The sequence below is a fragment of the Callorhinus ursinus genome, unplaced genomic scaffold, assembly GCF_003265705.2.
Source record: "Callorhinus ursinus isolate GAN/ISIS: 27379988/994484 unplaced genomic scaffold, GSC_fseal_2.0 scaffold27, whole genome shotgun sequence".
NCBI classification, from domain to species: domain Eukaryota; kingdom Metazoa; phylum Chordata; class Mammalia; order Carnivora; family Otariidae; genus Callorhinus; species Callorhinus ursinus.
In genome coordinates, this window is record NW_027397089.1 from 6,722,437 (window position 1) to 6,866,615 (window position 144,179).

Sequence of the window (144,179 nt, forward strand, 5' to 3'; positions counted from 1 at the left end):
TGCTATTGTGGGGGAAGAGTAGAGAGGGAAAACCTCTTGGGGTAGCCAACAATTAGCTTCTCTTGTGTTGCCTGTGAGCGGTTCCCCTGTATCCGATTCACAATCCCAGTTCAGCGAAAGGAAAGCCCCAAAGACAACCAGGCTCACCTCCTTAGAATGCAATTTCGTGATCCATTATTAGTATTCAAGCTGACTCCTGAGGTGTCTCACTTACCCCACTTCAAGATGCTTATGAATATAGTCCTTCAATCACAATCTCACTCCTGTGAGTTTTAAAAACACAACTTGTGCCATTTTGTACATGTTCAGTGATGTTTAACACCCTGCACAGCTATAATACTATCCCTTGAGTCTAGCTCTGGCTCTCTGTATTTCTCCTACAGACATTCCTCTTATGCTGTGTTGTAATTGCCCACCTACTTCTCTATATCCTGATAGACTGTAAAGTCCATGAGAACTAGCACCATCAGCATATGGCATAGCCTGGCCAGTATCAGATGTTCAATAAGAATTTGTTGAATGGGTATGAATGTGTTACTTCTAGATTTTAAGCTCCCTAAAGGCAAGGATCTTATCTGCTTCACCTCTTTCACTGGAGATTTATCAGAGCAGAACCTGACACACAAAAATATATATGTGTGGGTGTGTGTATATGTTATTATTCCTCCCGACTTTCCCACAGGAAGTCTCCAACAAACCACCCTCCTGACTGTGGGCATTTGCCTTATTTGGGTTTTATAAACTGAATTGCCCACCCCCATGGGCATAACGATTTTTCCCTCACGATTTGACAAATATAGTTTACTTATTTTCGAATAGATTGTATGATAAATATTTTCTGGTAAATTATGCTCATAGGCTATAATCTCTAAAGTCATTTCTTTTCTCTTTGTTTCCTTTGTTCATCATTTTGACCATATCCTCTAATGAATTGTAGCCTTCCATCGATTTCCTATTACACCGTGAGCCAAAACACAAATTTCCAAGTATTTCTTTCAAAGGCTCCTCCCAGGTAGACCCACCCTTTCTAACTGTTTTCATCTCCTACTCTAACCTGGCCTTCACCTTCCAGACCAACTAAATTTATTGTCATGTGGCTCCTTCCACTGGTTCTTCCTCTGCTGGCTGTGAGCCTTTGTTCAATTTTTTCCATATCTATGGAACAACAACCAAACCACAAGTTTCTCCTCTTTAAATCACAGCTCAAGGACCAACTGCTCCAAGAAGTTTTTTCCCCACCCATCTTCCAATCCATCAGATCATCACGGACCCTGACTTCTACCACAACATAACCTTGAAATGACTGAATTTATAAGTATGGTGTGGCTGTAGTCCAGCTTTTGGCTTACGTCAATACTAATGGCCTAATCTCACTATTAATCAATGTTAGATTTAGAAAGAACCAAAAGAAATGTTCAATAGTCATTAAATCAGCACTGTAAAATTTAGCATTTTGGGGTGAATACAATTAGGTGTACTTCATTTGAGTTTAATGAATTTATTCCTGCCTTGTTCCATGGGAATTTGAGATTACAGTAACACATAGCATGCAATGACAATTAAAAGTAGTATCAAGAGCAGGGAAAATGTGGATAGAATAAAATACCAAGATTATGGGGAAAACTGCAAAAATAATCAGGCCATAAACTCCTTCATGGTTATTAAAGTTGAGCTGTTCATTTAGCTCTGATCCTTGCACTAGACAATTAATCATTAAGCCCTATTTCTTACTTAATAGTTAAAATTAATCCATCCTCTTTGAATGATGTGAAAATAGTCAGGTTACTAGTACTTTTCAGGGTTGATAACTGTAGCGTAAATTAGTGTTTCTAAAAATGTTTTGCCTGAAACATAGTCCCAAAAGACATGGCATAAACGTGGCATAAAAAGAGGGTCCTGTGTTCAGTTTGGGAAGCTTTGAGTAATTCTGTAGAAAATAATCCTATTTTATGTTGTTAAAATCCAGTACTTCCCAAACGAATTAGAACACAATTCCCCAAACTTTGCCTCACATAATACCTTTTCCCATACAACACCCCACAGAAATAGCTTCCAAGTGGCTCACTTGGAAAAAGCTGGTATAGGACAATACCAAAAAAATCAGAACCACCACATCTTAGGATGCTTCAGCTGTATTTGTAATGTTTCAGTTCTTAAGCTGGGTAGTGGGTATATAGGTATTAATTATATAATTGTACATTCTTTTTGATGTGCTTGATAGATTTCCTAATTGCAAAAACAAAACAAAACAAAAAATCCCTGGGCGCCTGGGTGGCTCAGTTGGTTTAGTGACTGCCTTCAGCTCAGGTCATGATCCTGGAGTCTTGGGATCGAGTCCCACATCGGGCTCCCTGCTCAGCAGGGAGTCTGCTTCTCCCTCTGACCGTCTTCCCTCTCATGCTCTCTATTTCTCATTCTCTCTCTCTCAAATAAATAAATAAAATCTTTAAAAAAAAAAATCCCTGTCATAGAACTCTAGGTTCCAGCAGCTTCCCCGAGGCAGGGCGGCACGAAAGGGCTGCTGACTTCACCTGCGGAATGGCCCCAACTGCATGCCTCCATCATTATTTGGAACAACAATAAATCAACAGTAACCATAACAGCAGCCAATACTTACTGAGTACCTACTATGTGCCAATCATTCTTTCAGGGCTTTATTCCTATGAATTCATTTAATCCTTATGACGCCCCTTGCATCAGTCTTATTATTCACATTTTACACGTGAGGAAACCAAACCATAAAGAGGATTTAATGTCTGACTCCTGAATTACATATTTTACCAGCACCCCATCCTGTATAAACCTTATGTTATCCAGGGTGGTCAAGATTTTCTACTTTTTAAATTCATGTATCTCCAATATGTCTCCCACATATGGAGACACTTGAGCAAAAGCCTGAAGGAATTAAGGGAGAGAGATGTGTGGGTATCCGGAGGAACAGCATTCCAGGCAAGAGGGAATGCCAATTGCCCATGGGGCAGGTGTGCCTGGCGAGTTTGAACAACTCTATAACAATATACGACCCCACGTAATCAAAGACCTGCCGACCTCCGCAGACATGTTTTTTTATTCATTATTTCTAGTTCCCTCGATGCGCCTTTTATTCTCTCTTGCCTCTAGAATTTTTCTCCTCTAGAACTACTCCTCTTCTCCAAGTCCCCATGTCCCTGTCTTTGTAAAGCTAACTTCTTTGGGTCTTATGTTGTAATAACATCTTGTTTGGCTTCCCCACAAGTGGACTGTTTCCTGTATATCTCATACCTATGGTTTTCCTAGCTAACATGTATTAGGTACTCCCCACGAGCCAGGATTATGGTAAGAACTTGGCTGGCATCATATCACGCAAATTTCATGATGGCCTAAATGAAATAGGCTTTGTTAGTGTCCCCGTTTTATGAGTGAGTAACCTGAGGCTTAAAATCAAGCAATTCACCCAAGGTTACACAGTGAGAATGCAGGTCCAGATAAGGCCAAACCCTTGCTCTAAGCATTCTGCTACAGAGCCTATTGAGCACTTACCACACTGCTCTCTAATTTCAAGTTCACATACCTGTCACTACCAAGCTCCTTGAGGCAAGGATTACGTCATGTTCTTTAGTGCGTGGAATGGCTTCTGCTACATAGTAAGTTAAGTAAACATGACTAAATAAGCGGAATAGAGCAGCTCTCTTCATAAGCAGTGCCTCCTAGACTTCGGGAGCACAGAGGCTAGGTCCGCACACTGGGATCTGAGATTTAATTCTAATGTTTAGCAGAGGCACCATCCAGGCATTCTTTCTTTGGCCAAACCACACCAGGTATATTTCAAATTCTGCATTTTTGCCCACTCCATCTCTCCTGCTTGGATACCTTGACCACCCTCCCCTGTTTCTCAGGGTCCAGCAGAGATGCCAACTTTTCCATCCACCAAGCCTACTCTGACCAGCCTGACCCTTGGTCAGAGTCTCACTCAGTACATGGCAGTCCTTGACAATGTCTCCAACAATCCAGAACTTTGTCAACATCGCACCTTCCAGAACATCCCATAGATGACTTCCTTATTCCACTGAACGCACCCGATCTCGTCTGATCTCCTTACTCCACTCCTAACTCAAAGCTCTTCTCTGCATCCCTCTGATTTCTGTACTTAGTTTATACTGTACATATTTTTACTTCTGGTACATTACATCATAAAAGATTTTTCAGTTGTTCTGTTTCCCCAGTTAAACAACATGGTGAGCAACAATCAATGCTTTAAAAAACCTCAAATGGCATTTGGAATCCTTGTTTATTAAAATGACTTTTAAATTTTAACCATATATTGCTTAATTCAAGAGCTATTAAAACTTTACTTAAAAGGCACTGATGTACAAGAAGTTATTTTAAATATTTTGGAGTAGGAATAAACTTTATGTAATATTTGAATTATTATACCCTTTTAATTACAACTCTATAACAGGTCTTATTCTCAGTCAAGCTCATTTTCTTGTCTCTATTGTGAACACTCTGTTCCAGGATGGATCTCTAAGGAAGAAGAGACTCTGGTATCCATATGTGATCATCATTTCTTCAAAACAACAACTCCTAAATAAGTTACTGGAGGCAAATGTCAATTATTCAACACACAGACATACAAAGATTTAAAGAAATCACACCACTGATGTGGTGGAAGATTTTTGAGTAATGCTGCTTTGATAATTATTGACCTATTTCATGAGGATAGACTCTCTCATTTGTAATAATGTTAGCTAAGATTGCTTAAGCCATTTCTTACAAACCAGGTACTATAAGTGCCTTGTATGCATTATTTCATTTAATCCTTCAAAATCCCTACAGGTCAGTAGGGTTTTTACCCGTTTTGCAGATGAGAACCATTAGACTCATTTGTCCAAGCAATATGTATCTAGAAAGGTCATAGTCAGAATTGGAAGCAGACAATCTAAATCCAAATCCTCTCTCTGTTTTGTTTGTTTGTTTGTTTGTTTGTTTATAAAATACGGATTCATTCATAAATTGAGACATCCTTTGGGAATTTAAAAAGTAGAAAAGTTTGCTACATAGTTTTTACAACTGATAAACAAGAAAAGGAAAGGGGAAAAAAATCCCAGATGCATAAGGTATGATTTTGAAATATCTTACATCAGTTTGATATGTAAGGTCTATTTTTTCTTCTGAAAAAAATTAACATTTCCTATTAATTATAACATAGTTTTAAATTATGGGATAAAATCCTTACTTACTTTCTTTCATATTTAAAAATTATTAATTGGCAAGTGCCACCACAGATTTTCTTATAATAAAATATTCTTTTTTGAATCTCCAAGTATACCATTTTTGGTCCCTGAGGATTATCTGATCATACACTTTAGGAAGTTTCTAACTGCAAAATAACAAGTTGGCAAAGAAAATATCAAAAATTTAGCCATGATATCTAGATCTAAAAAATCATTACTTTTATAAAATCTCTAGTGTCTTTTAATTACTAAATATTGACATTTAAAAAACCCTAACCAACAGAATTTCTTATTGTGAATATGCCATGTTAATATAAAATTTCCAGATTTAAAAAAAAATTTTTTTCCAATTTAAACCACATACAAGAAAGCTGGAAGGGATTTAAAGAGATCACAAGGTTCATCCTCCAATCACTTGCAATCAAGACTAGGATATAGAGACATACTTTAAGGTTATTTACTAGAATAATATCAACCATATTCCTAGATTGGGCTGTGCTTATTTGACACGAAACAAAATGTTATGGGCATAATCTTAATTCCTGTTGACCACTTGGAAGCTACCACCAGGTGGCAGCACAGGAGACACTCAGCCTCTGAACTGATCTTTAATTGGCATGACTGGAGGTAAGCCAAGCAAGAGAAAGGTATAGAATTCTGTTATAAATTTCAAATTGTGTGGCTCTGCAGGCTACACCCTTTATGGGTTAGAGAAGACAAGAACAAGAATTTTCTTTTAATGAAGGGAAACAGACACCCATAAGCTAATTCTCTTTAGTTTTTTCCTTCGTATGCATATTTTTGCATAGTTGTAGTGAATACTTTTATATTCATTGAATCCATTTTCCACACTGAAACTTATTTTCTATTTTCTAAATGTAAATGGAATCATCCTCTATCCTTGCTTTAAAATTTTCGACGGCTTCTCCTTGCTCCTTCCAAATGGCCCTGTCTTCACCATGTGGCCTTTACTTCCCCAAAGTCACCTTCCCTCTGGCTGCAGCACCGAGCACAGTGACAAGTACTCAATTCATATTTACTATTTTACAAAATTGTTTAAATTGGGGTAAAAAACACATAATATAAAATTTACCATTTTAACCATTTTAAGTGTATGCTTGAGTAGTGTTAAATTATATTCACACTGTTGCGACAGAACTTTGTCATCTTGCCAAACTGAGACTCTATACCCCTTCAACAACTCCCCATTTCTCCCTTCCCCAGCCCCCAATCACCACCATTTTACTTTCTGTTTCTATGAATTTGACTACTTTAGATACCTCATAAAAGTAGAATCATAAAGCACGCGCTTTTTTGTGCCTGGCTTATTTCACGTAACATAATATCTTCATAGTTCATCCAGGTTGTAGCATGTGACAGGATTTTCTTCCTTTTTAAAGCTGAGTAATGTTCTATTGCACGTACATATATCACATTTTCTTTATCCATTCATCAGTTGATGAACATTTAGGTTGTGTCCATGTCCTGGCTACTGTGACTAATGATGCAATAAATATGGGGGGGTGGGAATATCTCAAGATTCTGCTTTCAGTTCTTTTGTCCATTTTCTCCTCTTTGGAGAAATGTCTATTCAAGTCCTTTGTCCACTTTTTAATCAGATTGTTTTTCTACTGTTGTTGTGGAGTTCATAGGAATTCTTAATATTTTCTGGATATTAACCCTTCATCAGATATATGATTTGCAAATATTTTCTCCCACTCCATAGGTTGCCTTTTCACTCCGTAGATTGTTGTTTGTGCACAGAAGTATCAATTTTTTATAAAAGGAAGCTCCATAGTCTTTACAATTATCATTCTTTATGGCAGTCACATCCTTCCACCCAGCAAGTGGAATCATAATTTACTTAACCATTCTTCTAATGGGACATTATTTCCTATTCTAAATAATGCCATAAAAATAGTATTAGTGATTATTTCCTTAGGATTTATCTTGCCAGAAGTAAAATTATTGGATCAATTAATATAAACATTTTATTTTTAACTAATTGCTTATGGTCTTGTTACTTATTGCTAAATTTTTTTCTTTCTTAATTTATAATACCAACAGTAATATTATAATAGCTACTGTTTGTTGAACAGTTATTACATGCCAAGCACTCAGCTAGACTCTTTGCACATAATATTAGTCCTCGTATCAATGCTACAAGGTAGGAATTATCACCATTTTATAGTTAATAATACAAATTCTGGATTGTGTTAGTTACCCAAGATTGCATAGCTTATAAGTGACAGAATTATCATTTGATATTAATCTGCCTTATATTGATTGTCTATGCTTGAGAATATACCACTTTCACCCTTCCTTCACATCATCTTTAAGACTTATAATGTTTGCTAATTTAATAGATGAAGAACAGGTAATTATTAAGGCACACACCTTCGATTACATGAATGGATGCATATTTTTTCACATTTTGTTTACACTGCCCCTTATTATTTCCTTGCCCTAGACTGAATGGATATTTCTTTATTCTGCACAACCACAGCACATAGCCTTTTATTTTTTTTTAAAGATTTTATTTATTTATTTGACAGAGAGAGACACAGCGAGAGAGGGAACACAAGCAGGGGAAGTGGGAGAGGGAGAAGCAGGCTTCCCGCTGAGCAGAAAGCCTGAAGTGGGGCTCGATCCCAGGACCCTGGGATCATGACCTGAGCCAAAGGCAGACGCTTAACAACTGAGCCACCCAGGCACCCCTTTACATATTTGTTTTTAATGTGGTCATTTTTATATTGATCGTTTAATTTGTGGTTTCTTCTTTTGTTTCTAAGTATAGAAATTTATTTTATCTCCATATATAAATACCCAATAAATATTTATTTCTACTTTTTTGTTCTGCTTTCTCCATGATTCAGATTTGATGTTTAAATCTTTAATCCCTCTGAAATTTATTTTGAAGCACAGTGTAGATGTAAATTTATTGCCTTCTCAAAATTGTAAAGTAGAATGGTCCCCATGCCATTTATTAAATAATCTTTCCTCACTGTTCTTAATGCCTTAATTATATATTAAAGCCATTTATACGAACTAATTTTTAATAGTGAGTTTATTGAAACATAATTCACACTAAAGTGTACAACTCAGTGGGCTTTGTACATTCAGAATTGCACAACCATCATCACAACCTAATTCCAGAATATTTTCATCATCCCAAAAGGAAACCACCTACTGTCAGCAGTCACTCACCATCATCCCCTGCCCTAGCCTCAGGCAAAAACTCATCTACTTTCTGTCTCCTTGAATTTGCCACTTCTGGATATTTCATGTAAAAGGAATCATACAAAATGTGGCCTTTTATGACTGATTTATTTCACTTGCTTCTAGTGTTCATCCATGTTGTTGCATGTATCAGTACTTTTTACGACCAAATAAGATTCCAATATATGTAGGGGCGCCTGAGTGGCTTGTCAGTTAAGCACCTGCCTTAGGCTCAGGTCACGATCACAGGGTCCTGGGATTGAGCCTGGGCTCTCTGCTCAGCAGGGAGTCTGCTTCTCCCTCTCCCTCTGCCTGCCAATCTGCCTACTTGTGCTCTCTCTCTCTCTCTGTCAAATAAATAAATACAATCTTTTTAAAAATGTATTTTAAAAAGATTCTAATGTATGTATACACATTTTGCTTACACATTTATTAGTGGATGGACATTTGAGTTACTTCTACTTTTTTGGCTATCATAAATAATACAACTATAAACATTTGTGTACAGGTTTCTATGTGTGTGTTTATATAGACATATAGATATTTTTCCTCTTGGATATATACCAAGGAGTAGAATGTCTAGATCACATGGCTTAACTTTTCAAGGAACTGCCAAACTATATACAAAGCAACTGTATCATTTTACAATCCTACCAGCAATGTACAAGAGTTCCAGTTACTCCAAATCCTCATCAACACTTGTTATTATCTGTCTTTTTTTATTATAGCCATGCAAGTGGATGTGAAGTTGTATTTCATTGTGGTTTTAATTTGTATTTCTCTAATGACTAATGATGTTGAATACCTTTACATGTGCTTATTGGCCACTTGCCTACCTTCTTTGGAGAAATGTCTATGCAAATTCTCTACTCATTTTTTAATTAGACTATTTGACCTTTTGTATTTGAGTCAAAAAATTTATTTATAATATTCTGGCTTCCAGTCCTTTGTTTCCTCCCAATCTGTGGGTTGTCTTTTCACCTTCTTGATGATGTCTTTTGAAGTGCAAAAGGGGTGTTGTTTCTTTAAGGAAGACCGATTTACCTATGTTTTTCTTTAGTTCCTTGTGCTTTTAGTGTCATTTCTTTAAACTATTGCCAGATCCACAGTGGCAAAGATTATGCCTATGTTTTCTTTGAAGAGTTCTATACTTATAGCTCTTTCATTTAGGTCTAAGCTCCATTTTTAGTTACTTTTTGTATATGATGTGAGGTATAGGTCCCACTTCACTCTTTTGCCTGTTGATATCCAGTTGTCTAAGCACCACTGGCTAAAAAGTCTATTTGTTCCCTACTGAACTGTCTTTGACAAATTTCTGGGCCATTTATTTGTTCCAGTGATTTCCATGTTCTTGAAGGTCTACTGTGCCTTAATTATGTTTGCTTTACAATCTGTTTTACACCTGGAAAAGCTACCCTTCCCTTATTATTCACCTCCATCACCCACCCTCCTCCCCAACACACATACTCGAATATTCTTTTTGATTTTCACCCACTTATTATTGTAGATCAGTAGTTTACAAACTTGCTTTTCCAGACAACAAATTCAAAGCTTATGGTTCACTGCTTGCATTCCTACTTAGTGATCATTTCCTTCCTCCTTGAATTGCTGTTGCTAATGATTTATGTATTTTTCTCCATCCGTTGTTCTCCTCAAACAGGTATTACCTCCATTTAAAAAAGTAAATAAATGTTTATAAATAGATATACAGCTCAATGGAGTTAAATTCTGTGACTTGACCTAGTTCACCCAACTAGACAGTGGCAAAGACATTTGACTATCTCAATTGCTATAAAGTATATTTCTGAGACTGTTTCCACTTAAATCTTACTGCTCTTGATCTAGTAATCTGGGTTTTTAAGAAAAATTGAAACATATGTCAGTTGATCTAACTGTACTGGTTTATTGTTTATATCACCACACAGATTTACAATTTGATACTCTCTGACCTGTCAAAGCAGCTGCAACTTAGATAAAGCCACTAGCTGTTGGCTGTGTCCAACTGTTGTTCCAGTTTTAACTTAGAAGTATTCCCAAGGGATAGACAGTATGGTACCCTACTGGGTAGACACACGTAGTTTAGGATAAGCAGTATTTATATTGCTCTTCTAATACATACTACAGTTAGTAAAGCTCAATAAAATCTTCAGAGCTGGGAGAATATACCAAAGATTGAATGAGAAAATATTGTAGTGGACATATATCTACCTGTCCCCCAAAAATAAAAGATAAGACACTACTTTGGAGAATAATGTTGCATCTTTTTCCATCTCCAGGTCTGTATAAGCCAAAAAAAAAGTTATGTTTGCCAATGATTGGGCAATGCAATCTGCTGCCTTTCAAATATACAGATCATTCTCCTCGTACCAAAAAAAAACTACCCACAAATAGTCTAGGTCAGCACTTTATAATAGGAACAAAGTGTGAGTCACATATAGAAATTTTAAAATTTTTAAATTAAATTTTTGAATTTTCTGGTAGCCACAAAACAGTAATCAGAAACAGTCAAAATTACTTTTAATATATATTACTTAACCCAACATATCTAAAATATCATTTTAACACATAATTTTTATGAAAATTATTGGTGAGATATTTTCCATTCTTTATTCATACTAAATCTTTGAAGGCTAGTGCGCACTTCACACTCAAAGCTCATCTCAATTCAGACTAGCCATGTGTCCAGCGCTCCATAGCGACAAGGGGCTGGTGACTGCCATATTGGACAGCGCAGGTCTAGACAGAAGACCTCAGGAACCTCTCCAAGCCAGAGGGCCACCAGGAGAAGGGAGGCATGGGAAGGAAAGGAGAAAAGATGAAAATTGGCAAAAGGAAGAAAAATGGAAGGAGAGGAGGGGAAATGAATGAGAAAATAAGAAAAAGGTAAATGAAAGGCGAGAAAGGGAGTGAACATTTTCTGATGTGCCAGCAGTTAAGTATAATGGGAAGTGCTCAGAAGCTACTTGGAAATAATCTTCAGCATCGTCCGTGTCCTCAAGTAAGGAAGTCACGTTGGTAGCAAACTATTATTCCTGGTGATGACTCAGTAAGTTAGAAAAGTACTTTAACACTCAGTCATGGGAAGATGTTATTCTGGTTCACATGCTCATGGTACGCAGACAAATCTGCCTCTGGCCTGGAACATAAACCACTGAGAGGGCTGCCTTTGAGAGAAACTGTTTCTCACACTTTTTTTCTTTCCAAGACACCAAGACACAATACCAGACATCCCCTCAGAGGAGATCCAGGCCAATGGAGTTTGCAGTGCAATGGAAATGGAAAGGCGGTTGAAGGAGGAGAAAGAAAAGAGAACTCTATCTGTGATTTTAGGGAGAAGGGGATTCTTGGGCCCACTCTATAGGTAAGGAATAAATGAAAATTGGGCCTATACTGGTACATAGCACTTTCATATAGACTCCCCATTTTAAGCATCGTATAATAGTGAACTTCTTCTCCTATTTGAGTGGGAGAGACAGGCCAGGTTTCTGCCCTAGATTTGGGTCCAAGGAACTTTGTCTGATTTGGGGAGTGCGCAGAGTTGACCTTCAACTGTGAGGCAAGAGCAAATGGTAACTGAAATGTATTCTCTAAGTGAAGATGGTCTGGAAAGCAAGAAAACATCTACAGCATCAAAACCAAGGTGGAGAACAAGACAAGAATCCAAAATAGAAGTTGGCAAAAGCAGAGAGGCAGGCAAGAAGGAGCAGGCTTGCTTCTACAGCGGAGCCTGGAGGCCATTGTTATACTTGTGGAAAGACCTCTGGCTGAGTCTATGAGGGGAAAGAGCTTGTAAAGGACATAATACCATGTCTCCACTCCAGTTTAGTGGATAATATGTGAATTTCTGGCAAAAATATTAAGTATCAGTTTTTTTAAAAATAGATTTTATATATTCACCAAATAACTTAATAATAGTCCCAATACATCTGCCAGACATATACTTTAAATGCCCCACACAGATGAGTTGCAGTGAACTGAGCAAACCAAAATTTTCCATGCTGATTTAATTGAAGCCTAGCATCTGGGTAGGGGCTGTCTGTAGGATTAGCGCATTGTAAATTCATGTTGTTTTTGCTCATTCCCTCAACTGGAGCCATGCTCCTTTCACCCCCATCCAACTCTGGAACATGGAAGTCCTTCCCTTTGAAGGACTAGCCTTCAAAGATTTAGTATGAATAAAGAATGGAAATTCCACCCCAATCCCAATGGAACAAGCTGAAGCACTCCCAGCCAGTGGAGCTACTGCTTTAAAAAACACTCAAGACACTATTCATAATAAATATGGAGACTTTTCTTCGGGGTGTTTTATTCCTTTTTTTTTTTTCAGAGTCATTTATATGTGCCCTTTTTACTTTTGCAAACCTTTCCGGAAGCATCACTCAACTCTTTGTTGATTTAATCAAGTTGGAATTTTTTTCATGTACATCTTCAGATATTTGCCGTCTTTCTTCTTGGGAGGCAATGAAGAGCCCTGTGACCAGCAATGGCCTGTAATCACCTGGCAGTGCTGTTCTTGACAAGAGCAAAGCCTTCAGAAACCAGCCCTCCAATAAGGCGCCAGTTCTCTTTCGTGCCTGAAATCTGCTTTGAGGATGTACAAGGAGTGCTGTCATGATTTAAGCCCACTCTAGGCTCGATGCAGGCTACCTGAACGACCGGCTTTGCTCTCGAGCCATCATGAAACCGACACATAGGTGTCTGTGAACTTAGAAGAGTAAGAAAAAATATTGATGTTCTGTGTGCTTTCGATTTTACTTTTTTAGACTGTTGTTTTTAGTTAACATTACCATTTGGTTCTTTAATTCTCTGATGGGAGTGAAGGACTGCAGGTGAGGAGTGGGGTGGAAAGAAAGAAAGGAGGAGGAGTCCTGTAGCGCCGGGGAAGAGGCTGAAGAGGGAATTTAAGGCAAGGCGGAATGGTTGAGTGATTAACACCATGGAATTAAGTCATGGTTTCAAATCCTGGCTTTCACACTCTCCAGCTGGGTGGCTTGGGCAAGCTACTGCCTTCTTTACGCTTGTTCCCTCGATTGCAAAGTGGGAATACCTACTCAAATCTACCTCATGGGGTTGTTTGAGTGAACTAATTAAAATAAAGCATGTAAAGCAATTAACAAATGTCTGGCACGCAGCATTCCCTAAGTGCTACGGATTATTAGCACAATTAGTAGTAGTAATATAGATGGGATTACACAGAATGAAATAACATCAATGCTACACTTCATTCTACTCATTCCGTTCCTCCCATTTTTTCACACTGATTTTCTCTCTTTGGTGTCCAGGGAGAGATGTGGTCGTGGACATTGGATGGGTAAGAAAAGTGCTTTCAGGGAGCAAATTTACAAGGCCATTCAACAAGCACCATAGGGCTACAATCACACCATTCAGGAATAGAACGTCACAAAAGAAAAGTAACAGTAGGGCACCTGGGTGGCTCAGTCGTTAAGCGTCTGCCTTTGGCTCAGGTCATGATCCCAAGGTCCCGGGATCGAGCCCCGCATCGGGCTCCCTGCTCCGTGGGAAGCCTGCTTCTCCCTCTCCCACTGCCCCTGCTTGTGTTCCCTCTCTCGCTGTCTGTCTCTCTGTTGAAAAATAAATACAATTAAAAAAAAAAAGAAAAGTAATTGTAAGAATGTATGTCTTTGCAATTACCTCTCTAAGATCTTTAACCAGAGCTTTCACTCTCATTTCTACAAAATGGAAATAAAAATAATTTACAGAACTATCTTTCATTTGACAAATCTCCATCCCTGACACGATCATCTCTCCCCTCCCCTATCTCATCACTCCCAATAGCTGGGGGCAGGTCCACGGTGACTGTTCTGGAGGTTAATGAACTTCCATTACCCCTGACCTTGGCTGCCCCCATCTTGTGGTAAACTATCTGAACAAAACTGGAATAGGAAGGGATGATGGCAAGAAGGCTAAAAGAGAATCTTGATCCTTTTCCAGAAACCCTGCAGTTTCTGGCAAAAGCAAATTCTGAGTATATTTTATTCAGATATTAACTGTAGTGTTGATTTTCTTGCCTTTTAGAAAGGCAATGTCCCAGTTAAAGAAAAGCAGCCTACAGCATCCCACTCAGTGAGTCTGAAAGCAATGAACCTGTCTGGGTGTGAATATTCTATTGAAACTGACAGAAGCGGTTAAAAATATCTTCAGTTGGGTTACCTACAGATGTTCCAGCTCCTCTTCCTAAGGTGTTCTTTTTCTGGCAGCATCTGTTATATGTTGGAAAACTTAAATGAATAGAGGTAAGCTAGATGCAGCCAACTGTCAGGGAAGTGACATGCCAACCATCCACACATGCTGCTCAATTAAATGTATCATTCACATAGCTACACACAAATACATGTCGTCCATGGGTCCACAAGAAGATGCTCTTCTTAACTTCTACCACATGTGAGAGTAACACAATGACTATCTTTACAGAATAAAAAATGTCTGTATATTACTTTACTGAACAGCATGTATGAATGTGTGTATATACATGTGTGTATATATGTGCATATATATATATTTCATACATTGTAACATACACTGAAATATACTTAGTATATAACTAGAATGTAAGCTTCATGAGGCAGGAGTTTGTCCATCTTTTTACAGCAGATGCCTGATAAATCTTGCTGAAAGAACATATAATAAATTATTTCATTTGGTCCTCAAGGCAACTGTATGAATTAGGAATGAAAAGTAATATTACTGCCAATGTGTTATAGGTGAAGAATAATTTGGAGTGGCTTGTCCAAGGTCACCCAGGTGGAGAGCAGCAGAGTCAGACTGCAGCCCAGGTTAAGGGTCTTCTCCTCTCATGCTTCACAGGGAACAGATCTAACGTCTATCATGTGAGGAAACAAAAGTTGCTTGTGTTCTTCTTTTACCGAGTAACGTTGCTAGGCTAAATCCATTTCACCATCTGTCCCTCATTTTCTTGGATTGGATTTAGTGGGCACCTGGGGTTGAGAGAATTAGCGGCCAGTTCTTTAGGGGTTTTCATTCTTCTCCACCTCTGAGCCAATCCAGAGCCCCCAGGACCCCCAACCACTTCTCTTTCCATCCTTCCACCTTCTTCTTCCTCCTTCCTTGCTTTTGTTTCTCTGTCTTCCTTTCTGCTCTACTGACTCAAGCAGTTACGGAATAAGAGAAAGTAAACACCCTCTTTTGGTGGGAAAGAACCATATGGAATCCTATCTCTTACTTCAAACCCTTGAGATCTCTTCCTAATAAGCCACAGTGAAGAAAAAAAAAAAGAAAAAAGGAAAAGAAAAGCTCCATTTACAGGAAAGGAGGGAAAGCTTAGTTGACACATTAGTTGCTACACATACACATATGTGCCCACACGCGCACGCATGTTCCACCCCCCACACGCACACACGCTCATTAATCCTTAAAAAACCTTGATCTTGGAGAGAGATGTTTGGATTTAGAGTGAATCCAAAGCTTCCCATTTCTTTCTTCTTTCCACCAAACATGAGGAACACTGGATAATGTGTCCAGTCAGTGTTTTTTTGTTTTTTTTTTAACCGCTGAATGTTTAAAAAAAAAAAAAAAAGTCCATGTATTATATCCACACACCCACTCAGGAGATAAAAAGACGATGGACAAGAATTGAGGATTTTCTTGAAAACATGTCTCATTTTAGGGGAGTAGAATAAATGTCTCTGAAAATCCTGATGTCTGCAGGTATGAATACCCACTTAGTATTTAGCATGTTCAGTTCCTTGCTTCCAGGCCCTCCTGGCCAAATTTATTGCCCATGGCCGAAGAAAGGATTTTTTTTCCCCCCATGAAACTTGTTTTGGCTTGAAGTAAAGTTCAAATAATATTTACCAAGATTATTAAAAAACTCTAAAACTTTTTTCTTCTTCAGCATTCAGGGATGGAATGTCAGAAAGTGTTGACATTAATTTTTAAATTAATATTTTTGGAAGAATTTTCTTTAATAAAAGATCAAATAATGACCACAATGCTGGAAATGGGCTTCTGATGGGTAACAATGCTTGTCAACAGCAAAGTTCAGAACTTTAATGCAAGTTCTCCCATGGGTTTGCACACAATGGAAATACAAATTATCTTCAATAGAATTTTTTTTTGAATTTTCATCCTAGCTCATCTTCAGCTCTGAGGCTGAAATGCTGACCTCAAAAACATCTTTGCTTCTAGCAGGAGAAAGAGCGTTTCTTAACTGAACCATATAGTGTACATTCGTTCTCTATTGGCATATGCTAAGGAATTCTGTCACTGCCCACCAGGCAATTAGAAAAGACTTCTGAATAAGAAACTGTCTTGCCCTCTTCCTTTGTTTCAACACACAGCTATGGCAGAGAGGTATAAAGAAGAAAATGAGCAACAAAAAGCTAAAGATTTTAATCATTTATTTTATAAAATGATGGTGATAACAGATGGTAGGGTTTTTAAAAGTCCTTTAAAAGAAAAAGTTGGCACCTCAAAAATGGAAAAGAAAGAATGAGCTTCATTCAAACAGAGCTGGTTTACAATTGAAGTTCCACTGCTCAGCTGTGTGCCTTCAAGAACTCCTCCTGGCCTCCATTTCCTCGCCTGAAAATTTAATAAGAATACCTTTCTCACAGATTGTATTGGCACTCCCGGTCCCCACTTTTTTTTCCTGGAAGCCTGTACCTGTACCAATCCCCCCCCCCTTTTTTTTTTTTACTTTATTTTTCTCCATGACAGTTATCAGCTGATAAAATCCTCTATGTTTTTACTTAGTTCATTATCTATGCCTGCTCCCTCCCGTTAGAATGTTAAGACCCAGGACAGTGACTTCGATTCCTCACGGCTGTATTCTATCCAGCCTATGGTAGGTACTTGAAAACTATTTACTGAATGTTGAATAAGTGAAAATAAAGTCCCAGCACGGGGCTGGGGCATAAGAGCCCCTTCCTCCGAGCACACCAATGAACCCACTCTTGTCACTGTGAGGGCCATAAAGGGAAATCAGAGGGAGCTTTTCCAAGAGTACTTGTTTTTCTTCCGTGCCCCTCACCCTCCTGCTTTTTGTCACAGCGCACCCGGTGGAGAGCTCTGCTTTCTCTTCCTGCTTCCCGTAGCCGTCACATTGCCAATGTCTATAGAAGCCCTAGAAGATTCTGAATCAGCATGGCACCGTTCTCGGAAGAGAGCGAGCTAAAGTGGCCACCTGCCAGCCCAAGTGGCCCCATCTGACCTGAGTTTCCCTCTCTTTCCTTTTGATTTATTTTGACTTTTTTTTTTTCTGAAAAGCAATATTCTCAGTTTCTTGAGATAAAATAGGGGGTTTTGTCATTCTTAAAGCTTGGTGTCGTGCCCAGGTCTGGAGACCATCTGCCCTGAATGATCTGACACCTTTGCCTGGACCCCACAAACCAGGGACACTGCTTCTCTAAATGACCCCGCACCAGGAATGCCCACAGAGTTGAATCCCCCCGGAGAAACTGGCTCTTGTTTTTACTGGAGTACATCTGGGGTGCCTGAGAACAGAAGCAAAGCAAACCATGAGAGGAGATACAGACAAACTTGATTTCGTGGTGGACGAAGTCAGAGCCTTAACTTCCCTCTGTCATTTCAGGATGAAAAGATCACAAGCTTTGGGAACAGCCAGATCTTGGCTAGAATCCCATCTCTCTACATCTAGGCATCTATAAAATTGCAATTTCTTCATGTAAGATGGAATGGTAACACCTATCTCCTAGGGTTATTATAATAATTCAATGAGTTAACACCTGTAATGCATCTGGTACAGTATTTGGTACCGTGTCCCATAAATGTTCATTTGCTCCTCCTTTACTCACTTTCCTGGCCCAGTTTTCTCTTATTAATTGTGTGACCCCAAGTAATTCGTGTCATTTTCCCAAGCCGCAGGGTCCTCAGTTCTCAAATGGGAGTCAGTCTTACCCCCTAGGTGACAGTAAACATCACTGTGTGGTTATGGTCTAGAGCATCATAGGTGCTCAGCAGATGCCAGATTTGCCGATTATGGCCTGCTCTTTAGTAAACACCGACTTTGCCGCATGACCACACGACTCGTCCTCCAGGCACTTTAAGTATGTGACCTTGTTAACTTAGTCTTCAAAGCAACCCTGACTGTGAGGTAGGTGTCCTTATTTTTATACTAGGGATGAAGAAATTGAGGCCTAAACTGCTGCGTGAACTCAGTCAGGATTACAGATATAAGTGTCTTCACTGTTACTTGAACTCGTGTCTTCTTGACTTTCAAGCCTGCATTCTCCCCTATAACTATGCCACAGTGACTCCCAAATTATCACCATTTTTATTATTGTCCCTTCTCTCTATTCATCTTTTGCTAGATCAGACCTACTTGATTCGACACATCCATCCCTAGGGTCCAACCATGTCACCTAAGTAGTGTATGGCTCACAGGGCCTAGAATACCAAGTCCTAATGCCTTTGGCACTGGAGAGCAGGGTACAGGCTACATTGTGACTGTTCACTTCTTGAATTTTCATCTTCCTTGCGAATGCCTTCTTGCCTTGGAATATGTAATAGAAAAAGAACATGCAGAAGGCTAGCAGCCATCTCCTAGATGCCTGCCTAATGATTAGGAATGCAGATACCAGCAAAACCCTGTGGCAGGTAAGAGTAGCATAAAGCTAGAGCAAACTCCATTCAGAGACCTAAGTGTCAGCTATAGGGAAAGGCAGTTCAATGGCACAATACAAATACCCAGGCTTGTTCAAGAGAGTCAGGTTAACGCTGGTAGGGAGCAGCACTGGCCTGGCAAATGGCAAGCATTCAGTACATACTAGTTGGATAGATGGAGGAAGAAACCATGTTCATTACATCAACTGATGAGCACTGATTCTTAAAAGCACAAATAGAGAGCCTAGGTCCTTTGCGTGATGGTCAGAGCCTGGGTGTGTCCCATCCTGAACCCCCCCCACTCACACATTACCGATCTTTCCTTGAGTCCTCAGAGTTGACAGTCATGACTCCCCTAGCCATACTCCACTATTGAAGGGACCTTGGAGATCGTGCATTATGTTTGGCCTCCTGGTATGTCTGTTCCAAAGTTTCTAAGTCAGAAGTGAGATTCAGAGGAACCAGGGTAATATGAGAGATGCCAGAGGAGGAACCAACACAGGGCCACCTCCATTAGGGGATGGAATGCTTGAAATTAATGACTGTCCTAAAAAATCCCAACAGGTTGTCACAGTATATATAACTCTCATCCTTCCATACTAGAAAAAAGGAGAAGGGAGATGACTTCTCAGAGAGAGAACCTTCCCTTGGATGTAGCTCCATCCTGGCCATGGAGCCATGTTAACCTCTTCACGCTGCTCCCACCTGCAGGCCTGGGCGCACTGTTCTAGATGCTGCATTTTGCCTTGGCAAGAGGTATACCTGAGGCTTCTTGGCAGAGGCAGTTGTCTTGGTTTCAGGACATTCCTGCTGCTGGTTCCTGCTGCCTTGTTCCTGACTCTCTCTCCCCGCCCCATTTAGCCTTCACCTCATGAACCCAGAGTTTCCTGGCTTCTGCCTAACTCCTGGCTCCAAGATCTGTTGTGCTTGCCAGATTTCGGGCACTCCCAAATCCAGCCAGCTGCCTTGTCTGGCCCTGAGCTTTCCTCCCAGGCTTCCCCTGGCTCTTTTGGTCTTGATTCTCCCATCTCTGGCTCATCGCCTGTCAGCCCTTTACAGCTCTGGTTGAACACCCTCTCACCCAGCAGCCAACACCTTGCCTATGCCCTATAGCGCTGTTTTATTAGAAACCTAGAACGGAAGAATCGTGTACTGTGACCTTCCTCACTACACCCAGGTTAGGATAAACCTAGAGGGGATGCCAAGAGTTTTCTTTGTGATAAATAGGGGGCCCAGGAGAATTATTTTGGGAAGTAGATCCCTAGACTTTGAGGTCTTTGTAAGGAAGATCTTCCATTATCCGCCCCTCTCCCCTGAGCACACCTCTTCCCTCTTAAGGGAATGTCCATTTTAGAGCAACCAGGCATAAACGTTTTGGGCTAAATTCATTCACATCACCTTTCAGACCTGATTTTTTCACCACTGCTCTCTACAACACCAATAATTTTAACATTTTAACTATTTCCCCCACTCCTTTGTTACATATTAATTCTTTTATTCATTTAACATACATTCTTTATGTTCTAAAATATGCAGTTAATGGCGTGAAATCACCTGTTTAAAAAAACAAACAAACATTTCTTTGATCAACAACAGACATTGTCTTTGAACCGATGCTTGATTGAGCTGGGGGAGTATGGACGTGGAGATACAGAGGCACTTCCAGGGAGAGACCCAAGCATTCCACCTAAAGGGGTGAAAGCAGACAATGTGTCTGTTTTCACCAGGCAAGGCACCGCTTAGCCATCGCAGTGCTTCCTGAACTTTTGAATGTACTGGCACATGGAAAGTTGGCAATATTTTGAGGGACATTGAGGTAAACAGAGCAGACCACCTACAATAAGACACAGCTGTCCACTTCTGCTGCTGCCCCTGTCCAGGTCTTCTGCTGCCCCAGACCCTGGCCAGCTGCCTCAAGGGCTGAGGGTGTCAACATCTCAGCACATCTCTAACCCATTGGTAGTCCATCAGAGTATTGTGACGCAATGATGGGTAAGCTCTAACTTCCAGTAGTGGCCGTCCATTCACTCATTCCCATATTTCTGAGTTCCTACAAATATTTTGAGTGGTTCTGCTAGTTGCTATTCAAAGAACTTGGTCTATACCAGTAAACAAAAAAGAGAACGATCGCTGCCCCCATGAGCTTTGATGCTAATGCAAGGAAATTAAGCACAATACATAAATAGGGGCCATAGTCGTGAGAAGAGATGAGTGCTATAAAAGAAGCAGGGTGAGGGGATTGGAAGTAGGAGGAAAAGGCAGTTTGCTGAGTTAAATAGGATGTTCAGGATAGGCCTGCCGAGAAAGTGAGCAAAGACCTAAAGAGAGTGAGGATATTAGCCAAGTGGATATCTGGGGCAAGGGCATTCCAGGCAGTGGGAACAGTTAGAGCAAAGGCCCTGAGGTAGGAATGTACTTTGTGGGTCCTGGAAACACCGAGAAGGTTAATCTGGCTGGAGACAAGAAAGTGAGGCGAGAGATATAGGATCCAGGTCAGGGAGGCACAAGAGGTCTCTGCTTTTATTTATGTGTGTATGTGTGTGGCAAATATCTCCCCTGGGCTATAGCTCATCTTCTTAATTACGTTATGCATCTTTGCTTTGCCTTACAGAAATTTTAAGTATAACACAGTCAAACTTACCAACTTTCCAGTTTTGGTGTGCAGTCTTTTGTGTCCTCTATGAAGAAAGTCTTCTGAATGGAACCACTATTATTTTATTTAGAAGCTTCAAAGTTTTGATTTTTCCCCATTTAGGTCTTGAGTACACCTGGAATTGAGATTTTAATATGGTAGTAAGCAAAGGTCTTACATTATTTTTTCCACAAGGATAATCAATAGTTTTAGCATTTCTTCTTGATAGTCCATATCTTCCTCCATTGGTTTTTCATGCAACCCTGTCATTTGTCCCTCCTTTTAGATGAAAGGTACTCTTGGTCTTGCCCAGCATATCACCGAAAGGCAGAATATTGTCTGCCCTTGCCCTGCTGTCCTACCAGTTAGGACACTGAAACAAACTATGAAATGAGGCTTTTATAGTAAAGGGGCAGGAAAAAAAGCAGCAAAACATGAAGGGCTTAAAAACTGGGAATATCTGACCTAACCAAATTCATATAATACAGATGCTTTGTAATGGGGAGTTGCCTGACTCAAACAATGAAGAGGTGGCTAATACCCTGGCCCAAATCTGAAGGTCTACTACTGTCCCACTCAACCCCGTGACCGACCTCCTCTGGATCAAGTCCAATAGATAAAGGGAAGGCTTCTGACATGACAGGAGCAGGTGAACAGTTACTTGACATATGGAAGTCAGCAGGAAGACTGAGGCACCCTGACATATTGGGAAGAAATCTCAGGGTTTCTGAGATTCTGCTCCCCTTGCCAAAGTTTTTCATTTTTAAATAGAATGCCATATACCTTTAGGATTATGACCGAGAGTCATTGGTTTAATTTCTTTAAAAAAAATTTTTTTTGAGTATCGTTGACACAATGTGACATTAGTCTCAGGTATACAACAGAGTGATTCACTATCTCTATATGTTATGCTCACCACAAGTATAGCTAACATCTGTCACCACACAACGCTATTAAGACATCATTAACTATAATCCCTAAACTGTGTCTTTTATTCCCAAACAGTTTAATTTCTTGAAGAGTATGTGAAGTTCAACTCCAGCATCCTGTCCCAAGACCCAGGGCAAGTCCCCAGCTCAGCATTCGGACTCCCCGAAGCTCATGGTTCTCTCATCCCCCAGGAGAGCAAGGGAGTTAGAAAGGACACAGAAGATGTTTCTCCCCAATGTGAAACCAAGTGGTAGGGTCATGAAATCTGGTCAGGTTTCTGTCACTCGATTCAGAAAAGCCAAAACAGCTCTGAGCAGGGGAGTGATTACAAGAATGTGACGTTCATGTCTGCCTTGGGCCGCTGTTTGCCGGTCTGCAGTGTCTGGGAAGGAAGCACGATGCTTACAGCATTTATATTTTCCATGCTGTGGTGAATTTGGAACCTTCACCCAGCTCAAGACAGAATAAATTTACTCCAGCGCAAATCTCTTGATCCTTTCTCCTTCAAATGTGGGAAAACAGCACTGAGCATGTGGAAAGTGTAGAGCACATCATAAATCCAGAGACACAGGCACTCGGAGCGCTGCACGGAGCACATAAAGGAAGCTCTGTGCTTTAATATTATTTTCTGTTTAAAATCGACATGTGTGGTTTCGGACAAAGGCCTTTTAGTGTGCAGGAGAGAAGGTTCAGTGTTTCTCTTTTTGAAAAGCAGAGGAGTGTCTGGGAGAGACAGTGAAGAGATGTGCTCTGGGGTATAATCTGAAGTAAACTAAAAATAAAACGCCTGTACTTTCGAATAACTGCCCTTAGGAAATAAAACCGTGAAGCTGGCTTCCCAGGACGTGAGGATGTGTCTTCGCACGCCAGTGATATCTGTCTCGGTGGGAACAGGTGTTTATTGATGAAATCCCCAAGTTGGGTCCATGTGGGAGGGATGATTAACTGTCATTCAAAATGTCTCTGTTTCCATTGCTCCCTCTCTCAAACACAGAACAATCAGAGCCCCGCATTTTCTTTAAATATTTTGTTACAGAGTGTATTTTGTTATACAAATTTCAGAAGTAGATGGCATGGTGGATGAGAGTGCAGCCTGACCCACACTGCCTGGGTTTGAATTCTTACTTTGTTACATATGGCACCAGCTGTGTGGTCTTGGCTAGGTTACTTAACTTCGCTGGGTCTCAGTTTCCTCCTCTGTAAAATGAGATTGATAGTAATGCCTACCTCTTTGGGTTGTTGTGGGAAGTGAATCAATATATGGAAAGCACTTAGCATAGACTGACGCATCGGGTTATATCATGTTTGCTGTTCTTAATCAGTGAATTTTCTTGACTGCCTGACCTTGAATGTGAACCCTAATGTCTTAGCTTGCTGTGTTTAAAAAGGGGGGAGGGGCACTACTCTCACTAGACAGAAACTTGTTTTTTAAAAATGAGGAGCGCCTGGGTGGCTCAGTTGGTTAAGCAGCCGCCTTCGGCTCAGGTCATGATCCCAGAGTCCCGGAATCAAACCCTGCATGGGGCTCCCTGCTTTGCGGGAAGCCTGCTTCTCCCTCCGCCTGCCATTCCCCCCGCTTGTGCTCCCTCTCTCTCTGTCTCTCTCTGTCTCTGTCTCTCTCTCTCTCTCTCTCTTGCTCTCTCTCCCTGTCAAATAAATAAATAAAATCTTAAAAAAAAAAATGAATGAATGTCCCGGGATGCTTGGGTGGCTCAGTCAGTTGAACCTCCGACACTTGGTTTTTGACTCAGGTCATGATCTCATGGGTTGTGAGATCAGCACCCCCGCATCAGACTCTGCGCTCAGTGGGGAATCTGCTTAAAGATTCTCTCCCTCTCCCCCTACCCACATAGGTGTGCACATGCTCTTTCTCTAAAATAAATAAATAAATCTTTTTAAAAAAATGAATGAATGTCCTCATTTGAATCTACTTATTTCTCAACTCTGGTGGCCACTGTGGATTTTGCCCACTTAGCATGCAACACCTCCTCTTTTGATTATAGCATCATGATTTTACTTCAGAGAACTCCCCTTTGCTTCTGGATACCTACTGCTTGGGCTTCCGTCAAGGGACCTAAACACCCCCTCCTGCCAGTACCTCACCTCTCACCAGTGAAAGAATGAGCCTATGACCCAAGCTTGGCTCATCATATTCTCTTGCCTTGGCATTTGTATCTTGAGCAGAGTAAATCAGAGACTGGGGAAAATGGTGGCAGTATCTTATCAGGCCACAGTGCCTCAAGGAGTCTGTACCTTAGTTCCTGCTGCCCAGACCCCCAGAACTCCTTTGTTTAGCTTTTCCTTTGAGCTACTCCACATCCTTTCAATGAATTCCTTTCCCCTATGTTAGCCAGAAAGATCTCTTTTTTTCTTGCAACCAAAGATCCTAAGTGATGCATCTCTTGTTCCCTTCAGATCGCTGTGGCCTACAAGGGCCTCTACTCATATAATTCTACTGCAAGCTCATTAGTTCATTGTTCTTGATTTGGGAGTTCTATGTAGCTAGAAAAAAAGTTACAAGGAAATAAATACTCTTATTCCTTTTACTCAGACACAAATTTTTAAAAGCTGACAAGCATTAGGATGCCACGAAAGTCCAAGAAAGCCATGTTTGTTTGAGAGGTGATGGGCTACCCTGCACTCTAGCAGCCGTGGAGTTGCCAGCAGAGAAGTACTAGGCGTATGTGGCGGGCAAAAGTGAGAAGAAAGTACTCCTGCAGGTCCTTGGTACAAAGAGTTGGGGAAGCTGGTGATACCAAAGCAATCGGAAGGGAACCAGGAAAGAAGGAAAAGTAAGAAGGATGGATAATGAAGAGGAGGGTGCAGAGTGAAAATGGGAGCAATGGGACAATTATTAAAATGCAGATGCCACAGAGGGAGAGCTCAGTCTCGTTATTTCTATCTCAGTGTTTCCCTGAGGGCCACAGCCCCTCTGTTCTCAGGAAGCTGTGATGGGGGAGGGTAGGAAAGCACTTTGGACAGTGAGGAGGGGGATGGAATAAAGGGGAGGGAAATGGCGCCCAAGAGGAATCCTTTAACTTCACACTTGGGCCTTGGGCTGCCTCACAGGTGAGTGAAGCATGGTAGGGAAAGAATGATGTGACAGAAGAAGGTGGGCAAAGGCAGAAATGGGGAAATGGGGAAAATGGCAGAGAGGAGAGCAGAGAACTGAAGTAGGAAAAGAAGTATCCGAGTGGCATGAGCACCACCAAGAACCAGACAATGCTGCCAACACGGCCCTTTCTTCCCAGTTCTGGGTGAGGAGCTTCTTTCAGTAGTAGGGTGTCTCTCATATCCCTGCTGTGAGGAGAACAAACCTCCCCATTAAGGAATGACCAAGGTATTCATAATAATGGCAGTGAAATATTAGAAATGCTTGGTTCAGTGGAGATTTCTAGAGCATTAGCATTAATATTCTGCTTTTACTCTACTTAGCACTGTCTAAAACCTTAATGTTTCAGAAAGCCCATGAGACCTTTGGATTTTCTCCTGGCCTACCAATAGGTTCTCTCAACTTATCTTGGCATAATATCTGAGACAAGGACCCAAAGTGAAGGTTAGAAGAAAAGTGGCCATGCAAAGAGCAAGAAATACAGCAAGATTAATTAGAGGATGCAGGGCCCACATCCCATTTGGGGAGGAATCTGGTCCAAACAGAGAGGGCCAAATTAGGCCCCAGGGAGGCCAAAGCTGCCAGGGAACAGATGTTCTTTTATCCTTTTAGTGTGAGGACAAGTCCCCCACACAGAATGGCATGAAGCATGGGCAATGTGGCATATTTTCCAATTATTAATGATGCACATGGTATCCACAAATCTACCTTATTGTGCCACTGAAACAGTTACGTGGATTATAAAAATTTAAGCTTTTTTTCCCTAAATGCTTTTCAGTCTCTCTCTCTCTCTCTCTCTCTCTCTCTCTCACACACACACACACACACACACACACAATCTTCCTGCTGGATCACAATAATAGAACAGAGCTCGGGGTAACATTATCTGCAGCTATTATGATCCCTTTCTCCTAGCAGTGAGAGCAGAAACTAAAACAGAAATTAGAAACAGCACAGTCAGGAAATATGCTATATGTAAGAATTTTCATTTAAAAAAAACATTTAGACATTAATGCTCTGCTGTTTTTAACCTGGCTTTATTTATCACAGGTTTTTAAACTAGATGTACAAATATTTCATTACCAAGAACAAAAATTATCTTTTGTTCATGGGACACATAAAAGCCACTTTTCCCTTTGAAGGGAAAAAATAATTACCCTGTGTTGAAAGGAAGAAAAAAAAAAAAACAGCTACATTCTACAACATGAAAGACAATCAGAGGGCTACCGTTCCCCTGATTGCCTCCCGTCAGATTTCACTTGAGACTTCTCAGAAGGATGCATGTCTGTTCCATTTTTAAGATGCCCACAGTAATCTTTTCTGGTAATCTGATACTTAATAACCTTTTATTTCCTAGGGCTTTTGTCCCTCATTCAAGCCTAAATTCATCCCTCTCCTGTTATTTTTTCTTACTATCTTCTTTGTAAAATTAAAATATAATATGGATCCCTAACTATTAGCATTTTACTTAGAAAGTAATAATTATATTAAGATAAGCATTAATCCTGTTCATAAAAATGTCATGTTATGCCATATTAACTGACATATTTGTTTTATAACTAATTTTTTATTGCATCACCATTTTCTACATTTTTTATTAATGAAAAAAAGTCAAAATACACAAAAGTTGAGAAAATGTATAACGAAGCTCAAATACCCACACCCAACTTCAACAATTATCAACTCATGTTTCATTTATGTTCCCACATCCTCTCTCCCTGCACTGATATTATTTTGGAGTAAATCCCATCCATAATATCATTTCATTAGTAAATATTTCAGTCTCTATTTCTAAAAGATAAGAACTCATTTTTAAAACATAGCCATAATCATTTTCTAAAGGAAAATTAAAAGTAATTTCTAAGAGAAATTAAGATATCAATCCCATTTATAATTGCACCAAAATGAAGAAAATACCTAGGAATAAACTTGACCAAGAAGGTGAGACACCTATATTCTGAAGCTATAAAACACTGATAAAAAAATTGCAGATGACACAAACAGAAGAAAGATATCCCATGCTTATGAACTGGGAGAATCAATATTATTAAAATGTCCATACTATCCAAGGCAATCTACAGATTTAATGTCATCCCTATCAAAAGACAAACTACACTTTTCACAGAATTAGAACAAATAATCCTAAAATTTGAACCACAGAATACCTCAAGTAACCAAAGCAGTCTTGAGAAAGAAGAACAAATCTAGAGGTATCACAATTTCAGATTTTAAGATATACTACAAAGCTGTAGTGATCAGAACAGTATGGTAGTGGCACAAAAATAGACACACAGATCTATGAAAGAGAATAGAGAGCCCAGAAATAAACCCACACTTATATGATCAATTAATCTATGACAGAGGAGGCACAGATAGAGAATGGGGAAAAGGCAGTCTCTTCAATAAACAGTGCTGGAAAAACTGAACAGCGACATGCAAAATGAATGAATGAATGAGTGAAATGAAGAAATGAATGAAACTGGACCACATTTTTTTACGCTACACACAAAAATAAACTCAAAATGTAACACCTGGAACCATAAAACTCCTAGAAGAAAACATAGGCAGTAGTCTCTTGGGTATCAGCCTTAGCAACATGTTTTTAGATATGCCTCCCAAGGCATAGGAAACAAAAGCAGAAAATAAACTATTAGGATTACACCAAAATTAAAAGCTTTTGCACTGTGAAGAAAATCATGAACAAAATGAAAAAGCAACCTACTGAATGGAAGAAGATATTCACAAACGATATATCCAAAAAGGGATTAATACCTGCAATATATAAAGAACTTATACAACTCAACACCAAAAAAAAAAAACCCAATTAAAAAATGAGCAGAGAAACTGAATAGACATTTTTCCAAAGGAGACATACAGATGGCCAACAGACAAATGAAAAGATGCTCTACATCACTAAGTCATTGGGGAAATGCAAATCAAAACCACAGTGAGATATCACCTTACATCTGTCAGAATGGCTAAAATCAAGAACACAAGAAATAACAAGTGTGGTTAGGATGTGGAGAAAAAGGAACCCTGTGCACTGTTGGTGGGAATGCATACTGGTGCAGCCACTGTGGAAAACAGTATGGAGTTTCCTCAAAGAATTAAAAATGGAATTGTCATACAATCCAGTCATTCCACTACTGGTTATTTACCTAAAGAAAACAAACAACAAACAAAAAATTAATTTGAAAAGATACACACAACCCTGTATTTACTGCAACATTATTTACAATAGCCAACATATGGAAGCAACCCAAGTATCCATCAGTAGATGAATGGATAAAGAAGATGTGGTACATACACACAATGGAATATTACTCAGCCATAAAAAAGAATGAGCTTGCCATTTGCAACAACATGGATGGATCTAGAGGGTATAATGTTAAGTGAAATAAGTCAGAGAAAGACAAATACCCCAACTTGGCACTACTGTGAGAAGCCATCCCAACTCAGTGCTTCCTGTGGGCTTGGCAGAGACCTTGCTGTAACTCCAATCCAGCCCAGGGTTTTCCCTTCCCCTACAGGTGTTGATCCCAGGAGGAATCTCCAATAAATTTCCTGCATACTAATCATTGTCACAGGGTGTACTTTCCAGAAAATGAAACCTGCGCTCAGATTTCTATCTCATAATGTCATAAATGACTTTTATGTTCATTTGGTTTTAACAGATTGTTCTTTTGGATTAAGATCCAAATAAGGTCCACAGTGCAATTGATTAGTATGTCTTTTAGGTCTCTTTCAGTGTATAGGTTTCTCCCTCTTTCTTTTATCTCCCCTTGCAATTTATTTGTGGGAGAAATAGAGTCATTAATCCTATAGTTTCCCAAAGTCTGGAACTTGCTGATTGCATCCCCATGGTGTAGCTTAACAAATTATTACTTGTATTTCCTATAAATTCTAGTTGGATCTAAAGGCCTGATCAGATTCAACTTCAATTCTTTTGGCAAGAATATTTTATAAGTGGTGTTAAGTTATTCCTTTAAGAATTATATAATTTCTGAGTGTCTCTCTTTTTGTGATGTTAGCCACCTGTGATGTGGAATGGAATGCCTAGATCCACTAACTCATTGGGAGTTACATAGTAGGGATACTCTAATTCTATCATTTCTTCTTCATTTATTAATTACAATGTTTCTATTTGGTTACATAGTAGTACAATTTACATAGGAAAGTCCAGATAAGTGTTGGATTTTTTTTTAACAGTTTTTAAAATAATGGGGCGGTTTTCTAACATCCTCCAATGGTGAGCAATTTTTTTCTACAATGATTATGAACTAAAAGTTCAGCATACTTGCAGTCATTATTCTTATTAATACATAAATTACATCTATCTAATAGCAATCTCTTCAATGTAGCCCCTGAGTTGACAGCTTCTCTTTGCTTTTCCAAGCAACAGTTCTCCAATTGTCTGGCACCAAGTGAAGGTCCTATAGTTCTATTCAACCCTGGCACTCCCCACAGCTAGTGCGGACCCCACAGGTTAAGAACTCAGTCCCAGAAGACTGCCCCCACTTCAAATGCCAGCTGCAAATGGGGTCCCCAGACTATCCAAACTTCTGCCCAGCTGACTACATATTCAGGCGTTCCCATGACCTTCCCCTCCACACTGTCAGCTTCAAAATTTTGCTGGAATGACTCACAGAAGGAGGAAAGCACTGTTGTGTATAATGATAATTTATTATCAGCCAGATACAAATGAACGGCCAGATAAAGAGATGAATAGGGCCCAGGGGGAGGGGCACAGAGTTTCCAAGCCCTCCATGGGCATGCCATCCTCCCAACCCAGTGGCTCCCTTACCCTAATTCTTTCCGTTTTTATCTATGTTTCATTATGTGGGCAACACTGATTAAATCGTTAGCCCTTGAAGAAAGAACAGGATCTCCAGCCACCTTCCTCTCCTTGGAGGTCAGAAGGAGGTGGGGTTGAAAGTGCCAACCCTCTAATCTTGTGCTTGGTTCTCTGGCAATCAGCCACCATCCTGGTTCTATCAAGGAACCAAAGAGTCAGCTCATTAGCATAAACTCTGGGGTGGTTGAAAGGAACTTACCCTGAATAACAATAGACACTCCTATCAGGAAATTGCAAAGGTTTTAGGAGATTTGTGCCAGGAACCAGATACAATGACCAAATCTATGTATATATTTTTTGTCCCATAACTTACTTCCTTTCTTTCTGATATAACAATATATTCTAGGCTTGTCTTATACATTGCCTACCCCAGACTTGCATTCAGACATTTCTACAAGGGGCCAATGTTCCTTTTAGTGGGAAATGATATATAAAAACAACAATCTGGGCACTAAAGGTGTTCCTTGCTAATAGGTTAGCTACTGTTTCTAGGCCTTGTAAGTGGACAAAGCTGGAAAAAAATCTTTGAAGATAAAATTCCTCATGAATTCAACTAATACTTCTAATTTAAATTCATAAGTATTTTTACTTAATCTCTTATATCTCCGAAGCTGAGAAACCTAAAATTTGATTTAGAATGTCACATAATTATTCATTTGCTTTGTCCCAAAATACACACACAGCCATCTCAGGTGAACAATAGGACTCTTGCAAGCTATTTATAAAAAATGTTCTTCTCTCCTCTGCTTAGGATATATCCCACTAGGGATGTATTGTCCAAATACCAGGTTTAAATCACTTACTATAGTTCCTTTCTGCCAACAACTGATTACACAGTAAGGTTAATTTTGTTTTGTTTCCTCTTCACTGTCTAGGGATTGTTTCTTTTTTATTTTTTACTATTTTTCTTTTTAGATTTATAACATACACGTTTATTTAGAAGAAGAAAACAAATAGTAGTTTGACATATGAAGTACAGCTAGATAAACCAAACACTACCCAGCAAAGAAAATGCAAATGGAAAAAACCCAAAAAATTCGGACAATAGCAGCATAGTCTCTCCTTTTCATAGATTCCATTTTGATCTGTGTTACCACAATTTATTTCCAGCTGTAAATGGCATGCTAAAAGGCTAGGATTCTATATGATTTTTAAACTTAATCTTGTTTTACAATTATATAAAATATTTTCACAGTTTCAAAGTCAAATAAATAAAACAAGGATATTCAAAGAAGCCTGGTTTCTCTCTCTTTTCCACTATATTCTCTCCCATTCCTTAAAGAGAAAACATTTTAAATTACTTTATCCTCTCACTGTTTAAAATCATACATATGTGTGTGTATACCCCTTTCTATAAAAAAATTTTACTCATCTTAATTATAAGGGTTTCTAAGTTATAGAATTTTGTGTTTTGGGACTGCTGTCACACCCCACCTTGGAAGGAAGAAGAGAGAAAGGGAGAACGGAAGGATACTGATATTTATAGAACACTTGTCACATAGCAGACACATTCCCAGTATATTTAATCCTCATTATAACTCTCGGAAGCATTATAATCCTTATTTTATAAATGAGGAAACTTAGGTACAGAGAGCGTTGTCCAACGTAACTTGCCCAGCTAATTACAGACAGAACGGATATTGGACCCCAGATCTTTCTCACTCCAAAGGCATGGTCTGTCAATACACTTTCTCTGATATTTCTGACCTAGATTTCTCCCCTTAAGGCTAAAGAATATGCTTTAATATTCATTCTTTCTCCTCCACCATTCCGAGTGTGCTATGAGATAATGCATTTAATTTCTATTTCCATGTGCATGGTGTATAGTTTCACATATTTCAAATATTTCTTTTATAAATAAAAAACAAAGATGTAATACCAAAAAGATTTGAAAAGCCCTGCTGACAAGTATCAGGAGTACCATACACTTGAGCAGAAGCTTTCAGACTCAAGATGGAAAAGAAATTATGTTATAAGAAAAATTCTATTTTTAATTTCAACATGTCAAATCGGTATTCTACAAGATTTTGTATTTTTAGGTTATTGATAACAACATAATAGTAATATCATCAGTGTCATTTTAATGTAAAAGAAAAAAGAAACCAGGATTCCTTCCTGGAGGAATTCTTGGCAGGAACAGAAGAGTGTGTGCAGCAGATATGGGCAGCCTGTTTACGAATTAGATTTGGCCTACGTGGAGGAATCCTGCCAAAATTTTTTCCAAATCTATCAATTCTATGTGTTTGCCTTTGGAGGAGCTTGTTAACAGGCCTTCTTAGATATGTAAAGTTTGGCCCAGCACTGAGGAAGAAGGCCAGAGTTAAACCTCTCCTTTTTGCATGGTAACAGGGACTTAAAGTTTTCAGATGGCACCTCTTGAGAGAATGGATGAGAAACCTGGGGACCTCGCAGCAGATAAGGAGGTTGTAGAAATTATCTTGGTCGAGCAAGGGTGTCTGACTGAATGGAGGCAGTGGGACCTAAGGAAAAGCCATCCCCCAGATGCCCTGCTGTGATCCCCCTCTGGATTCCCCAATTTTCCACAGCTTTGCTGTACCGGGCTTTGGGAAAAGACAGGGAAGGGGCTGGAAGCAAAGCCGTATGCACAGAAAGAAGCAGTCAGAGCCAAAGTCATGAGGAGGGTTAAACGTTCACATGGTGTGGGGACTGAGAACCACTCATTCCCTCAAAGCTGGAAACACATACCCCATTCCCCAACTCCCATCTTGGGCATCCTCAGGATCCTTAAGAAAGGCACTGATCTTCCCATGTGACATTTTATAGGGATATTATAAGAAGGTAGCTCCAGCAAAGTCAGAGGCTAAAAACATTAAGATTATAAGAAAAGTAGAAAAGTAGAAAGTCAAAAAGACTGTGTCATGTTTTTTTAAAAATTGAGGATTAAAGGTATAATTATCTTTAAGATTATAATACCTATGATGAAGAATATTTGTTACTTAAAGAAAAAGAGAGGCCAATATTCATTTTCATAACTGGGAGCTACAATTGATTTACTCCAAAATATTATTGTGAAAAGCTGCAAACTGATCAATCAAGAGAGACAGAGTCTAAGCAGCATACAAAGTTCTGGGATGAAGTGGTAGAAAGACGCAGAGACATGTAATAAGCAATTCAAGGCAGTAAATTACTTTATGCTAGGTTCAGTAATGATACCTTTAAGTACTGAATACCTAAAGTGAGATTGATCCATCCCTTTAAAAGCAGAATGGGCTGCAAAAAGCTCAAAAGATGATGATGTTTACTAAGTACCCACATACACGATCCACTATACTAGATGTTTCCTTGATCCTGCAAGGAATAAAATAGATACTTCTTCACCAACCAATGGAGCTGTTAACACGTGTATCTGTAATTCTCAGAAATGGCCTATAAAGGGGAGCCTGGGTGGCTCAGTTGGTTAAGTGTCTGACTCTTGATTTTGGTTCAGGTCATGATCTCAGGTTTGTGAGATGAAGCCCTGCATCAGGCTCTGTGCTGGGCATGGAGTCTGCTTAGGATTCTCTCTTCCTCTCCCACTGCCCCTCCCCCCTAAAAAAATGTCCTATCAAGACATATTCTAAAAATATTCTCTTGTGCCTTTAAGAAAAAGTGGGGCTATTTGGTTCCTAGACAGATCCTTTCATAATTTTAAGGTTTCCAACAGTGAAAACAAATCTGTTGTTGGTCATCATGTACTTGCTATAACATCTTCTGTTTTGTTTCATGACAGTTAAATTCATGTCATGCCATGTATTTCTTATTATTAGGCCATTCCAAATCACTGGAGCCCCTCTTCAAAGAAACTAATTTTCTATTTTTATAAGTTATTCTTTTAAATGTTTTTCTTTTTTTAAAAAGATTTTATTTATTTGAGAGAGAGAGAGAGAGAATGAGCAGGAGCGAGGGGCAGAGGGAGAGAGAAAAAAGAGAAGCAGACTCCCTACTGAGCTGAAGGCAGATACTTAACTGACTGAGCCACCCAGACGCCTCTAAATTTTTTTCTGAATATAACTTAAGGATCCCTTTTCTTTGTCTATCTAAGTCAAATCCCATCTTTGTTGCCTAGAATTGCTCAACCAGATTAATAGTATGAGTTAAATTTAAGGGCTAAAATAAATGGCATACTCTCTTGGCACAAGAAGGCTTATTTGGCATTAAGAAGTGATAGTCTAAAAATGAATTTTTCCTCGTGCAAAAAATAGCCTAAAAGTTTGAAAGGACATTATAAATCATCTGATATTCTTCCTATCTAATGAAAGAATCTGGCATATAATATGGTTGGCAACTAATAAATGCTCATTCATTTATGCAACCATTCATTTATTAAACAAAATTTATTGATCATCTACCATGTGCTAAGCATCATGCTAGTTGCTGGGGTAAGATAATAAGGAGCAAAAATAGACTTGGTCCTTCCCTTTCTAGGGATCGCAGTCTAGTGGGAGATAGGGGCAAAAACTGCCTATGGTAAGAGCTATAAAGGAAAGGTACTTGACAATGTGAAAACCTAGAATGGGGAGATTTGACCCAATAAGAAGGTTGAAGAGGGTTTCTCTGAAAAAAAAAAATAATAATAATGTTAGAGATGAAATTTGAAAGGGCAGTAGCTTTTTATGGTGAAGAGGGAAAGGAAAGATGTTCTAAGTAGAGGAAATCAAATGTGCCAATGTCCTGTGGCAAGTTTGTTTATTTGTTTGTTTGTCTTTTTAAAAGAAAAAATCAGGAGCACCTGGGTAGCTCAGTGGTTAAGCATCTGCCTTCGGCTCAGGTCATGATCTGACCTGATTGAGGTCCACATCTGGCTCCCTGCTCAGCAGGGAGCCTGCTTCTCCCTCTCCCTCACCAGCTCCCCCTGCTTGTGCTCTCTCTCTCTCATAAATAAAAAAATATTTAAAATAAAAAGAAAGAAAGAAAAAAATCAGTGTGGTTGGCATGGAGAAAGCAAGGGGATGAGTCATGACTGAGAGGCTATGCAGGACCCCCATGCGGGGTGAAGGCAGTGAGGAGCCACTGAGGGAACCTAAGGAAGGATACAGTGAGGCCAAACTAGCATTTGAAAAAAAAAAAAAAAAGGAGGCCTCTAAAGGCCAAATGCAGCAGAGTAAAAACTGTAAATTGTTCAGTGGCTTGAAAATTTGGAGAGCCTTGCCCCGTTGGCAAGAGCAACTTCATTCTAGTTTCATGGAAGAGGAATGAATAGGATCTGAGAGTTGGAGAGAAGAGGGTAATAATACATTAATATTTAATAATTTGGGGCCTGGGTAAGAATAGGAGAGATGGGGTTCTTCTAGGAAGGCTAGGGATAGAGGGAAGATTTGTTTTTAGGAGAGAATGAAGAGAAAGGAAGTAACAAAAGTGCTGTTCCCATCACCACCACCTTTGTTAGGACGGTCACTTACTCAAGGTAAAGATACATTGTCTTTTTTTTTTTTTTAAAGATTTTATTTATTTATTTGAGAGAGAGAGAATGAGAGATAGAGAGCACGAGAGGGAAGAGGGTCAGAGGGAGAAGCAGACTCCCTCTGAGCAGGAAGCCCGATGTGGGACTCGATCCCGGGACTCCAGGATCATGACGTGAGCCGAAGGCAGTCGCTTAAGCAACTGAGCCACCCAGGCGCCCCAAGATACATTGTCTTTAGAGCACTTGGCCACAGTCTTATATAACAAGCACTGTGCTAGAAACCTTTCTGAAAGCTATGTAAATTGGGCATATCTATTTCCTTTTTTCAATAGAAGGTAACTGTTGCCTAGAGGTCACTCAGGGAGGAGGTAATAGACCTAAGGTTTGAACCCTGGGACAACTGACTCCCAAGTCAAACTAACAATGACTCCAAAGCCCATGTTCTTTCTAAACACCACTGTATGTCTTATTTAGAATGGGAGAAGTTACCAATACAGAAAAGAGGAAGGATAACTAACCTTATCCATCTATGTTGTTGCAAATGGGAAGATTTCATTCTTTTTTATGACCAAGTAATATTTCATTGTAGAAATAAACCACATCTTCTTCATCTATTCATCTATGGATGGACACTTGGGTTGCTTCCATATCTTGGCTTTTGTATACAATGCTCCAATAAACATAGGGGCATATAGATCTTTTCAAATTAGTGTTTTCATTTCTTTTGAATAAATACAAAGTAATGGAATTCCTGGATCATATGGTAATTCTATGTTAATGTATTCTATTTTATTAATATAAGCATGGGTTTGTTTCTGGGCTCTCTATTCTGTTCCATTGATCTATGTGTCTATTTTTGGATCAGTACCATACTCTTGATTGCTACAACTTTGCAGTATATCTTGAAATCTAGGACTATGATACCTCCAGCTTTGTTCTTTTTCAAGATTACTTTGGCTATTAGGGGTCTTTTGTGGTTCCAGGCAAATTTTAGGATTGTTTGTTCTAGTTCTGTGAAATATGTTGTTTGTATTTTGATAAGGATTACATTAAATCTGTAGATTGCTTTGGGTAGCATGAACATTTTAACACTATTGGTTCTTCCAATCCAATGAGCATGGAATATATTTCCATTTGTGTCATCTTCAATTGAATATATGTATTTCATCAATGCTTTATAATTTTCAGATACAGGTCTCTCACCTCCATGGTTAAGTTTATTCCTAGGTATTTAATTCTTTTTGGTGCAATTATAAATGGAATTGTTTTCTTAATTTCTCTTTCTGGTACTTCATTATTAGTGTATAAAAATGCAACAGATTTCTGTATATTGATTTTGTATCCTGCAACTTAATTCATTTGTCAGTTCTACTAATTTTTGGTGGAGTCTTTTGAGTTTTCTATATATAGTATCATGTCATCTGCAAATAGTGACAGTTTTGTTTTTCCTTTCCAATTTGGATGGCTTTTATTTATTTTTCTCATCTGATTGCCACAGCTAGGACTTCTAGTACTATGTTGAATAAAAGTGGCAAGAGTGGACATCCTTATCTTATTCCTTATCTTAGAGGAAATGCTCTCAGCTTTTCACCATTGAGAATGATACTAGCTGTGGGTTCTTCATATATGGCCTTTATTTTGTTGAGGTATGGTCCCTCTTAACCTACTTTGTTGAGAGGTTTTTCTCATGATTGGATGTTGTACCTTGTCAAATGCTTTTTCTGCATCTTTTGAAATGATCATATGGTTTTTATCCTTTGTCTTGTTGATGTGATGTATCATGTTGATTGATTTGCAAATACTGAACCATCCATTGCATCCCTGGAATAAATCTCATTTGATCACAGTGAATGATTTTAAACACGTTGAATTTGGTTTGCTAACATTTTGTTCAGGATTTTTGCATCCGTGTTCCTCAAAGACATTGGCCTATAGTTTTCTTTTTTTGTAGTGTTTTTATCTGGGTCTGGTATCAGTGTAATGCTGGCCTCATAGAATGAGTTTGGGTATTTTCTTTCCTCTTTTATTTTTTGGAATAGTTTGAGAATAGGTATGAACTCGTCTTTAAATTTTGGGTAGAATTCACCTGTGAAGCCATCTGGTCCTTGACTTTTGTTTGTTGGGAGTTTTTTGATTACTCATTCATTTCATTGCTAGTAATCAGTCTTTTCACATTTTCTATTTCTTCATGATTCATTTTTGGAAGGTTATATGTTTCTAGGAATTTATCCATTTCTTCTACATTGTTCATAATTCTCTTACAATCCTTTGTATTTCCTTGGTGATGACTGTTATTCCTCCTCCATCATTTCTGATTTTGAGTCTTTTTTAAAAATGAATCTGGCTAAAGATATATCAGTTTTGTTCATCTTTCCAAAAAATCAGCTCCTGGTTTCACTGATTTAATTATTTTTTAGTCTCTATTTCATTTATTTCTGCTCAAATCTATATTATTTCCTTCCTTCTCCTGGCTTGGGGCTTTGTTTGGTCTTCTTTATGTGTTAAGTTAGGTTGCTCGAGATTTTCCTTGTCTCTTGAGATGGCCTGTATCTTCCTTCTTAGAACAGCTTTTGCTGCATCCCAAAGATTTTGGACAGCTTTGATTTTATTTTCACTCATTCCTCTCCATGTATTTTTATTTTTATTTCCTCTTGTATTTCTTGGTTAACCAATTCTTTGTTTAGTAGCGTGTTTTTTAACCTCCATGTATTTGTATTCTTTCTAGATTTTTTTCATGTGATTGATTTCTAGTTTCATACTGTTGTTGGTCAGAAAATATGCATGATATGAAATCAATCTTTTAAAATTTATTGAGACTTGTTACCTAACATGTGACCTATTCTGGAGAACGTTCCATGTGCACTTGAAAAGAATGTGTATTCCACTGTTTTTGGATGGAATGTTCTGAATATATCTGTTAGGTCCATCTGATCCAATGTGTCACTCAAAGCCACTGTTTCCTTATTGATTTTCTGTTTGGATGATCTATTTATTGATATAAGTGGGATTTTAAAGTCCCCCACTATTATTGTATTACTATCAATTCCTTCCTTTATGTCTGTTAATAGTTGCTTTATATATTTGGGTGCTATATGTTGGATGCATAGATATTTATAATTGTTATTCCTTCTTATTGGATTGTTCCCTTTGTCATTATGTAATGTCTTTCTCTGGTTTTTTGTTAGGCTTTGTTTTACAGTCTATTTTGTCTGATATAAGTATTGCCGCCCCAGCTTTCTTTTCACTTCCATTTGCATGGCAAATGTTTTTTCCCTGCTGAGCAGGGAGCCTGATGTGGGACTTGATCCTGGGACTCCAGGATCATGACCTGAGTCAAAGGCAGTCGCTTAACCAACTGAGCCACCCAGGTGCCCCATCCCTTTGCTTTCTATCTGCATGTGTCTTTAGGTCTGAAATGAGTCTCTTGTAGAGAGTATTACATGAGTTTTGCTTTTTTATCCATTCAGTCACACTGTCTTTTGATTGGAGCCTTTAGTCTATTTATATTCAAAGTAACCACTGATAGATATGTACTTATTGCCACTTTGTTATTTGTTTTATGATTGTTTTTATAGTTCTTCTCTGTTTCTTTCTTCTTCTCTTGCTCCCTTCCTTATGGTTTGATGGCCTTCTTTAGTGATACACTTAGATTCCTTTCTCTTCTATCACAGGTTTTTTGATGTGTGGTTCCCATTAGATTCATATATAAGATCTTATGCATATAGCAGTCTTTATTAAGTTGATGACTGCTTAAGTTTGAACCCACTCTTTACTCCTCTCCCTCTATGTTTTAGATATATGGTATCATATTTTACATCCTTTTATTTTTTAATCCCCTGACTTTTATAGATACACTTAATTTTACTGCTTTTGTGCTTCTTACTTTTCTTACTCCTGCTTATGGTCTTACCTTTTCATTCAAAGATTCCCCCTCAACATTTCTTGTAGGGCTGGTTTAGTGGTCATGTATTCCTTTAACTTTTCCTTGGGAAACTCTTTATCTCTCCTTCTATTGTGAATAGAGGGGGTAGAGTATTCTTGGTTGCAGGTTTTTTCCTTTCAGTACTTTGAATATATCATGCCAGTCCTGGCCTGCAAAGTTTCTGCTGAAAAATCAACTGATAGCTTTATGGGATTTCCCTTGTAACTATTTTATTTTCTCTTTCTGCTTTTAAAATTGTCTCTTTATCACCACTTTTTGCCATTTTAATTACTATATGTCTTGGTGTGGCCCTCCATACAGTGACTTTTTGGGGGCTCTCTGTGCCTCCTGGATCTGGTTATTGGTTTCCTTCTCCAGATTAGAGAAGTTTTTATTTATTATTTTTTCAAATAAATGTTCTGTCCCCTTTTCTCTCTCTTCCCCTTCTGGGATGCCTATAACATGAATATTGTTACACTTGATGATGTTGCTGAGTTTCCTTAATCTATTCTCATTTTTTATTACTCTTTTTCCTTTTTGCTGTTCAGCTTGGTTGCTCTCCATTACTCTGTCTTCCAGGTGGCTGATCCATTTTTCTGCCTCCTATAATCACTATTTATTCCCTCTAATGTATTTTTAAGTTGTTATTGAATTCATCTCTGATTGGTTCTTTTTTATGTTTTCTCTTATACTGAGGTCCTTTGCTCTTTTCTCAAGTCTATTACTTTGAATTCTTTATTAGGTATATTGCTTATCTCCATTTCATTTAATACTTCTGCTGTAGTTTTGTCTTGTTCTTTCATTTGGGACATATTTCTCTGTCTCCTCATTTTGTCTAACTCTCTATGTCTGTTTCTGTGTATTGGGAAAGTCAGCTACATCTCCTGATCTTGAAATAGTGGCCTAATGAAGAGGAGGTCCTGTGGTGCAATGTGCCCTGTTCACCAGAACCAGGTGCTTCAGGGATATTTCCTATGTGGCTTGTGTGCACCCTGCTGTTATGACTGAGCCCTGTTTGCTTTCCATCCATTTGGCTGCAATAGCCCACTTTGCCTGTTGTGGGCACATGGGGTAGGGTTTGTTCCCTGTGCAGTTAAGGGGCTGGTCTGGGGCTGCCAAGGGCTAATAGTTGGGTAGTGCAAGCAGTCAGACCAGACGACTGCCTTCAGACCATCTGCTGGGGTTGTGGTCACACCCATCTGCGGGGCACTCTCCCTGCATTGTCCCCTAAGAGGCTTTCATTATTAGGCAGGACTGGAAACCAGATCAGATGCCTGCCCCCAGTATCAGTTGGCACTGCTTGCAGGATGTGTGGGTAACAGAAGCCACTTTGTAGGGATGCCTGCCAAGTGGGGTGAGCTGGATGGGATGGATCTGCAGGAGACCAAGGGGGCAGGGCATGTGGTGTTATCAAGATAGGTGGAAAGTGTTCACACTGATTCCCGAAAGTGTCCAGCCATCTAGGCTGGGGTGGGGGAAAGAAATGGCACCTGCCAGATCTTTTGTTCTTGGAGATTCTAAAGATCTAAAGATCTAAACATCCCTGCCCCTCCTGCACATGTTTTGAGATTAGTAAACAAATCTCCTTCACATATACCCCAGGCAGTTTTCAAATTGCTGGTTTTATGCCTTATCTCTGTGAGGTTGATTATTATGCTGTCCCGTTAAGGGCAGGGACTCAGTCCTATCACCCTCTGGTTCTTTCAGAGATAAGCCTGCTGATTTTTAAAATACCAGAAGTTAAGCACCACTGATTGCAAAAACTTATGAAGTTAAGCCTGGTGGTTTTCAAAGCCAGAGGTTACAGGGACTTGTCTTCCCAGTGCAGGTCCTCAGGGCCTGGTGTGGGGTCTCCTCCTTTCCTTTCTCTGTGCCTGTGGTTAGTCGCACCAGGAAGTTGGTTCCTGACAGCATCTCCACCCCACTTATCCTATTCAGTGTGGCCTCCTCTCTACAATTATCTACGGAAAGTCTGTTCTCCCCATCTTTGGTCATTTTCTAAGTTAGTTGCACTGATTTGGCTGTTATGTGTGGGTGTGTCCATGGGAATGAGGTGAGCTTAAGATCCACCTACTCTGCAATCTTCCTAGATTCCTCCTTCTTAAAATGTCTTTCCCCCTTGGATTCTTTCCCTGTTTCCTCTGAGTCCTCTTCCCACTCCTTCTCTGTTAGTATTCCCGAACATTTATCCCAGACCACTTTTCTTCTTACTCTACACACTATGCCTGGACAATCTTATCCACTCTCATCTTCCTGTATGAAGACAATACCCAAATACAACACATAACTTCCGTTCTGAACTCACCCCAGAGCTCTTCCTATCTACTGGAAACACTTTAGAGCGTCACCTTTTCTGCCCTCAACTCCAACACACACGTATGTGCATGCACACATACACATACACAAAATCCTCCTTGATCCTTCCTTTATATCTTCTGTCTTGGTGTGTGGAACTAATTGCAGACATTTTATCTGTATCTATTGAGTGCTACCAAGTACTTGTATTCATCTAGCCAATAATCAAAGCTGGAAATTCAGGCACTCCAGCTCCTCTCTCCTCTCATTGCCCAAATCCAACTGTTCATCAGGCCCTGTACATTCTCTCCCAGGAACACATCTGGGACAATTGACCCCTTTCTTTCTACCCCCTACTGCTCCTGCATTAGTTCAAAGTTTCATTGTATTGTAAACACCTCCTATATTCCATCTTCGTTATCTATCTCCTCCACTCCGGTCCGTGTTCCATATGGCCACCAGAGTTGGCCTGACAATGTAATTTAATCAGGTTACTCCCTTACAGAAAAACTTCCACAGACTCTCCATTGCTGAACCAGAACCTACAGTATTGCTTTAAGAGTGACTTGCAATTGGAATCCAGCCTCATTTTGTTTCATTCCCCTACTCCAGATGCCTGAGTTACTTCTCATCATTTTCTAGAATATGCTGTGCTTGGTCAATTTCCCCTACTACTCACATTATAAGACATAGCTCCAGATTGCCTTCTCTGGGAAACTTTCATCAGGACTTCAAGTAGAGTCCTCTTTTCTTCCACTGTCCCAGACCCTTTTCAAACTCACATTCTAGTACTTAATAGGACTCATTATAGTTATTTATTTATATGTTGGTCTCTCTCACTAGACTATGAGCTCCTTGCATACAGGGGCCTTGCTTACTTATCTTTGTACTTCCAATGCCTCACACAGGGCCTGGCATAGTGTAGATTGTCAATAAACATTTGCTGAATAAATGAACCAAAGAGTGAAACATAAATTGCAGGTAGAGACAACAGCATGTCCAAGACTCAGAAAAGGCATGTTGTGCTCTGGGCATGTCTAGCAACTCAGTACGGGCTAGTGCTTGTGACAGTTGAGAAAGGATGTAAGAAAAGAGTTTGGAAAAGTAGGTTGGGGCCAAATTGTGAGGGAACTTGTCTATCAGGCCAAGCTTGGACTTTATCCCATAGGTGACTGAGAGCCTGTGATGAATCAGCCTCCAAATTTTTAGTTTCAAATTCTTACTGTATGATTTTTATGAGCTTATAGTTTGAAATTCCTACTGTATGATTTTATTAGATTTTTGTAGCTGAAACAGAAACCACTCTAACTTAAGCAGAAAGGAATTTATACTACAATTTTAGGTGGTTTACAAAAACACTGAGGGAATTGGAGTAGCAGGCTAGACAGAGGACCCAGCTAAAACATCCAGGCCCCCAATCACAGGAAGCAATGCTGCCATCTCCTACGCAAACAGTCACCAAGTCAGGACATTTCCACCATGATCTACCAGGATCTGCACCAACAAAAATGGATGCCTTGCCTCAACTCAGTTCTTAATTAGAGTTTCACACAACTTGACCTGATTGATGGAACCTAAATTATATTTGAAACCTTAGCTGCAAGAGAATCTGGAAAATGTAACTTTTAGCTTTCCCAGATTCTATAATACTAAGATGAGGTTGGAATGGGTGATGAGTGAGACAAACCACAGTTTTCACGTTCCTAAGGATGTGTTTTACTTTGGTGTCAATGAAAGCCCATCACACCCTATATTAAGATGGCACATTAGTCATCTATTACTACAACTATGTCAAGTAATAAACAACAAATATCTCAGTGGTCAAAAACAACAGACATCTCTTTTCTGACTCTCAGGTCTGCAGGTCAACTGGGGGGTTCTCATTGAGGCTACAGCTGGGATTTGGTCTATTCTATAAGTCTCCATTTTGAGGCCCAGGCTGGAAGGGCAATAGTACAAGGAGCATGTTCTTCCCATGACAAATTGTAGGAGTGCAAGCAGGAAAGCCAAACCTCATGAGAAAAATAAGAAACAAAATATCTAGTAGATTCATTCCTGAATGTCAGAGAAGTAAAACACTGCCTTTCACACAGAAGTAAAGGAAGAACTAGAAAGCAAACACAAACTGCCTTCAGAATCAGACCAGCCCTCAGAGATGGAACATGACAAAGACAAGATGCAGACTGAGTCAGAGCCTGGGACTCCTGTGAGAAAAGAAGCTAGGATAGGATCAGAAACATGTCCTTTGGATAATGCTGGGCTTCTTGTATCATCTTTGTTTATTGTCCTGCTTTCACATAATAAACAGGTATAACGCACTCCTTATGTACCAGGCGGCGGGCTGAATGACCAGGAATCCACAATAAGTGAGAGAGATGTGTTCCCTGGAGTGTGGAGGCCGAGACCATCAAACTGCGGGGCAATTACAATAGTGTGCTAAGTGCCAAGGTATGGGGAAGTACCAGTTTATAGGAGGGACACTCCAAGCAGACCAGAAGGGTGGGTGAGAATTAACCAGAAAAAAGGATGAGCATTCCAGATACCTGGAAAAGTATGTGTGAATGCCAGGAGCATGGGGAGAGAAGAGAGTGTGGTGCCTGAGAGGCCACTCAGTTTCACATAGCTGGAGACGAGGACACAGGAGCTTGAAGGGTGAGCTTGCAAACAGCCCACAAAGGGTTAATGAGTTTTCATTTCTTTTTAGTACTTAGGAAGGTATTTTTGAAAAAGGAGATTTTTGTCTGGTGTGATTAGAGCTTTGATGAACCAAGTTAAGGGTCTCTCTCCTTCTGGTGCCTTAAAGCAATTGTTCTCAAAGGGAGTTGGGTGTGAAGCATGTTGTCTCCCTCCCTCTCCATTAGGAGGTATATCAAAATTACACTGTGGGTTTTTACACACATATCCTAGTTTTACCTCATGCTTCTTCTCTCTCTTTTCCCCTCAGCCATTGGTACTGTGAACATGCCACTTCCTTCAGGTGTGTCTGGGTAAAGAAACAGGTGAAGAGATACCACCACAGAGGGTCTGTGCTTTATTAGAATACAGGAGGCAATAGAAGAACTTTAAGATGTGCGTCTGGGTATGCCAGCATGTGTGCGATTTGGGCCAGAGTTGGATACACAGCCAGATTTGTATTTTAGAAAACAGCTCTGCTCTTTGGGACAGAAAAAAGGTAGGCTGATCAACCTGTGCAATAATTAAATCAAGTGAGAAAAGATGAGACTTGTATTTTTTTTTTTAAAGATTTTATTTATTTATTTATTTATTTATTTGACAGAGAGAGAGATAGCGAGAGAGGGAACACAAGCAGGGGGAGTGCGAGAGGGAGAAACAGGCTTCCCACAGAGCAGGGAGCCCAATGTGGGGCTCGATCCCTGGACCCTGAGATCATGACCTGAGCTGAAGGCAGTCGCTTACCAACTGAGCCACCCAGGCACCCCAAGATGAGGCCTGTATTAATGTAAAGGTAAGGATGGAAAAGGAAGCCACATTGCACAGTCATTTCAGAGAGGAAGAGAAGGAGAGAAACTGAGGAAGATCCTGAGGCTTCTGGCTTGGGCTGGTGGAACCTAGTTCCATGGTGCTCCCTGGCATCTTCTCTGTGAATGCCGCTGCCTCACCTTTCTGAGCCCAAAGATCCCCAACTCCTCCTATAACACTGGGGACCCTAACGCATGTGTAGAGTTAAGTAACCATCTTACAACATGAAAGAGAGATCTACTGTACAAGTTAGTACCTAGAGTAGGTCAGTCAAGTTATTACTGGCTCTAATTATCACCCCCATAGCTGTTAAATTCTTTACCTGCAGCAGAGTAGAACTCCAGAGGTGAGAAATTCTTTCCTGCCTTTGAAAATGCCAAGGAAAAAACCCAAAGGAGTAACTTCCAATATGAACCTTAGAAATCAAACCTACACTGTACATGAAGACAAGGTAGGCAAAGGGAAAAGCACTAGCAAACATGGAAAATAACTTACTGGAAAGTCAAAGGTCTAATGTTGATTTTATTTAGAAATTACCTCCTACTGTGACTTGGGTGTGTAAACTTGGAAACTGTAGCCCTCAAAAGCAGCAAACAGTGAAAAGAAGAAAAAAAGAAGAGTAAAAAGAAGTCAAGGATTGCCAGTCCTGATGGTATTTTTCACTCATTCATCTCTAAGACATGAAGAAGGAAAGCTGAGCTATCCATCAGACACGTGGAGAAACATAAGGGATAGAAGTGAGGAGGTGGTACATGGAGAAGACAAGATCCTATAGAAGGGCTCTTAACCAAAGGGAGAAAGCTGCTTTGGTGATTACCATTATCTTTTAGAGAGGAAAGATTAGGGTGGATGCTGTAAAGGGAAAAAGAGCTTTTCCCACCTTGTCTGTGAATGGCCCACCTTAACCAAACACTCATTGTCTGAAATTTCCATTTAAAAATCAATCTCATAGGAGATATCAGCATTTTAACTAAGTGAAGAAAATATACAGGGTCAACAGATTCCCCAGCTAACCAGAGAGCATTCATTTTCAATGAATATCACCCATGGTCGTATAGGTGAAATTGGTTTTTAGTGTTAAGGTTCGGACATCTTTATCCTTTTGCTTTCCATGTCCACTTATGCCTGCAGTAGGGACTCAGGGGATGACTGGTGAATCACATTAAACATGATGAGAATCATTTGAGAAAGGTTGAAAGCCAAATCTCTGAGCTCACACTCCCAGATTCCTGAAATATGATGAAGAGATTTCCCAGGAGGCTTCATCCTAGAACTGAATACACACACACACACACACACACACACACACACACACACACACACACACACCGAGGAGAGGAACAACAGAGAGAGAAGAAAAGCAAAGATATGTCTTTTGATGGCACATTCACAAGGGTAAAAATTAGTTATGTGTGTGCTGACATGACTCCAAATCTATATTAAAGATTGGATTAGTTTTTTAACTATGAATTTTCTAAGAGTCAAAGCTTCACCACCATGTAGCAAGTGACCCTTCTGTTCTTTCCTAGTATACTTGTATTTCTATAAGGAGCTCAATCTTTGCGTGTGTCTATCCTAGAAGCACTTATAACATCTTTCAAGAAATCAAATACAGAATAATATTGGAAAAGAGCATATATGAAAATTGACACCTTGGAGGATTCTCTACTGAGAAAGGTAACAATGTCATATGTTCTGGTAGCAGATTGTCCCTGGATGCTATGCTCACATAGCATCCCCAGGCTGATTACCAAAGCCATCTGAGTCTGTGAAATGCAAGTCAGTATGTGCCAATTGACTCTCTGAATTTATATTTAGGGTTATAATTAGGTCATTTCTTCTTCTAATTTTTCTGATTTTAGTAGAGGGAAAAGCCCTTATATCTATTGATTTGCCATGTAATTAAATTTATCATAAAGATCTAAAGTGTCTTCTGCGTCCCAGTGTTTAAAATCCAGAAATGATAATTAACAAAAGCAATTGTATGTTCTTATTTCCACATCTCAAGACTGAATGGAATGTAACAGAGTTCTTGCTGCGAGACAGGAGATTGAACAGAGGATGATGAGCAGCCCTGCTCTGGCTGCATGCTAGTGACCACTGCAACACACAGAAAGTTAGTGTTAGTGGAGAGCTGAAACACCCAGAAAGGGATACGAAAGACGGCTAGGACAGCTCACAGCATGAACTTGGATGTCATAGGGCTTGCTTCTCCATTTCACTCACTGTGTATGGACCTGGGGAAATTACCAAATTTTTCCAAATTCAGTTTCTTTATTTGTCAATGTTAAGGTAATAACATTTACTTTATTGGGGTCTTAGAAATAATCAAGTAATCTCCGTGAAAGTCATAGTTCCTGGGCCGTGGTATATGCTCAGTATTAGTTATTATTACTATGTCAGTAATCATCACTATCATCGGACTCTTTCCAGGGTTCTGGAAGGTAGCAGAGGCTCTATTTGAGGAGAGTCCAATAAAGGGACTTTTCATCAAGGCAATAGGAAGGGTGTAGGGAAGGCATGGCAGATTGAGCAGGGCTAGTAATGGTTGCACTTGTTACTCCTAAGCCAGCCCTAATTCTGAAGGAACCCATGGAGGGAAGACTGTGTGGAAGGGACTGTCTAACAGGAACTGTGATTCCCCCTAAGGAAGAAGCTGAGGAATAGACATCCAACCTCTCTCTTCCCTCCCTCCAATGTCCTGCTGGTGCATTTCATTGGTCAACACAATGGAAGGCCAGCAGATGAAAACATCCTTCCAATGTAGTCTATACAGTTCAGCCCCCCAGAACTCAGACCAGGATAAAGAAGGATGAGGGGGCAAATAGAATTATCATAATAAATACATATTTGTGAGGTTACAGTGTGAAATGACCGAACTTGGTCATTTACTGGGTGCCTAGGGTATTGTCTAGCACATGGCAGGCACTCAAGAAATATTTTTAAATAGTTTAATATATTATCCTGTGAATCACATTCTGGTTCCTTTATATATATATCCTACCTTTTCCGTATGTATGACAGATAAATCATTTATCATTTATCTCATACTTTAAAGTTAAGTGTAAACTTTAGTCTGAAGATATCCCCAGCTGTACTGTACATCTGGAAGTAGGGTACCTGGATTTAGAAAGCTAGATATTTGGATCCAGAGCTGTACAGAGAGGTGGATGATGAATCCTATACACACACACTTGGCTGACAATGTTGACAAAGCCCGGGTTGTGTTCTCAGCCTCTCAAGCCATAACATGTGTGGATGAAGAGTCATCATGGTTACAACATCTGAGCAAGCGACTGAAAATTCAAGCCTACTCAGCTCACATTTTCCTTTGCTAGAACATGAAGGGAAAAGTTGCTGCTGACTTCGGAGTCAATGCTGACAGACTATTTCGCATGAAAAAAACAACACCCATGTAATGCTATAGCTTGCTTTGGGGGACGAGGGAGTAAAAACATCACTCGAGAAGATAAACAAGCAGGGCTAGTTGTACTACTTGGCACAGACAGGCGAGTCATACTACTTGGCAAAAACTAATAAAGTGCTACACAAAGAAACCCATACTTACTTTGAGATGTATTTGAATTCTACACATACATTAATCCATGACTTAAAATGTTTTTAAAGTTGTCACACAGAGTACAACTTTGGGAAGGGGTTGGGAGTGGAGATGAATATGAAGAGCACAACAACTAAGCTTATAAGTGGACCATATTTCCTGGTAACATTCGTAGTCTAAACCCCTGCAACTCAAGGAGTGTCCCTGTCCCTTTCCTCACCTGACCAGAGCCATCTGAAATTCTCAAACTACATGAAGGAGTCCTCCTAAATTTTAGGGGTGGGGGGACTGAAAAGAAATATATCTTGGGATCTTATCATCTATAAATCAAATACCAGTCAACATTGATGCAATCTCTACAAGCAAATGACTGGCATAGGAGGAATCATATCTTTGAATATCCCCAACCTCTAAGCCTTAAAGATAAAAAATGATGCAAATGGGTCAAGGACAGTCTCTTTAAAAAATGGTATTGGGAAAACCAGACAGCTACATGCAAAAGAATGAAACTGGACCACTCTCTGACACCATACACAAAAATTAACTCAAAATGGATTAAAGACTTGAACATAATACCTGAAACCATAAAACTCCAAGAAGAAAACATAGGCAGTGTCCTCCTTGACAACAGTCTTGGTGATATATTTTGGATTTGACATCAAAAGCAAAAAATAAACAAGAGGGACTACATCACACTAAAAAACTTCTACAAAGCAAAGGAAACCAACAACAAACTGAAAAGGCAACCTACCAAATGGGAGAAAATATTTGTAAGCCATATATCTGATAAGAGTTTAACATCCAAAATATATAAAGAACTCCAACAACTCAATAGCAAAACAAAACAATCCAATTAAAAAATGGGCAGAGGATCTGAGTAGACATTTTCCCAAAGAAGACATACAAATGGCCAGTAGATACATGAAGAGGTGCTCAACAAGTCATCAGGGAAATGCAAATCAATACTGTGATGAGATATCACTGCACACCTGTTAGAATGACTATTATCAAAAAGAAAAGAGATAACAAATGTTGGTGAGGATGTGGTGAAAAGGGAAATTTTGTACTGTTTGTGGAAACATAAATTAGTGTAGCCACTTGGAAAATAGTATGGAGGTTCTTCAAAAAATTAAAAATAGAAATATTATATGATCCAGTAAGCCCACTTCTGAGTATTTATCCAAAGGAAATGAAAACACTGGGGCACCTGGGTGGCTCAGTCGGTTAAGCATCTGTCTCTTGATCTCAGCTCAGGTCTTGATCTCAGGGTTGTGAGTTCAAGCCCTATGTTGGGCTCCAAATTGTGCATGGAGCCTACTTTTTTAAAAATAAATAAATAAAAAGGAAATAAAAACACTAACTCAAAAAGACAGATGAACCTCCCTCCATGTTCACTGCAGCAGTATTTACATGAGCCAAGACATGAAAGCACACTAACTGTCCATCAATGGACAAATAAAGAAAATCTGTTGTGTGTGTGTGTGTGTGTGTGTGTATACACAAAATGGAATATTATTCAGCTGTATATAAGAAAGGGTATTTTGCCATTTGCAACAACATAGACTTTCAGAGCATTAGGCTAAGTGAAATAAGTCAGAGAAAGACAAATACCACAAGATCTCATTTAAAAACAAAACAATACAAAACAAAAACCCAAACAAAATAAACAACTGAACTCATAGTTATGGGGAACAGATTGGTGGTAGCCAAAGGCAGGGGGTGGGGAGTGGGCAAAATATGTGAAGGAGGACAAAAGGTACAAACTTCTGGTTATAAAACAAGTCCTTGGGATGTAATGTACAGCATAATGACTATAGTTAGTAATACTGTATTATATATTTGAAAGTGGTTAGTTTTTAACTTGTACAATAGATGTGGAAAATAAACAATTGCAAAGTAGTGAGTTCCATGTTGAATTAAATTAGAGTTATAACTTTGAAACACTATACCTAAGTTCCTGAGGTTTCAAAATTAACTTTAAGAAGAACAAGAATTCAACCAACAACCAATTTTTCATCATAAAGACTGAGATAGTATGAAAAATCAGAATCTAAAGTTTTTTCTTTTGTAAAAATCTCTCCAAATAAACTTTTTAAATAAAGTAACAAAAAGGGGCACCTGGGTAGCTCAGTCGTTAAGCGTCTGCCTTCGGCTCAGGTCATGATCCCAGCGTCCTGGGATCGAGTCCCACATCAGGCTCCCTACTCCGTGGGAAGCCTGCTTCTCCCTCTCCCACTCCCCCTGCTTGTGTTCCCTCTCTCGCTGTGTCTCTCTGTCAAATAAATAAATAAAATCTTTTAAAAAATAAATAAACAAAAATAACTGATGAGAATAGCACATTTTTTAAGGGGTAAGGAGTTTAAAAATGGTCAAGGAAAGGGAAAAACGTAAACTACCTAAACAGTAAATAAGAAAAGCTTTTTAAAATGTTTCTCATTTAAAAACAAAATTAAACCATACAGAAAAATACAAAAAAGTATCAACAGATCTGAAACATTAATACCCAGAGTTAAATGTTATTAATATTTTGGTGAAGGTCTTTCTAGACAAGTCTCTCTAAATATGTTAATGAGATCACACTATTCATATTGCAATTTCCACTTAACATGTTTGGGTCATTGTTTTTCAAAGTAAATAATTATAGATCTTTAACAACTTTTTAACATTGCATAGTACTTCATTGTTAGCTATTTAACATAATTTATATAACCAGTTCATTTTTGTAGCAGAGTTTTTATTTTCTTTCCCTTTTTTTTTTTTTGCTACTAAAATAATGCTGCAGGGGCACCTGGGTGATTCAGTCAGTTAAGGGTCTGACTTTGGCTCAGGTTGTGATCTCGGGAGTCCTAGAATCAGCTCACATTGGGCTCCCTGCTCGGTGGAGAGTCTGCTTCTCTCTCTGCTTCCGCCCTTCCCCCCTGCTTCTCTTTCTCTCTCTCTCTCAAATAAATAAAATCTTTAAAAAATAATGCTGCAATTAATATTTTAAATGGACATCTTTTAGCATACAATTTCCTAGAAGATAGGAATTTTTTATATTTTACATTTGCATCTTACATTTACATTTAGGTACACATTTCCAAAGGGGCCTATTAGAAGAATTCAACCAACAGCCACATACCAAGTCTTTTAAAAAAGACGTGTGAGGCGGAGGACCACTCTGCCCTAGGTGTGTGGGATAGGTCTCTTTATGATAATCACCTGTGATCGACAAAAGAATAACCAGCCCCTAAAACGGAAGTAAGCCCCTGAAGATGTTATCAATAGAGATGTTAAAAGGATTTAAGTTACCTGGTTAGCTTTCTATAAAAGACCAACCCTAAAGGCCTTCATTGGCAACCCTGTCGGGACCCCTCTGGCTCTTGAAAGCTTTTTCTGTATCTTCACTTAATAAACTTCTATTGTTTTACTCAAAAAAAAAAAATGTGCATTAGGTTGTTAGGGTCTTAAGATAGAGAATGGAGTATAAGGTTTGATAGGGTAATACAAACAGTTTGACTTACCTATTTCTTGCCCACTTCTAAAATCAAGTTATATTAAATGGCATTAAGTAGATACAACAACAACAACATATAGCCTTCAGTTTTATTCCCAGGACAGGTTAACACAATGGGAGGTACAGATTATAACGACTTGCATTTGGACTGCACTTGGCAGTTACAAAATACTTTCACCTTCATTATGTCATCTGATGTCTCAAAAATTCTGTAAGATAGGCCAGGCAGGAATCATCATCCTTATTTTACAGTTAAAGAAACAGAGACCATGGGAAGTCACTTCTCAGTATCACACCACCAGGAGGTTAGCTTTGGGCCCAGCTGTGGTCCTCTGACTGATGGACCTGTCTTCCCATCGGGCCATGTTTGCCTTTGTAACCCAGCACTATGCTAACATAGAGGTGGGGGAGTAGGTCAACCACGCTGGAGCTGGGGCCCACAACTTAGACTGTATATCTATAGCCCTTGAAAGATCTGGGTATTCTTCTTTCCCAGTGTAGGTCCGAATGAGTGCTGTGTGTCAATAAAGTGATTGCAAGGGCCTTCTTTGTAATAATCCAGCTTCCCTTTAGTCAGTGGCTTTGCGGTTTCCCTACTGACTAGGTATAGAAATAGGGCAAAGAATCGTGGCTTTCCATTATAAAGGCAGACTTTAGCTTTCTGTTCATCCTTTCTTGATTTCTTTGGCTCACACATATTAACCAATACCCTTCTGGGCTGTGCAATAAAAAATACCATACTGTAGTCCCTCTGAAGACGCTATTTTATTATTTATCTCTATAGATCAATGAATCAGTCCTCCTGGCTGCCATTCCATCCATGCTGCCCATTATAGCAATTACTCCCATTTCCTTCTGAAAGTTAAATGCAGCCTCTTGGCCTCTGTTATTTTGAAATGATTATCCCCATAGTTACCAAGGAGTAGCATCTCCTATCATCAGCCCCAGCCTATAGAGTAACATGACCACTGAGCTACTCAGCAATGCCGGTCCCCCTCCAGTACAGATTGGCTTCAGCGTTGTCCCTTGGAGAAGCAACTGTACCATTGAGGGCCACCCTTCTCTCTGCAACCTAGAGGCAGGGGTCAAAAGCTTTATGAAACCCCACTTAAGTCAGTCTTATTCTATTCAAGCTGCTATATGAGAATACTACAGACTGGAGGTTTACAAACAACAGAAATTTATTTCTCACAGTTATATAGGCTGGGAAGTTCAAGAACAAGATGCCAGCATGGTCAGGTTCTGATGAGAGCCCACTTCCAGCCATCTTTTTGCTGTGTTTTCACATGGCAGGAGTGAAGGAGCTCCCTGGGGTCTCTTTTATAAGGGCACGACTCCCATTTAGGAGGGCTCCAACTTCGTGATCTAATCACCTCCCAAAGTCTCCCCTTCCAAATAGGATCACATTGGACTTTGGGATTTAACATGAATTTTGGGAGGATGAAAACATTTGGTCTTTAACACACATAGTCATTGTCTGATGGCTGCCTCTTATGTGGGAGAAGTATCACCTTCTAGGCCAGGCAACTGCCTAAGAGTGGTTCGCCAGAAAAAGAAGATGTGTTCTGTTAGCACAACTAGGGTTAGGTACACTATCTCAGGAAAGGGATCAACAAGACCCAATACATTCTTAGTAGTCCCCTTTGAAAAATGCTGGGAAACCCACACTATAATTTTGAAAACTGGTAAATAAAGGCAAAGTAGCTAAGCATTTATTCTGCTTTTCCTATAAGAATTGTACTGGAAGTGGCACCTGGGTGGCTCAGTCTGTTAACTGTCTGCCTTCAGCTCAGGTCATGATCCCAGAGTCCTGGGATCCAGCCCCACATTGGGTTCCCTGCTTTTGGGGAGCCTGCTTCTCCCTCTCCTCCCCGCTCATGCTCTCTTTCACTATCTCTCCCTCTCTCTCTCTCAAATAAATAAATAAAATCTTAAAAAAAAAGAATTATACTGGAAAATCAAATATTGATGCAAGTAAGATTCTCTTTAAAGAAGTATTCTAATAAATGAAGAGAAATGAAAAAATAGTATATCACCATTTTGTAACACCTAGTAAACTAATGGATCTTGATATTCAGCATCAAAGCTGAAAACTTCATGAAAAGAGTGATAATGAGACATTATATACCTGCCAATGAATGTAATACATAGTTACCTATGAAGTATTCTTGCCAATAACATTGATCCCAACTTTGATGAAGCTTCTAGATACAACTATAGATTTATGGGAAATACAGAGAACCTAGGGATCTTAAATAATCTCACCAAAATTCAGGACATGAAAAAATATATTGGATCAATGAAACCTTTTTTTTAAATAAATTTCAAGAAAAAAAATGGAAGGAAAATCTTTTTATTTAAAGGGATTTAAGATCATATCAACTAATCACAAGGTATGAACCCTATTTCAATCCTCGTGTCAACAAGCAAACTATAAAAAATAATTATAGCCAATTATAAACAATTATTGACAATATTGTTTCATTTTGCTCCAACCACCCCAGGCTCCTTGCTAGTCCTCAAACAGGCCAACTTGCTATTACACTTGCTATTCCACCTGCCAGAAATCCTCTTGCCTGGACACCTGCATAGCTACCTCCCTCACTGCTTCAGGGACTTCTCTCAAAGTCATCATCTCAAGGAACCCTTCCCCATCTCCCCACCTAAAAATTGAACACTTCATTCTCAACATTTCATATTTTCCTTGTTTATCGTTTCTCCTTAGCATTTATCACTAAGGAATATTATTTATACTTATTAATCTTCTTTATGGTCTGTCTCCCCAACTAAAATATAGGAAAGAAATGTTTGTGTTTGTCTACCTAGGAAATTCCTAGTTCATATGAGGTCCTCAATAAATATTTGTTGAATATTGAATGAATCATAGCAAAATAATATTTAAAAAAAAGCAAATCCCAGGGCACCTGGGTGGCTCAGTCATTAAGCATCTGCCTTCGGCTATAGAGTATCGGCTCAGGTCATCTGGGATTGAGCCCTGCATCGGGCTCCCTGCTCACCGGGAAGCCTGCTTCTCTCTCTCCCACTCCCCCTGCTTGTATTCCCTCTCTCGCTGTGTCTCTCTCTGTCAAATAAGTAAATAAAATCTTTAAAAATAAATAAATAAATAAAAATAATAAAAAAGCAAATCCCAAAATATATCATTTTATAGACTTAACTAAAACTAAAATATATGTATGTGATAAAAATATATATGCATGTGTGTGTGTACCTACATGCACACACAAGAAAATGAGAAAAACTAAACTCAGATGGTTATTAACAAGGGTAGAGATAAGGCATGGGAACAGGTAGATTATAATAACTTCATAGGAAGATGTAAGTTATTCTTTTTTTTTAAGATTTTATTTATTTATTTGACAGAGAGAGACACAGCGAGAGAGGTAACACAAGCAGGGGGAGTGGAGGAGGGAGAAGCAGGCTCCCCATGGAGCAGGGAGGCCAATGCAGGTCTCAATCCCAGGACCCTGGGATCATGACCTGAGCTGAAGGCAGACGCTTAATGACTGAGCCACCCAGGCACCCGATATAAGTTATTCTTAATATTTTTTATTTCATGTTGACAGTAGATTCAGATCTTTATTATATTTTTGATTACTTAAAAACCAAAGTAAAATCAGCATAAAATGATACTAAATCCTAAGAAAGTAATCTTCATTAATAATTTTGGAACAATATCATTTACAAATACTATTACAAGTCCTAAAGTGCTATGAAAAAAAGAATCTAACAGCATATGAACTAGGAATTTTCTAGGTAATTTCTTCTCTTTTAATCTTGGCAAATGCCTTATGGTCTCTGTAGACAGATCTGAAAGAAGAGAATTTTACTCTATATACTTACTTATAAATGTCTAGTATGCCTCTGGAACAATATAAAAAAAGCTGTCTCTAACAATAGCTCCCTCCAAGAGGACAACTAGGTAGATGAGGGAAAGAGGTAGGAGTTACCTTTCATGATTTACCCTTTTGTTTTTGTGTACCATAGACATGTATTAAATTTTCAGAAAATGTTATGGTAAAATCCTTTACATTTATTTATGACAGGATTTATACACACACACACACACACACACACACACACACACACACAGCTCTTATAAACCAAAAAACAAAACATAAATAACCCAATAGAAAAAATGGGCAAAGAAAAGTCCAGATAGTTCAGTGAAGAAGAAATAAAAGGACCAACAAACATAACAAAAAATGCCCAACCATAATCATAATCATAATCAGGATACAAATAAAATTAAGGAAATACTATTTTTCATGCCACAGGCTGGTGAAGATTAAACATTTAATGACACCCAGTGTTGGAAACACTATGGAGAAACTGCCATACTCTACTGACTGGGTATAAATTGGTGCAGTGTTTTGGAGGGTGGTTTGGCAATATATATAAAAGTTTTATATGCATATATATACTCTATGTCTTAGCAATCTTACTTCTAGGAATTTACCCAAAAGCAGCTATCGCACAAAGGCTTAAAAATATATGTTCATAGAAAAACTGTAGGAACAAAAACTCAAAACAGCATGAATGTTACTAGGTAACATATGTAACAAACATACAATTTGCTATATCCATACAATGAAATATTTTGTGCCCTTTAAAATTGTAAGTATATCCATATATATGGCTATGCAAAGATCTCCAAATATATATTAACTGAGCTTTATTGTAAGAATACAGTATATAATACATATACAAAATATGTGCTAATTGACTGTTAGCAATAAGTCTTCCAGTCAAGAGTAGGCTATCAATAGTTAAGTTTTGGGGGAGTCAAAAGTTGTACATAGATATTCAACTGCATGGAGGATCAACACCCTTAAACCCCATGTTATTCAAGAGTGACCTGTAGATATATTTAAAAGCGTATATATACGCTTTTAAATGCACAAAAATTTCTGGAAAGATACATCAAAAACCTGTTAAGAATGACTACTTCTGGAATGTGAAATTATGAATCAAGTGGGAAAGGCAAGAGATTTACTTTTCGTTTTTTATCCTTCTGTGCTACTTGACTTTTCTACCACTTGTCTTTTGTACGTCTAATGTTAAATCTATGAAGAAGAAAAGGAGGGGAAAATTTTACATTTTTCCCAGGATCTAGCTTTGCAACAAAAGAACAATTTCATGTCCTCTCTGTCACAAATAATCATTGTTTCCAGACATATCTCAGCTAAAGCTAAGAAATAAAAGATAATACCAAAAATTCCACCAAATGGATTAACTTATTTCATGGTATATTTTGCCACTAAATCATCTTGGTAGGTCCACTGAGATGCAAAAATTCCATATGACCCATCTTAGGCTAATTTATGGGAGAGGGATGATAAATAACTCCTATACTCACTATTTTTCTGACCAACATCCAATTTTCATTGTTTAACAGTCTAGCACTCTGAGATTTAATGCAGTATTTATCCAAATGTAAATATATAAGTATTTCTTAATTTAAAGAGCAAAAACAACAACAAATGCCTTCTTCGCTTCAAATACAGTTATTCTTTACAAAGGTTGAATGTTTCCAAACCCGGGCAAAAAGTATTCTGTACATAATCAAAACTCTGATTTTTATAGCTAACTGTAACTCCTTCACCTACATGCCTGATATCTAAGCATATGAGAAACACCTTTGTATTCACCATGAAGAATGTCTCCATTTTGGACTGCACAACAAGCTCATCTCTAATTTTTTGTTGTCTAACCTCAGTCAAGAGCTTCTCTGAAATGTCTATATTCTAGAGGATTAAAGGACATTTCTCTAAGCCATGTCCAATCATACCTTACCTGGAAAATATTGTCCCAGTTACTACAAGAGTGTGGTACACACACAAATCCACAATCAGATCCTCCTTCAAGGAAGGTCTTGTTGCCCGGCTGCTGGGAGTATCAACAGCAGTCAGCCTCCAGCTGTCAAATGTTTCAGGGACCCCTGAGCTCCAGATTGGCCCAATGTCATACCCTTTCAGGAGCAGTCCACATCCAGTTACTGATTGAGGCAAAGAGAGAAAGTCCTAGGCATTCTTGATAAGTCATTTTAACTCTAAAACTCCCCAAGTGGGTGGTCTGAGGCTGAAGGGACTGCATCCCAGTTTGACTCTTCTTCTAGCCCCATCCTGTGTTCAACTGCTCTCATCTACAGATGTTCATCCCAAGGACATACTCAATAAACATTCTCAACACTATAGGCTGTCCTCAGAGTCAGCTTCCTGGACAACCTAAACTGTGTCTCCTGGAATCAATCTGACATTATCCCATTGATTTTCATCCATGCCCAGTATATGAAAGGGTCAAGAATGATCATTATTTTTTTTTAATTCATTAATGAACCACCACAGTTTCCTCAAGGCAAGACAGAGAACAAACCCTGGTGGGAGACCTTTTGTAAAGAGACAGAGTACCCATCATGATTCAGGCAAAGTCAACATATAGGACCAGGAATAGAAACATATCCGATAAGTTATATGCCACAGTGATGAAGAATTTGGAGCAGAAATCCATGGGGGATGTCAGCCCAAAAGTAATAGTGTTAACAAAGAGCTGGAATTTTGGAATGGAGCTAAAGTTCAGAGTAAGGAAGAGCAAAAATAAGGCAGGACCTGGTCTTAAGATTGATTTAAATTTGGAAGAATAGCTAGGGTGCCAAAAGTCACCTCAGAAAAGGGAGACAAGGCAGAAGGCCAACTATAGTACTGATACAGGGATCTGACATATCAGCTCAGGTACTAAGTGAGGCCACCACAAAGTAGATAAAAGCTGGGACTTAGAAGCCCTTTGCTTAACACTGGGGCACCATGTCCTTGGTTAGAAACATAAAAAGCAAGAATCTATACCTGATAGGGATGCTGTTAGGAGTAAAGGTCAATGTATGGGCCATGGTAAACACTGAAAAAAAAATGTTAACTTTTAAACAGTGGTAGTTATCATAGTATGGTTTGAGACTGTCCAAGTGTTCCCATCCTGAAATCCTTATTGCTGTGTCAATCATGGTGCTTTCTCAGCATTAACAAAAGACCAAGCCTAGGTGAGGAGCCCAACAGCCTTAGCCATCAGGGCTAGCACAGGCAGGGACAAGTGAAAGGCAGGTACTCACAATCTCTCTCTTGATAAACAAAAGAAACCATTTCCTCTTATTCCATACTGAGATGCCACATTGCCTTGTTGTTTCCGCTTTTGCTCAGTTGCCTGGAAACTTAAAACCAAGCTTAATGCACATAATAGAGAGGCTGTCCCTTCCTCCCATCTAATTTCTTATTCTCTCACCAACACCTTTCTAACTGCTTCAATTTTATCCCTTTATCACTCATTTGTGACTTGTGTCAAATCCTTTTGAAAAATAGAAATAGGGAGACAAGTAACTCAAATAAAATTTTACTTGCAGTGAAAAAAATAATCTCTTTCATGGAGAAAGCTCCCCTATTTAAAATATTGTTGCTATATCACCTCACACTTGTCAAAATGGCTGAAATAAAAAACACAAGACACAATGAGTGCTGGTGAGGATGTGGAGAAAAAGGAACCCTCCTGCTCTGTTGGTGGGAATGCAAACTGGTGCAGTCAGTCTAGAAAACAGTATGGAGGTTCCTCAAAAAATTAAAAATAGAATTACCATATGATCCAGCAATTCCACTACTGGGTATTTACCCAAAAAGTATGAAAGCACTAATTCAAAAAGATATATGCACCCCTATATACTACAACATTATTTAAAATAGCCAAGTCGTGGAAGCAGCCCAAGAGTCAATCCATAGATGAATGAATAAAGAGGAAGGTGTCATATATATACAATGGAATATTAGCCGTAAAAAGAATGAAATCTTGCCATTTACAACAACATGGATGGATCTAGAGAGTATAATGTCTAGTGAAATAAGTCAGAGAAATAAAATACTATATCATTTCACTCATACATGAAATTTAAGAAACAAAACAAAGGAAAAAAAAGACAAACTGAAAAACAGACTCTTAACTATAGAGAACAAACTGGTGGTTACCAAACTGGAAGTGGGTGGGGGGATGGGTGAAATAGGTGAAGGGGATTAAGAGTACACTTATCTTGAAGAGTACTAAGCAGTGTATAGAATTGTTGAATCACTATATTGTATACCTGAAAAGATTATAACACTGTATATTAGCTATCATAGAATTAATTTTTTTAAAATTGTTGCTAAAGATTTTTGTAACTAACATGCTTTCCATAACTCTAGGCATAAGCTAGCTTTAAAAATTCATTCATTGATTCATTCATGTATATACTGAAAAAACATTGTTGACCTGTTAAAATCCTGTTGTTTTTAAAGAAATGAAAATACCCATCCTAAAATTCATATGGAATCTCAAAGGACCCTGAATACCCAAAACAATCTTGATAAAGAAGAACAAAGTTAGACGTCTCATAATTCCTGATTTCAAAACTTACTACAAAGCTACAGTAATCAAAAGTGTGGTATTGGCATTAAAATCAGATATATAAATGAATAGAATAGAACAGAAAGCCCAAAAATAAACCCTCACATACATGGCTAAATGATTTTTGACAAGAGTGCAAAGACTCTTCAATGGGAAAAGGATAGTCTTTTCAATAAGTGGTACTGGGAAAACTGGATATCCACATGCAAAAGAATGAAATTGGACCCCTTATACCATAGACCAAAAATTAAGTCAAAATATATACACCAAAAAGTAAGTCAAAATGGATCAAAGACTTAAATGTAAGACATAAAATTCTGAGAAGAAAACATAGCAGAAAAGATTCAGGGCCCTAAATTTGGCAATGATTTCTTGGATATGACACCAAATGTTCAGGCAGCAACAATAACAACAAAAATAGATAAACTGGACTACAACAAAATAAAAACCTTTGTGCATCAAAGAACACTATCAACAGAATAAAAAGGCAACCCATGGAATGGGAGAAAATTTTTGCAAATCACATATCTAATAAAGGGTTAATATCCAGAATATATAAATATATATTTACAAAATATATAAAATCCTACAACAAGGACAAAATAACAACCCTATTTAAAAATGGGTAAAGGATTTGAATGGACATGTCTCCAAAGAAGGTATATGAGTGGCCAAGAAGCACATGAAAAAATACTCACCATTGCTAACCATTAGGAAAATGCAAATCAAAACCATAGTGAGATACCATCTCATAACCAATAAGATGGCTATTATCAAAACAAAAAATGGCAAATGTTGGCAAGGATATAGAAAAATTAGAACCTTTGTACACTGCTGGTGGAAACATAAAAATGGTCAAGCTGCTATGAAAACCACTATGGAGATTCCCTTCAAAATTAAAATTCCCATATAATCCAGCAATTCAACTCTAGGTATATACCCAAAAGAACTGAAAGCACAGATTCAAACAGGTAATTGTCCACTTGATTTAGAGCAACATATTCACAATAGTCAAAAGGTGGAAGCCACCCAAGTATCCGTTGACAGAAGAATGGATAAGCAAAATACGGCATAGAAACACTAGGGAATACCATTCAGCCTTTAAAAGGAAGGAATTTCTGATACATGCTACAACATGGATGAATCTTGAGGACATTATGTTAAGGGAAATATGCCAGTCATGAGGAAAAAAAAAAAACCACCAATTACTGTATGACTCTACTTATAGGAGGTACCTAGAGTAGTCAAATTCATAGAGACAGAAAGTAGAGTGGTGGTTGCCAGGCCTGAGGGGAGGGAGATTGGGGAGTTGTTGTTTAATGGGTATGAAATTTTAATTTTTTAAGTTGAAAAGTTCTGAGGATGGATGGTGGTGATGATTGCAGAACAATGTGAATGTACTTGATGCCACTGAACTATACACTTGACAATGGTTATGATAGTCAATTTTACACTATGTATATTTTACCACAATTTGTTTTTGGAAAAATGCATTTTTTTAGTAACCAAGTGTTACTAGCTCTGTACAAGACTCAGATAATTCAGAGTATAGTAAGAAAGAAAGAGAAAAATAAATTATCACAAAACAACAGGCACCATAATGGAGTTATTCACACTTTGGTAGCCTAGGGAAGAGAAAGAGAATCAAGGATGGAGTGCCTTATGTTTCATTTTATAGAACTAGCTATGTCCTGAATATACTCAACGATTTGTTGTTCAAAAAAGACTTACTAAACCATTGCGTGGAAATTACATTTTCTGTGAGAAAAATAAGGAAGAGCCACATTTGCCCTGGGGAGCAGAGATCTGGACTCCTTGTCCAATTTGTGGAAACAATAGAAGATATTCCAGAATCTAACCCAAAGCCATTTTTCATGTGACCCCCTGGAAGTGGGAGCACACTTTGAAAAATTCTTTTGGTAATACTCATTGCCTAGATTTTGAGATCCAAGAAATAAAACTGACTGCTCTTAGACTTACAAATTTTTCCTCCCCTAAGAACAGTTAACTTATTTAAAGTTCACCTTTTCCACAACAAACCACTCAGTATTATAAACCAGTGCATCTTAGCATTAATGTACATTCAAGGCATCTGGGGTTCTTAACTTGCAATTGCTGATTCAGTGGGTCTGGGACAGTCCTAATAAGCTTCCAGGTGAGGCAGATGCCGCTGGTCCCTTGACCACATTCGGACCAGGTCATAGATAACAACTGCAGATGATAGACATCCCCTCCCATCGCTGAAATCACAGTTCCACACATGGGTGCTCTTTGTGCTGGTTAAAATTGGTGTTGCTCTGCCTGACACTAAGTACAAAATCTTGCAGCATTTGTGTAAAAAAAAAAAAAAAAAGTTTCCAGGGGAAAAAAAAAACTTTTTAAGTTTGGATGGACCTCTATTTCTAATTACAGGGCTTTCATAAAGAAAGCCTTAAGGGTAAGATTAGTTTTAAGTTCATCAACTGCTTTCACTCAAGGAAAATTAAGGGTTGCCTGAGTTTGACAGGTACTTAATTGCATCATAACAGAAAGAGGGTTTGATTTCCCCCCCTAGTCCATTATAATTAAATCCTTGCATATTCTTCAGCTTGTAAAATGTCACATGAGGAAGCTGAATTTGTAAGTGTTGTACAGGGTTTTTTCTTCTTTTTCAATTTAATAGAGAAAATGAATCAAATTGTTTTGCTTGGAAACAAATGTATCAGCCCCCCAAAGAGAAAAATCAGTGCATGAGTACAAAAGGGCACTGTATAATTCTCATAATTTGTCATAATGAAAACTCTGCATAATTTGCCATGTTTTTGTTTGCCCGAACTTGTTACATGATAAAAAATTATTAAATCTTTTTCTTTAAAGATTTTATTTATTTGACAGAGAGAGACACAGCAAGAGAGGGAACACAAGCAGGGGGAGTGGGAGAGGGAGAGGGAGAAGCAGGCTTCCCACGGAGCAGGGAGCCCGATGCAGGGCTCGATCCCAGGACCCTGGGATCATGACCTGAGCTGAAGGCAGACGCTTAACGACTGAGCCACCCAGGCGCCTAAAAAATTATTAAATCTTAACAGATTGATCTACCCTTGTCAAAACCCACATTATGCAGAGCAGGCCTTCCCAGAAAAAGAGGACTCTTCCTGGAAGATATTATGCAGTTTTAGGAAAATGTTATACACTCCAAGACCACATCAATACTTCTAGGAAGCAAAGACTATCTGTGATACATACAGTTTTGTTGTTTCCTGATTAAAACTTTAAGTCTTCGCATCAAGAATTGCAATAAGCAAAAATGCAGTCACAATTGTGCTCCCATGAGTTACAAAAAGATCATTAACTATTGTACTTAGTGTTTCCATTTTGAGGGGTGAACCAGAAATTCAGAGGCTAATTCTCTATCATTAAGCTGTACTTTTTCTTCCATTATTTCATAATATTTTGGTCAAGCTGTCACCAGAAGCACTGTCCAATCCTACATAGGTTTAAATTCAGGCCTGTAGATGTAGCTGAGATCAAGGTATCAAGATTCCACAAATGGCATTAATCCAGTCTCACATTTTCCCCTGAAACAAATCTAGTTCCAGAAAAGCCCACAAGATATGTAGCAAATTCCTATGTGACCACAAATCTCTTCACTAACTCTTCTTGTTAATCCTTGAAAACTCTTTGGACGGCCAATCGAGAGAGAGAGAATATATTTGTCCAGCTGGTAGAGAGATGACTTATAATTGTGACAGCCTCTTATTTCTTTCTGTGACTTTAACTGAAATGGTACTTTTATTGAAGTCTGCCATTTTTTTCTGACCAGCCATGCAAATAATTATACTGTCCGGGATATTAAAGGAAACAGGCCAACCCAAAAGGAAATCAGGCAGAGACTTGAAGGAATCTGACCAGGATTCTAAACACAATAACCTCTGCCTCCCCACTTGCCATCTTTCTCTCAGGTTTCTGTGAGAATCTGTCTTCTAGGTTTATAATAACCCAAGAGAGAAGCAGAACGGGCAGAATAAGTGACACAATGAAAATAGGATGAAGCAAATTTTCTTTGGTGGCCCACAGATTGGCTATGATATGTGACCCTGATTGGCCCTTGAGGGCACCAAAATTTTCCCATATGAAGTCCTCTTAGGTCTATTTCTTCTTCCCACTGGCTCTCTGAAGGGCCAAGAGCCAGGACAAAGGGCAGTCTTCTAACTTACTTTTGCTTAGGGACACCCCAAGAACACTTTTCCTCCTGAAGGAAACTCAGCTGCTGACGGACTCTTCTCCAGTAGTTGTGCAGCAGACCAGGATCCTGCCTAAGAGCCTCTGGGTAGAACTTTATTGGAAGATCCCAGTTTTTGCAGATGCAGTCATTAAGTCATTTCTCAAAAACAGTTGTTGCTTTCTTAATTTACTTATGAAAACTGGAAAGCAGGGCCACAATCCCCATTTCCCCACCTCTCTTAACACCCTCACTTCTTAATTGGCCATCTTTCTCTCCGTAGCTATAGAAATCTTAAGAAATATTTTCTATCTCTCTGTTAAAAGTCGGAATTTTTCAAATGATAACCAGGATCTAGCTGTACACAGCCTCTCTCTTCCATCAGTCTAATAAAAGTTATGATTCAACAAAGGAGCTCTTCCTAGCTAGAATTAAAATCCCTTAGTTACATTAATTATACCAATAAATGCAAAAAGAAGGTTTCTTATTCACTAAGAATAGCCTAAAAGATAAGGACCACCCTCCCCAGTACAAAGAGAGGGATTTTTCCATTTAAAGGTTATTTTCTTGAATAGTTTAACTAGGCATTAAACCCAGAACTTCCAGAGCCTTGGCCTCCAGAGGCTCCCTCCTTCACTCCTGCTGTCCAGAGCTTTGCGTCAGTCACTGCGGTCCTCCTACTGGCACAGGAGACTCAGACCTCGGCTTTCTCCCAAGCCTGTCAACACTGCTCCCAATAACTGCCAGAGAAACCATATGGTCTTTCCACACCCTCCCCTTGGGGCCAAGCTTATTATCTCCCCAACCTACCCACAGCAACACGGAGCAGGAAAGGAGAGGAAGAGCAAACTTGGGGCCTGAACTTGGGCTGTTCCTATTTTTCTGCTATTGAATCTCCATAGAGAGAGGTAGTGTGGGGCATGAGAGGGAAAGAGAAAAAGGGAGGAAAGAGAGAAAGAAAGGAAGGGAGGGAGGGAAGGAAGGAAAGAGGGAAGGGAAGGAAGGAAGGAGAGAAGTATTTGAAGAACACTTGGCAAAAAAGAAAAAAAAACACTTGCTATGAAAGAAGTTTAGCTCATTTGTAATTCAGTTGTTGGTTTAGTGCCATTCAGTTCTGTATTCATGTCAGAAGTGCCTAGGAAATGTCTTCTAATTCTAATAATGTTGTCTTCAAAATAATTTCTATACTGGTGTTAAACAGCCTCTTAAGAGTATTGTGCTTTTGGGGCACCTGGGTGGCTCAGTCAGTTAAGCGTCTGCCTTAGGCTCAGGTCATGATCCCAGGGTCCTGGGATCAAGTCCCACGTCCAGCTCCCTGCTCGGCGGGAAGCCTGCTTCTCCCTTTCCCACTCCCCCTGCTTGTGTTCCTGCTCTCTCTCTCTCTCTCTCTCTCTGTCAAATAAATAAATGAAATCTTAAAAAAAAAAAGAGTATTGTGCTTTCTTTATTAATATCTTCACCTCAGAGAAGAAAGACTGCATACAATCTGGAAGCATTTCTGGAAGCTGCTATTCAAATATGGCATGGTACCGTAACTTTCTAAGTTAAAGAGAAAAATGTTACCTGAACAAAATGTCGCCAGAGTTTTAAAAATCATTGTGATTTTCCTATTTCAAAAAAGAATTCTGTATAATTTTTTTTAAACCTGATCATTAATTCCTTAAACATGACACTCAGCTCAGATTCAGAAAGTAGGTCTTCATAGGAACCAAACTCCATCTGAAAAACGACTATTGAATATCCATCTACCCATCTAGTCACTTTTATTTTTATTCTAATGCATACTAAACTGTGATCCCTGGCTATCAAAATTTAATTTTGAAAAGAGATATTTATACTCTGTACTAAAAAGACAAAATTGGAGGTCTAAAATTATTTTATGAGAAAATAATTCACATGAAATTCTGGATGTCTGACCAGACCATTGCTTTGGGATTTGACCTGGACTAATATTTCCACCCCCTACTCCTCATCATCCATCCCACTCAACACCTCATACACTGAGAAATCCTTTTTTTTTTTTTAAATGCCGTGTTGAAGGGACTTTTCTAAAATGCCAAGAGACCACAAACTGTATCTGGTTGGCCTGTCTGTTCCCCATACTCCCCTGCTTCATTATGAAAAGATGCCAGAAATAGCATTCCTACAGGATTTCCAGTACAGAAACCACAAGAATGCTCTTTCTCATGATATGGCAACTGTGCAACAATATGGCGTCATCTGGAAAATTACAGTCTTAGAGACAAATATTTTTCCCCTCTCCGATGATTTAAAATAGACAGGGTGTCGCCCAAAAACCATGCTTTCCCTTTTCCAAGATGGAGGACTCTTCTTACAACGTTCCTCCTGGGGGCAACAACCTTTGCTGCTGGAACCCCTAAAAGACAAACTCTCACACACAAAAGTCCTTGGATAGTCCTCAAAGGATTTTGGAAAATATTCAATGTGCATCCACTGAAATGGAAATCATTTTAGAGTATATCACTAAATAAACATTTCTTTTTTAACTTGACATTATAGCAGATCACACTTATAATGAACTTTCTGCAGAGCTTAAATTTGCATATTATGAGAAGTATCAGCATTATTATGTCAGTTATTTTTTTGTATGACATTTACTTTGGATACACTCTGCACAAAGAAAGAACAGTAATCTAAAAACTAGTAATCTAATTATGAGGCATTATACAGAGGGCACTTTTAAGGAATAAGAACATAAAATATTTCCAGAAGTGTAGATTGTGAGTTCCATAAAGACATGTCTGCCTGACTCATAGCTGTAATCCCTGGACCTACTCAAGTTGAACTCATAATAGAAACTCAATAAACATTTGTGCAAAAGAAGAAAGAGAAGGAGACAATGGGGCAGAGGGAAGGACAAAAAAATAAATAAATAAAGAGTGCAAGGTAGCTGAGCTCAACAGGGGGCAAATGAAGCTAATGTATTAGAAAACCATCTTTGTTATTTGCTTTCATTTGAAGAAGGAGTTCTACTCTCCTCATTAAAGTGGGAGTTGTTTTTCACTGTGATGGCAAATAAGCATGTGGGCTCTCGGGAGAGCCCACCATCCAGATTCTCAGGGCATTTTCTATTTCTGTTTCTTCCTACACAGCATCAAGTCACCACGCAATTATTTGTAATTGCCTAAAGACCGCATATGAATATCCTGGCTCTCGATTTCCAGAGTCCACTCTAATTTTGATTGTGTTTACATGGGTTAGACAAAGTTGTTAATGTTTAAAAGGTCATCAACAATCAACAAAAGTGTGTGCGTGCTGTTTTCTGTTTGGTTTTCGGGAAAGAGAGATTCTTACTTCTAAAAAAATGAGAGTTCATGAGAAGAGATTTATTTCTGATTTTTAGCCCTTTGGCTACCCATTGCTTCTATATTTCTTGAAACCCCCCAATGGCAGAAAATTTATTGAGCTCACACAAGCAAAAATACAAAAGCCAAAATGATTGGAACAAATGCAATGCTAGCTTACTCAAAAGTAGAGACAAGTGATGATCCAGATAAGCCATTTGAGTCCAGTCCCTCTGCAATGTGAGACACACACACACACACACACGTGCGCACACTTCACAAAAGCCTCTTGAGTTTCAGAGGGTTCCCTGTGTGAAAATAGCCTAAAGTCTTTAGAGTTAGTACTTCCTATAGGCAGTTTCCCCAAACACCATCTGAAGTCTCTGAGGAATGACTAGATGGACAGCTCCAGAATGGCACCATCTCAAGTTTTTTACCTTGATATCGGCCAAGGGGAAAGAGGAAGTTATTTAATGACTGGGAACCAAAAAAAAAAAAAAAATCAAGTAACCTAAAATATATTTTCTGGCAAAATTTGCCTTCTACAAAGCAGCCAAAGGATGATAACAGGGTGTGGAGAGTTGGAATCAGCAGTTAAGTGGATATCCGTCTGTCACTTAGCCTTCATTCCATAGTCTTAGAGACCAGCATCTGGCCAGCTTGGCACTCTGTCTTCCCACATTGCCTCACTGGCAAGATGCTTCCCCAAGGTCCATGGCCTCTGGCCACACCACTCTGGCCTGCAGTTCCATCACATCTTACAAACTGTAAAGGGGCCGGACAGTACTTGGATGAGATCAAGGGTCAATCTGGACTGGATTCAGGTCTGGTTCAACAAGGCTTTGCACACTTGTTCCTCCATTTATTTCCCTCTTCCCTTAGCTCTTTACCTTCTGGGCTTCCTATTTCAAGCACCTCCCTCACCCCCCTGATCCAGATGAGCTTCTGTTTTTCTAAATTCTTCTCACCCTTACCATATCCCAAAGTCTTCCTTCCTCTGTCTTTTCAAGATTTCCTCTTGCTGTACTTATATTTCTTTAAAACCAACATGAACTGGCTGGAAGCAAAATAAACAGATGCAACTAACAGAATCATAAATCACCAAGTTGGAGAGTGAGATTCTTCCCAATACAGGAAACAACCTCTCGGTTGGTTTCAGAAAAGGAGATAAAGGAACAGAGCTTTAGTTTCACCAAAATGTCCTGTTCCCTTAACAAGTCCCCTGGGATTAAATAGGAAGTGTGCTAGACAGATCAAATATTCAGACTGAGCATATATAGTGAATCAAAACCCTCTTTACTGTATGAACCTTATTTAACAAATATGGAAAATAAATACAACTCTTATACATTCTGAAGTTATAAAGAAATATTAAAAATGACCTCCACATATTTGGATACATAACAACAGTCCCACACCAGGGCTCGCCAAAGCCATTTTGCAGCAAAAGTCATTGTGAATTCTAACTTTCCTCATAAAGATGGAGCTGTCACATACACACAAACATACACACACAAACAGACACACAGACACACAGACACATTACTCCTATTCCACAATACTAACCACAGAAAATGGCCCTCTCATCTACCCAGCTATGCAAGCCACACCCTACCAGTCATCAGCTTCTGTTGAGTGTACCTGCAAAATAGTTCTCGTTTCTAAAGTCTCTCCCCACTGCCACCACTACCTTTGGTTGTGCAGGAGTTGTAAAATTCTTTCTGTAAAGAGCCAGATAATAAATATTTGAGACTCTGTGGGTCAAACAGTCTCTGTTGCAACTACTCAACTCCATTGTTGTAGTGCAAAAGCAGCCATAGAAATATGTGAGCAAATGAGCAGGCAACAGGTGGGATCTGGCTACAGTTTCTAATGGCTGCTGTGGACTACGAGCATCTCTCATCCACATTTCTGCAACACTTCTAACTGGTCTCCTGGGTCCAGGCTGGCTCTTCGCTAACCCATTCTCTACTTTGCAATCAAAGATCTTTCAAAAACATGGAGTAAGTCACTCCGTTGACGGGGAAAAAAAAAAGTTCACTAGCTTCCCATTTCCCTTAAGATAAAAGTGAAAATCTTTAACATGGCCCTTTTTATGCACTCCAGGATAGGCTCCTATCTACTTCTTCACACTCTATGATCCAGTCACACTGTACTTCTGCACTTCTTTCTGCTCCTCACACATATATCACGCTACCTGTTGCCTCTAGTCCTTTGCAAAGGCTGTTTCCTCCCCGAGTGGGCACTCCATGCCCTTTATCATTTAGATCTCCTCTTACAAGGTATTTCCTCTTGAATGGTCCCTGCCCACCACACTAGACCTACTAGGTCAGTCAGGACTCCTGCTAAATGTTCTTAGCACCTTGAGTTTTCATCGTACTTGAATATTAATTGTGTTTGCTGCTAGACTGTAAGCTTGGTAAGAAAGAAGCATGTCTGTCTTTTATGCCACTGTTTCTTCAGCATCCAGTAGAGTACCTGGCATGTGGTGTATGCTAAAGAATGTTTGTTGAGGAAGAGGAAAAGATGGTGGAGGAGTAGGGGACCCTATTCCAACTGGTCCCCGGAATTGAGCAGGATATCTACCAGACCACTCTGAGCACCCACGAAATCAGCCTGAGATGTAAGAAGATAGATCTGGATCTCTACAAACAGAATATCACAGGCGGTTGGTTTCAAGGTAGGAAGCAGGGAGCTGTAACTCCAAGGGCAGATATTGGAGGATAAATGGCAGTGGGAGGAAGCCTGGCCATTGGGATCCTATACCGCTGGTGAGTGATAGCCTCCCGAGTTGGGAACCTGGCACAGATTCGCAAACCAGTAGCAGTGGGGAAAGGACTTTGGGGCAACCCCCTCCCCAGACTGAAACCCGGAGTGGCGGGGCCATGCAAGGGAGCTGGGGGCGGCTGGCAGTTTTAGAAGAAGAAAGTGCAGAGAGGAGCCCAGACCGGGAGGCAGAACTGGGAGTGATGCAGAGGGGCGCACAACCCAGGACGCTGCAGTTTATAGCAGCACAGACAGAAACAGAGATAGTGTGGCCTGGAGAGCTCACTGAAGAATAGACTGTGATCTCTCCGCTCTGAGGCAGAGGGTTGGAAATGGTCTCTTCTGCTCTGACTCTTGGAGAGACGTGGAAAACCGCCAAGGAAAGTCGCCAGAGAACAAAAGCCCCCCAAAAAATGGCTTTCACTGAGCCCATCCCCCACCACAGGGGGCAGGGCAACTCTGCCCAAAGAGGGTTGCCTGAGTAACAGCACAGCAGGCCCCTCCCCCAGAAGACAGGCTGGGAAAACAAGAGGCCAGCAACTCTAAGGTCCCTAGAAAACAGGTGCATCTTGCTTGGGTTGTGGTCAGTAATTTGGACTCTATACATTCCCTCAACCACCCATCAACAGAATGACTAGAAGGAGGAACCCCCAAAAGAGCAAAGACTCAGAGATTATGACTTCTGCCACAGATTTACAAATGGATTCAGATATAACCAAGATGTCAGAGATGGAATTCAGGCTAGCAATTGTGAAGACGATAGCTAGAATGGAGAAATCAATTAATGGCAACATAGAGTCTCTAAGGGCAGAAATGAAAGTTGAATTGGCAGAACTTAAAAATGCTATCAGTGAGATCCAATCTAATCTAGATAATCTAACAGCTAGGGTAAGCGAGGCAGAAGAATGAATTAGTGACCCGGAAGACCATTTAATAGATAAAAAGGGAAAAGAGGAGGCCAGGGAAAAACAACTCAGAATCCATGAAAATAGAATCAGAGAAATAAGTGACACCATGAAGCGTTCCAATGTCAGAATTATTGGAATCCTGGAGGGGGTGGAGAGAGAGAGGGAGGGGACTAGAAGATAATTTTGAGCAAATCGTAGCTGAGAACTTCCCTAATCTGAGGAATGAAACAAACATTTGTGTCCTAGAGGCAGAGAGGACCCCTCCCAAGATCAAGGAAAATAGGCCAACACCGCGGCATGTAATAGTAAAACTCACAAATCTTAGAACCAAGGAAACTGTCTTAAGGGCAGTTAGGGGGGAAAAGATTCTTTACGTACAGAGGGAGGAACATCAGAATAACGTCAGACCTATCCACAGAGACCTGGTAAGCCAGAAAGGCCTGGCAAGACATATTCAGGGTACTAAACAAGAAGAACATGCAGCCAAGAATACTTTACTGGCAAGGCTGTCATTTAGAATGGATGGAGAGATGCAGAGCTTCCAAGACTGGCAGAAACTGAAAGAATATGTGACCACTAAGCTGGCCCTGCAAGAAATATTAAGAGGGGTTCTATAAAAGGAGAAAGACCCCAAGAATGATATACAACAGAAATTTACAGGGACAATCTATAAAAACAAGGTCTTCACAGGCAACATGATGACAATTAATTCATATCTTTCAATAATCACTCTCAACATGAATGGCCTAAATACTCCCATAAAACGGCACAGGGTTGCAGATTGGATAAAAAGACAGGACCCATCCATATGCTGCCTACAAGAGACTCATTTTGAACCTAAAGATACATCCAGACTGAAAGTGAAGGGATGGAGATCCACCTTCCATGCCAGCAGACCTCAAAAGAAAGCTGGGGTAGCAATTCTCATATCAGACAAATTAGATTTTAAACTAAAGACTGTAGTTAGAGACACAGAAGGACACTATATCATTCTTAAAGGGTCTATCCAACAAGAAGATCTAACAATTGTAAATATCTACACCCCCAACATGGGAGCAGCTATCTACATAAGGCAACTGTTAACCAAAATAAAGAGTCATATTGATAACAATAAGTTAATTGTAGGAGACCTTAATACTCCACTCTCAGCAATAGACAGATCATCTAAGCAGAAAACCAGCAAAGAAACAAGAGCTTTGAGTGACACACTAGACCAAATGGACCTCATAGATATATACAGAACATTCCACCCTAAAACAACAGAATACTCATGCTTCTCGAGCACATATGGAACTCTCCAGAATAGACCACACACTGGGTCACAAATCAGGTCTCAACTGATACCAAAAGATTGAGATTATTCCCTGCATATTCTCAGATCATAATGCTTTAAAACTGGGACTCAATCACAAGAAAAAATTTGGCAGAAATTCAAACATTTGGAAGCTAAAGGCCACTCTGCTCAAGAATGTTTGGGACAACCAGGAAATCAAAGAACTTAAACAATTCATGGAAACCAATGAGAACGAAAACACATCCATCCAAAACCTATGGGATACTGCAAAGGTGGTCCTAAGGGGAAAATACATAGCCATCCAAGCCTCACTCAAAAAAATAGAAAAATCCCAAATTCACCAACTAACTCTACACCTTAAAGAACTAGAGAACAAGCAACAGACGATGCCCTAAGCCATGCATTAAAAGAGAAATAATTAAGATTAGAGCAGAGATCAATGAATTAGAAACCAGAAACACAGTAGATCAGATCAATGAAACTAGAAGCTGTTTCTTTGAAGGAATTAATAAGATCTATAAAGCACTGGCCAGACTTAACCAAAAGGTAAGAGAAAAGACTCAAATTAATAAAATTATGAATGAAAGGGGAGAGATCATGGCTAACACCAAAGAAATAGAAACAATTATTAGAAATTATTATCAACAACTATATCAACAACAACAACTATTATTATCAACAACTATATATTGAGATTGCTCAATAAACTGAGCAATCTGGATGAAATGAATGCCTTCCTGGAAACCTATAAACTGCCAAGACTGAAACAGGAAGAAATTGACAACCTGAATAGGCCAATAACCAGTAACGAGATTGAAGCAGTGATCAAAAACCTCCCAAAAAACAGGAGTCCAGGACCTGATGGATTCCCTGGGGAATTCTACCCAACATTCAAAGAAATAATACCTATTCTCCTGAAGTTGTTTCAAAAAATAGAAACAGAAGGAAAGCTTCCAGACTCATTCTATGAGGCCAGCATTACCTTAATCCCCAAACCAGGCAAAGACCCCATCAAAAAGGAGAATTTCAGACCAATATCCCTGATGAATATGGATTCCAAAATCCTCAAAAAAATCCTAGCTAATAGGAACCAACAATACATTAAAAGGATCATCCACCACGACCAAGTGGGATTTATCCCTGGGATGCAAGGGTGATTCAACATTCACAAATCAATCAATGTGATAGAAAACATTAATAAGAGGAGAGAGAAGAACCATATGGTCCTCTCAATTGATGCAGAAAAAGCATTTGACAAAATACAATATCCTTTCCTGATTAAAACTCTTCAGAGTGTAGGGATAGAGGGAACATTCCTCAAGTTCATAAAATCCATCTATGAAAAACCAACAGCAAATATCATCCTCATTGGGGAGAAGCTGAGAGCCTTTCCCTTAAGATCAGGAACACATCAAGGATGCCCACTCTCGCCACTATTGTTCAACATAGTACTAGAAGTCCTAGCAACAGCAATCAGACAACAAAAAGAAATAAAATTTCAAATTGGCAAAGAAGTCAAACTCTCTTCACAGATGACATGATACCTTATGTGGAAAACCCAAAAGGCTCCACCCCCAAATTACTAGAACTCATACAGCAATTCAGTAATGTGGCAGGATACAAAATCAATGCACAGAAATCAGTTGCTTTCTTATATACCCAACAATGCAACTGTAGAAAGAGAAATTAGAGAAACGATTCCATTTACACCAAAAACCATAAGATACCTCGGAATAAACCTAACCAAAGAGGTAAAGGATCTATATACTCTAGGAACTACAGAACACTCATGAAAGAAATTGAAGAAGATACAAAAAGATGGAAAAACATTCCATGCTCATGGATCGGAAGAATAAACATTGTTAAAATGTCTATGCTACCCAGAGCAATCTATACCTACAATGCCATCCTGATCAAAATTCCAATGACATTTTTCAAAGTGCTGGAACAAACAATCCTAAAATTTGTATGTATGGAATCAGAAAAGACCCTGAATTGCCAAAGAAATGTTGAAAAAGAAAAACAAAGCTGGGGGCATCACGTTGCCTGATTTCAAGCTATATTACAAAGCAGTGATCACCAAGACAGCATGGTATTGGTGAAAAAACAGACATATAAACAAATGGAACAGAATAGAGAGCCCAGATATGGACCCTCAACTCTATGGTCAAATAATCTTCGACAAAGCAGGAAAAAATATGCAATGGAAAAAAGACAGTCTCTTCAATAAATGGTGCTGGGAAAATTGGACAGCCACATGCAGAAGAATGAAATGCGACCATTCTCTAACATCATACACAAAGATAAACTCAAAATGGATGAAAGACCTCAATGTGAGACAGGAATCCATCAAAATCCTAGAGGAGAGCATAGGCAATAACCTCTTTGACATCGGCCACAGCAACTTCTTTCAGGATACATCTCCAATCAGATGGAGGAGAATAAGTATCATTTCTTCTTTGAATGTTTGGTAGAATTCCCCAGGGAATCCATCAGGCCCTGGACTCCTGTTTTTTGGGAGGTTTTTGATCACTGCACAGCAAAGGAAACAGTCAACAAAACAAAGAGGCAACCCACAGAATGGGAGAAGATATTTGCAAATGACACTACAGATAAAGGGCTGGTATTCAAGATCTATAAAGAACTTCTCAAACTCAACACCCAAAAACCAAATAATCCAGTCAAAAAATGGGCAGAAGACATGAACAGACACTTCTCCAAAAGACATACAAATGGCTAACAGACACATGAAAAAATGTTCATCATCATTAGCCATCAGGGAAATTCAAATCAAAACCACATTGAGATACCACTTTACACCAGTTAGAATGGCAAAAATGGACAGGGAAAGAAACAACAAATGTTGGAGAGGTTGTGGATAAAGGGGAACTCTCTTACACTGTTGGTGGGAATACGAGTTGGTACAGCCACTTTGGAAAACAGTGTGGAGGTGCCTCAAAAAATTAAAAATAGAGCTACCCTATGACCCGGCAATTGCACTCCTGGGTATTTACCCCAAAGACACAGACGTAGTGAAAAGAAGGGCCATATGCACCCCAATGTTCATAGCAGCAATGTCCACAATAGCCAAACTGTGGAAAGAGCCAAGATGCCCTTCAACAGATGAATGGATAAAGAAGATGGGGTCCACATACACAATGGAATATTACTCAGCCATCAGAAAGGATGAATACCCAACTTTTACATCAACATGGATGGGACTGGAGGAGATTATGCTAAGTGAAATAAGTCAAGCAGAGAAAAGTCAATTATCATATGGTTTCACTTATTTGTGGAACATAAGGAAGAGCATGGAGGACATTAGGAGAAGGAAGGGAAAAATAAAGGGGGGGAAATCGGAGGGGGAGACGAACCATGAGAGACTATGGACTCCAAGAAACAAACTGAGGGTTTTAGAGAGGAGAGGGGTGGGGGGATGGGTTAGCCTGGTGATGGGTATTAAGGAGGGCACATACTGCATGGAGCACTGGGTGTTATACGAAAACAATGAATCATGGATCACTACATCAAAAACTAATGATGTATTGTATGGTGACTAATATAACAAAATAAAACAAAATTAAAAAAAAAAGAATGTTTGTTGAATGAGTAAATAAGTGAACCAGAATCCAAAATAGCAATAAAATGTTCCAAATTGTTCTGTAATATTATACATAGTTGATTACTGATAAGAACAATAAAAGCTCAACAGGCATCAAAAAAAAAAAAAGTAAATGTTCCCCAGTAAAGAATAATAATTTAGTCTTTAAAGAGATTAGAGTTCATTATATAACTCAATGATTTGGTTAAATATTCATAGTAGTTCATTAAAATTATGAAGTACTTCAATGTATATACAGGTATAATCTTTATTACCTTCTCTTCCTATAGGTAACACTATTGGTGATCACTGTCCTCAAATGTGAATAGTAAGACATGGAAACTTTACAACCTCACTATAATAATGATTTTACTATCTTTGACAGGCAAAATAACATCACTCCAAGCCTTTTTAACAGCCACAGATAGAAGAATTGCAAAACTTTTCAGGGTTCTAAAAACCACTCATATAAATAAAATTTGATGAGAAGGAAAAGTGAATACTTACTTAATTGTTCTTGGCACTCTAAATCTGGGTAATTTTTTTTGAAGTATAACTGAAATACATTAACACAATATCCTATTAGTTTTAGGTGTACATCATAATTATTTGGCATTTTTAGACATTAAAAATGATCCCCATGATAAGTCTAGTTACCATCTGTCACCATACAAAGTTATATTATTGACCATGTTCCCTATGCTGTACATGACATTCCCATTACTTAATTTATAACTGGAGGTTTATACCTCTTAAGCCACCCACCTCACAACCACTCTCCTCTCTGGTACCCAACAACTTGTTTCCTATATCTATTAGTCTGTTTCTATTTTGGTTGGCCGGTTTGTTCTTTAGATTCCACATATAAGTGAAATCATACAGTATTTGTCTTTCTCTGTCTGACTTATTTCACTTAGCATAATATCCTCTAGGTCCATCTGTGTTGTCTCAAATGGCAAGATTTCATTCCTTTCTATTGCTGAGTAATATTCCATTTTAGATGGATAGATGGATAGATGATAGATAGATAGATGATGATAGATAGATAGAGAGAGAGAGAGAGAGAGAGAGAAAGATACCACTTCTTTTTTAATCCATTCATCTATCGATGGTCATTTAGGTTGCTTCCTCATATCTTGGCTATTATAAATAATGCTGCAATGAGCATAGGTGTGTATATATCTCTTCCAGTTGGTATTTTTGTTTTCTTTGGGTAAATACCCAGCAGAGGAATTGCTGGATCATATGGTAGTTCTATTTTTAATTTTTGGAGGAACCTCCATACTGTTTTCCACAGTAGCTGCACCAATTTACATCCACACCAACAGGGCAAAAGAGTTCCCTTTTCTCCACATGCTTGCCAACACTTGTTATTTTCTGTCTTTTTGATAATAACCAATCTGACAAATGTGAAGTGCTATCCACTGTGGTTTTGATTTGCATTTCCCTGATGAGTAGTGATGCTAAAGACTTTTTGATATGCTTGCTGGCCATCTGTATGTCTTCTTTGGAAAAAATGTCTGTCTTCTACCCATTTTTAATTGAGTTGTTTGGTTTTTTGAGAAATTGTGTAAGTTCTTTATACATTTTGGACATTAATCCATTATCAGATATATGATTTACAAGTATCCTCTCCCATTTTGTAGGTTGGATTTTGGTTTTGTTGATTTTTAAAATTATTTAATTTTTTTGGCTGTGCAAAAGCTTTTTAGTATGATGTAGTCCCATTTGTTATTTTAGCTTTTGTTGCCCTCATCAGAGAAGACTGGTCCAAAAAAAAATATTGCTAAGACCAATGTCAAATAGCTTACCACCTATGTTTTCTTCCAAGAGTTTTATGATTTCAAGTCTTATATTCAAATCTAATCCATTTTTAATTTATTTTTGTATATGGTGTAAGAAAGTGGTCCAGTTTCATTCCTTTGCAAGTAGCTATCCAATTTTACCAATACCATTTATTGAAGAGACTATCTTTTCCCCACTGCACTTTCTTGCCTCCTTTGTCATAGATTGACTATATAGATGTAGGTTTATTTCTGAGCCCTCTACTCAATCCATTGATCTATGTGCTTGTTTTTGTGTCAGTATCCCACTGTTTTGATTACTATAGCTTTGTAGTATACTTTGAAATAAGGGAGCAGGATACCTCCAGCTTTGGCTATTTGGGGTCTTTTGTGGGTCCATACATATTTTAAGATCCTTTGTTCTAGTTTTATGAAAAGTGTATTGGTATTCTGATTGCTTGAATCTGTAGATTGCTTTGGGTAGTATAGATATTTTAACAATATTTATCCTTCCAATCCATGAACACAGTATGTCTTTCCATTTATTTGTGTCATCTTCAATTTCTCTCATCAATGTCTTAAGAGTTTTCAGAGTACAGATCTTTTGCCTCCTTGGTTAAATTTATTCCTAGGTATTTTATTCTTTTTTATGAAATTGCAACTGATTGTTTTGTTAAATTTTCTTTCTGATAACTCAGTATTAGTGTAGAGAAATATAACTAATTTCTGTATGTCAATTTTATATCCCATGACTTTACTTAATTCATTTATTAGTTCTAATAGTTTTTTGGTGGAGTCTTTTAGGTTCTCTCTATATAGTATCATGTCATCTGCAAATAGTGACAGTATTTTACTTCTTCCTTTCCAATTTGTATGCCTTTTCTTTTTTCTTGCCTAATTACTATGGAAAGGACTTCTAATAGTATGTACTATGTGTCCAATATCTTGAGTAAAGTTCCTACTACGTAATTCAGAGGAAAAAAAAGTGGAGAGGGTAGAATCCTTGTCAGGTCCCTGGTCACATGAAAAAGCTTTCAGCTTTTCACTGTTGTGTATGATGTTAGCTATGAGTTGTCATATATGGCCTTTATTATGTTGAGATACATTCCTTCTATACCCACTTTGTTGCGAGTTTTTATCATAAATGGATGTTGGATTTTGTCAAGTGCTTTTTTTGCATCTACTGAAATGATTACATCATTTTAATTATTTGTTTTGTTAATGTGGTGTATCATGTTGATTTGCAGATGTTGGGCCATGCTTGCATCCCTGGAATAAATCCCACTTGATCTTGGTATATGATCCTTTTAAGGTATTGTTGAATTTGGTTTGTCAATATTTTGTTGAGGATTTTTGCATCTATGTTCATCAGACAGACATATTGGCTTGTAATATTCCTTTTTTGTGGTGTCTTTGTCTGATTTGGGGATCAGAGTAACTATGGCCTCATAAAATGAGTTTGGAAGTACTCTTTCCTCTTAAATTTTTTAGAATAATTTGAAGATAGGTACTAATTTCTTTAAATATTTGATAGAATTCACCTGTGAAACCATTGGGTCCCAGACCTGTTTTCTGGGAGTTTTTAAATTACTGATTCAATTTTACTATTTGTAATTGATTTATTCAGATATTCTATTTCTTCATGATTCAGTCTTGGAAGGTTGTGTGTTTCTAGGAATTTATCCATTTCTTCTGGATTTTCCAATTTGTTGGCATACAATTGTTCATAGTCTCTTATGATCTTTTTATATTTCCATGGTGTCAAGTGTAACTTCCCCTCTTTATTTCTGATTTTATTTATTTGGGCCCCCTCTATTTTTTCCTTGATGAGTCTAGCAAGAGGTTTATTGATTTTTGTTTATCTTTTCAAAGAACCAGAGAGCTGAGTAATTTTTAACTTGGTGTGCTCACTTAGGATTTTTCTCAATAGCTCTAGAGGGACAGAGATATCTACATTTTTAAATAGATTCTAAATGACTCCAATATGAATCCTCAGTTGAAAACTTGTTCTGAATGGTAACTTTTTGAGGGCAGCAGCTGTTTCCCGTTCATTGTTTTATCCCAGACCTTGGCTCAGAGCCTAACATGTAGTAGGTGCTCCATGGATATTTATTGACCTAAACCATAATAATTGTTACCTGGGTTAGTGGTAATTAGTGAAGATTTTTAAATTTATACACCTCTGTATTATTTGGAGTTTTTTTTTTTAATAAGCATGTACATTTGTTTTCTTTTTTTTTTTTAAGATTTTATTTATTTGAGAGAGAGAGAATGAGAGAGAGAGCATGAGGGGGGGAGGGTCAGAGGGAGAAGCAGACTCCCCGCCAAGCAGGGAGCCCGACGCGGGACTCGATCCCAGGACTCCAGGATCATGACCTGAGCCGAAGGCAGTCGATCAACCAACTGAGCCACCCTGACCAGAAGAGAATAGATGGTCATTCAAATTTATATTAACATATATGGAAACAGATTAAGGTAAAATACCTATTTTTAAAGCACAGAATTAGACTCATATTAAAAGTACTGGTGAATAGGATCATTTGAAATTAATAAACTGTTTCTATCCAAAAGATTAAAATGCTCTAACTATAAAAACTTTTAATAGCAACCATGAAGGAACACATTTCTGAGCCCTGCCCATAAGTCATCACCAGTCACTGTAAGTTAGATCAAGTGGTCTTTAAGTCTATACTTGATGTGTCCCCTATCTTGGGTAGAACTCCTACAACTTAAAGAAAAATCTCTAAAAATAAAAGAAAATAAAAATTGAAGTATTTTCCCACCAGGGCAATTATTGAAGAGTTTACCTTTAGGCTGCTAATACTGCAACTCCTTCCAAATAACCCACAATTGTGCCTTACACTGGTCCACACTGGTAGGAGAATAGAAACTGCTTACTCTGGAAGCTTGATCATACTGCTGCAAAATCACTTGCATACTATATTTTTATTCCAATGGGATGAGCCACCTCCTAACTATATTCTCTTTTATTTCCCTTGCTTTTTTGATCCCACTCATTGTTTTCATCTTCCCATAATTCTTAGTTAATTGATTTTCCAATCTATTTTTCCTAGAAACAAATTTAAGAAGTGTTCACACCAAGTTGGGGCATTTAATGGCTTTCTCCTGGGCCACACCCAAAACCACTACCACCCCATAAAAAATTGCTGCCATTACCTTCTCACCATTCAAGCTATTTCTCAACTTTGCCACTTATTCCCTGTTTTGGACTTTCATTCTAGTCTAATCTCCCTGGTTTTCATCTCATTAGCATGTACACAGATTTTTCCATGATTTCCCAGCCATTTCAAATGGACAACTCATTCGGAAAGTCGGCCTCAGCTTCATCCTCTACTTAAGACGCTACATCTTGTATTAATCCCCTTGACTCCACACATACAACCTATCCTCAAGAAATATGCTTGGCTCAGGCCAGAATCCCCAGTAGAAACTCATTCTGGACCACAGGAACCTTGATTCCCTCTTGTCTGTGAGGACTGATGAGATCATTTGGAAAAATTAATCTTTAAAATTTCACTAGATTATTTCATCTGGGCTCAAATTTATCATCATAAACCACATTTTGTCACTGAATTACCAGTCAGTACACTCAGGATTTTAATTTGATAAAAGAATACTTATACTTTGAAAAATTTTAAGGGAACACAAAACAAGAAAGATAATTCAATGCTGCACCCCTCCCACTCCCCACCTCCCACCCCATCTTGTTCTAGGTCTACCTTGGCATTAGATTTGATCAGGGTTAGGCCTGTGTGTCTGACCTTTTAAGAAATATTGCATGGCCTTGAGAAATAACATAGAAACTAGGTTTTTTGCTTGAGAATACCCATTCATTGTTCAAATAATTTTGTGATCCAACATGTAAGTCAGCCAGTACTTAGCAAGTATCTACTTTGTGTGTATTATAGTCCCACGTTACTCCACTTACACCTCTAATGGACACAACATATTAAGATGATGTGACAAGCTGGACCAAAACTATATTCCTCAGGGATATAATATATGAGGTAGGGAGAGGACAGGAGGGATGCACAAACAAAACTTTAATGTACCCCTGAATAATAAGGGCATGTGGGAAAAGCCTTGAGGATAGCCGCCCAACTCCTCAAGAGATGTCATGGTCTAAATTGCATGTCCCAGTTCCTCAGCCCTTTCCATCTGTCTGAGCTGGAGGTGGTCTTGGATTCTGCTCTACAAGGAGCTGTAGGGCAAATAAAATAGAGATGGTTAACAGCACTTGAATGTTCAACACACAACCCCTTTTTTAAGAAATAGGAGTTCAAAATCCAGGGCCTTCCAGCTGGGCTGAGTACAGCTGTTGTACCCTGAGTCCATGCCATCCCTTTGAAACAAAAAACAAAGCAGCAGTAATAAAAATAAAATTCATACTTAAAAAAAATGTTGGTCCCTTCCCACTCATGTTTATGTATAAACCAAACACCAGCAAAACAAACTGGTGGTTAAACTGGCATTTTAGTTATGAGCCATTGCATTAACCAAACAAGCTATGGGACACCCACAGACATCTCTTATTTTTATGGTGCTGGATGGCAAGAAGGTCCAGGTAGGTGTCCAGGTATCCTACTGCTCACAGAGAGGCCTCCAGCCTTCACTGTTCCCACAGAAATTAATCTTAACAAAAATCATAAGAACGTTTGGAGTCTTTAGGAGGAGAAACTCCTTCTAAGCTTAGACATCAAAATTAGGAGAGCAATAAAAACTCCAAAGCATGACTTTATGGCTGAGGTGGTTTGGTGCTATTTTAAATGACTGTTTCCCACTCTGGTCCCTTAACCCAATTTATTCTCATCTCCCCAAACTAACCCTTCCTACTAATGGCAGATACGAATGGGTCAAGGCCTATTTGAAAACCAGTTCTTTCTAAAACTGCATTTGTTTTTGCAGAGCACTAGATGAGGGGATTTCCTAACTGACTTAGGAAAATGTAGCTCAAGCTGATGAAACCATGTTCTACTTATTATTAGGCCCAGAGCACTGGAGAGAAAGTGTGACAACCTACAGCTGTCCACAGCTAGCCTTTGAAAAACAGCTTCTTGAAATTAAATACAGCGCTGCAAGCGCCTGGCCAGAGGCATTCTGGGAAAGCACCTGTGTCAAGGCAGAAACCAGGAAAGACTAAAGGATGAGTACTTGGGAGAAGTGAATCTGTGGTTTTGACCGGCATAACCAGTCTCATTTGGGTTAAGAAGTCAATGGAAAAATGATCCTTCCTCAGTTACTTTTATTTTGTTTTTGTTAAAATTTCTTTTGGAAAAATTAAACATCTGGACCTCTTTATGGAAATAGTTGTTATGGTCACTGGGGAAAAAAAAGTATATATTTTTTTTCATAGACTTTGGATCAATTTGGTCAGAGAAGGCCTAGGGGTGTAGAAAGCCCCAACATGGGGTGGCTGCTTCTCCAGCCTTTAAACATTTTGAAAATAAACTTTCTGCTGACTTCATTCTGGGGCATTGGATTAACAAAGCATTTGTTCCACAGTGTGGAGAAGCAGCACTGAACAGTTGTCTGTAACAGGAAGACCTGACTATACCCAGCAAAGAGGGAGCTCTCCTCCCCAAGCAGGGAAATTCCTCTTAGGTTTGAAGTTGGTTGTCTGTGTTGTTAAGTTGCTGGCATAACATTTTTTCCCTTAAGTTGGTGTTTCATGTTTGGGGGAGGACAAGGAAAACAATGTGTTTGTGCTGTTTTTCAATCAATATCTTTCTTTGGTAGAGCACATTTTAAGGAGGACATATTTGGGAAGAATTTTCTACCCTCTCACCTTCATTATTTTCGAAAAGAGATTGGGGAAGGACGTGGCTTCTTTATGCTTTTTAAGCACTATACCCTTTCTTCCTGAGTGTAGGGCTTAAGGAAAGGGAGATGCCTTTTAAAAACTCTTCTTTGGAAATGCAGCATTTTCTTTAACTCAGGCAGACACTCTAAATTACAAACAGATCTGAAGTCCCCACCTCTCCTGTGGGCCGATTTTGGAGCCCATTTTGAAAGCTGGAGTCTTCTTTCAACTCCAAGATAAAGAAAAGGTATCACAAGTAAGCTCCAACAACACAGGGCATGTGGTCATCTGTTAGCATTCTCTGTCTGCCCCTTACAAGTGCCTTGCACACAGGAAATGGTCAATAAGGCTTAATCTAAAACACACAAGTTTAATTCATTCTGAGTAATCAAATGTACAGATTTTTTTATGTGGGATCTCCCCCATCATTTTTGGTTCCATTTTTGTTTTTTAAACTTGTCTCTGAAACAGAAATAGCTGGAGCTACTTGAACCTAGGCTTTTCCTCTTGAAAGTTCCCCCATCAATCAGTTTGAGACATGTAGATTACTAAATGGTTGAATACTATTTTTGATCAAAAGTTCTTATCTGTCTATGACCCTGTTACTCAATTTCATTTCTTTGGATTTTCAGTTTATAAATGTGTCCTATTAAAATGCAAAAACTCGGGGCGCCTGGGTGGCTCAGTCCTTAAGCATCTGCCTTCAGCTCAGGTCATGATCCCAGAGTCCTGGGATAGAGCCCCACATAGGGCTCCCTGCTCGGCGGGAAGCCTGCTTCTCCCTCTCCCACTCCCCCTGTTTGTGTTCCCTCTCTTGCTGTGTCTCTGTCAAATAAATAAAATCTTAAAAAAAATGCAAAAACTTCTGGAGAATATAAAGCCATATTAATAATATTAATAATCACCCCTTAAACTGAGATTGGCCAAAAGATGATTAAGAAAAAGTCACTATAGGAAGGAATAAGGTAGGTGAAAACAGAAATGAGGCTGCAAGAAGGGGTGGGGTCCAGGTGCCAGTGTGCAAGGGAGCAGAGAGAAGGCCACTTGAAGGGAAAACAGAACAGTTTCTAAAGCCCAATTTCATATAATTTGCGCTTTACATAATTTACAGTTGTATTAAAAGCCAGTACTGTTCTTACCCACAGGGGATTCATAAGGAACACTTTGAACTCCTCAGAAGGAAGGATTTAGTAAATACAAAATATGATTATCATTACACTTGTTTCCTAGAATAGATGAGGGACTTTTTATCCAGGTGTCTATTATCCCTTTGTGTCTTTTGGGTCAAGAAGGTTCATTTATAATTTCATGTCTGTTTTGAGAGATTATAGTTGGGTAGCATCGAGAAAATGGCATAGGATAAGACAGAAAATATGGCAGCAGATGAGAAAGGATATAAGCAGTTTATACATTTCAAATGGTTTGCCCTCAGAAGACCAGGAAGAATAGGAAGGCTGGCTTAGTTTGGATTCCCCCAGAAGCAGATCCTTAGACAGGGATTTGAGCGCAAGTAGTTTACTTGTGAGGTGATCCCAAGAAGTGCTAGTGGGGAATGAGAAGAGTACAAGGAAGTGCCCAAAATCAGTAGTGTATAAGGGAAACTGAGGGTCACTCCTGCTGGGTAACTCTGGGACATACAGTGGAATATCCCTCCAAGTCATTCCATAGGAGGAGTAAGGAATCTGGGATATTTATCTTTTGGTATTCATCCTTCATGGCTGAGGGCTGCTCCCTGCTGCTTCTGGTCTACCTTGGCGTGGACTGACAGGCAGAGCCACACGTGCTATGTACTGGAACGGTGAGTGCTGAGGAGATGTGGTGGGGGCAGCGGTGTGTGGGCATTCAGAGGCAACTAGGGCCCATGAAAGTCATGATAAGGCACTGTGGCACTTACAGCATCATATACAAAGGCATAACAAATAAGTGGTTCTCATCAATTCAGGATCTTCAAATTCATAAAGAAGTTTATATTTTTTCTGGTCTCCTTGAGAATCTCCTCTACTTACTTGGCTCCAACTAACACTGCAACAGTGACTCCCAGTGACTCATTTCTGCTGAATCCTTGTTCCATGTTTTCAACTGCTTAAAGAGCATCTCCACCTGGAGAAGAGCCTCTCAAACTTAACACACCTTAAAATCTCTTCTCCCAAAAATCCACTTGTTTTCTTGCCCTTCCTAACTCAATCAAAGGCACTCCTATCCACTGAATTAAGTTTAATTAGAAACTTTGAAGTCATCTTGAATCTTCATTCTCTTGTACCCTACAAATCCAGTCAACTCCTGATGGCCTCTCTCCTAGATATCTTTTAATCTACTCTCCCTCTCCAGCTCCTCTACCACTGTGATTTTTCTATGTCATCATCATTTGTCACCTACTTATTACAACCTCCTCCTAATTGCTCCCCCCCACATCTTCATTTCCTCCCTCTCTCCAATCTATTCTGTATACCGCTATCAAAAAGATCATTTTAAAACCCTCATCTGATTACATGATTCTAATCTACCTCTCCAGCTTCATCTTGTTTCTCTGCATTCCTCCAAGTCAAGGTTCTCAGATGCATGTAACATAAACTAACTCTAGATGACTTAAGAAGTAAAATAATTTACTGAGAGAATATTGGGAAGCCCATGGGATCTCTGGCAAGGCTAGAGAACCAGGCTCAGAAGAGAGGTGGGAACAAAGGGAGGCCAGGCAGCCAAAACCACAGCCAAAACCATACTCCCAAGCCAGTCCCTGGAGAACAGCTGCCTCTTTCAGCAAATACTAGACACTGTAATGGCACCCAAGACAGCTGTGGGCCCTAGGAACTGCTGCTGGTTCCTCTGTCACTGTCTCTCCCACAAGCTAGATATTTTTTTTTAATTTTTTTATTGTTATGTTAATCACCATATATTACATCATTAGTTTTTGATGCAGTGTTCCATGATTCATTGTTTGTTCATAACACCCAGTGCACCATGCAAAACGTGCCCTCCTCAATACCCATCACCAGGCTAACCCATCCCCCCACCCCCCTACCCTCTAGAACCCTCAGTTTTTCAGAGTCCATCATCTCTCATGGTTCGTCTCCCCCTCTGACATATTCCCCTTTTCTTCCTCTCCTGTTATCTTCTTCTTTTCCGTTTTTCTTAAAATATGTTGCGTTATTGGTTTCAGAAGTACAGATCTGTGATTCAACAGTCTTGCACAATTCACAGCGCTCACTGTAGCACATACCCTCCCCAATGTCTATCACCCAGCCATCCCATCCCTCCCGCCCCCCACCACTCCAGTAACACTCAGTTTGTTTCCTGAGATTAAGAATTCCTCATATCAGTGAGGTCATGTGATACATGTCTTTCTCTGATTGACTTATTTCACTCAGCATAACACCTTCCAGTTCCATCCATGTCGTTGCAAATGGCAAGATCTCATTCCTTTTGATGGCTGCATAATATTCCATTGTGTATATATACCACCTCTTCTTTATCCATTCATCTGTCGATGGGCATCTTGGCTCTTTCCACAGTTTGGCTATTGTGGACATTGCTGCTATAAACATTGGGGTACATGTACCCCTTCGGGTCCCTACATTTGTATCTTTGTGGTAAATACCCAGTAGTGCAATTGCTGGATCGAACAGTAGCTCTAATTTCAACTGTTTGAGAAACCTCCATACTGTTTTCCAGAGGGGTTGCACCAGCTTGCATTCCCACCAACAGTGTAGGAGGGTTCCCCTTTCTCCGCATCCCCGCCAACATCTGTCGTTCCCTGACTTGTTAATTTTAGCCATTCTGACGGGTGTGAGGTGGTATCTCATTGAGGTTTTGATTTGGATTTCCCTGATGCCGAGTGATGTTGAGCACTTTTTCATGTGCCTGTTGGCCATTTGGATGTCTTCTTTGGAGAAATGTCTGTTCATGTCTTCTGCCCATTTCTTGATTGGATTATTTGTTCTTTGGGTGTTGAGTTTGATAAGTTCTTTATAGATTTTGGATACTAGCCCTTTATCTGATATGTCGTTTGCAAATATTTTCTCCCATTCTGTCGGTTGTCTTTTGGTTTTGTGGACTGTCTCTTTTGCTGTGCAAAAGCTTTTTATCTTGATGAAATCCCAATAGTTCATTTTTGTCCTGGCTTCCCGTGCCTTTGGCGATGTTTCTAGGAAGAAGTTGCTGCGGCTAAGGTCGAAAAGGTTGCTACCTGTGTTCTCCTTTAGGATTTGGATGGACTCCTGTCTCACGTTTAGGTCTTTCAACCATTTGGAGTCTATTTTTGTGTGTGGTGTAAGGAAATGGTCCAGTTTCATTCTTCTGCATGTGGCTGTCCAATTTTCCCAACACCATTTGTTGAAGAGACTGTCTTTTTGCCATTGGACATTCTTTCCTGCTTTGTCAAAAATAAGTTGACCATAGAGTTGAGGGTCCATTTCTGGGCTCTCGATTCTGTTCCATTGATCTATGCATCTGTTTTTGTGCCAGTACCATACTGTCTTGATGATGACAGCTTTGTAATAGAGCTGGAAGTCCGGAATTGTGATGCCGCCAGCTTTGCTTTTCTTTTTCAGTATTCCTCTGGCTATTCGGGGTCTCTTCTGGTTCCATACAAATTTTAGGATTATTTGTTCCATTTCTTTGAAAAAAGTGGATGGTATTTTGATGGGGATTGCATTGAATGTGTAGATTGCTCTAGGTAGCATTGACATCTTCACAATGTTGATTCTCCCAATCCATGAGCATGGAACGTTTTTCCATTTCTTTGTGTCTTCTTCAATTTCTTTCCTGAGTATTTTATAGTTTTCTGAGTACAGATCCTTTGCCTCTTTGGTTAGATTTATTCCTAGGTATCTAATGGTTTTGGGTGCAATTGTAAATGGGATAGACTCCTTGATTTGTCTCTCTTCTGTCTTGTTGTTGGTGTATAGGAATGCCACTGATTTCTGTGCATTGATTTTATATCCTGCTACTTTACTGAATTCCTGTATGAGTTCTAGCAGTTTTGGGGTGGAGTCTTTTGGGTTTTCCACGTACAGTATCATATCATCTGCAAAGAGTGAGAGTTTGACTTCCTCTTTGCCGATTTGGATGCCTTTGATTTCTTTTTGTTGTCTGATTGCTGTGGCTAGGACTTCTAATACTATGTTGAATAGCAGTGGTGAGAGTGGACATCCCTGCCGCGTTCCTGACCTTAGGGGAAAGGCTCTCAGCCTTTCCCCATTGAGAATGATACTCGCTGTAGGTTTTTCATAGATGGCTTTTATGATATTGAGGTATGTACCCTCTATCCCTATACTCTGAAGAGTTTTGATCAAGAAAGGATGTTGTACTTTGTCAAATGCTTTTTCTGCATCTATTGAGAGGATCATATGATTCTTGTTCTTTCTTTTGTTAATGTATTGTATCACGTTGATTGATTTGCGGATGTTGAACCAGCCTTGCAGCCCAGGAATAAATCCCACTTGGTCATGGTGAATAATCCTTTTAATGTACTGTTGGATCCTATTGGCTAGTATTTTGGTGAGAATTTTTGCATCCATGTTCATCAAGGATATTGGTCTGTAATTCTCTTTTTTGATGGGGTCTTTGTCTGGTTTTGGGATCAAGGTAATGCTGGCCTCATAAAATGAGTTTGGAAGTTTCCCTTCCATTTCTATTTTTTGGAACAGTTTCAGGAGAATAGGTATTAATTCTTCTTGAAATGTCTGATAGAATTCCCCCGGGAAGCCGTCTGGCCCTGGGCTTTTGTTTCTTGGGAGATTTTTGATGACTGTTTCAATTTCCTTAGTGGTTATAGGTCTGTTCAGGTTTTCTATTTCTTCCTGGTTCAATTTTGGTAGTTGATACATCTCTAGGAATGCACCCATTTCTTCCAGGTTCTCTAATTTGCTGGCATAGAGTTGCTCATAATATGTTCTTATAATTGTTTGTATTTCTTTGGTGTTGGTTGTGATCTCTCCTCTTTCATTCATGATTTTGTTGATTTGGGTCATTTCTCTTTTCTTTTTGATCAGTCTGGCCAGGGGTTTATCAATCTTGTTAATTCTTTCAAAGAACCAGCTCCTAGTTTCGTTGATCTGTTCTACTGTTCTTTTGGTTTCTAGTTCATTGATTTCTGCTCTGATCTTTATGATTTCTCTTCTCCTGCTGGGTTTAGGCTTTATTTGCTGTTCTTTCTCCAGCTCCTTTAGGTGTAGGGTTAGGTTGTGTATTTGAGACCTTTCTTGTTTCTTGAGAAAGGCTTGTATTGCTATATACTTTCCTCTCAGGACCGCCTTTGCTGTATCCCAAAGATTTTGAACAGTTGTGTTTTCATTTTCATTGGTTTCCATGAATTTTTTTAATTCTTCTTTAATTTCTTGGTTGACCCATTCATTCTTTAGTAGGATGCTCTTTAGCCTCCATGTATTTGAGTTCTTTCCGACTTTCCTCTTGTGGTTGAGTTCTAGTTTCAAAGCATTGTGGTCTGAAAATATGCAGGGAATGATCCCAATCTTTTGGTACCGATTGAGACCTGATTTGTGACCTAGGATGTCCCACAAGCTAGATATTGCTGTCATTGCTGCTACCTGCAGAATAAATTCTCTACCACCTTTCTCATTTGCATCACTTGGTGTAGATTCAATATCTTGTGAGTGGGATTGATTGGCTGCCATGTGAGGTCACATCACTGGACCCTGACTTCCAGAGAAGCCAGAGAAAAAGTGGGTGGTTTTCTCAACCTTGTAATGGGAGGCCGACTCAGCTTCCCATCAACCTTCATGAGAAAACAAAAAATGAGCTTATGTGAAAGGCAGCTGCTAAAAAATGACAACTGTCGATGAAAATAGATCTTTCCATTTTTAAACTACAAAGAACAAAAATAATTTTTCTGTTTAACAGAATTCAACTGTTCCTACATATATCCACAAATATATTCAGGCACTCTGCAAAGGGAGACAACCCAAAACCACATTAGCACTGAATCTAATATTGATAAAGCAAGCTACAAAGTATATGGTCCATGGAGTGTGCAGTGTTCAACCTACACAACCTGACAGAAGCATTCTTTCCTTGTTGTGACAAAAGTTCTAAAGCAGCAAAACCCTTAGTTTCAAGGACAAGAGTACCCAAAAGCTAACTTAAAGCTATTTCTCAAAAGGAAAAAGTTATTTGCTAAAGAAAGCATGACTTATTCCAAGTCTCTTGGGTTCCTGCTGTGGTCAAGGTTTCCCATAGGTTCCATCCTAGCATTCTGGTATTCACACATCCACTAGAAGAAGGGCCAAGTGACAGAGCTGCTTGTACTGCACCCCAGACTAGCTGGAGAGCCTTCCTGCTCTGGGTTCCATTCCAAATTGTTAGCTTTTTGGGTCCCTTGGTAAATAGTTGTAAGCCACACATCCAAAGGTGGTGCATGTTCTCTCCCAAACCCAAGAGGCCCCACCAAATATTGTGCCTCTGATTTAATGGATATCTCCTTGGGATTCACTGGAAGAGCTAGTCTAACATGCCCACTGACCACTGGACTTTAGAAAGGACACTGAGTGTCAGTCTTTGTGTTTTCATGGGAGTTTTCTCCCACACTGCAATAATATTATATCTTGTTTCCTCCTTCCCTCTGGGATAGTCAGATGGTATAATTGATGTAGCAGACCAGTAGATGTTGAAGGATGGTGAGACTACAAAGATCCTTGGGGACTAAACTGCGCCATAGAGTCAGAGTTGTTATAATCTTAAGGCAACCAGAGGAAAGCTGATGTTTTCTCTGATGTTGTATGCTTGCTGGAATCCAGGAGTAAACATCAGATGGCTTAATAACTGTGTAACAGGTGTTAAGGACTACATTATCCAGAAAAGAGGCATCACCAGTAACAGCAACCATAATTAAAGCCAACACCTACATAAGCTTGCTCTGCCTTTCTTCAAAACCCATCCATATTCTATGCAGGCCAGATAGGCAAAGTGAAGGGATATATGCATGTTAAATTTTCCCCGGGATGCAGTTTTTTTTAAGTTTTTTATTGTTATGTTAATCACCATACATTACATCATTAGTTCTTGATGTAGTGTTCCATGATTCATTGTGCATAACACCCAGTGCTCCACCCAGAATGTGCCCTCTTTAATACCCATCACCAGACTAACCCATCCCCCCACCCTCCTCCCCTCCAGAACCCTCAGTTTGTTTTTCAGAGTCCGTTGTCTCTCATGGTTCGTCTCCCCCTCCGACTTACTCCCCTTCATTCTTCCCCTCCTGCTATCTTCTTCTTTTTCTTTTTTCTTAACATATGTTGCATTATTTGTTTCAGAAGTACAGATCTGTGATTCAACAGTCTTGCACAATTCACAGCGCTGACCATAGCACAGTCCCTACCCAATGTCTATCACCCAGCCACCCCATCCCTCCCACCCCCTACCACTCCAGCAACACTCAAGTTTGTTTCCTGAGATTAAGAATTCCTCATATCAGTGAGGTCATATGATACATGTCTTTCTCTGATTGACTTATTTCACTCAGCATAACACCCTCCAGTTCCATCCACGTCATTGCAAATGGCAAGATCTCATACCTTTTGATGGCTGCATAATATTTCCCCAGGATGCAGTTTTACTTTTGACTTATTATTTGCTACTGCTATTTTACTTTTCATTTGAAATTTGTCTGGTCTTTCATACCAAAATAGCCCATGTGAGAACTCTGCCTGATGTTAAGAGTATTTGTTTTGGTAATTTATTGATGATCTAGGAAGATAACCTGGGGGGGAATTCAGGGTCCAGCTAGACCTAACATTGAGCATATTCAGGTCCAGCTCCATTTTTCATCTGATGCCTATAAGATTTCACTCTGGCTGGTAGCCCACAGTGGTGTTATAAGTCACATAAATTGGTGTTAGCTCAAAGCCAGTGTCCAAAAACCATGAACAGCCTTGATATAATCCTTTCCCTGATTCACAATTACCCAGTACATGGGAACAGTGCCCTTTAAGGAGAAATAGTAGGAAGATTCAGAGTATATTTTTGTTTGTTTGTTTTTAATATCCACCTTCAAAAGCACTAGCCTTCTCTTTACTCAGGGGCTCTCCATCTACAAATTGACCCAAGCATGGGATTGGAAGAAGCAGAGTGCTCTCTGCCAGGGTGGTCAGGTCAGATCCCTATTCATTAGTTTTTTTCTATTATACAAATCAAGCAGAATATTAGTGGGCTGCCCATCTATGTCAGGAGTGGGGACCATATGCTCATCAGTTATCCTGAGGAACATTCTGGTGACCATGTTCCCTGTGGTAAGTGACTTTACTTGGCTTCTGCCATCCTGAGCTCCTCCCATTTTCATGGAAACCCAGGAGCTCCTTTTAAATATAGAATCTCCCACCAGCACTCCTGGACTATAGAAAACATTTACTAAAGCACCGTTCAAAGTAAATAAAATGATATATTTACTAAGGTCTTGGAAAAGGAAACATCTTCTGGGCTTTCTTGTGACAGGTAAGTCATTTATGATGAATCCATTCCAACTTTTCTTATCTTCCTAAACCTTAGAATTCCTTCCACTATATTAATACCAAGGAATTTATGACATCTGCATTTAATCCAAAATAGAACATCACTGTGTCTGAGTTTTACTCACTCAGGTGAGCAGTCAATCAGAATTCACCCAGTTGTTCAAGCTAGTCAAATTGAATTTGAATTCCCTGGGAATTGTACCACCTTAAGAAATTAGGCTGACTTAAAATTATACTCATCTCTCCATGGTTTAACCCCTTCAGGATCCATACCCACACATATTCTCCAGATTTTTGCTGATAAAATTTTTTAATCTTACTTTATTGGTGTGTAACACTCTTCTCCAAGTGTGAGTCTATATTTTGCTATACTAGGATGTAACTTTGCTTATAGATCCAAAGAAAATAAATGATAGATAAGGCAGACATAAGGATAAATGGTTTCTCCTTGTAAATTAATCCCTTAGGTGAAAGAGTTATATGATCTAAGAAGGAACAGCCTTATCAGAAAATGGAGAAGGAACTTCTTTGGGTTGTATATTTTCTATTGTCACTGTAATAAATTACCAAAATATATTATCTCACAGTTCTATAGGATAGAAGTCCAACATGAGTTTCACAGAGCTTAAATCAAGGTATCTGTATTTTCTTCTGGTGACTCTAGGAGAGAATCCATTTTCTTGTCTTTTCCAATTTCTAGAGGCTGCCCCCACTCCTTAGCTTGTGATCCCCTTCCTCCACATTCAAAGTCAGCCGTGCTGCAGCTCTCTCTGACCCTTCTTGCATGGCCCTGTCTCCCTCTCACCACAGCTGGGAAAGGTTCTTCACATTTAAGGATTCATGTGATTAGACTGGGCCTCTCTGGATAATCTCTACATCTCAAGGTCCTTAGCCTTAATTATATCTGCAAAATCTGTTTTGCTATGTAAAGTAACATATTCGTAGGTTCCAAGATTAAGACGTCTGGGAGTATTATTCTATCTACCACAACTAGCAAATGGAACTTACTTGAAGTTGGATGACCTTTCTTTTAAATTCTCTGGATCCCATTCTTTCCCAATGTACATCTTCATTATTAAATAAAAGATCTGGTAAGGTTGCAAATCCAACTGATTTTGTAATTTAGCACAACCCAGATCAAATCTGTTTAGTCTATAGTAATCTCAGCTCTGTAGCTGAAGGAGATAAGGAATTATTTCAGCACAATCATAGAAATTCCCTAAATTTCAGGCTGCAGTTCTTTTTTGGGGGGGAGGGTATAAAAGGTATTCTTTTTTCCAGCTTTATTGAAGTATAATTGACAAATAAAAATGGTATATATTTAGGGTATACAACTCGATGTTTTGATATATGTATACATTGTGAAATAATCACCACTATCAAGGTAATTACCATATCCATCACCTTAAAGAGTATTCTTTTTTAAAAAACATTTTTTAATTTAAATTCAATTAATTAACATATATTATTGGTTTCAGAGGTACAGGCCTGTGATTCATCAGTCTTATATAATACCCAGTGCTCATTATATTACATGCCCTATTGTCCATCACCCAGTTACCCCATCCACCCACCTCCTCCCCTCCAGCAACCCTCAGTTTGTTTCCTATGGTTAAGAGGCTCTTATGGTTTGTCTCCCTCTCTGGTTTCACCTTGTTTTATTTTTACCTCTCTTCTAAGCTAATAATTTAGGAGCTTGAACTTCACATTTTTTCTTGAAGCCATTCAGAGCCACTAGAAGTAACTCTCTAATATTTTGGCTGTTGAACTTCTCATGCCCATCATCCTGGTCTATGGTAGTGGCCTTCAATGCACACTTTATTACCCAATAATATAAGCTATAATTTAGTTATTTCTTCTTTGTATTTCATGTGCTACAGTTTGCCATCCCTTAAATATTGCTGGATTTTTCACTGCTTTTAGTCCAACAAGACTCAAATTCCCCTGCACTAATCTCCTTGACGGTTTGCGGTCGCTCCTTATACTAATAGCTGGGGTGCTTAGTTGTAAGCCACACAAAGCATTTCTGATCTCAGCCAAAAATAAAAATGTATTAAGACATAAGAGGTTGCCCCCAGAATTGCTGAAGAGTCTTTAGGACAAACTCAGTAAACTAGTAGGAACAAAGAGCACCAAAGCAGCCAGGGTCACAGCTAGAATTACCCCCAGAGGACCAGTCTGGTAATAAAGATAATAGTACAGCAGTCAACACCAGCGCTGGTCAATGGATGTTGCCACTGACATTCTTAGCACTGCAATAATTCTGCCTAAAATGAATTCTTTCTTTCCTAGTTTCTTTGCTTCACTAAATCAAGATCTCAAGTCCTGAGGAAAGACATCTGACTAGCCAAATCTAGACATTATTGTGTCCTGGTTTCCTGGAAGAAAAACAAGCAAGGAGCTGGCCTCTTTGGATCAACGCAGTGACGGATTAATAGTTCTTGTTCATACTTCTAAATGGAGTTCTTATCACATTGTATTATAATCTGTTCATCTTCCCCACTATACTGACACTAAAAGATAGGTACCATGTTTTAACTTGGTGCCTCCAGAAGCAACCACAGTACCTGGCACATAATAGGCTCTGAATAAATGAAATATTTTAAAAAGGAAATTTATTCCAGGATTTTCTTCTTTTGATCTTTTTAAAAAAGAACTGACCAGGGAAATAAGGAATCAAAGATTGAGGGTATGGACGGTAATAAGGAAAGGCAAGTCTGTTTGGTGGAGGTAGGATGGAGAGAGGGGAGAGGAATACATGTGGGGGGGGTATCATCATATGAGTGTGTTAGAGATGGAGAGAGGCAGAGACAAAGTAAAAGAAAGTAAGAAACTGAAAAGAGCAAATGAGCATTACTCAGCCAGCATGCTAAGTATTAACACAGCTCCAAAAGTCTAAGTGACCTGGAAAAAAAGTCCCACAAACCTAAAAGAAAGTATTATGTAGGGAATTAATAACAGCCCATAGCACTGATACAATCTGGGGGACTAATGTCCAATATCCTCAGTTGAGTTTCCCTAAAACAATGGTTTCATCATGTAACTCCTCACTCAGAAACTTTAAACAGCCCTCCAGTGACAGAGATTGAAATCAGTATTCCTTAATGAGGTACTCAAGGGCCTACCCAATCTTCCAAAATGAGGAATCAACTCTTTTTCAGAAATGCCTTTCTTGTTCCTATCTCTGTGATTTTTGTTAAGCTGTTTTCCCAATCTGAAAAGACCTTCCTTGCCTCTTCCAACTATACAAATTCTAATCATCCTTCGAGATCCCAATTAAGACTCTCTTCCTCCCTCAACTCCTTCAACCTCGTCTCTTCTTAGAACTGTAGTAATAATCTCTAGTGCCACCCTTTTCCCCTTAATCCCATAGACCAGCAGCACTGTAAAGTTATTCAGCTTTGGGATTATGTATGTTACCACTGCCTTAAGACCAGAAAACCTAATTGCAAGACTGTGACTTCGTTTATATTCTCATGTTTTGATAATGCTAAAAATTAGCTTTAATAAATGATAGTATTGATACAATTCTATTTGTATACATGAAAAGGAGAGAAAATAATTCTTTACATGGGAAGATGATTTAAACCTATGTGTAAAACTTCAGTAGGTATAGATTACACAGTCTGAGAAATGATCATTTCTTCCAACCTGGGCTGAAATTTCAGCTCTCCCAGAAAGCCCAGCAAACCTCTCCTCACATTATCTTTGTATCTGGACCTAGGGATGGGGTGAGTATGCAGGTGTGAGGTTAAATGAACAAAATTAAGGTCTTATTAGGAAAGAGAAAGGAAAATGGTGCTGGGCAAATAACTAAGAACATCTGCAGTCAACCACCCTCACTATGATCGACTCTTTTTGAATACTTAAGTTTGAGTTCCCAAGGATTATATTATAAACTCAAAAGACAGACATTATTTCTACTCATAAGTACCCTAGGTCTTAAAACCTATCTTGATGTTTAATAAAATGCTTACTAATTTAAAAAATTGGAATTTCAAATAAAACATCCACCCTTTGTTTTTAACCCAAGTCTTGCAATAATAAATTGTGACTCTGAGAGGCCAGTCCCCAGCCCTGCAGTGCTCCTTTCTTTAATATGAGTAATACTCCCGGGCTTGGCACAATGCTTGACAACTTTACATCGGCAAATCTGATTCTCCCACAACCACATTTTACTGATAAAGAAATTGATGCTAAGCTATTGCCTAGCATCCCATGACTAATAACTCCTGGGCCCCAACTAGAACCCAGATATTCTGATAGAACAAGAAGTGGAATGGAAATAAGTGGAGTTTGGGGTTTGCCTGAACTGGGTTCAAATCCTAGGTTTGCACTAAAAACTGTGCAATCTTCAGAAGTGACTTACCTCGCCAAGGCTTTTCTCCTTTGTAAAGAAGAATAAACAAGGTGTATGGAATAAGGACAGAGACAGTATGTGAAAACTGCCTGGTGCTCAGTGGGGTCTGGTTAAAAGTTAGATTTTCTTTTTTTTCTCCACAACCTTGTGTTTCTTTCCAGTCACCTGCAGTCCACCACAGAGGGCTCCTGTAGGGTGATCACTTAAGCCTCCAGAATGAGGAGAGACGTTCGCTTAGCCAGATGGCTGTAGACGGTCAAAAAGCAAGACCTTTGACCTCTCCACCTGTCCCTACTGGCCTCCCTTCCAACAGCAACAAAGTCAAGAGGGAACTCTAGATTTTGGCTTCCTGGAGGGTTTACTAGGGCTGTGGAAGGACTTCAAGATGATTCTCATAAAAGCTGTTTTCCTTGTGATTAAGTTGTATTTGCCTGTTAACTATGTGGTAAACAAACCCTCAGCTCCCACCTCATGGTTCTAGCATAGCCGCGTGTTAATTGGGACTTGGAGGGTAGCGGGTTGGCAAGGCTACCAAGGACAGGAAGCCAAGAAGCCCAATTTGGTTATCAGTTCTGTTGACACGAGCTGAGCCGTATGTGGTTGTGTGGCATGTCCAGCAGGTCTAGCAGGGGTTTTCCCAGCTATGAAAGGCCTGCTGTTTGAAATGCTTGGCCTGCAGTCAAACAAGGGCTTCGGATCAGGATTCTCAACTGCCTTCAGCCCCATCAGCTCCACCGGCCCGGTCTGCCACTTGGGCAGGGGGAAGGGCAGACCAAACATGTCTGGTCCTGTACTTGGTTCAGAAAAGAGGAGAGAAGGCAAGATATGAAACAAGCTGCACCTGGAGCTAATCTGCCCTTCTTAACACCCCACCACAACCCCAACCCAGGCAGAAAAATATCCCTTTCCCTGCAAGAAGCATCAGCAGCCCTGAATCCTCTCCCTCTGTGTCACTTATCAGGGCTGACCTCAGACACACTCAATCCCTGAAATAAGACTGCCAGGGGATCAAATGGGTGGGACAGGCTTGCTGGGAAATTCCTCCCAGCCAGTGGATACATGACTTGAGAAGAAATTGGGGCAGTTCCCAATGTAACTTGCTACCCCTCCCCCAGGGGCAATCACTGTCAAAAATGATTTATTTTAAACATTTTGTAATTATTTTAGCCAATGGGGTGTGTGTGTGTGTGTATGTGTGTGTGTGTGTGTGTGTGTGTGTGTACAGAGAGAGAGTGTGTGTATGTGTATTTAATCATTTGTGGTTAAGTCTGCATTCACAAGAGTCTTTGAGTTCAGTAGAGCCCAACCACCAAACCCACACCGAAATATTTTGTAGATAACAGAAGAGCCATTGCCGGGTTATACTTGTATGTACACAGACAAGCTCTGTGGCAGAGTGGTGAGGACCCTGAAGTGGGACTTGGGATGTGAGGACTTTGCAGTAAGAGCTCCAGCAAGCCATTCAGCTGCATCTCAGAGAAACAATGTTTTTAGAAACTTCCATGAAAACCATTCATTCTGCTTCTTAGTAAATGAATATAATTAAGCACCTAATGGGTACCGTGACTGAGTTAAATACTCTTGAGCAGGGTTAGCATTTATTATTAGGGTGATGGTTGCTCTTATTCCCCATGTTAAATGCTTATAAGACCGGGAGCAATTATGCCAAGATGTTAAGTGGAGTTAATTCTGTGGGGTGGGACTCTGAGTGAACGTTATTTTCTCCTTGTACATTTCTTTTTTTTTTTAAACATCACAAATATGATTTTTTTATTTGTCACCATTAAATGTCTGACTTGTAAACAGATTCTTGGACTGGTGGCTCATATCCATCAGCTCGTTCAACTTTAGCACTGGTCTCATCCCCAGTAGCTTTTCCAGAACTACTACCTTCACCATGAAGCTCCATGAGCTTTCCCAATTCAAACTTGGGCTTCTTCAGCATTTTTACTTTTCTAACGAAGACATCATGAAGTGGATAAATAGACTGACAAGCCTTTTCTATATCTTTTCCGATGCTGTCTGGAATCAATTTATTGACCACTTCTTTCAAGTCATTTGTTTGCATCTCGTGGGTCATGATTTCCATCATCTTTTTCCAAATTTGACGGACCTGTTGGTGCTGAGCATAAGAGGTCTTCTGAATCTGATTATTGCATTTTTTAGTAAAACCAACACAAAATAGATGAAGCAAATAACCATCGGTAGTCTTGACATCAACATGAGCTTCGATCATGGTCTGCCATTTTTTGACCATGGAGCACATTTTGTCACGGGTAAGATCCATGCCATGGAAATTAGTCAGGCAGTTTTTGCCCTGAACATCCTCAGTAATTAGCTTGAATTTTCTAAATGCAACTTCATCATTCTGCAAATCAGCAAGGCTCACTTCAAAAACCCGACTCTTGAGGCCATCAGATGCGATTTTGGATCCTTGAGTTCTTGTGACTAATGTTTTTCCATATATTGAACATAGCTGGTGCTTTCACATCATACCAATCTTTCTTAGAAAATGGATCAACCACTTTCTTCTTGGCTCCCTTTTTGCCGTCTTTCATAAGGCGCTTGTTCTTACCGACCGCCATGGTGCTGCTCAGGGAGCCAAAAGGCTCTCCTTGTACATTTCTATGGTTTAGACATTCCCATAAATAATTTTGAATGCTTACTGTATGAATGAATGAACGAACAAACCCAGGTAGGTCTACTTAAAAATAGGCCTAGCTTCTGCTTTCAAAATGCTTCTATTCCTAAAGACATAGGATGGATAACAACATTCCCAAGCATCTGTTTCTATGGGCTTTTTGTGTTTGTTTGCCTTCTACTTTCTTTTCTTTTTTAGGGTATTAGAAGAATAAAAAACAAGAGGCAACGTACACATTTGGGGTAGCTCAAAAAAGGTTGAAAAGTTGTGAAGAGAAAAGAAAGCCAGATTATAATCATTTAGTTTTAATAAATGGCTTCCTTTAAGGAACTTGGAAGGCTGCAAATGGGCAACAGAGGCTTCTGGCCTGTCAAATTCACAGGTAAAAAGGAATATACTACATAAGTCAACATTCACCAGAATGTAAGTTCTATCAAGCAGGGACTCCATTTGTCCCCACTCAATCTCCTGTGCCTAGAATAGCATCTAGTGCACAGAGCCTACTCAATTAATAATATTTAAGTTATGACAGAATGCATTTCCTTCGAAATCTAAAGAGAGGTGGAAATAGCTTTCAAATTGTAAGGTTTAGATAAGGTGAATAGAACGTATTTCTTACTATGAACACTTTGCTACATTATCGAGGGTATCAGTGTAAACAATGAGGATTTCTGACCCCTAGAGCTTTATAAGAAAAGAGACTAAGATATTACTGTTAAAGATAGTGGCCGTAAGGTTAAAAAGTCCTATGTACAAACCAAAGAGACTTCTGTATTCCTGTCCTTGCTCTTATTTTAGTTTAAAAGTGGTGCTAGGGCTATCTTGGCTATTGCCCAAATACTGGGGTGATGACTGGTTCATTGCAAATTGGTTCTTCTCTCAACCCATATTTTGCAAAGGGCCCCAAGTTAAATCTTTACCTTAATGAACTTGACAGAATTATTTCAACTCCAACAAGCTATACAGGATCATGTAAGGCTTTACGATTTCTTTAGTCAGTAGAATGTGGTCAGTTATACATAAATTTAAAACCATACAAGACTAAGCTGTCAGAAATGTGATTGAAAGTTTTAAAATAAAGGTACCTGGTTACATGGTTTCCTAGACCATGGGACACATGAGGACATTCTACAGTGTTCCTCTTAAAAGGTCTTGCCTGAGCAGTTCAAGTTTGTGAGGACCATATACAATGGACATGAGGCCTGCTGTTATGTCTTTAATAAGTCCCCAGGACCCACTTTGAAGTGATGACTCACAGAGACTATTTTGTCAGGCCAACTAGGCCATAAAAATATTAAGTGTGGTTTTAAGTGGTAAAGGTTTTTATTATCCTGCTCACTTCCTGTCATGAAATATTGCACTAAATTGTATTTTAAAGGGATTAATGACCTGCATGCTATGTTTCACAAGAAATTCATTATTGTAAATATTCTAGAAGCATTGATATTAACACTAGGGTTAGTAAAAAAAAAATTGGAGGTGCTCAAAAATATTCACTGATCCAAATTGGGACACATAAAACGTAACAGCATGATAATGTTGAGGCGAAATTCATTTGAATTTGTTTTTATCCAGAAATTATCAGAAATCACCCTGTCATCACGGAATTGTTGAGGCTAACATCAGAAAAGGACAAATTCCTTACTTAGGACTTCTTACAGCTCAGCAAGGCAAGGTACTTTATTCCAGGTGGTTGCAACCCAAGGTAACCCCCTCTTTTAGGCCACTTAGCTGACAAAACTGATCAAACCCCGTCTCAATGCCATTGTCTTTTAAAAATCCAGCAAGAAAAACAAATCTCTTCCTATCTTCCGTACATTTGTGCTAACTGGGAAATCTCCCTGACGATTAATCTACGTTTGTTCTTGGCTGAATTCAGTCCATTTCATTCAGGTCACAATATCTTCCAAGTAGGGCTCAGGGGCCATGTCACATCCAATGGCAACAACAAACTGAAATCATTTTGGTGCCTGCCTAATTCCTTCCTTAGATTCGATACTTGTCTCTCATGTTTTCCCTTGCTAGCTCAGCTTCCTTTTCTAGAAAGTAAGAATTATACTATGGATTGCTTGGGCTACCTAAGATAAAAAATGTTGTACAGCAATCTGTCAACAGCCTAGTCTTTTGAAAACAGCTAAATAGGTCAGCGTGTATTGCCATTCTTGAGCCCTAACTTTGGCACCATTTCAAACTCAACATTTCTATTTGTATCTCAACTGCTGGTTGGCTGAAACATGTTCATTTGATTGGGGAGGTTTGGAAAAAAGACCTGGTATCTGTTAAGTTCATATTGTATTATTCTGACTTTTTGTAGAAAAGACGTGTAATAGTACTTCCAGAAGAGGGCAATGTTCCTGAGGTTAACTTTGCTAATAAATTTTCCAAACACCAAAAATTCACACCAACTCCAGATTATTTATTCAAAAGCACTCTCATGCTGAAGTCTGAAAAGTGATGACTTTAGGAAAACACTGGATTTGTTCAGATTCCCCTTATAAATATTACTGTAATTTTCCCTTTCTCAAGAAATCTGAAACTGTTCTATCTGTTTGACATAACTCTTCTCTGGGGCCTAAAGTTTCTGGGAAATGTCTTTGGGCTATGCCAGACTCTTGGTTTAATTATGCTGACAATTCACAAACGTTTGGGACTGGTTTGCCCCTTGAGACTGAAATATTGATGTTATTTTAGATGGGTGCCTGGCTACAAAGATTGCCATTTCATCTGCAAAGAGAAGGACTTAGGAAAACATGCCTGATTGTTCTTCCCTCTCTCAAACGACCAAGTCAAGCTGACTCCTAAAGCTTTGGGTAATAAATTGCTCTGTTGACCGCCCCGCAAATTTGAAATGTGTGACCCTGAGCCCTCACAGGAACCTGGAGTAGAGAGCTACGCTTTCTCCCCACTGAAAACTGTAAGATTATATCAGGGACTTTTCCTAGAAAGGAACTGTTCAAACTTGAGTGAAAAAAAAAATTAACTAATTAATTCAAATAAGTCAATAAATCCCTCTCTTCCTAGAAAGATTCCTTAATTCTGCTCCAAAGAATTGTAGCCCTAAACAGTCTATGGAAACCATTTCAAGAGGTCTTCCTCAGCAAATTCTGATGAGTTTTTGGTGGCAAGTGCCCTGTGTCTCTAAGTTCACAGCCTGTAACAAGCAGGCACATTGTAATAAAAGTGACCTGCCAGTAGCCCTAGCACATGCCAAGGAGAATTTTGCCTGAAAGATCTCAAAAAAGCAAAGCCAGCTTCCATTAACCTCTCCAACCCTATAAAATTATCACCTGGGTGGACATCTATTTATTTATTTGCTTTGTTTTGCCTGCCAACAACCCTTCTCCTTCTTTTGGCTAAGAATGCTCATGCAATGGGCTTGTGATCCTGGTTTGGACAATCAGATTTTTTTCTGCTTGGAATCTGACTCTTGAGTGAAGTGACAACAGAACAGGGGTGGTTGGGGTGCAATCCTCTCAAAACCACCCAGGGGCTCCTGCTACTTAGATGCTTAGAGCTTCCCTAGTCTTGGCCGCTTCTGAGACCTGGCCGCTCAGCTCGTCCTTAGATTTTGCGAGCTTAAATTACCCGTTCTTTGCTACCAAAGAGCCCAAACCAGAACAACTCCTGAAAATAAAGAAATCCTATGAATCCCTATGGGTGAAGGACCACTGGACCATCACACCATAGGCCGCAGGCCAGAAAATAGAAACAAAGCCTTTAAGGGAATATAGTCGATTGTACTATAATAGTGTTGTTCGATGACAGATGGTAACTACACTTGTGGTGAGACTAGCATAGCATAGAGAAGGTGCTATTCATCTGAAACTAATGTAACATTGTGTGTCAACTATACTTAAAAAAAAAAAAAGACTTTAAAAAAAATCTATAAAAGGCATCCAGTTCTAGGTTGGAAGAACAAAGCTACAATCCCTTCTCAAAAATCATCTCAAAACAAGGCAAATAAAAAGCAAACTACTATGTATTTTTGATGAAACTAAAATCACCTATAGTCCTGAATCAAAACAATGATAGTGAATAGGAGAACTGCAAATGACTTAGCGTTGGGGAAACGTTAAACTCAGAACGTGAAATGGTAAGGCAGGGGGCGTGTGGAGGGGAGATAGGGCTTTAAGAAAAAACTCCTGGAAAACTTCAGCATTCAAGGCACCTGTTAGAGATGAGGCCAGTGACTGAAAAGAGAGGGCCTCTCTAAAAGTCTACATAAGGAACACTTAGGCTTTGTTCTTGCTCCCACTACCTACCCTACCAGGGCGCTCTTCCCCTCCTATCCCTGCCATAGAAGGTGTGGGTTGTACTCTGGCAATGTTTTCCCCTGGAGAAACTGATCAGGGAGACTCCAGACAAGAGGTTCAGAGAAGCAGTGGGTAATGTACACAGTAAACAGATGCTGCCTTCAAAGCCTTCCCCCTCCAGTGGAGCTGAGAGGGAAGGAAGTAAGGAAGTATCTGCCAGGGGCACCTGGGTGGCTCAGTCAGGTTAGGCGTCTGCCTTTGACTCAGGTCATGATCCCAGGGTCCTGGGGTCAAGCCACATGTAGGGCTCCCTGCTCAGTGGGGAGCCTGCTTCTCCCTCTCCCTTTGCCCCTCCTCCTGCTTGTGCTCTCTCTCTCTCAAATAAATAAAACCTTAAAAAAAAAAGTATCTGGCAGGGTTGCTGTGCAGGAAAAGTACTGATAAGCTTTCTGTGAAGCTATTGGGAGTTAGAGGGAGACTTCATCAGGTGTTCTTAGAAAATTAAACAGATGAAATGATGTCATTATGATAATATTACCTTCAGGTAGAAGGAAAAGTTGTTCAAAAGGAAAATAACCATAGCCTACTACTAGGCTTAGTGGGCAAATATTAACATGGTCATAACAATGGAAAGACTGTTATGTTTGAGCAGAAATTGAGGAGTATACTGAAGGAAGTCAAATAATATATAAAATTGAGAAGCCTTTGAAATTTAAGATAATGCCAAAAAATACATATAAAAGAGTTCAAAATTATTGCTTCTGGGGATCAGGACTGGGTAAGGGTGGAAAAACAAGCAACTACTGTTTTCTATAATAAGCCATTTAACATTATTTGACTTTTCAAAACTACTTGTCGATAATATTTTGAAAAAATTTAATTTTTCAATCCACTAGAATTAATAGTGTCATGGGAAGATTAATAGTGTCATGGGCTCTAATGATTTTTTATGAAATAGCAAGTATAGATTATTAAATTATACCAATAACTATATAAACATGACCATTAGTATCCCACATGTATCCCACAGCTCCTGATTTCCATATTGGTAATATGGTGATGATAAAATTCTTTGAAAACATATTGTACTGACAGATCTTTTTTTTTTTTTAAGAGAAAGAGAGAGAGCCCACGTGAGCAGGGGGAGGGGCAGAGGGAGAGAAGATCTTAATTAGGTTCCAATGGCCAGCATGGAACCAGTTGGGGGTCTGGATCTCACCACCCTGAGATCATGACCTGAGCCAAAAATAAGAGTCACACATGGGGTGCCTGACTCTTAATTTTAGCTCAGGTCATGATCTCAGGGTGGTGAGATCGAGCCCTGTGGAGCCTGCTTAAGATTCTCTCTCTTCTCTCTCCAGAGGTGCCTCGGTGGCTCAGCTGGTTAAGCATCTGACTTAGGTTCAGGTCATGATCTCAGGGCCCTGGAATGGAGGGCCAGGGGCCCCCTATATCTCCCTTTGCCCCCACAACCCCACTTGTGCTCTTTCTCTCTCCCAAATAAATAAAATCTTTAAAAAATTCTTTCTCTCCCTTTGCCCTTCCTCGCCCTCTCTCTCTCAATCTCTCTAAAAAAAAAATAAAAGTTGGATGCTTACCCAACTGGGCCACCCAGGCACCCCTAACAGATATTTTTTAAACTTTGAATGCAAATTATTTGAGTAGTGGATTGAGCCTGAAATAATTTTTGAAGTCAAAGCTCTTTTAAAAATCAAAATTAGCATATTTCTGAGCAGAAATCAGTATTGATTACAACATGGGACAAAATGACTTAAATTGTACTTAAATTATCTCCTATAAAATGTCAGTAAAACTATAAAATACATTCAAATAGAACATTTATAAACTAAAATCATCTCCTGTAAAAATTTATTTATATAAATATAAACATTAAGTATACATTATCATTCTAAAATAAAGTACTTTCAAATAAATTCATGTTCAAAAATGAAGTCACTGACATGAAAATGAAAACATGTAATGAACAGTAAAAAGTTAAGAAATTGCTATTATTTAATATTCTTCAATGCTGTTTTAAAAAAAAGCAACTTGTCATCTTTAAATCACACATCCATTTTCATGAAAAATTTTCCAGCTTCTGAAAAAAGCTTTTTCTGACTCTAATAGTCTGAAGATTAGAGAGAAGATAATTATGAGCCAGCATCAAATATTTTCCTTTGCTTTTTACATCTTCAAATACTATCTCCCATTTAATAATTCTAAGATCTTTTTTGACCTTTTTTTTGTAAAAACTGTTTTATTGATACCAACCTATAGCTTTTGTTTCAAAGAATGAATTTATGGCTTGTTTCATCTTCTTTGTTTCATCATGTTTAGAAATCAGTACTCCTGTGTTCATATTCCACTGGCTTGAAAAACCTTTCAACAAGAATGAGAAATATTCTTGCAACAGAACTTTTCAACACAATATAGTTGCTTCTTGCGTCTTCCACAAAAAGATCTGTCTAGACTTGTAGACTGTGCATCAGATTGTCTTTTCCTTTCAGTTGAAAAAGTGAGTCATTGCTCCTGATCCTGAGACAGAATTGATTCAGATTTCAACTATTTTAAATAATAACATACTACACCAAGTAAAATGTGATAATTTGGTACTTTAAAATAGTACAGTACAACAGACTACCAAATACTGAAAACTGATATGTAATCCCTAACAGAAAGTTCAAAGAATTCTATACATTGGTTTTTGGTTTATCAAAACAATATTTGAACCATTCATCTTCATTCATAATACAGTAATTTTCAACAGCTAATTTATATATGTCAGTTTGTATCAGAAACAAATATCTGATATAATTAGAAATTCTCAGAATATACAAATTGGAGAAAGAAATATATGTTTAATATCTGATCATAGAGAAAGCAGTAATTCAAAATTCTTGTAACCATAGTGGGAGTGCAGAGAGGTGATTTTGCCAGTGATCACGCAATACTAATTTGCTAACACCTCGTGAAAAGCCTTCATCTAAGAGTCTGAGATCTACTTCCTGGAAATCACCAGGTAGGTGTTAGGTCACACAACAGAAAGAAATTAGCTTAAAAACCAGTGATGGTGGCAAACAGGCACATGAAAAGATGCTCAACACCACTAATCATCAAATTCAATTCAAAGCCACAGTGAGATGTCACCTGTCAGAATGGCTAAAATAAAATTAAAAAAAAAAATGACAAGTGTTGGCGAGGATGTAGAGAAAAAGGAAGCCTCCTGTTGGTGGGAATGCAAACTGGTGCAGCCACTGCGGAAAACAGTGTGGAGACTCCTCAAAAAGTTAAAAATGGAATTACCACATGATCCAGTAATTCCACTACTGGGTATTTACCCAAAGAAAACAAAAACACTAATTTGAAAAGGTATGTGCACCCTTATATTTACTGCAGCATTATTTACAATAACCAAGACATGGAAGAAACCCAAGGGTCCATCCATAGATGAAAGGATAAAAAAGACGTAGTATATATAAAGAATGGAATATTACTCAGCCATAAAAAGGAATGAAATCTTGCTATTTGCAGCAACATGGATGGACCTAGAAGGTATTATATTTATGCTAAATGAAATAACTCAGAGGAAGACAAATATATCATTTCACTTATATGTGGAATCTAAAAAATAAAGCAAATTCATAAATAAGCAGAAACAGACCCATAAATACAGAGAACTTGATGGTTGCTAGAGGGAATGGGGTGGTGGATGGGAGACATGAATGAAAGGGTGGGAGATACAGGCTTCCAGTTATGGAATGAATAAGTCATGGGGATGAAAGGCACAGCACAGGGAATATAATTAATGGTACTGTAATAGCATTTTATGGTGATAGATGGTAGCTACACTTGCGCTGAGCCAGGCATAATGTACAGACTTGTTGAATCACTATGTTGTACACCTCAGACTAAAGTAACATCGTGTCAACTATACTTCAATGTAAAAAAAAAAAAAAAAAAAAAAACACTGATGGTTTCCATGAGAAACTGGAAGGATCCTCCCCTAGAGCCTTCAGAGAGAACATGACCCCACCATCTCCTGATTTTGGACTTCTAGCCTCCAAAACCATGAGAGAATACGTTTCTGTTGTTTTAAACCTCCACCCTCAAAAACAAACAAACAAACAAAAATCAGTGATGGTTTCTAGTCTCTTCTTAGTCTCTAAACTCAGTTCCCTCAATTTCCTATGTGTTAATTAGTGGAGAAGTTGCCAATTTATTGTCCACCTTTATGTCACACAGAGATAAAATACATGAAGCTCTGAGTAGGCTGGTATACAAATGATCTGAGTTGACAATTCTCTAGTAGATTTTAGAACTCACTGTAAAAGTCTACCCTTCAAGCAACCTTTGTTAACTAAATGCCACCAAAGTCCATCATTAGACATTTTCTGCTGGAGTTAAGCAGTGTCCTCTGCACTCAGTACTCTCTCTACCCTGAAGCCCCTGGGAAGGAAGAAACATTCCACCACTGTTACCTTAGTATGGACTTGTGTTTCACATGATGGCAGGACAGAGACAGCACACAGAACTGCACTCTGTGTGAGAGGAACAATGCAGAAAGGTGGAGAAAAAGAGACCAAAGATCTGGCTTTCAGGTTTTTTCCCCGGGCCCAGCTTTATCTCCAACTTCCTAGTTCCGTGCTGCTCTCTACATTAAATCCCAGCCCTATTTATTCTAGGTTAATCTCCACTCTGGTTATATTTGGAAGGGTTAACTGCCCACTCCTAACTCTGAACCAACAAAACCCTGCAGTTAATGATCACAGATCACAACAGGAAAAAGAAACCATTCTGAATACTAGAACTGATAAGGCTGAGTACAGAAGGAAAGCACCACAAAATGAACGAACGTGCAGAGCGGTGAGTTCAGGGTTCGATAACGACACACTTGAAGTCCGGAGGTTAAAAATACTTGTCATGGATGTGCCCTGGCTTCCAGTCTGTCTCAGTGCTTCCTGTTTTATACATGTAGGCTTTGGAGCACCACAGTTGGACCTCTCGAAGAGGTACAGAAAGTAGAAGATATGCCCTTTTAACCCTCTCCCAATTAAACACCCCATCCAGCCTAAGGAGCTGTACCACTGCACAGAGTTCACTTCTAGGGACTGGCCTGAAAGACAAAACGGAGACTCACAAATCAGTCCTGATTTCCATAAGGTCAAAAGGGTGGCAAAAATTTGCAACAACATGGATGGATCCAGAGGATATAATGCTAAGTGAAATAAGTCAGCCAAAGAAAAGACAAGTACCATATGATTTCACTCATATGTAGAATTTAAGAAAACAAATGAACAACAACATAAATGAGACAAAAAACAGACTCCTACATATAGAAAACAAACTTGTGGTTGCCAGAGGGGGGTGGGTGGGGGATGGCTGAAATAGGTGATGGGGATTATTACGGAGTGTACTCATCCTGATGAGCACTGAGTAATGTATAGAATTGTTGAATCATATTGTACACCAGAAACTAACATCGTATGTTAATATGCTTCATTTAAAAAATGAATTTTTAAAAGGGTGGCAAAAAATTATTCATTTTTGAAAAGGCAATTTTGCACAACAGACAAATCCATGAGAAACATTTCCATCTATGTATTCTGTGCAGCACTGTGCATAAATCTCTCTGGGTCTCCTCAAGTTTGTTGTCCATTATACATACAGAGTTACATAACTTGAGTCTGAAATAAACACTGCTCAATGAGATATTTCATTCTGTTTCATCATGTGGTTCCAATTCTAGAAATAATCATCAGAGCATTTTACTAGAATCATCCGAAGGGGATATGTGAATAAAAGGTGTGGGAGGAAGACCTTGGCAAGGTGAAATATCAAGGAAGACCTTTAACCAGGGGGTTGGTCAGAAAGTACTCAGGGAAACTGCAGACCCCTGAAGATGTAGGGTAATCTTATCTAAAGCTGGGTCAATTTCAGGGTCAAAGAATTATCCTGGATTTTAAATCTCTGGGAGGAAAGAGAATCCAAACACAAAGTATTAGGCAAGCACTCAGTTATCCAGTGGGCACCAGTGGGTAAATGTCACCATATACCAAAGAGTCTCTTTAGACTCCATGGGTGAGGGAGGTGGGAACACTGAATTACCCACATTCCCTTTCAGAGTAAAGACATCAGAGTTGTCAGAGTTATAGGAGGAAGACCTTGAGTTCCCCATATCAAATGTGGGGCATAGAGCCTAACCTCAATTACAGTCCCAGCAACATGGTTGTAACTCACACAGTGAGGCCCCCCACTGAATGACAGAAAATGAGTTTCCACCAGTTCTGATTTCCTTCCTTCCTTCCTCCCTTCCTTCTTTCCTTCCTTCCTTCTTCCCTCCCTCCCTCCCTCCCTCCCTCCCTCCCTTCCTTCCTTCCTTCCTTCCTTCCTTCTTCCTTCCTGTTGTTGTCACTAATCAGGCTTCTTACTTTAAGAATAATCAAAGCAAAATGAAAACTGGGTGGTCATAAGATATTTGAACTGCTTGCTCCTAGTTCTCTACCAGTGTCTTTTTGACAGCTTTCAAGGCTGTGGCCCAAATGTTGCATTTCATCAACATCACTCCTTCCAGACCCAGGCTCTGAATTTACAAACCAGGCAGAAGTGTTTCTTCGTCTGGGGATTCACAGGATGCCAGGCTTGGCCAAATGGGAGCAGCTTTCCTTCTCAACCACAGTCTTGTGGCCCACCTTGGAGGCTGAAATAAACTTACTGTACTCAGCCTCCCAACCTCACCCAAGGCCCACTAATAACATCTGCTTTATAGCCGACGTTCCTGCAACCTGCTCTCTCCTTGGTTCTCCTGCCCTCTCGGAGAGGATGTACTCTACTATGCGGCAGGTCTGGTGGAAAGTTGACAGTCTCCAAGCCAAGAGCAAAGCCAGCCAGCACTAGATAAATGACTTGAAGTGCTTTCTCAAGGGACCCTTTCCAGGTACAGGAGCCCTTCTTAACCAGATTTGGCCTGAGCTGGCAGACAGCGTTGCTCGGGAGTACATTAAAAAACCAAAATACAGACACCGTTTGGAAAGCATAGAAAGCTTGACTCTAACATCTTATGTATTAAAACATTGTTACATGAAAATGACCGCAAAGCTCCAAATTCATACTTTCCTACCTTGTAAGACCAGTTGCCACCAGGAATAAACCCGTGAAAGTGTGAGGCTGACTGTGGAGCCTCAAGAAGCCTGGGGACAAGGTTGGAGCCACATGCCAAGCAGGATCAATGCCCTGGCCCTTGAGGGCAGCCCAGCCTGAAGCGAAGTGGGTGAGCTGGTGCCCTCATCCCACCACCCGGGTCTGGGGGCAAACACCCAGCCTGAGGCAGGCTGCAACTGATAGTCTCTTCCGAGGCCCCCTTTCATCTACCTCATAAAGCCCCAGACAAATTGGCACAGCTCACAGTTTTTAATGAAGCGTGGGCTCCTAGCTGGAGCCAAAGGGGCATTACAAACTCAGAATGAGGTTCTTTCATACCCTCTGAGATGGTGATATAGAAGGCCAGACTTCTGGAATAACTTTGTGCTGAAGAACTCAATACTCATCATATAACTCATTTCATTTTTCCTTGTCAAATCTCCATGACACCCAGAATGAATCATTTCCTCTTTGTTTTGAAGCATATCTAAAGCAGGGCCTTGACTATTTGAGGTAACCAGCCAACCCTGGGGCTACAATACAAATCTCCTGAGTAGCAACTATATGAGGACATTTATAGAAAGCTTACAACAGGCTGAGCTATGCTAAGGTTTACATGTATTGCCTCATTCACTCATGACAATACCCTCTGGGAAACCCACCATTTTCCCCATTTTTTAGAGATGAGGAACCCCAAGTTCAAAGAATTTAAGGTCATATATTTAGTCTCATTTTGCCCCTCCTTAGTAAACATAAAGCCTTGGACATTCATTCAAATGTGAATGAATAAGGTGTGATGTGCTGGGCTGGACACTTGGAAGAAGAATTATTTTGAAGTCAGTTGAACCTTGTTTAAATCTTGACTCTACTAATTCTTAGCTGTGTGATCCTGAGAAATCAGAGTTTCTTCATTTATAAAATGGAGCTATCTATAGACCAGGGCCTCTGCAGTGAAAAATAAAAACAGTGGAATACAACCTTTTAATGGTGCCACCTAGAATTGTGTAATTTGATGTTTCTGTTACGACTTCAGCAATTCCACATTGTTTGTAAATTGTTTGCCTTTTTTCTTCCAGTGAGAGCATGGCACTATGAAAAGATGTGCTTTGGAGTTGATTATTCTCTGGTTTGAGTCACAGTTCTTCCACAACCTGGCTGTGTGACCTTGAGCAAGTCATGACCCCCTGAGCCCTCATTCCCCAAACATGTTGGGAATTGGGAATAAAAACATTCTTCTGAATAACTGTTACAAAGATTTTGTTGTGTGGAGTGGAGTACCAAAGCAAAATCTAAAATGTGGGAATGGCTTTGGAACAGAACAGTGGGTGGAAACTGGAAAAGCTGTAAGGATTTTGATGAAAGTGTTAGTAAAAAATTAAAGTGCCTTGGATATACCGTTCACATCATATTGGATTTTGAGGACACTGTCACTGAGGACTTAAATGAAATTGAAGAAAATCATATTAGAGGGGCGCCTGGGTGGCTCAGTCGTTAAGCGACTGCCTTTGGCTCAGGTCCTGATCCCAGGGTCCTGGGATTGAGCCCCGCATCAGGCTCCCTGCTCAGCGGGGAGTCTGCTTCTCCCTCTCCCAACTCCCCCTGCTTGTGTTCCTGTTCTCGCTATCTCTCTCTCTGTCAAATAAATAAATAAAATCTTTTAAAAAAATCTTATTAGAAACGAGATGACAGGACATCTTTGTTAGGATAGCGGCAGGAAGTTTAGCAACACTGTCACCTGTAGCTACAGGGGAAGTAGAAACAATGAACTGGGGGCTCTAGCTGATGAGAGTTCCCGCCAGATTGTTAAAGTGATACCTGGTTTCCTCCTGCTGCTTATAGGAGGTAAGGCTGTTCTATAAAAGACTATTAAATTGAACACACTGGGAAACCATTAAAAACAATGGATTTGAACTTTCCAGATGACAAACCATGATAAATTTGAGAAAGGGCTTTCAAGCGAAGATCAAATACAGAATACTTCCAGGAAGACATTGTGCCTCAGAGTACTGTTCATTCAGACTAAAGGCTCCATAAAGATTTTAAGAGTTTTACTCACAGATTCATTCAAACCTCAGGACTTTTAAGATGCTTAGGGACATTGTCCCTCACTAGAAGTTTAAAGCAATGAAGGGTGTCTCTTGGAGAGATTTATGGATTTTTATTTAATGAATTAAACCCCAATAGCATTCATAGAAGGTCCATAAATTTTTTTAAAGAATGATTTCAGCCTTGACTAAAGAGAGAACACAGAGAAGAGGACAAAGTGAAAAGAGGTCATTGGACCCCAAAATCTCTACTGACAAGAAGCAGTTGAGAAAAACATCAGCTGCAAACGCATGCTAATTCTCATGAAAAAAGGAGGACTGAGGGTACAAAGCCAAGAGTCCAGAAGGCAGAGCCAAGAGTAATGTAAAGTAACTCTAGTCAGAAGCATGACTGAATCCTAATCAAGGAACTTCCACATTTGCCCGGTTGGATTTCAGTACTGCTAGGGACTCCTGGGTGCCTCCCACTTTCCCCATTTTTCAGTAGAAATATCTATAGTGGTTATCCTATACCTATGTAAACATTGCATGTTGAGGGTGTGGGGCAGATAGCTTATCTTTTAGTTCACAGGTATGCAAAGAAAGAGGAAGAGCACTCAAGAAGCTATACAAAGGAAACTATACCTGACAAGCTTCATCTGCACCCAGACCTGATTTAGATGACAAGATTCTAGACTTTGAGTGAATGCTATGATAGGATGAGACTTTGGGGGACCTTAAAAGCAGGATGAGTGTATTTTGCATGTGGAAAGGATGTGAATCATTAGGACCGTGGTGACCAGATTCCAGGATGGCACCTCATCAATCACATCCAAGTACAATCTCCTTCTACATTGTACCAGAATTTGTCTGTGTGACCAACAGACTATAGAAGGGCTGTTATATCACTTCTGGGATTAGGTTATAAAAGACACTGTGGCCTCTGTCTTGCTCTGTCACTCTTGGATCACTCACTCTGGGGAAAGCCAACTGCCATGTTGGGAACAGCACCATGGAAAAGCCCATGTGGTGAAAAGCGGAAGCCTCCAGCCAATAGTCATGTGACTAAGCTTAGCAGCGGATCCTTCAGCCCAGTCAAGTTTTTAGACAACTGCAGTCCCAGCCGTCATCATGACGGAAACCTCACAAGAGGTTCTGGGTAAATATTACCCAACTAAGTTGCTCCTGGATTCCTGAACATCATAAAGTGTGTGAATAATAAGTGTTGGTTGTTTTAAGTTGCTAAGCTTTGGAGTAATTTGTTATGCAGCAATAGATAACAAATAAAGATAGCCAATACAGAAGAATTTCTTTGAAGTGTCACATTAATGTGGCTAAAAACGAATGTCCGGGGGCACCTGGGTGGCTCAGTTGGTTAAGCATCTGCCTTCGGCTCAGGTCATGATCCTGGGGTCTTGGGATCGAGCCCCGCATCGGGCTCCCTGCTCAGCGAGGAGCCTGCTTCTCCCTCTCCCTCTGCCTGCTTCTCTGCCTGCTTGTGCTCTCTCTCTTTCTGTGTGTGTCAAATAAATAAATAAAATCTTTAAAAAAAAGTCTGTGTGGTCAAAAGGATTTATTATCTAAAGATGCATTTTACTAAAAGATATGGAATATAATCATTTGCTACATGTCACTCTCTGTACATAAAGGACATAAACATACAGAGTCATGAACATCTAGAGTCAAGGTACCACCTCTGGAGAAAGGAACACAGGCCCACAGCCCATTAGTCTTCAGGTAGGTAAAAATCCTTTGCTTTTACTGGTGTGCCAAAATGTCTAATGAATAAACTCCTCTTGATATACATTTGGTGCCAGAACAGCTCTACAACTGGAAAACATACTAGTGTTTATTATTTTGCATGCTTCCAACCTGGGAGTAAAGGGGAGACTGGATTTTAATCCACTTAAAAGAGCCCAAGAAAAAAATATAGGAGTGAGTGAAGGCGGGAGGTGGGTGTTCTAATTGCCATAGCTCAAACTCTGGATCCCCAACCTCAGGAAAGGGTTTTCAAACCCAATGTGACAGACAGTCAGGGTGGAGCCTGGGAGAGGAGAGACAGGGGGCTGGAAGAGCCTAAAAAGAGTAAATTCTCTGAACCAAAGTTTCCATTCTATTGAGGATAACGGAGGCATCTCCCTAGTGCCTGATGTGACAAAACAAGCTGTAACTGACTGTAACTAAATAAAGCAACAGGAAAGGGAGGACATGCTTGTCAGCAATCCCCAGTTTCAGCGGGATGTTTTGACTACAGAGTGAGTAGCTCTCGTCACTGAGAATTGACAAGAACTGATCTTCTTCCCGGTCAAAAATGCGTTCCCCCTTGGGTTCTTTTATTTTAGAAAACTTCGTCTCCTGCCTCATGCTGACCACATTAGAACCTGGGACTGCGGAACCAAGTTTGTTTTTGGTCCTATCCATGGAGCAGTTTAGAGGTCTTTCTTTTTCATTGCTTTCTTTCTCTCTTTCTTTTTAATGGGAGTTGAGTGCCAGTAAGAGGAACCAGATGGAAACTAAAGCTCTCTGTTTATGACTGCACAGGTACACCACAAACAGCAGTGTAAATGTTCCACCCCGCTGCCTCCCACACACCCAGACTGCCCCAAACCCCACCTGGAAGGACCAGCTTCTAGCACGGATAGGACAGTTCCATTTCGATGCTTATTGAGCCTGGTAATATTTGCTTAAGGACAACATTTGAATAGAGGCCCCTCAGAAAACTCACATTTCCATATTTACTGGGGGATTTGTTTATTATAAATGAGGTTCAGAAACCATTCTGTATACTTGCTAAGTGAAAATAAGCAGACTACAAAAGAGCATGCCAGTCAGCATAGAATTAATAGCCATCTGTTAGCATTTACTATACATCAGGACCTGTGCTAGGACCATAGGTCTATATAGATGAGTATATATGAGATGAGCTTATAATGCCCATTTGTGCAAAAAGGTGAAGTAACCAGTCCAACCAAAGATGACTACCTCTGGGGAGTCAGGGTGAGAAGTACAGTAAGATGCATCATGTATTCTTTTACACTATTAGAAATGATATACTGTATCTTACTATTTGATGCATTTTAAGTAACAAGAAAATCATTCATTTTTTTAAGTCTTTGCTTAAATTCACAGGGCTGTAAGTGGCCCAGGAAAACAAAAGAACTGGTTTATTGGACTCCTTGGCACATAGACTCCTCATCCCTCTGCTATGACCTTTTGTTGGAAAAAGGAATCTAGAGACATTGACTGACATGAGCATGTAGTTAGCTCTGGGCAAGAGGAGAAGGAGAGAATGGCCACATCAGCTATTGTCCGAAAGGCAAACTGTTAAGAGCAAAGGAGGTGCTAACTGGACTGGGACAGTCCCAGGCGCACTAGGACGTATGCCCTAACTGTGGGCTACAGGTTTTATTATGCTGCACATACACCAAATGTTCTGCCTTGAGCATGTACCGTTTTAATAAGAAGAAGGACAGCGCGCTCACCATTTTTTTCAGACAAAGACACTTTTAGTTATAACTCTTGTGGCCATGCATTCTTTTCATTTGAATCATAAATCAAAATTCACATCATTCAAATTATTCACCACCACAATCGTCGAGTGCTGACAGCCGTGAATGTGGCCATCATTACTGAAATGCGATGTGGAATAAAAGTGCTTGGAAACCACTGTGTAAATCACCCCTCCCAGCAGCGGGCAGCAACCCTGGCTTTTACTGCACAGGTGGCAAACCCAGAGGTTAGGGGACACCTCCCCCGAGGTTACTCGGCAAGTTAGTCACTTCTGCTCCACCTATCACCAACTTCCGCTGTTCCTCCAAGCTGCAAGACGGTTTCCAGTTCTCCGCAGCTAGTCATAACTTTCTCCAGAAAAATACAAGCCAGCTTCGGAAGAACATACGTGTTACCTTGGCCACATCGTGCACCAATACACAAACACCATTTACATCCAGGCAAGACTATCAGTAAATAATGTAACTTGACTCAAAACAGAACATGAACATTGCTCAGTAGGGGCAGGCTCGTCTGGACCGAGTCAGATGACTAAGGAACCTCAGGAAGTGGAACCATGAATCAGAAAGCGACCTCCTTTCCTCTGACTCAATGCTGAGCTCATGAACCTAGGTGGTGTCGGGGATAGTGTTCCTGGAGGTGCTGAACTCCTCGCAAATAGACAAAAACTAAGTAAAAACTTAGGGCCTTGGCCATTGCTCCCTGAACAAGGCTCTGTGATCACATTGTACTAATCGTTTTACATATGTGAATCTCATAACAGTTCATGTTCCATATCATTATCCCATTTTTAAAAAAATGAAGAAACTGAGGCTCAGAGAGTTTGCCAAAGCCCTCCAACCAAGCTGATGCATTACCAGTTCTCTTTCTATCATATTCACTGCCTCCCAATAAGAAGCAGTAAGGAGGAATTTAAATGGCTTTAAACATCCTGCGGGTTGCCTACTCCTGATTTTTACTATGATCTGTCACTGCAATTTAGATAAGCTTTATCAGTAGTAATAGCTTTTAAATATTTCTTTCATTTCTTCTGTTCTATTTACAAACTTGGGAGGGTACTACATAATTTTGAGTGCAGTCATGATAATTAGAGTATTATCTATTTTTCTCCCATACACCGAGAGGTCTAACACATACTAGTGAATTCTTTAATTTTTTTTAAGATTTTATTTATTTATTTGAGAGAGAGAATGAGAGAGAGAGAAAGCACGAGAGGGGGGAGGGTCAGAGGGAGAAGCAGACTCCCCGCTGAGCAGGGAGCCCGATGTGGGACTTGATCCCGGGACTCCAGGATCATGACCTGAGCCGAAGGCAGTCGCTTAACCAACTGAGCCACCCAGGCGCCCCATACTAGTGAATTCTTAAGGGAATAAGCAGCATACTTTTCCAAGAGGTGAATTAACTCCAGCCTCAAAGGCAGTGTGTGAGTAGCCCACATTTCTTTGGGTCCACTGACCCCAGAGAGGAATGATAGAACCTCAGGTGACCACCCATGGCCCCTGTGGCTACATAGGCTGGGATTTGTCTGGCTAACCCGTCAAAAGCGGTTTGCAGCCTCCCAATGTCAGCGTAATGCTTGCAATCCAGATTTTTACCACTAGGTGGATGGTAGTGCTTTGTATGCTAATGGTTTCACTGAAACAGTAAGCTTTCCGTAGAAACTGATAAACATTTAAGTTTATAAAGTCAGTTTTGCCAGCTTTAATTAAAAAAGACTACGAACTCCACTGGAAAACAAGACTTCATAATTTAAAAGGGGTGTGAGAACAATAAAACCATGTAGAATAAAAAAAGGCTCATTTATAACACCAAATCCCACTTAATTATGCTATCTGATACAAGCAACCTCTTGCCTAAGTAAGCATAAGAACTAATCCAATTTTGGACAAAGAGAAACTTTTTGCAAATTGTTATAATTTGGTGCCTTTCTCACTAAAATTCAATTATTGCTGATTATTGTCGAATCTAATCTTGATTTTACTTTTTCAATTTTTAAGAGGGAAACTCTAACCAACCCCCCCCTTTTTTTTTATACACGGAGTTTCAGTTGTCAGGAGAGTCTCAGACTGTAAATGTGACTGAGGTTAGAAGCCACTACAGCCTCTCACACTGAGGCTAATCCACATCCTGCCAACTCCAGAAAGATCTTACTTCCCAGTCCCTCCTCAGTCTTAGATGATCACTGTGAGGCAGAAGGCTGCTTTAAGAAGACACAGGTGACTGTCCCCATGACTGCCCTTTATCAATCATGAACAATTTCTTTCTCCAAGAAACTCCTTTCCGTTCTATTTCCTAGACCTTTGAATTCTAGAACCAGCATAAAACTATAACAATAGTAATAAACATAAGTAATGCCGACATTGGGCTTAAAATATGCCGGGCACTACGCTAAGCGTTTTATAGATCTTAACTCATTTTAAGCTATGACACATCAAGTATTAAAGACTAGCTATAAAACATCCCTAAATAGCTTCATACCTCCTTTTTAAACGTTTTTGCAAAACATCTATTGAATGATGCCATTTTTAAACAGAGATCGTTTATATATTCATGCATATCTTATACATTCATATACATAAATATTTCATCACATAAACACACCTCTTCTCACCTCTTTCTGGTATCTTGCTTTCCCAGGTGGCTTGTGGCTCTCTAAAAGGTAATCTTCCCTTTTAGCTCCATCTGTCATTCCTGCACTACATCTTTCTACTGGAGAGCCTGGGTCTCTCACCTGCAGCATCTGTATCAACTAGGATCTTATTAGAAAAGCAGAATCCAAGTTCCATCTCAACCTACTGAATCAGAATCTGCATTTTAACAAGATGCCCAGGTGAATTAGATGCACATTAATGTCTGAGAAGGGCTACCCTTGGCAATACATCTGATGAGGAAGACAATCAGAGGATTAAGGAGTTAGGTATTAGGAGTGACTGCTTGCAAGGACAGAAGAAGTTGACAAGGGACAATGGAGTGCCAATTTAACAGTCAAATGGGCCACTGATGCAATATTGCTGGTACATTAAGAGGAATCACGCTTCTCTACAGTGAGTAGTAAGTAGTAGAGGTAGGACCTTTTTTTTTTTCTTTTGTGGTCTTGGGGGTAAAGTAAATCTCCTTATCCCAAAGCGAAGGAAAGCATAACATGAATAACAGAAAACAAGAAGTATTTTCCTCAAACATCTGATCCTATGGACAAAATAGTATACATCAGCAATTTACCTCTTTCCAAAGATACCTGTTCAAAGTTATTCATTTGTCTCCCCTTTTCAGATTAATCCATAACTAAATGAAGCAGGAACTATTCATAAGTGGTCCCATGTCATGAATGGCATATGTTCCTGCAAACATCTCCCGTTTGGACTCGAACGCTTTAATTTGGAAACGTGAAGTGTAAGGGTGGGAACTGCAGTGCTCCTTGAGCATGTGGTCTCTGGCTCATCAGCAACGGCAGCAAACTAACTGCTTTACTATTTGAGGTACTTAATTAAAACCAAAGAGTACTAAAATGCATTCGTTAGATGCCAAGAAGCAATGTGTGTTTTTAGCAGCCGTGGAAGTATGGGTTTGTGAAATTAAGACTCGGAGAAGGAGGTGATTTGCAAGAGGGTCCAGGTGCTGCCACCCTTGCTCCCACTGCCCTCTCTCCAGAGCGGCTGTTGAGTCAGGGCTGACAGTTCTGAACTGCGGCAGACAGAAGAGAATCCACTGGTCATAAGACGGTGAGCGAGAAGGGGTGAAGCGTAAGGGGAGTGTGCAACTATTCCCAGCCCTTTCTTTACACTGTGGGCAGAAGCCTGGGGGGTCTCAGGTCGAGATAACATCTCTCTGGAACCTGTTTGATATTCATCTTACAAAGTTAATGACAGGAATTAGAGCTAATATAGGTTTTTTGATGTTCTTAAGTCTTGTTAAAGGCAGGAGAAGAAAGGAAGAGGGTGAGAGGCATCTGCAGTAAATGCCTTTGCTGCCTTCTTGACTCTCTGTGAAGGAGAAGAGGTGGGTTTTACAATAAGCTTGCATTGTTATTATTTTCTTTTTAAGAATGTTTTTAAACTCAAGTCCTCACAGTCTCTACCAAAGGCTCTTTACTTTTGAAGGAGCAGCCTGCCTTCCAACTAACCAGCCTTTGCCTATTCCTCTTGGCAAGTCGATTGGCTGATCCATCTGCTCCAAGTTCCCCAGAAATGGGAGGTGTCTACACACTAAGGTTAGTGTGGCCTAATCTCCGCCTTTTTATCACCAAAACTGCTGAGCAGGACCAGGGATTCTCGATGGAGACAATATTGCCCCACAGAGGGCATTTTGGACACTGGCGGGGTGTTTTAGCTGTTCACTTTCGTACACTTAGTGTACAACAGTCTCATTCAATGAATTGTCCAGCATCCTTTGAAATTTTGTGTGGTCCAAAGACATCCACAGGTGAAAAATTCTGTGTATAATTTTCTTACCTAGAATCTAAGTTTACTTTACAGGTAGGCATCACTATTTGTTGCATAGTAATTCAGTAGTACAGTGAACTTTCTAGGAATACATCTACTGTATAAATCAAGAGAAGATGGTCCTTTTCTTCCACTCAAAATTTTGCCAAGAGTTGTTTACGGTTGTGGAAATCCGTGTCCCCAGCTGCAAGGCATCACAGGTGTCTGAGTCATGGGTACAACACACCTTCATCAGTCTGCATTTGCAGCTGTCACAGGGCAAGGACTGTTGGTAGGTAGAATTCTCTGAGTGCTTCACTTCAGAATGCTGACATTGAGAGGCTGCAAACCGCTTTTGACGGGTTAGCCAGACAAATCCCAGCCTATGTAGCCACAGGGGGCCATGGGTGGTCACCTGAGGTTCTATCATTCCTCTCTGGGGTCAGTGGACCCAAAGAAATGTGGGCTACTCATACACTGCCTTTGAGGCTGGAGTTAATTCACCTCTTGGAAAAGTATGCTGCTTATTCCCTTAAGAATTCACTAATATGTGTTAGACCTCTTGGTGTATGGGAGAAAAATAGATAATACTCTATATAATACCTTTCACATCATGTTCATTCTCTGACTGCTTTGCCCCTTTAGGGCAGTTGTGCCCCAACCTTTACATGTTGATAAACATTCTTTAATTATAAATCATTTCCCTTTCTTTCTTTCTCTTCCCAAAAGGGCATCACACTGAATTTTAATGAAGTGGGTAGGGTGGCTATATTCTACTACATCTCAAAGTAGTAAAGGAAATATTACAAAATACAATGCAAAAGAAGTGTTGAGTCTAATAGAGTTGGGGCCACAGGTATAGGCTATTTCTCCAGAACCTAGGATCCAAAGGAGAGCAAAAGACCAAGCAAATGTCCAGCAGAAAAACTAGAATAAAGACTTGAAAAGGAGGATGTGCCTCTGTTCTGTGGACAGGTGGCCCTTGACTTCCAGTCTCCTTCAATGCCCTCTTCTGCCTGCCGCCTTGTTAAATGTAGGTGTTCCCAGTGTTCTCTCATTCTAATCCTCATCTTTGCAAGATGTATCCATTCCTAAAGCTTCACCCACCATTTCTATGCAGCTGATTCCAAGTCTACACTCCAGGTCTGACAGATCTGAGCATCAAATACAGCCTTCAATTTCTTTTTTGGATGAGCCACATCTATGTTGTGTTATACCCCAGATACATGAAGCAAATCACATTCATCATCTTTCCCCTAAAACCTGGTCTCCCGTGGGTGTTCCCACTATTGGCTAACAACATCCTTATCCTCCCAGTCACTCAGCGTTACAACTTCAGATAAGAAATTCAGAGTGATCTTTAACAACTTTTCAATCCCGCACGCACCTTAACCAATTATCAAAGCCTGTCTATTCTACCCAAATGTCTCTCTCAAATCTTTCTCAGTGGTGTGCTAGTAAAATGACTTCCAAAAAAAATGAGATTTTTTAAAGCCCTAATTTGTAGTGTTTGCCAATTTCTGTGATGCAAATATTCCCACCATGGCCAATTTAAAACTACCAAAAGTTTAACATCTGGCTCGTAAAATTCCTGAAAATTTCACAATAAGCTCTTGAGAGCCAGTGCTCCTTTATAGTTCTACTGCTGCCACCCTACTTCAGTCACTTGTCGTGTATTTTCTGAGCTATTTAGAAGCTTATAAATTAGTCTGTGTACCCCTACTCCAATTACATGTGTGCATAAAATTCTTTTACATTTCTTTGTTGCATATAAAATAAATGCCAAGAACCCTAGCCTTGTGTGCAAAGCCTTCCACAGTATGGCCCTAGTCTGTCTTTCTCATCTCCACTATGCCCCTCATCCACCACCACCTTCTACACACTCACTGACACACAGCTGCACAGCAATTATGCTCCAGCCCCATAGGGACACTCAGCGATCTCTAAAAAAACAATGCACAGTGCAGTTCGGTTCATCAAACTTTTACTAAATGCCTACTATGTACCAAATACTTTGCTAAACTGAGTAAGACATGCCCTCCAGGAGCAAAGAATCCCATGTACTTCAACTCTCTTGTGGTTATGTTTGTACTGTTACATTAGTTAGAAACTCCCAACTCTGTCTGTATTCATTCAGAAAACATTTACTGAGCACCTACTAAGTGCAAGACCATGCTATATTCTGGAAATGCAACAATGGAAAAGACACAGTCTCTACCTTCTAAGTAGGTGATGTGCAGGTGTAGTGGAGAGACACCAGTTGTCTTCCCTGTTGGATTCAAGGAAGGATTTGCTGAGAAGAGAGTTCTGGAACTGAGAATGAGTGAAGGAAATGTGGCTCAAGAAAGAGGCAAACACCAAACTGCAAAGGACTCAGTATACCACGTTTCCCAGCTGACACTCCTTATAAGTAGAGAATTTATCTTGCTCAAGCAGAGAATTGCCTATGAGGATACAGATGCCTCTCACAGAATCCAGTGAAAAACTGAGCAGCCAGACCTCAGTAAGGACTGGAAATTTCCTCCAGGAACTCAGTTGCCGAAGTTCACAAACCTTTACTTCAAAGCTCTGGAATTAATGTGACTCAACTCTCAATAACCTATTCTTGTGTCTCTCAGTTTAAATGCAAAGAAAATCAGATTGGTCCAGTTTGGGTCAAGAGTGCATTCCTGGTTCAACCAGCTATGACCAGAGCTGAACTGGTCGTTTTCATATGCCAAGATGCTCAGAGAACATAGATCCCAGTCTCAGTGGACATCCTTAAAATTGTAGTAACTACTAACATAGTTACTCAGAGCTGAGGGCAGAAAAATCATGGCCAACTGTATCAGTTAGGAATGCTTTGGGCTGCAAGTACCACAGAACATGCTACAGTGGCTTAAACAAGTGAAAATGAATTATTCCGACATACCAAGAAGTCCAGCTATATGTATTATTAGTGTGAGTTGAGCAGCTCACCAGTCCTAAGGCTCTGATCTCTGTGATTCTCTTGGCCTCTTGCTCTCCTCGGTCCTGTGCTGCTGCGGTTCCAGTTATCACATACACATTTGAGACTTTAAAAGGAGAAAGAGTGATGCCAACTGTATCCCTTGCCATTTATGCAGTAAGCCCAAAAGAGTTCCCAGAACCTCCAAAGAGACTTGCGCTTAGTTGTCATTGCCATACAGGGTTCATATGACCCCTTCTCACAGCAAGAGAGATTGAGAAAGCAAGAAACAGTACCACAGTTAGCTTAGATCAACCATGACCTAGAACTAGATACATGAAGATCCCCAACAAAATTGAGGTCATTAGGTATGGTAATGAGATAACCCCCAAAGATCCCCACCTTCTGATTTTTTCACTTTTGTGTAATTCCTTCTCCTTTAGTGTGGGCAGGACCTGTGACTTGCTTCCAGCCAATAGAATATGGAAAAGTGATGGATTGTTAGCTCTGTGATTACGTTACATCATATACGACTCTATCTTGCTAAGACTCATTCTAGAGACTCTCTCCTCCAAACTGGCTTTGAAGAAATAAGTGGCCATGTTAGGAGGCTCACATGGCAAAGCGCTGAGGACGGTCTCTAGGAGCTGAGCCAGCAGCAAGCCAGGATTCTCAGTTCTACAATCATAGGAAATAAATTCTGCTAACAACCTGACTGACCTTAGAAGTGGATTCTTCCCCAGTCAAGTCTCCACATATGAATGAAGACAGATAACACCTCGACTCCAGCTCTGTGAGACCCTAAAGAAAGGACCCAGCTAAGTCATACCCAAACTTTTCCACAGAAACTGTGAGATGATCACTGTGTGTTGATTTAAGTCACAAAGTTTTTGGCAATTTGTTACACAGCAACAGATAACTAATACATCAAGGGAGAATTGAGGAATATTTATGGTGGAGGTAACCAACAGCTTCTACCATACCAGTCATGTTTGATTTCATTTCCTTTGTATATAGAGCATTTTTTACCTTCTTCCATGTTTTATTATCTTCCTTATGTCTAATCTCTAGGCCTGAAACTTAAATCCACAGAGATCATGAATTCATCTTCTTTGACACCACTCCCCTTGGAAATCCCTTTCTTGACTTTGACACTGCACTGTCCTTGTTTCTTTCGACCTCTCCTCCATGGGTATCCCTAAGGTTCACTTCTTGACCTGACACTTTTCTCTCTAGCTACATTTATCCAGCTCCCTGTTGACAGTCTGCTGTTGTTTTAAAGTCAAAGTGGCTGAAACCCACTATTCCTTCTCTCTCTGTCCCATAAACCAAATTTCCTCCCCAGCCCTCATTCTTTATTAGTAACACTGCAGCACTTTTCATCTTTCAGAGTCAACATCTTGAAGTAATCATTGATTCCCCTGTCACCCCTCAACAAATGCTGGAGATCTTCCCTCATAATGTCTCCAAAAACATCCATTTTCTCCACTACGTTCCTGTTTCAGGACTTCAGAACCTCTTGTGGGTATTACCTCAAAGCTTGCTCAGTGATCTTCCTGCCTCCACTTCTCTACACTTCAATCAATTACACATCACATGCTCAGAGCTTTCATTTATCTTCTATCTCAGAATCCCCTTTATTGTTTATGCCAGTTAATTTTGAGTTTTCTCTGATAGTCAAAAACATCTTGGCAAATGCAGTCCACATTGCACAATTAACATACTTTTCTAGGCTCTACTGCACCCATTTCTGGATCAGAACATAATGCAAAAATATGGACACTCTCTTTTCTCTAATTGCATTAATGTCCATGTCTGCCCTGAACTAGGTTGCAAGCTGCTCTTAGGAGATAGGCTTCTATTTAGTTTGTATTCCAATGGCAGTCATGATGATAATATAGAGTTGACCCTTTAATAATGCAGGGGTTGATGGCACTGACCCTCCTCCAACCTCACATGGTCAAAAATGTATGTACAACTTTTGAGCCCCCCAAAACTCAACTACTAACAGCCTACTGTGGCCTGGAAGCCTTACCAATAACATAAGCAGTCAAATAATATATGTTTTGTATGTTATACATGTTACATATGATATTCTTATAGTACAGTAAGCTAGAGAAAAGAAAAGGTTCTTAAGAAAATAAGGAAGAAAATACATTTACAGTGCTGTACTGTAAAAAGAAAAACCTGTGTATAAGTGGACCCACACAGGTCAAACCCGTGTTGTTCAAGGGTCAACTGCAGTTGCAACAAATTCCACATGTTGCTTAGGAATTTACCATATTTGAGTTAGGACAAAATATGCTAGAACTTAAGACACCGACAGCTTTGGAATAATTAAGTATCTAGGGAAAAAGAGCCAATTTCTGCATTACATGGTCGAATATATATATCCTCACCAGTTGTTCTGGGTTGAATTATGTCCCCCAAAAAGATATGTGGAAGACCAAACCACCAGTACCTCAGACTACGGTCTCCTATGGGAATGGGGTCATTGCAGACGTAATCAGAAAAAATAAGGTCATACTAGAGCAGTATGGGCCCTTAGTCCAACATGCCTGTTGTCATGAGAGAGAATGCCATACGAGGATGAATGTAGTTGGAACGTCATAGCCACAAGCTAAGGAATGCCAAGGATTTCAGGCCACAACCAGAAGTTCGAAGGGGCAAAGAAGGATTCTATCCAGAGTTGTAGAGAGAGCATGGCTCTCCTGAGATCTTCATTTGAGACTTTTAGCCTACAGAACCAAGACAAAATAAGTTTCTGTTGTTTTAAGCCATATAGTTTGTGGTACTTTGTTACAGCAGCCCCAGGAATATGCAGATTTTTAAAAATCATATCTAAACACCAATTTTAAAAAGCTTACTCTATCTCAGTGTGACCTAAAGCCTTGCATGTGCTGCCTGTCCCCTACACCTGCTTATCAAGCCAAAGCCCGCTCTGTCCTTTCCGCTCCCCTAATTCACCAAGGCCCTACCTTCCTCCAGGCCTTCAACATGCTGTTCCATCCGTTAGGTAACAGAATCTCTTTTCCTGGCTGGATCCTTCTCATCCCTCAGCTTCAGTGTCCCTTCCTAAAAAAGGTTGATTCCCCTCCTATTATCCACTTTAATAACATGGTTTTCTCTCACCTTATAGCATCGTTCACAATTTGTATCCCCACCCCCCCCCCCAAGAGTCTACCCCCAAGGGCTGATGCCACGTCTGTTTGGGACACTACTGAAGGTCTGACACCCAGCAGAGCACCTGGCACTTACTAGGACACCCCATGTTTGAGGCCAAGATCCTGAGATATATGCCCAATGTCGGGTGCCCAGGTATCCACATACCTACCTCTGTGCACTGAAAATGGCTATAGTTCCTAATGTGATGGGCACAAATACATTGCAGTAAACCTTTCACAGCTTCTTGCTTTCCCAACCTTTCAAGGGAGTTCTTGGGCCTGGCCATTGGGTCCCTTTGGTTCTGAGGAGGGCCGTGTGTGGAGCTATTGGAAACATCTGAGGCAGAGGCCAATTAAGTCATGTTAGTAAGGGTATGGAGCTACCTCTTGAAGAAGAGATAAGAAGGTGGGAAAGAGAAGGGAGACTGAGGAATTGGGGAGATTAGAAGGAGACAGGTGAGATCAGGACACAGGACTGCCAGGTGCCACCCTGGCAGAGGCGACGGTAAAGACAACAGTCAACGTTTCACGGTGCCTTGTATGGTATGCTCCTTCCTTTCTCACTCCACCTCCAAGAATATCTATATTAAAGATTTTCATTACTATTCTTATTCATCAAGGATTTTGGCGTCATGTTTGTGATTCTTCTGGAAAGGCTACCACCTACACAAGAAATCTCAGATTAATCCAACTGCTTTAAAAATCATCCCTACTCCAGGGGTGCCTGGGTGGCTCAGTCAGTTAAGCGTTTGCCTTCAGCTCAGGTCATGATCCCAGGGTCCTGGGATCGAGCCCCGAATCAGGCTCCCTACTCAGCGGGAAGCCTGCTTCTCCCTCTCCCACTCCCCCTGCTTGTGTTCCCCTCTCTCACTGTGTATCTCTCTGTCAAATAAATAAATAAAATCTTTAAAAAAAAATCATCCCTATTCCAACTTACTCTCCATCTGCTCACACCTCTCTTTCTGTTGCCTGAGCATCAATCCTTTGTTTTTATCAGGAAAATGCATCCCAGACCCCTCCATTGCCTCAGACTGAGCAGTTCCTCTGGGAATCACATGGTAGTTGAGATGATGGGCTTTGGAACCAGACAGGGGTTCAAGTCCCAACTCTGTCGATTAGTAGTGGGTATAACTGGAAAAGTTATTTAATAATATGCATCGTTTGGAGTATATTGTGATGATACAGAGTGTGTAGCACCATGCTTGGGACACAATTAGAGCTCAGTGTGTGACAGCTATTCTTTTGATGCTCCTTATGACTAATAAGGTGACTTGAAGCATCTCAGCATCACCTCTACAATTTTCTCCAAAAATTTTCAAAGAGCTGGAGGTCCTCAGAGCCATTGTGGAATTCTGAGGGTGAGGGGAAAGCATAAAAAGTAATAGGTCCAGTTAAAGGAGATTTTTGGCACACAAAGAGGACTGGGGGCCCCATGACTAATGAAACCCCAAGTCCTAACTAAGCTTTAAGAAATGGAAATACAGAGTCCTCTTTTGACCACACCCTTGCTTCTCTCCACTCCAACAGGAAGAGGGACACAGAGCAAAGACACACTGAGGGCAGAGCTCTTAGTAGGGGAGCAAAGGGGCCAAACCTCTCTCCCTTCCCCTGGACACACTCCATCCTCCTCTCTTGCACAACTGGATGAGGGGGAGGGGGGGGCTTCTCCTTGGGTGGCTCCCTCCACATTAAAACAACTTGGACTAGCAGAAAGACAGCTTGAAAAGCTACTTGACTACAGACCTCCAGCTGATGGGACAAAGATTTCCAGAGCAGGAAAGGAAGTAGGGGCTCAGGGTATATGGTCTGGCCAAGGATCCCAATCGTGAGAGACACTAGTGTTCTCCACATTAAAGTGTTGTTGTTGTTTTTAATTTTATTATGTTATGTTAGTCACCATACCATACATCATTAGTTTTTGATGTGGTGATCCACGAACCATTGTTTTTGTATAACACCCAGTGCTCCATGCAGTACGTGCCCTCCTTAATACCCATCACCAGGCTAAGCCATCCTCCCCACCCCCTCCCCTCTAGAACCCTGTTTATTTCTCAGAGTCCATAGTCCCTCATGGTTCATCTCTCCCTCCGATTCCCCCCCTTCATTTTTCCCTTCCTTCTCCTAATGTCCTCCATGCTCTTCCTCATGTTCCACAAATAAGTGAAACCATATGATAACTGACTTTCTGGGCTTGACTTATTCACAAAGATAAACTCGAAGTGAATGAAAGACCTCAGTGTGAGACAGGAATCCATCAAAATCCTAGAGGAGAACATAGGCAGTAACCTCTTGGACATCGTCCATGGCAACTTCTTTCAAGATACATCTCCAAAAGCTACTGAAACAAAAGCAAAAATGAACTTTTGGGACTTCTCCACATTAAAGTTTTGCAAGAATCTAATCCTGGCCACAGACGCCTGCAGGGAGTTAGGTCTCACCGACCTCTGCTTCCAACACATTCAACACATTCGGGGGGTTTAGTGCTTTGAGTCAAAGACTGCAAGTTCCATATTCTAAAACCTATTTTTCTTTTCTTCCATAGTAATAGATCCTATATTGTTTTCATTTGTTGTATAACAATTTACCACAAATTTAGCAGCTTAAAACAGCCCCCATTAACTAACTCACAAAGCCTGCCCAACCTGGCTGACACCTTGATTTTAGCTCCTAGATCTGCCTGCATTCCTTGCTTCAGAGCACCCCCCTCCCCCAATCTTCAAGCCAGCAATGACAGGTTGAATCTTTCCCATGCTGCTCATCTCTAACTTCCTCCATCTCTGACCTCTAGACCCGATTTAGAGGTCAGGCCTACCTGGATCATCTCCCTATCTTAAAGCTGATTAATTTGGAACATAACATAATCACAGGAGTGGTATCATATTTGCAAGATCCACCCACACTCAAGCGGAGGAGATTATACAGGGTGGAGAGCCCTGGAAGTATCTTATAGCTCTGTCTACCACAGACCCCTACCTTTAAGCTTGATGGGTGGATCCGCAAATGAAGACTACATTTCCCAGCCTCCCTTATAGCTAGGTACAGCCATCTGTCTAAGTGCTGACCAAAAAAGTGTTGTATAGCAGCTTCCCAGAAACCTCTTTAAAATACCACTGCTGCCCAATAGTGATACATCCCCTCTGTTGTTGATTCCTTCTTGCCAGCTGGAACGTGTAATTTAATGTCCGGAACTTCCGCAGCAACTTGAACCATCAGAATGGGAGCCACATGAAAGATGGTGGAGCAGCAGGATGGAAAGAACCGGGGTCCCTAACCCTCTACAGAACCGTACCCAGTGGTGTGCTGTTAAATGTTAAACCAGGGGCTCTCCGGAAGGCAAAACCCTGATTTGTAGCATTTGCCAATTTCTGTGATATAAATACTCCACCCTGGCCAGTTTCACGCTGCCGCTGTGACGTCACTGAACTTAGAGTTGGGCAGGGATGCCAGCAATCGGTTCTCAAAAGCTGGAACAAGCCAGCCCCAGCCCACCACTGGCTGGAGCAGCTCTGGGCTGCCCACCTCCAGCCTTCTGTTTCTTTCTTTTCTTTCTTCCTTTTTTTAAAGATTTTATTTACTTATTTGACAGAGAGAGACGCAGCGAGGGAGGGAACACAAGCAGGGGGAGTGGGAGAGGGAGAAGCAGGCTTCCCGCCGAGCAGGGAGCCCGACGCGGGGCTCGATCCCAGGACCCTGGGACCATGACCTGAGCCGAAGGCAGACACTTAATGACTGAGCCACCCAGGCGCCCCTCCAGGCTTCTGTTTCGTCAGAGAAAAAAGAACCTCCACCTTACTTGCGGTACTGTTATTTTAGGGCTTCTGTCGCATGCAGGCAAACCTGAGCCTAGGGGGATTTTCTCCGGTCTTCTCTGTCAACACTGAGTTTTTCTTGTCGTGGGTTTTTCTTTGTGCTGGATGGGTCCGGCCCTAAACAGAACTGGGGGCTACGGTGCCACGGTTTACCCTGCGCGCGACCCCAGCGGGGGCTGCTTCATCCCAGCCGCCTCTCGGTAAGGTCCGCCCCAGCTCCTTGGACAGCAGAGCCTGACTCACCCTACACACCTCAGGAGGACACAGCAGAGTGACTGCCAGAGAAACCGGCATCGCCGTGCTTGACAGAGACCTCGGGGCGGGCCCGGTGACAGGAAACATTTGAAGCCACGCAACAAAGCCAGGACTATGTGACAGGAAAGCCCCTCTTGACAAAGCTGCCTCTGACGACCAGGGAAGCTCGAGACCCACGACAGAGCAGAAGAGGCTGCAGAACAAAAACACGTCAGCACGACCGGGAAATACCTACTCGCCTCGGTGAAAACACCAGAGGCCGAGGCTTGTTCCTCAGATTTTAGCAGCGCAGGATCACGGTGCATGAGTCTGCCGCCGCGGAGGGGCTGGACATCTACCCACCAGCCCGGAGCTAGCCCGGGAGCGGCACCCCCTCTCTGCAGCAGACGTTTGTACCAGGGGCGCGGGGCTGCTCTGTGACACGGCAGCCTGAGGTCCTTACCTGGACCTGGAACCCACCAGTGGCGCCGGCAGTCCCAGCACACGCAGTCTCGTGCACTGCTTCCACTCGCTGCGTTCCGGCATCTCTTCAAAATAGACCGTGGAGCTCGAGGTCCTCCTCCATCTCTGTGTCGGAGCTGTTCTGGAGGAATGGCTTTCACTACATATGATCCACCTGGCCTTCCGCATCAGACCCCTGCTGCAGATGTGTCAGGTCATGGAAGGGGTCACGTCATCAAGTCTTCAGCCAGATTTCCTCCAGGGGCCCCTTCCGGGGGGCTGCGGCACTCACAACCCAGGGAGAGTGGTCGCAAGAGGTAGGTGCAGCCGTCCCCTGCGGAGTGTCTGCCACATGGGGGAGCCTGTGGGAAGTGTGTACATGTTCTCAGGTGATCTTGATAAAAAAAATCAGTGAGGACCTCGTATCATTACCTGCACCCCACAAATGAGGAGACCGAGGGCGGTGGGGCTGAGGCCAGCTCGCCGGCTGTTTGCATGCGGGCTTGCCTGAGCACAGACTTCTCGGAAAGGGGCCGGCTGTGGCTTCCGGATCCTTCGCAGAGCAGGGCTGAGGCGGAGAGATGAGGCGGGCCTGTCTCAGACTGAGCGAGCACTGGGCTGACCTTCCCGAGAGGCACCCTGGGCTCAGTGCCACAGCGCTTTTAGAGGCCGATAAAAATGTTTTACTTGTAATTTCTTTTGATATCAGAAGACATATATAATAATGACTCTATCCTGAATTATATTTGTCTTTACACCCACGTAATCAAAAAATATAATCTTTAATATCCTTTACAGAAAAGGAGGCACGTGAAGGCAAAAGTGCCAAGGACCTATGAAAGTCATTATGCGGCCCAGACGAAGGTAGTAGAAGTAGATGGCATTGCTGTGGGCACCGACCAGATGGAAAAAGTTCAAATGTTCCCTCACAATTGGGCGCTTTGGGTTAAAGAGAGTGTGTTCCCAGTGAAAGTCCCAGAAGACTGTCAGAGTTTGGGCTACAGAATATTCCAGTGATGATGATAATAAACAGGGTTGATGAATACCCCTTATCTGTTCTTTATCCCCTGATTGGCTATTCAGAAAAGAAAACTGAATAAATCAGCAGCCATTGTTAGGACATCTAACATGCTAAAGCCCTGGTATTGGATCTGTTTCTTAAATTTTCTTAAAGTAGTTATGGAACAGGCCTCTGGTGACCTCTCTTTTCCCGCGAGTGCCTCCAGAGAACTAGAGATTTACCATGTCTGGTACTCGGAAACATACGACAAATGTGTCAGATGGTTCCTAGGACGGGAACAGGGCTGCCCTGACTCCATTACCTAATAGTTGGTTTTATTCTGGAGAATCACCTTCTCACCCCGGGCACAGTCTTGGTAGAACTTTCCTTCAAGGTGCCTTGCCCTGTCTTGCTGTGGGCACGGGGCTCCAGCTGGACAGTCAGGATGCTCACTCCTTGAATTTCCATGTCGAGCTGGTGATGTGGGTCCTGAAGTCAATTAGAGTTCCTCTACCTCCCGGGCGGAGTCCTGAGGACATTGTGCTTGAGTTCCCAGTTGCCAGAGCTGCCACAGTTCCACAGCTTCTTTGATTTCCTTTTAAATATTGAGCTGACCCATATCTTTTTAGTAATTTTTCTTTCTTCTTCTCCTCCTCCTCCTCCTTCTCCTTTTTCTTTTTTCCTCATCTTTTTCCTCTTCCTCTTCCTCCCCTTCCTCTCCTCCTCCTCTTCTTTTTCTTCTTCCTCCTCCTCCTCTACTACTTCTTCCTCCTCCTCCTCCTCCTCCTCTTCTTCTTCTTCTTCTTTTCTCCTCCTCCTTTTTCCTCTTCCTCCTCCCCTACTACTACCACTACTATTACTACTACTACCACTACTAACACTACTACTACCACCACTACTATTACTATTACTACTACTAACACTACTACTACTACCACTATTACTACTACTAACACTACTACTATTACTACTACTACCACTACTACTACTACCACTATTACTACTGTTACTACTACTATTAACACTACTACAACTACCACTACTACTACTACCACTACTATTACTAATATTACTACTACTAACACTACTACTACTACCACCACTACTGTTACTACTATTGCTACTACTATTAACACTACTACTACCACTACTATTACTACTACCACTACTACTACTACTACTACTACTACTACCACTACTACTACTACCGCTATTACTACTACTACCACTACTATTAACACTACTACTACCACCACTACTATTACTATTACTACTACTAACACTACTACTACTACTACCACTATTACTACTACTAACACTACTACTACTACCACTACTATTACTACTACTACTACCACCACCACCATTACTACTATTAACACTACTACAACTACCACTACTACTACTAACACTACTATTACTACTATTAACACTACTACTACTACAACTATTACTACTACTATTAACACTACTACTACTACCACCACTACTATTACTACCACTACTACTACTACCACCACTACTACTACTACTACTATTAACACTACCACTACCATCACTACTATTACTACTATTACTACTGCTATTAACACTACTACTACTACCACCACTATTACTACTATTACTACTACTAATACCACTACTACTAATACCACTACTATTACTACTATTACTACTACTAACACTACTACTACTTCTTCTTCTCCTTCTCATCCTTCGTCTTCTCCTTCTCCTTCCTCTTCTTCCTCTTCTTCATCTTCTCCTTCAATTAGCAAGAGTCCATATCTGGTGCTTTAAAAGAAGTCTGATTGGTGGGTACCTTCCAGGTATTCAAGTGGTTAGCAGAAGTTATTCTATGTGGGAAACTGGACACTGATGGCAATAAATTCACAAACATCATGTAAACCTGCTAAGTCATGCACTTAGCTAAGAAAGATACCTTGTTTTGTCACTAAAAATAGAAATCAAAATTCATTCATCAAACAGAAATCAAAGCACGATTAACAGTAGGGGACTAATCTATTCTGTTATTTTAGATTTATGGTTACTAAAAGACGCCCCCTGATGAGGAGGTGGGGAGCTGGGGGGAAGTAGGCAAATCAAAGCAGACCTCCTTTCACGAACTGGGCCCCCTCTCCACTAATAGCATTATGTAGAAAACAGGCGACAATTAAAAAGTTTTAGAGGAAGACATAGTATTTGTTATTGGTTCAATTGTGTTCCCCCCAGAAAAAGATATTGAAGTCCTACCCCCCGGTACCAAGGAATGGAGCTTCTTTGGCAAGTAGAGTTGTTGCAGCTGTAACTAGTTATGGTATGATCACACTCAAGCGGGGTGGGGCTCCTAGTCCAGGGTGACTTCCTAAGGTGGCCATGAAATACAAGGAGAATACCACGTGAGGATGACGGCAGAGACTGGATTAATAAAGCTACACACCAAGGAGCCCCAGGTTGCCAGCAAACCACCACAAGCTGGGAAGAGGCAAGGAAGGAATCCTTTACAGATTTCAGAGGGAGCATGGCCCTACTGAAACCTTGATTTTGGACTTCCAGCCTCAAACTGTCAAGACAGTAAGTTTCAGCTCCTTTAAGCTACCCACTTTGTGATGTTTTTATAGAAGCCTAGGAAACTAATACAATACTTCCCCTCCCCAGACTTTCAAAAATACATTGCTTCAGCGGCAGAAACTTTGATAAAATAACGCAAGCAGGCAAACATATACAAACATACCAGACCATGAGAAAAATCACCTGTAGCCACACACTGCTTGTATCATAGTATCTCTTCTTAGATCCCTTGTCCTCCACCCAGTGCCACCTTGACATCTGCCAGGGCTGGACATGATGTGAGCAGTACACTCTCCATTCCATGGACTTCCTCACCCTTCAGCAAGCCCTTCCCAGGCCCCGGGGTGGGGGGAGTGGGGGCGGGGGGCAGAATCAGACTGCAGTTGGGAAACTGGCCCTCTTTGAGTGAGTCAACACACTTTCCAGCAACAATATCTGTCTAGTTTTCTACTTCTCTTTCCATCTAGTATTCAAATTCCGGAAACTGTGTATTTGTAGCATTCAACTCAGATATTACAAAAAGAAGTCACTTCTCTAAGTGACAATACTATCGCTCAAGCCCTGATATTTATTCCATTCACAAGACGATAACAAAGTGATGGGGCTCAATCCCCCTTTTCCTGCAGTGCTCCTGGGCTCCTAAGTACCAGCACCACTACTGTGTGTGGGCAAATTTCCCTTCCAGCTCCAATCAGAAGCTGAAACTCCTCCCATCTGTTTAATGGGTTATGTACATTAGTAGAAGAGAAAAGTACACTGCAAGGTACTTCTACTAAAAGTTGCTGATCAAAAAAAAAGAAAAAAAAAAAAACCACTAAATTAATTCCTTTAAGGAAATGCTATGGCTGGATACACCAAAACCTAGATTTCTTTTTAGAAAACCCAACTAGGCTTCAAGATCTTCCAAATTCAACAAATATGTTAAGCATCTGCTCTGTACAAGGCTTTGTTGTATTCCCTGACTTAGGATGATAAAAAATGAATACGACACTGTATCATCAAGGAAACTACAATCTAGAACAGGAATAAGAAACATACAAGAACTATTATGTAATTGTCATAAGGAATTATCTTTCATAACACTATGGAGCCAGTACTTCGCTTACTTCACCAAGACTAACAGCTTACTCATCAAGGCCAGCTGCAAGATCTCACTGCAATATGCCCACAAAGTGCTGCGCCCAAAGCTCTCATATCATAAACTGCCCAGTCTCAAAATCTGCCTTAAGATCATCCAGCCCAGGCCTGAAAACCTGAAGTCCTCCTTCTGAGACATGGCTAAGACTCAAGGTGATGTCCCTCCCTCACTGCAGTAAGCATAAAGAGTTTAGCTCTGCTCAAGCAACAGATTGTTCAGATGGTCTTTTCAGGATACAACAGTCGACACCCCTTTCTTCTGGCAGGAGGAACCCCTCTTATCTGGTATTCATCCATTAGCATGTGGTTGAGCCTGGAGCTTTCCCTTCAAGCCCCCAGCAACGGTGGTTACCCTAGGGATGGACACATGACCTGAGCTGGTCCCAACAAAGTCCTGATAAAGAGTCTGGTACTTGGGATGGGATGGTCCAACTATCTAACACTGAAATACAGGACCAACTAAGTAAAAATGAGAGGCAGAATAGGTAGGATTCCCCATCATTATCCTTACGCGAGAAGCAAGGTAGCTGATGATACTGCTCTATCTTGGAACTCAAACCCTTCAAGCCAGTTCTTTGGGAGAAATGACAGAAACACATCAGGATGTTGGAATTTGTTAGCTACTTCTCAATAGCTTCAGTAGGTATTTTAAGAAGGGCATAAGCTGCTCGCCATGCTAGCCCATTTGAAGGTATATAGAAAACAGCCAACAGCTCTGGTAGTCGTAACAGCTCATCTTCACTGAGCACTTCACATGGATTTCCTCATTCAATTTGCACAATAATTCCACAGAGTAGAGATAGTGGTCATCCCTACTTTACAGTTAAAAAACAAGAACAAAAACAAAAAAAGCCCCAAGGCCCAGGGAGACGCAGTTACCTGACCAAGGCTATACAGCTAGAAAGTGGCAGAACTGGGAAGCTGACTCAGCCAGTCTTCCTCTGTTGCCCAGGCTTTTCACCCTTCTGCCTGCAGCCAGGCAATGGCAAAGGGTCAGACAGTGTGTGCCTCGCAGAACTGCAAGAGCCAGAGCCTCTGTTTCCATCAAAGGTGCATGAACAAACAGGAAAATATAGCGGGACTGGGCCTTCGGAACAGGCAAAGAAACAGTGGGAATTCATGCCCAGAACCCCTCCCAAACACCTCCTGCCACAGAGAGGCAAGCATTTCTATGAAAGCAGCATTCCTTGGGATGCACCCTGGCAAGGGCAGACCCCTATTGTTGTAGGTTTTCCCAAAGCTGAGGAAGAGATTGGAGCCATTAAGCTAGGGGTAAAGAGTATGGGCAGGAAGACAGATACCACAAAGATGGGCTTCAAGGTTAAAAAACCAGGCCCCACTAGATCTGGGCCTTTAGCGCATGGAGTTGCCAGAGATCCAGATCAGCCAAGCTCTAACCGGGTTCTTAAAGGGGTTTTGTTGCCAAGGAAATGTTAGTGGCCTGCGAAGAGAGGATCCCCCAGCCTCTACAGAAATTCTCAGGTTCCCTCCACACATCACCCCTTCCAATAACCATTCCAATAGGAAGAGGGCTACCGCATGGGCAGGCCCCCGGAACATCCTGCTGCAAGGCAGAAGCAAGGGTTCCCAGATTAGCTGACCAGGCACCCACTCCACCTTTGGAGCAGGGAGCTCTTGCTAGCCCTTAACTGCAGGAAGAAGTATACAGTTTGGACCAGTGACTGCAGTTTTTCCTTCTCCCTTTTCCCAAATAGGAATGTGTGACCTGCAGTGCCTCAGGTTCCCCGATTGCAACATGGGATAATATTTGTATTTACCACATGGGATTGTTGTGAGGATGAAATCGGTTCAATTTTACAAATGCTTAAGAGTTCCTTACAGAGTAGGAGCTCAGTTCATGCTGAGTGTGGTTGTTTTCGTGTGTCTTGGGTGTGTAGGAAATAATCTGAATTATTCATGACAGATTGTCAGAACTGAGTGGTCACCCATGGGGGTTCCGGATGGACATCCCCTGACAACCCTGGACTTGGGATGCAGGGAGCTGTGATGTCACCTTTGGATGCAGTGGCTGGATCTGATTTTTGACTGCTTCCCTTGGTGTAAAGGTGGGTATGTCGGGTTTCTTATGAGGTAGCAGGGCTGTTTTAAGTTGGATCATTCTTAAAATTGTACATATAAGGAGGGCATGTGTGGGCAGGTGGGTTCCTGCACGTGGGGCAATCAAAGGATGGAAGGGAATGGACATCCATGGGATGTCATCTAGTAACTGAACCCCATTTTGTGATGCTGCCCTGAACCCCAGCTACTCCCCCTACTCAAAAGAAGTTGTGGGGCATCTGGATGGCACAGTTGGTGAAGCCTCCTCTTGGGTTTGGCTCAGGTTGTGATCTCAGGGTCATGAGACCAAGCCCCACATCGGACTCTGCACTACGCAGGGAGTCTGCTTGGGATTCTCTCTCCTCTGTCCCTCTCTTCCCCCTCCCCAACTCTCTCAAACAAATAAATAAATCTTAAAAAAAAAAGGCAAGGAGTTGTGTGTTCCAGTTTTCCTGGAGTGAGGGGTGCTTAAAGGAAACAGTGGGAAACATTAGAAAACAGGGTGGAAGAGATCATGGTGGGCTGTAATTACTGAATGGCGGGATTGAGACTGCAGAATTCTAAGGATTCAGAGATCTTTGTCCCAGATCCCTCTCCTCCAAACCCTAAAGGCTCTGGCACTCTCTGCTACCCCATTTGGCCCATCTTCCAACAGGACTACCGCCTCTCTAGTTGGTTCCCAGATGCTAGTCCAGCCCTCCCAGTGAGTCAGGAGCCCCCCACCTGAGGGACCCATGTCCTCTCTGCTCTGGCACAGCCCTGACCACACAGCTGGTACATGGTACCTAACGGACAACAGTATGGATTGTTAAGATTTTGAACTATTTTATTTGAAGAGATTTTCTTCTATGGTTCTAGTTATAAACACAGAACAAATGCTATTTGAGTGAGTGCATCATAGGCATCATTGTATTTGAATGAATCATACCATAATGTTTACATTTTAAGCCACACTTGAAGACACAATACAACCTTTTTAACAAAGTGTCGGTCATAACAAAACATAATTGTTCATTCTACAGACTATCAAATTTCCTAAAATGACCACTAGATATGAAAACATTGTAGAGACATCTAAAGAACCCCCTAAGATTTTTCTTAGAAAAATGACACAATAATGCAAATTACATTTTCCTTTTCTTTACTAGTAATAAACTACGACATCCATTTGAGAAAGTACCAGCCAACACTACCAAAGTCATCTCAGTGGCCTTTTGCTCCTCAAAATTGACCATATTTTACATTTAATGTGTCCTAGAGGGATGGATAAAAATAGTTATGTCAGGTGCAGAAGTTAGCATTATGTCAACTGGTGTGTATTTTATATCGTGTTCCTAAATCAACACAAGAAAATGAAAAACAGCAAATATTCTTACATGAATGAAACATAAGAACAGGAAACCACCCTTTGATAGTGATCACACAGGCAACATCAACTGACTTTCAGTCAGGACTAGTGTCTTAATGACCATTTAGTAATGCTTTTTATGGAAGTGTTTTAAAGGCATAGGTACAAACACACACATGAACAGCTCGCCTCTCCCCCAATACTCACTTCCCTGACTTTGCTCCTCCTTCTCACGGGATCAAGCTGCTGAGCCCTTAGCCAAATAGGCTGTATGCCTAGTAATTATCTTTAAAGCAGATCACATATCATTTTTTTTGAAAGATGAAGTACAGAGAAGACTATGAAAAGTAGTGAGAAAAAAAGCATACCATTAAAACAGAAACATAGGTTGTGATGTTCAAATTTAGAGAAAAGCTGGTTCATTAGAATTGTTAGTAGATCATGAAGCAGTGGACAGATTGGGTCAGGACTGAAGAGACGGCCAGGCCAGAAAGCCCCAGTATGCCAAAGGTAGCATCTTTGAGGACATGGGTTATAATGATTACGGCAAACATTTTTACAAAGCTGTAAGCTCTTCCAGATCAGGGACATGGTTCATTTACGTCTATCTCCCTAGTTCTTAATATTGTCCTGCACACAACAGACTTTCAGTAAGTATTTCTGGGAACCAGGGAATGGAGCTGAATCAGCTCAGTGCTTTCAAAGCCATTCTGGGTGGTATCTACTCACCTAATTCATTCACTCCTCTGTCTAAGGCAGGATGAGAAAGAGACTTCATTCATCTCATTCTGATGGATGGGCAATGGATGCCCGGCAGCACTGATGACATGGACTGTGGGGCCAATTCCTAGCACAGAGGAAAGGAGTACTACTCATTCATGATGCCACCATCAGAGAATGGTGGCACACATGTTACATATTCCCCAGCCCTGGTCTAGGAAAAAGGCATCCCGACAACTCACCCATATTCCCTTCCTGTCACTATGCTGCCTCACAAGTGCTCTGCATTAAGCCACTGCTCATTAGATGTTGGTTGATCAAGAAGGCCAAGGGCCTTTCCACTCGATTTACCTGTGTGGCCAAACAGGTATGGTCATGACTTTACCTGGAAATCTGAAAACATGGTATTTACAATGCTCATTAAGTAAATCTTTACTGAAAGAAAACAAGCATTTCCTTCTAATTCCCTTCGGAGAGAAAGGGCTTTGTCCATCTCAGTACAACTTTAATTGACATCATTGACATCTAAGGCATTTGCAATTACTTGGGATTTTGGTTCAAAAAAACATGGCCAAGATCAATTCTCTTTGGTATTCATGCTTAATCTATTTGTTTCTTAATAGAATCCATAACCTTCTCAGTACTTCATTGTTATGACTTAACTCACACTGTCGAAATAATCAACTCCTACACTTTCATCAGAAAAACTTTCAAGGATGCTAAGGGGAGAGGCCTCTGAAACCAAGGGTGTTAAGAAGAAAGCCAGGAAGAATGACAGGGAGAACCAACCTCCCTCTACCAATCCACACTCAGGACTCACTCTGCCACTCAGACCATTCTTCGTAAAATAGGTTGCTTCTGGCAAGGTGGCTCCCACTAGCAGGGGTCCTCCCACGAGCTGGGGTCCTCCCGTTAACTCCCCTCACCATAGTGGGAGATTGGCACTCCTCAGAAGCATGTCAGAAAAGAAGGATGAAGCATTTAGAGAAAGGAAGAAAATAGAGGGATATTATCAAAGAGTACTATATTATACACCTGAAACTAATATAACACTGTATGTTAACTATACTGGAATTAAAATACACACTTAATTGGGAAAAAAAAAAAAAGCAAAGTCCTGGGGGATGACAGGGGATTTTCAAAACAACATTCCCTCATTATAGGTAGAGTCTTCACTACAACATTGGCACCAACATGAGAACACAGCTAAATTAAAATTATCCTCAAAATGCCAACATAGCTGATGTGCACAGCAGGAAGGATGACGACCCAAATCCACAGATCTGTTCTTATTGCACATTCCGCCTTGCCCAAGTACTGCTGGCAGTCCAGAGTAACAAAAACTTTGTTAGAAGTCTGTGTATCTTAGAGATATAATATGCCAGGACGTGCGTGCATGCACACGCACACACACTCACACACACACAGATAATAAGCACATACACACACATCAAACCCGGTTTATAAAAAGAGCTTTGTGGATCAGAGTATGCCTTCACTTGGTCCAAGAATCTAATTGTTGGCATGAGGAAAACAGACCCAAAGAATGTAATCAGGAAGAGAACTGGTTGGCAGCAACAATATTACATTTTATATGATGTGGTTATTTACAAGCTAAGGTCTAATTGTCCAGAACTAATTCAACTGGCTAGAATCTTCTGAATATACAAGGTTAAGCTTTAAAAAAAAGTTAAGATCTGTAGCAATAAAAGTTAACACTATCTAAAATAAATTAGATTTTTAAATATATGCAGTGAAATTATAGGTCACTGGAAATTCAATTCCATAATGAATATAAATTAATATAAATCTATTATTAAAGTACCATCCCCAAGAAGATTTCAGTTCAGAGTTTAAAAAAAAAAAGGCTAAGTATTTGAGAACGAATGGGTATGGCTTAGAAACCCTTAAGTAGTGTAAATAGAGTACTGATATGATTATTTGGTGACAAGATCCAAGAGCTGTCTCCAGGTGCACAATAAAGGCTTGCCTCAATTTACTTAATAGAAGTATTCCTGAAAAGTTGTGCAAATAGAATTTTTACAACCAGACCCTGAATTTCACTACTCGCAGGCCATGATTGTCAAGAAACCCTGTAGTGACCTTGTGAGAACCTGGGG

At 40.1% G+C, this 144,179-nt stretch overlaps 1 protein-coding gene, 2 long non-coding RNA genes and 1 pseudogene across 10 annotated transcripts in view; 1 reads left to right on the plus strand and 3 right to left on the minus strand.

The window, feature by feature from the left end:
- Positions 1-16,835: 16,835 nt before the first annotated feature.
- On the minus strand, positions 16,836-112,842 carry LOC141370151 (uncharacterized). Its single transcript, XR_012373957.1, has 3 exons — positions 112,662-112,842; positions 21,676-21,802; positions 16,836-17,905 (listed from the first exon to the last, which is right to left on the minus strand). It is a non-coding gene; the product is annotated as an uncharacterized lncRNA (long non-coding RNA).
- LOC141369898 (small ribosomal subunit protein eS1-like) lies at positions 100,404-101,235 on the minus strand (annotated as a pseudogene).
- A 20,568-nt stretch (positions 112,843-133,410) lies between the features above and the next one.
- The window catches only part of LOC141370152 (uncharacterized), a 13,960-nt gene continuing 3,191 nt past the window's right edge, over positions 133,411-144,179 (plus strand). Inside the window, exons 1-2 of the long non-coding RNA XR_012373958.1 lie at positions 133,411-133,545; positions 139,858-139,999. This is a non-coding gene — a long non-coding RNA (uncharacterized lncRNA). The remainder of the gene's footprint in view (positions 133,546-139,857; positions 140,000-144,179) is intronic.
- The window catches only part of KLHL42 (kelch like family member 42), a 36,558-nt gene continuing 33,175 nt past the window's right edge, over positions 140,797-144,179 (minus strand). For 7 of the 8 annotated variants that reach the window (XM_073877776.1, XM_073877777.1, XM_073877778.1 and 4 more), the window contains one exon: positions 140,797-144,179. This exon is cut by the window's right edge and continues 1,953 nt beyond it. The gene's annotated coding sequence lies outside the window, so the exon portion shown is untranslated. The other variant, XR_012373956.1, reaches the window with a different exon arrangement.